General features: G+C 38.7%; 1 protein-coding gene across 2 annotated transcripts; it reads left to right on the top strand.

Annotated features, from left to right (window-relative positions):
- The first annotated feature begins 26,215 nt into the window (after positions 1-26,215).
- LOC123520762 lies at positions 26,216-105,322 on the top strand. 2 transcript variants are annotated; one of them, XM_045283325.1, is made up of 6 exons: positions 26,217-26,582; positions 44,820-44,925; positions 45,410-45,519; positions 92,762-93,717; positions 93,877-94,087; positions 104,760-105,321. In XM_045283325.1, the coding sequence occupies exons 1-6, from the start codon at positions 26,483-26,485 to the stop codon at positions 104,885-104,887; spliced, it is 1,611 nt and encodes a 536-aa protein (XP_045139260.1). In that variant the 5' UTR covers positions 26,217-26,482; the 3' UTR covers positions 104,888-105,321. The 2 variants fall into 2 exon arrangements, with proteins under 2 accessions (XP_045139261.1, XP_045139260.1); XM_045283326.1 differs by lacking the exon at positions 44,820-44,925 and having other exon boundaries at positions 26,216-26,582; positions 104,760-105,322.
- The last annotated feature ends 2,215 nt before the right edge of the window (positions 105,323-107,537 follow it).

The raw sequence follows: 107,537 nt of genomic DNA, 5'->3' as shown, positions 1-107,537 counted from the left end.
AGACGTGGTTGCCCTCTCACATCTCTCTTAGCCTCCCCGGATACACCATCATCCTTAGGGACCGCCTCAAGGACGCGTGGAGGTGTCCTTCTCGCTTTTCACAACAGCCTCATCCACACCCAGCTTACCCTTCCTCAGTGGCAGGGCAGCAGCATGGAGGTGGTTGCTGCCCAGGTCGGCCTCCACTTGGACTGGCTCACTGTGGTGGCGTGCTACAACCCTGCCGGTAATGCCACCCAACAAGAGTATGACCACTACTTTTTCACCCTTCCACAGCCAGTACTCATCATGGGGGATTTCAACGCACACCACCAACGCTGGAATCCTTCCTTACTGCCACACAACTACAACCCCACAGAAACTACTCTCTTCCAAACCCTTCTGGACTCTCCTCACCTCTCCCTCCTCAGTCCACCTGGCCTGGCTACATACCTCCACCCTCACACAGGAGCCCCTTCTGTCCTTGACCTATTCCTGGGTGACTCAACTTTCCAGTCCTCACAGTTTTCCACAAGACCCTACATGGGAAGCAACCATCTCCCGCTACTGGCCACTTTACCACACACCCGTCCCAGACCCCACCCTGACCGTCTACCTCGTTGGACTCTGACACCATCAGCCTGGCCTCGGTTCCAAAAAACCTTATCTAATCCCGATGTCACCACACTCCAACTTGACCTAGCAGTTCTAGCCCTCAGCCAGTCATTAGAAGCAGCAGGACGAGCAGCCTTTTCCCTTTCCACCAGACAGTCTCCTCGTCGTCCTGGGAAACCGTGGTGGGACGAGGCATGTGCCAAGGCTGTCCAAGACCGCCGACATGCTTGGTCTCAATGGAGGCGAACCCCAACACCACAGACAGGGAGAAAATATCGCCGCCTCGATGCCATCTGTGCCAAGACCATCCTCAAGGCCAAGAGACGTGCTTGGAGGGCACACTGCTCCTCTCTCTCCTTCTCCTCCTCCTCAAAACAAACCTGGGACTTCCTGCACATCATGGAAGGTAAACATGTTCGCCAAGCCATCCCCCTAACTGGTCACTCCCAGACACCACTGGACAATCAGCAGAAGGCTGAGCTGCTGGCATGCCATTACCACCACAAAATTGGTATTCCTCCAACTCTCCAACCTCCACAAGACTTGGATTCCGTCATCACCACAGCTGTCACCACTCCTGGCATCCCAGACCTTATCCAGCCCTTCACCACACAAGAACTGGCAGCAGCCACCTCCACTCTCAAGACTGGCAAGGCTTCAGGCCCAGACCTGCTCCCATCAGAGTTCCTCACCCACCTCACTCCTCCCTTACAAGTTAGCCTCCTTCACATCTTCAACACCAGTTGGCTGTCAGGACACTTCCCTACAAGTTGGAAGTCCTCCATTCTCATCCCTATCCCCAAACCAGGGAAGGACCCAACACGACCATCCTCCTACAGACCCATCGCCCTCCTCTCCAACATAGGCAAGCTATTGGAGCGCCTGGCAACCACCCGTCTCACCTGGTGGCTGGAGATGAAACACCTGCTGAGTGATCAGCAGTGTGGTTTCCGACCCCACAGGGGTACCCTGGACGTGCTGGGTCAGATGGAGTATCACATTTGTGACACCGCAAGCGGCAGGTCATGACATCCCTCTTCGTCGACCTCGAGGGTGCATTTGACTCAGCACCACACACGGGAATCCTCTACAAGCTGGCCAACATGGGCATTACAGGCACCACTCTTTCCTGGGTGAAGGACTTCTTTTCTGGTCGCTCTTTCCAGGTAGCAGTGGGTGCCTCCAAGTCTGCCCTGCACTCCATACAGCGAGGTGTCCCCCAGGGGTCTGTACTCAGCCCACTGCTCTTCAACATCATTCTGGCAGACTTCCACCTCCCTCCCCATACTCACCTACTTATTTATGCAGATGACATCACCATCGTCAGCAGGGCAGCAACACTAGACCAGTCCTCCACCCATCTCCAGGAAGCTGCCACATCACTGGGAAGCTGGCTGACCACATGGGGACTCACAGTCAGCGCCCAGAAGAGCACACTCATGTGCTTTACGCTCAAAAAACTCTGCACAGTCACCATCCGGGGGGAGGCTGTCCCCTACTCCACCACCCACACCTTCCTCGGGCTTCGTCTGGAGGGTCCACGTCTGTCATGGCATGCCCATGTCGGTTACCTCCGGTTTACCTGCTCCAAACGTGTAGGTGTCATGAAGAGGCTCTCTGGTATAGGCTGGGGTGCCAACAGGGACCTCCTCATCAAATACTACCTGGCTGCCATCCAATCTAAGCTGATGTATGGGTGCTGTTTTTATGGGTCAGCTGCACCATCCACCCTTGCAAAGCTTGACCCCATTCAGAATGCTGCTCTGAGGATCTCTTTGGGTGCCATGAGCTCCTCACCAACAGTTTCCATCCATGCAGAGAGTGGCATTCTCCCCCTAAGTGCCTACAGGAGACAAGCCCTTTGCCACCAATACCACCGCATCATGAGCCTACCTTCCTCACATCCTCTCATCACTCTATACACCACCTCTGGAGTGGATCAGTACTCACTTGTATGGTTTCCTGGTGCCAGGCAACCACTGCTTGTGAGAGCTCTCCTAGCTCATGCCATCCTAGACTTGCCTCCACCACCTCCACAACCCATCAGCCCACACTCACCACTACCACCCTGGCTGGACATCTCAGACAAGATCAACCTGCACCTTCCTGGCCTCCTTCCCACTCATGGTTCTGCTGGTGTCCTAGCTCCCACCCTCTTTCTACAGCTGGACAGAACCTTATACCACCACCACCTCAGAATATATACTGATGGCTCCCACTCCCTTTCACCCCCTTCCACAGTTGCAGCCATCTATTTACCTGCATCCTCTACCTGCACGACGTGGAGGCTCCCACCAGACACCGATGTCCTGACAGCGGAACTCTATGCCCTTCAGCAAGCCCTCAACCACCTCAACACACTCTCCTCTACAGGCTCAGCAGTTATTTATACTGACTCCCTCTCCTCCCTGCACCTCCTTCAATCCTGCCATCCAACCTCATCCACCTTCCTCATTCACTCCATCCAGCGGTCGCTGCTACAACTTCCCACTATGGGTTGGGGGGTAACCCTACAGTGGGTTCCATCCCACTCAGGCATCCGAGGAAACGAGGTTGCCGATGCTGCGGCGGCCAAGATGGGCTTGTCGGAGGTAAACATCACTCCGCTCCCTCTCCCTCTCTCCACCGCCAAGCGCATTATTTCCAGAAAATGTCACTCCACCTGGGACACCTCCCTCAACACTGCTCTCCTCACCACTTCTCTGGGCCAGTACAGGTGTAATTCCTCCCCCACAACCCTGGATGCGACAGCAGTCCCGTGCACTAGACGTCGCCCTCACCCGTCTCCGCCTGGGCCACACCAGACTCACTGCTCACCTGCATCGCCTGCACCTGTCCCCTGACCCATACTGCCCATGGTGCAGGACTGTACCTGAAACCATCGAACACTTCCTTCTCCACTGCCCAAGCTTTCACTCTCACCGTGTTGTGCTACGTTCCCGACTCCTTGCCCTGGACGTGGCAGCATTCGACCTGCCCACCCTGCTGGCGGCAGCAGGCATTCACCCGTCACGGCAACCCACTGTCATCCGCCTCACCTGTGCCTTCCTCAAAAAGACTGATCAGCTGTCACGCCTGTGATAACATCACGGGCCTCCTCCAGGGCTCATAGGATCCAGCGGATCTTCATGGCCCTCAACACGAAGAAGAAGAAGAAGGAAGAAGCTGTGACCGGGCCTCGCCACTCACGCACGAACAGAGAATAATGATTCTCAATCTTGTAAAAGAGAATAAAGACTTGCAAGACCACTCAACAAACCCAGCTAGCCTTCACAAGAAAAAAAATTTGCTTGGGAGGCGATCACCATGTCATTTAATGCCATTAACATTTTTTTTAATATTAAGATATTTATAGCTAAATAAAAATTCAAGATTTTAGCATCAGCTGGTGCTTAAGAAGCTGACAATGTGAAAAAGAGGCAAGCTCAGGTAGTGAGTAACAAGCCCACATGTGATCAGAGTTATTGAATATCTGTGTACTAAAGCATTCCTTATTGAAAACCTGGCTTGCCACACACTTAAATAATTTTTCTTCTTTTCAAGTTTTGTATATGTATAGCAGTTCTGAATGTATATTGTTGTTGCTCAATTTCACTATGTATTTATAACAGGTTTATTCAACAACTTTACAGACTGCAGTGTTTTCATAATTTCCAAAATTCTTAACTTTCTTTTTTTTTTCTGTATCCTTCCATTATCCCTAAAGTAGTAATTTATCATGTGTTCGGAAATCACTGTCTTACAAAATCCATATCAAGAAGCAGTGGTAGTTCACTACAAGAGTTAAGAAATTTGTATTCTTTGGGATCTGCTAGACCACAATTTGTATGCATATCATTAAAAATTCCATAGTTAACACATAAGTATAGTCAATCATGAATTACATTAATCATGGCCTGAAATGGTTTGGATACAGGACTTGAGAACTACAATACTGTCAGTATACCTATACTTAAATCCTTGCACATCACACCCAACTCAGTGAAAAGTTATCTGTTGACTTGGCTTTAACATTATTGCACTCAATGCTTATGTCAAACACTGTCTTTGTTGAGCGAGAGAGAGAGAGAGAGAGAGAGAGAGAGAGAGAGAGAGAGAGAGAGAGAGAGAGAGAGAGAGAGAGTTTGATAAGAGTCCTGGGTTAGTGTGAAGTGGGGTACTTGTGAAATACTCTGTCTACATCCCTACATACATCTTTGTGGTTTTGTTTTAAACCTGCTTATACAGGCTAGTATTTACCTTGTGAGTGGCTTTTCTTTGCATACTTTGACTGCCTTCTGTCTGTTGGCAGTTCACCTGTCACTTCCTATTCTCCATTAACCCATGCACATATTTGGTCTTTAATAGGCTTGGATGATGAGCTCACTAAAGAAAATATTTATTACCATGAAATAAACAGTGTAACTTTCCTGACAAATGATAATAAGCTTCATAAAACAGCTAGGTGGCGAGCTTTCTGGATCCATTGCGTTCTTCCACCTCGCGATTTTAAGGTGATCCTTCACTATTATAAAAAGAATAGTAACTTAAGTGGAAACATAACTATCGGTTTTCCGAGATTGAAAATATTACTTGATGTTGATTTTAGTTCATACTATTCGTTGGTCACACCAGCTTACAAAAATTATAAAATATTTCTTCGAAGGTCATGTGGAAGACACGGGAGCACCCATGCCTTCCCTTCGACCTTCTCTCTGCTCTTCGTTCCAATAATGACAGTGACTCTTGGTACCACATTACCTTCCCTTCTACCCTCGACCTTAAACCTTCGTGACTCATGGTACGGGCCTATACTTTTTAATATCTCTCAGACATCTTCTCTTTCTCAGCTTTTTACTATGCGATCTTGTGCTTCGGATGTCATATTCTTCTCTCAGGATCAGTTTCTCATTATCCACTTGGTCCATTCCGTTGATAATTTATAGACTTGTAACAGGTCTCCTCTCTCCTATTTACCTAATTGTATTTACCTAATTGTAACATACGGGAAAAGAGCTATGCTCGTGTTGTCCCGTCTCCATATCTATTAATGTCCAGCTTTTCTTAAAATCATGAATATTCCTTGCGTTGACCACTTCCACGTCTAAACTATTCCATGCTTCCACCCTTCTATGAGGAAGCTATATTTTTCACATCTCTCCTATAAGTGGCCATTTTAGTTTTTCCCATGCCCTCTCGACATTCTTCCATTCCACATACACAGATCTTCCCTATCCATTTTTCCATGCCAATCATCACTCTGTATATTGCTATCAGGTCTCCCCTTTCTCTTCTGTTTTCCAGGGTTGGAAGTTGCATTCTTTTCAGTCTGTCTTCATAAGTCAAATCTCTTAAGTCAGGCACCATTTTCGTTGCAGCCCTCTGTACTTTCTCTAGTTTCCTTATGTGTTTCTTTAAGTTCGGAGCCCACTGTATTGTTGCATATTCAAGCCTCGGTCTTATCATTGCAGTAATTATTTTCTTCATCATTTCTTCATCTAGATATCTGACGCCACTCTTATGTTCCTCAATAAGTTCAATACTTCTCCAATTATTTTGTTTATATGTCTCTCTGGCGATAGGTCATTGGTAATTGTCACCCCAAGGTCTTTTCTTCATGACTGGTTTTATGTCTTCATTTCCTATCTTGTACATACTCCTGATTCTTCTTTCACTCTTGCCAAACTCTATTTTCTTGCATTTTGTCGTGTTGAACTCCATTTGCCATGTACAGCTCCATTTCCATATTCTGTCCAAGTCTTCCTGGAGTAGTTCGCAATCTTTGTCACATCTCACTTTTCTTAACAATTTTGCATCGTCTGCAAATAGGCTCACATAACTGGACACCCCATCCACCATGTCATTTATGTAGACTGCGAACATTACTGGTGCCAACACTGATCCCTGTGGAACTCCACTCTCCACCAATCCCCATTCTGATGGTCTGTCCTTAATTATTGTTCTCATTTCTCTTCCTACCAAAAGTCTTCCATCCATTTTAGTAAACTGCCATGCACTCCTCCTACCATTTCAAGTTTCCAGATCAGTCTCTGGTGTGGTACCTTATCAAAGGCCTTTTTTAAATCCAGATATATTCCATCAGCCCAACCATCTCTTTCCTGTATTACATCTATCACCCTCGAATAGTAACATATCAGGTTTGTCGTGCATGAACGCCCTTTCCTAAAACCAAATTGACACTCACAAAGTATGTCATTTTCTCCAAGAAGTCTGTCCATCTAGTCTTCACCACCCTCTCACACATCTTAGCTACCACACTTGTAAGTGACACTGGTCTATAGTTCAATGGGTCTCTCTTGTTACCTGATTTATAGATTGGGACAATGTTAGCTCTTTTCCAGTCTTGGGGCACTACACCTTCCCTTAATGAGGCATCAATTACTTCACAAACTTTTTCTGCCAATTGCTCCCTGCATTCTCTTAAAATCCATCCTGATACCCCATCAGGTCCCACAGCTTTTCTCACTTCTAAACTCCCCATCATGTTCTTGATCTCCTCCACCGTTACTTGAAACTCCTTCATAATCCCTTTCTGTTCCATTACCAGTGGTTTGTCAAAAGCAGTCTCCTTTGTGAATACCTTCCGAAAGCATCCATTCATAGCCTCTGCCATTTCCCTGGGATCTTCACTGTATACTCCATTTACTTCTAAACTTTCAATACTTTCTCTATTTTTGATGTTGTTGTTCACATGTCTGTAAAAAAGCCTTGGTTGGTCTTTACATTTATCAATTATATCCTTTTCTTGTTTCTTTCTTTCTTCTCTTCTAATCAACACATATTCATTTCTTGCTCTTTTGTAACTTTCCCACTGCTTAATCCGTCTTTTCCTTCTCCACCTCTTCCATGCATCCTCTTTTCTTGTTCTAGCCTTTTCACATCTATCGTTAAACCAGTCCTGCTTTCCAACTTCTCTATGTTGTCTTATTGGTACAAATTTTTCTCACCTTCTTTGTATATTTTATAAATTCCTTCCACTTTTCATTTGCTCCTTAGCACTCTTGAATTTCATCCAATTTGTCTCTTGAAAGAATTTCTTTAGGTTTCCAAAATCTGTCTTGGCATAATTCCATCTTCCCACTTTATATTCTTCATTTCTTCTAGATTTCTCTTCGTCTATCACCTTGAACTCCAAAACTGCATGATCACTCTTTGCTAAAGGGCACTCCACCCTCATCTCCTCAATGACCATTGGCTCTGTACTAAAGACCAAGTCCAGTCTTGACGATGCTCCCTCTCCTCCAAACCTAGTATCTTCTTTGACCCACTGAGTTAACACATTTTCCATTGCCAGTGTCAATAGTGTATTTCCCATGTTGTCTCTGATCCTTCCATTGACCAGTCCTCCCAACACACCTCTTTACAATTAAAATCTCCCATCATTATAGTTCGTTCACAGCCACCCAACATTTCTTCCAGACATGTTCCTGTATCACTTATCATTTCTTCATATTCCTGTACTGACCATGCATTTGTCTTAGGTGGTACGTACACCACTATGTAGTGCCTCTTTTTCCTTCATTAGTTTCTGCTCTGATCTTTAGCACTTCTGCCTTTCCCATACCTTTTTCACTTGATCCACCTTTATATCTTTTTTAACCAGCAACATCACTCCTCCTCCCATCTTACCTACTCTATTTCTTTTCCAAACGTTATATTTCCCTTCTCCAACCTTCATCAGGTCTTCTCCTCTCTCAGTTTTGTTTCAGTAAGACCCACAATATCTGGGTTCTTGTCCCTCAAGTAATCGTTGAGTTCTAAAATCCCGATATCACTCCATTTATGTTGGAATACATTACATTTCGCTCATATGTAAGTTTCTTTAGTCCTTTCTTGCTGTACTTTTCTGGGTTATGAACCACTTCCTCAGTCTCATATCCAAGATTCTCCAGAAAAACTCTTTCTTCTCTTCTTCTGTCCTCTCTTCATTTTTTTCAAAGCCTCCTTTCTCAACTCATTTAACATTTCTCTTTCCTTTTCACCGAGATCTCTTCTCAACCAAATCTTCCTTGTTGTTTCCTGCTGGGCTAGCCTCCATGACTTCTCCACCAATTCATCTACATCCTTTTGTGACTTAAGTTTGATTCTTATTGGCCTCATACCTTCTCTTGTGAACTTTCCAATTCTATGGAAGTCCTCTATTTCTTGTACTAGGTCTTTTCCTCCTCTTGCACCACATTAATGATATTATTTATCACCTTTTTATGTTTTCTCTCTCTCCATTTTACTCGGTGTCTTATCCTCCTCCACACCAAATATCACCACACATCTCTTTTTGTCTACAGTTTCCCTCACCAATGTCTCATTTGACTTAATAACCTTCACCACTTTCTCAGCTATCTTCTCTTCTATGATCTGTTGATCTATAATTTCAGCAAGGCCCAAAGTTTTCTCCCCTGACTCTTTGATTTCCTTTTCCAGACTTGCAACTTTGTAATTTACCTCCTTTCTTTCCACTTCCTGACTTTTTCCATTCAGCCTGCTTCTCCATCACTTTTCCTAGAGATTCTCCACATTTTCGCAATTCACTTTAATTAGCTTAACTTCCTCTTTCAGTGCTGCATTTTCCTTCTTCATATCGGCACAGTCTCTTTTTACATTGTCATAACTCGTTTCCAGGCCCTCATACTTTTCAAACAGTTTTCAATTTTACCTTCTAACTCCAGAATTTTCTTCACATAAGTGCTCTTCTCCATTATTCCTTGAAACCCTGTGAAGTCTGATTCCTCTTTCGAGTTCACGGCCGCCATGTTGCGCAGACGTAAACAAACCAGCTGATGGCTCAAACGCAGGCTACAGTTTATATTTACCTTCACTGGACATTATTTTGCTAATCAACAGTTAACATGACTATATGGAGACGGGACAAACATTACCAGCTCCTTTCCCACCTTGGTTACTCTTAGGTAACTGTAGAATTATAGATGATTGCTCTGGAGCTCAGCGACCACCTCCGCCATCGACGATGTGTGTGTGTGTGTGTGTGTGTGTGTGTGTGTGTGTGTGTGTGTGTGTGTGTGTGTGTGTGTGTGTGTGTGTGTGTGTGTGTGTATTTACCTAATTGTAACATACGGGAAAAGAGCTATGCTCGTACTGTCCCGTCTCCATATCTACTAATGTCCAGCTTTTTCTTAAAATCATGAATATTCCTTGCGTTGACCACTTCCACGTCTAAACTATTCCATGCTTCCACCCTTCTATGAGGAAGCTATATTTTTCACATCTCTCCTATAAGTGGCCATTTTAGTTTTTCCCATGCCCTCTCGACATTCTTTCATTCCACATACACAGATCTTCCCTATCCTTTTTTTCCATGCCAATCATCACTCTGTATATTGCTATCAGGTCTCCCCTTTCTCTTCTGTTTTCCAGGGTCGGAAGTTGCATTCTTTTCAGTCTGTCTTCATAAGTCAAATCTCTTAAGTCAGGCACTTGTTTTTTGTTGCAGCCCTCTGTACTTTCTCTAGTTTCCTTATGTGTTTCTTTAAGTTCGGAGCCCACTGTATTGTTGCATATTCAAGCCTCGGTCTTATCATTGCAGTAATTATTTTCTTCATCATTTCTTCATCTAAATATTCAAGCCTGAACGCCACTCTTATGTTCCTCAATAAGTTCAATACTTCTCCAATTATTTTGTTTATATGTCTCTCTGGCGATAGGTCATTGGTAATTGTCACCCCAAGGTCTTTTTCTTCATGACTGGTTTTATGTCTTCATTTCCTATCTTGTACATACTCCTGATTCTTCTTTCACTCTTGCCAAACTCTATTTTCTTGCATTTTGTCGTGTTGAACTCCATTTGCCATGTACAGCTCCATTTCCATATTCTGTCCAAGTCTTCCTGGAGTAGTTCGCAATCTTTGTCACATCTCACTTTTCTTAACAATTTTGCATCGTCTGCAAATAGGCTCACATAACTGGACACCCCATCCACCATGTCATTTATGTAGACCGCGAACATTACTGGTGCCAACACTGATCCCTGTGGAACTCCACTCTCCACCAAGCCCCATTCTGATGGTCTGTCCTTAATTATTGTTCTCATTTCTCTTCCTACCAAAAGTCTTCCATCCATTTTAGTAAACTGCCATGCACTCCTCCTACCATTTCAAGTTTCCAGATCAGTCTCTGGTGTGGTACCTTATCAAAGGCCTTTTTTAAATCCAGATATATTCCATCAGCCCAACCATCTCTTTCCTGTATTACATCTATCACCCTCGAATAGTAACATATCAGGTTTGTCGTGCATGAACGCCCTTTTCTAAAACCAAATTGACACTCACAAAGTATGTCATTTTCTCCAAGAAGTCTGTCCATCTATTCTTCACCACCCTCTCACACATCTTAGCTACCACACTTGTAAGTGACACTGGTCTATAGTTCAATGGGTCTCTCTTGTTACCTGATTTATAGATTGGGACAATGTTAGCTCTTTTCCAGTCTTGGGGCACTACACCTTCCCTTAATGAGGCATCAATTACTTCACAAACTTTTTCTGCCAGTTGCTCCTGCATTCTCTTAAAATCCATCCTGATACCCCATCAGGTCCCACAGCTTTTCTCACTTCTAAACTCCCCATCATATTCTTGATCTCCTCCACAGTTACTTGAAACTCCTTCATAATCCCTTTCTGTTCCATTACCAGTGGTTTGTCAAAAGCAGTCTCCTTTGTGAATACCTTCCGAAAGCATCCATTCATAGCCTCTGCCATTTCCTGGGATCTTCACTGCATACTCCATTTACTTCTAAACTTTCAATACTTTCTCTATTTTTGATGTTGTTGTTCACATGTCTGTAAAAAGCCTTGGTTGGTCTTTACATTTATCAATTATATCCTTTTCTTGTTTCTTTCTTTCTTCTCTTCTAATCAACACATATTCATTTCTTGCTCTTTTGTAACTTTCCACTGCTTAATCCGTCTTTTCCTTCTCCACCTCTTCCATGCATCCTCTTTTCTTGTTCTAGCCTTTTCACATCTATCGTTAAACCAGTCCTGCTTTCCAACTTCTCTATGTTGTCTTATTGGTACAAATTTTTCTCACCTTCTTTGTATATTTTATAAATTCCTTCCACTTTTCATTTGCTCCTTAGCACTCTTGAATTTCATCCAATTTGTCTCTTGAAAGAATTTCTTTAGGTTTCCAAAATCTGTCTTGGCATAATTCCATCTTCCCACTTTATATTCTTCATTTCTTCTAGATTTCTCTTCATCTATCACCTTGAACTCCAAAACTGCATGATCACTCTTTGCTAAAGGGCACTCCACCCTCATCTCCTCAATGACCATTGGCTCTGTACTAAAGACCAAGTCCAGTCTTGACGATGCTCCCTCTCCTCCAAACCTAGTATCTTCTTTGACCCACTGAGTTAACACATTTTCCATTGCCAGTGTCAATAGTGTATTTCCCATGTTGTCTCTGATCCTTCCATTGACCAGTCCTCCCAACACACCTCTTTACAATTAAAATCTCCCATCATTATAGTTCGTTCACAGCCACCCAACATTTCTTCCAGACATGTTCCTGTATCACTTATCATTTCTTCATATTCCTGTACTGACCATGCATTTGTCTTAGGTGGTACGTACACCACTATGTAGTGCCTCTTTTTCCTTCATTAGTTTCTGCTCTGATCTTTAGCACTTCTGCCTTTCCCATACCTTCTTTCACTTGATCCACCTTTATATCTTTTTAACCAGCAACATCACTCCTCCTCCCATCTTACCTACTCTATTTCTTTTCCAAACATTATATTTCCTTCTCCAACCATCATCAGGTCTTCTCCTCTCTCAGTTTTGTTTCAGTAAGACCCACAATATCTGGGTTCTTGTCCCTCAAGTAATCGTTGAGTTCTAAAATCCCGATATCACTCCATTTATGTTGGAATACATTACATTCGCTCATCGTAAGTTTCTTTAGTCCTTTCTTGCTGTACTTTTCTGGGTTATGAACCACTTCCTCAGTCTCATATCCAAGATTCTCCAGAAAAACTCTTTCTTCTCCTCTTCTGTCCTCTCTTCATTTTTTTCAAAGCCTCCTTTCTCAACTCATTTAACATTTCTCTTTCCTTTTCACCGAGATCTCTTCTCAACCAAATCTTCCTTGTTGTTTCCTGCTGGGCTAGCCTCCATGACTTCTCCACCAATTCATCTACATCCTTTTGTGACTTAAGTTTGATTCTTATTGGCCTCATACCTTCTCCTGTGAACTTTCCAATTCTATGGAAGTCCTCTATTTCTTGTACTAGGTCTTTTCCTCCTCCTGCACCACATTAATGATATTATTTATCACCTTTTTATGTTTTCTCTCTCTCCATTTTACTCGGTGTCTTATCCTCCTCCACACCAAATATCACCACACATCTCTTTTTGTCTACAGTTTCCCTCACCAATGTCTCATTTGACTTAATAACCTTCACCACTTTCTCAGCAATCTTCTCTTCTATGATCTGTTGATCTATAATTTCAGCAAGGCCCAAAGTTTTCTCCCCAGACTCTTTGATTTCCTTTTCCAGACTTGCAACTTTGTAATTTACCTCCTTTCTTTCCACTTCCTGACTTTTTTTCCATTCAGCCTGCTTCTCCATCACTTTTCCTAAAGATTCTCCACATTTTTCGCAATTCACTTTAATTAACTTAACTTCCTCTTTCAGTATTGCATTTTCTTCTTCATATCAGCGCACTCTTTCATTACATTGTCATAACTCGTTTCCAGGCCCCATACTTTTCAAACAGTTTTCAATTTTACCTTCCAACTCCAGAATTTTCTTCACATAAACGCTCTTCTCCATTATTCCTTGAAATCCTGTGAAGTCTGATTCATCTTTCGAGTTCACGGCCGCCATGTTGCGCAGATGTAAACAAACCAGCTGATGGCTCAAACGCAGGCTACAGTTTATATTCACCTTCCTGGACATTATTTTGCTAATCAACAGTTAACATGACTATATGGAGACGGGACAAACATTACAAGCTCCTTTCCCACCTTAGTTACTCTTAGGCAATGGCAACTGTAGAATTAGAGATGATTGCTCTGGAGCTCAGCAACCACATCCGCCATCGACGGTGTCCCGTGTGTGTGTGTGTGTGTGTGTGTATTTACCTAATTGTATTTACCTAATTATAACATACGGGAAAAGAGCTATGCTCGTGTGTGTGTGTGTGTGTGTGTGTGTATATTCACCTAGTTGTAATTTTACAGGGCCTGGGTATCATACTCGTGTGGCCCCGTCTCCATATCTACATACATCCAACTTTCCTTTAAAACTATGCACACTCCTTGCTGACACCACCTCCTCACTCAAACCATTCCACACCTCCACACATCTTTGTGGGAAACTATATTTTTTCACATCCTTCAAGCATATTCCCTTGGCTATCTTTTTACTATGCGATCTTGTAGTTCTACTTAAGTTTTCCTCTCTCAACATCATTTGCTCATTATCCACTTCATCCAGTCCATTCAACAGTTTATAAACCTGTATTAAATCTCCTCTTTCTCTTCTTTGTTCCAAGGTAGGCAAATTCATTTCTTTTAATCTCTCCTCATAGGTCATTTCTGCCAATTCCGGAACCATTTTTGTTGCCATTCTCTGCAATCTCTCCAACTTCCTTATATGCTTCTTTTTATAAGGGGACCAAACCACTCCAGCATATTCCAATCTTGGTCTAATTACCATACTAATTAATTTCTTCATCATATCTTTATCCATATAATGGAAGGCTAATCCAATATTTTTATCAAATTATACGTTTCTCCAAACATCTTATCAATATGAGCCTCAAACTGCCCATGGTCTTGTATTATCACTCCCAAATCCTTTTCCTTTTCCACCTTTTTCAACACTACTTCTTCACCCATCTTATATGACCCTCTTGGCCGTCTTCCACTCTTTCCCATCTCCATCACATGACTTTTGCTCAGATTAAATTCCATTTGCCACCTCTTGCTCCACTCCCAAATCTTATCCAGGTCTGCCTGTAAAATTTCACAATCTTCTTCACTCTTCACACACCTACACAACTTCGCATCATCCGCAAACAAATTAATATAACTGTTTACTCCTCTGGCATGTCATTAATATATACCAGGAAAAGTATTGGTGCCAGCACTGAGCCTTGTGGGACTCCACTCTCCACCACCAACCAGTCCGACTTTGCATCCCTTATTACCGTTCTCATCTCCCTCCATCTCAAGTAGTTTTCCATCCACTTTAACACTTTTCCTTTCAGTCCTCCATAAATCTCTACTTTCCATAACAGTCTCTGTGAGGTACCTTGTCAAAAGCTTTCTTTAAATCCAAATATACACAGTCCATCCATCCTCTCTCTCTCTGTATTTTGTCAACCACTCTTGAATAAAAGCTCAGTAGATTTGTTACACATGACCTCCCTTTCCTGAAGCCAAATTGATGATCCGATAATAACTTATGATCCTCCAGGAACCGTATCCAATATTTCTTTATCACCCTCTCACAAATCTTACCGACCACACTTGTTAGAGACACAGGTCTATAGTTAAGAGGCTCTTCCTTACTGCCTCCCTTATAAATGGGCACCACTTCAGCTCTCTTCCACTCTACTGGTACTTCCCTGTTTCTAATGAACACCTTATAATATCATATAATGGATCAATCAATTCTTCTCTACACTCCTTCAATAATTTTCCTGAAACTTCATCTGGTCCCATCGCTTTATCATCTTTAAGTTCCTCCAACATTTTATATAACTCCTTTTAGGTATCTTAATGTCATCCATGTGCACATTTCCTTGTACATTCTGTGGCTTTACAAACATTGTTTCTTCAGTAAATACTTGCTGAAACCTATTATTTAGCAATTCCGCTATATTCTTAGGGTCATCTACTATCCCTTGCTCTCCTTTTAATCTTTCAATGGACTCTCTCTTTTAAGTTTACCATTTATGAACCTGTAAAACAATTTTGGATGTTCCTTACTCTTGTCTACAATATCTTTTCAAATTTTCTTTCTTCCTCCTCCTTACCCTCACATACTCATTTCTCGCCACTCTATAATTCTCCTTATTTAGTATATTCCTGCTCTTTTCCATCTTTTCCAAGCCACATCTCTCTTTTCCTTAGCCTTAACACAAGTTGCATTAAACCAATCCTTTCTTCCTTCCTCTCTCGGTTTATACTTTGGTACAAATTTCATAACTCCTTCTTTATAATATTTCATAAAAATCTCATATTTCTTTTGCACTTCTCTGATTTGTAACATCTCCTCCCAATCTAATTTTCTGAAATAATTTTTCAAACTTTCTGTGTCCATCTTTCTATAATTCAATCTACCACTCCTGTATGTCTCGTCCTTCCTTCGCTGTGTTGTTGCTATCTGCATTTCCATAACCACATGATCACTCTTTCCCAAAGGACACTTGTATTGTATATCTCCACATAGGTACACTTCTCTTGTTAACACCAAATCCAGTCTAGCCGGTTCATCATCTCCTCTATATCTAGTATTTTCCTTCACCCTCTGTTCCATCATATTTTCCATCATTAGATTAAGAAATCTCTCTCCCCATGCTTCCTCTCCAACACCACTTACTAGATTTTCCCAATCCACCTCCTTACAATTAAAATCTCCTACTAGTATCACCTTTCTTTTTCCAGATAATACACTTTCCAAACTCTGTAAAGTATCCTTGATCATATTGTCGTATTCCTTAATGTCCAAGAATTTGTTTTAGGAGGTACATAGGTCACCATGATTATTAATTCTTTTCCATCACTTTTTATCCTTATGCTTATCACTTCTGCGTTGTTCTTCCCATACCAAACCTTATCCACATTTATTTATTTCTTCGTCATAATCATAACTCCTCCTCCACCTTTACTCTCCCTATCCTTTCTCCATATATTATATTTATTATCCAAATTTATCTTTGTTTTTTCATGCAATTTTGTCTCAGTCAAACACACTATATCAGGCTTCTCCACTATCATATAGTCTTGCAATTCCAATCTACTTGACAGTATCCCATCTATATTAGTATACATTACGGTCCACCCACTGCTCCCTCTAGGGGTTCCTCCGTATTCCTTCTTTCCACATACCACTTTCTGACTCTCTCTCCTATAACTCTCCAAAAACTTTTCTCTTTCCTCCTCAGACCGCTCATCATTTTTCCTTCTCGCCTCTTCCACCAATTCCTTATATCTTCTCCTCTCTTCCTCATTTCTATTCTTTCTCACAAACACCTCTTTACAACCTTCTATCTCTCTTAACTTTGATGTTCTATATAGGATATCCTCCGCAGATTGTTGTGACTTCAGTACTACTTTAATCGGTCTGCTCACTCCCTCCTTATACGGACCCAGTCTATGGATCTCTTCCACTTCTTCTTGTAGGTCTTTTTTTCATCATCATTTAGATTTTTGAACAGATCTCTTACCGTTTTAATTCTTCCTTAATTCTCTTAGGCTTATATGTTATATTTTGTTCTTTCATCCCAAATATTAACACACTCTTCTTCTTTTCTGCTATTTCCCTTATCAATGTTTCCTTATTCTTCATTACATTAACCAGTTCCTTGGACCTTTCTTTTTTGTCTTCCTTCAACTGATCTTTAATTATTTCTTGTAATCCAACCATCTCTGCTTCCCTCGACTCAGTCCATTGTGTTTTCTTCAGTTCCCATTCCCTTTCAAGCCTTTCATTCTGCTCACTAATCATTTCCTTAAAGTCATCTTTCTCCTTTACTACTCTATCCATTTTCTCCTCCAACCGTCTCTTGTATTTTTCAACCTCCACTTTCAAGTGCGCATTATCATCCACCAATCGTTTTTCATTTTTCTCCAGTCCCTTAACTCTTTCTTTCAAAGCCTTGCGTGTGTGTGTGTGTGTGTGTGTGTGTGTGTGTGTGTGTGTGTATATATATATATATATATATATATATATATATATATATATATATATATATATATATATATATATATATATATATATATATATAGAGAGAGAGAGAGAGAGATTCTCACTTATTTACACACTCTTGTGTATTCACCTAGTTGTAATTTTTTACAACTAGGTGAATACACAGTGTAAATAAGGATCTCTCTCTCTGTGTGTGTGTGTGTGTGTGTGTGTGTGTGTGTGTGTGTGTGTGTGTGTGTGTGTGTGTGTGTGTGTGTGTGTGTGTGTGTGTGTGTGTGTGTGTGTGTGCCACAAGCCATATAAAAATAATCTGGAAAAAAAAAATAGATTCAATGTTAAGAAACGCATCACTGAAAACATTTCATTCAAAGGTTCAGAGAACATTAAAGTTAAGAACTGACAAAAACATCATTGAAGGTAAAGTAGACAAGAAAACAAACAAAGGATGTGTTAGTCATGACAAAAGGTCAGAAAGCACAAATGATGAGTGATAATACAGACATAACCATGCTATTGATGCCATGGTATAACATGCATATATAGCAGTGCTTATTTATGGAGTTGATACATGCTATACTTGTATTACAAATGTCATTACTTTGACAATATTTGCCCCTTTAATATATAATGAAAGAAAAGTGCATTAACCTTATGAAGCACAAGGCATATTTTGTTATGCACCGTAGATTTACATATCCAATGCAGAAAAAAAATAAAGCAATAGAAGCAGTCAAACACAAGCATGAGTTAGGTAAAGCATATACCAGTCAGTGCATCATTACTTGTCACATCAAAGAATGTTGATTGTTATTACTATTATTATCATTATTATTATTATATATCATTAAGCACAAACAATACTCTAAAGAAAATACAAGCACATGCTAAATTGTTGACACAAAATATAAGCATAACCAGCTAGCAAAACACTATAAAATGCTGTCATGTCTACCTACATGATTCAGAATACTTCCAACACCTGAGAAATTAAAGGAACTTTGTTAATACATAGTGGATAAGGTGGTGAGCGTGGGATTGGGCAGACGTCCACCCGTAGATTCGAATCCCACCACGTACAGCCTTAACACTTTGTCATTTGTCGAGTGGTTTAAAGTTACCTACATGTCACCATGATACCCAGGTTCTAGGTGGTTACACCGAAGATGAGAGCTTTGGGGGTGATATGGGCCCTAATATGGGTACCACTATAAATAAAATTGCCTGCGCCACTAATGGGCGGAAGCTGAACAGCGCTCCCCATTTACACTCTTCAAGTGTGCCTACAGGCGTTATAGGCCTGAACGTTAAAAAAAAAAAATAATAAATAAATAAATAAAAAAAAAAAAAAATATATATATATATATATATATATATATATATATATATATATATATATATATATATATATATATATATATATATATATATATATATATATATAATTACTACTTATGTTCAGTAAGTATAACCCCAGAGGAAGTATAGGCGTTTTCAGTAGCACTTTGAGGAGGGCGAACGGTCCAGAACTGTTCGCTTTTACAGGCGAACGCTGCTACTGAAAACGATAGTAACACTGCCAGACGAATCTCTCTCGTCGCTCGCCGGAAATACTATTGTATTCTTTAGTCGCAGGATCACGCCAAGCTGAGACGTACAGCCTCATTCCACCGTAATTATCCCATTATGGGAATGGGATAATTGAAGGCAAGGCTCAAATAAAACACTACACATTTAATTTCTGTACGGAATATTTTCTGACGGCCCTGGTACAGAGGCTGGATGCACTCTCCAAATGATTTTTGTAGCACAGATCTGCGTCTACCTTGTTCAAAAACATCTTGTCACAGACGTCACAGGTAAATCTGTTAAGTGTAAAAAAAAAACTGTTGGTAATTCTTTATAACAAGTCTGTCCCTCCCTTCCCCTCCATCCCCCACAAACAAGCTTGGGCTGTGGGGAATCGGGGATTTTGGTGGCGAAAATAAACGCAATATGAGCATAAAAAAAAAAAAAAAAACTTAATCTAACATAGTATAACCTAATCTAACCTATCGTAACCTATCTGGACCCTCCCTGCTAGGTCATTAACCTAACCTAATGTAACTTAGCACCCACCCTGGAGCCCTCCGCTAGGGCATTAACCTAATTTAACATAATCTAACCTAATGTAACCTAATTGTGGGGGCTGCGTCTCCCCTGGACCCCTCCCACACTAGGGCATTAACCTATCATAACCTAACCTAGTGCTAACAAGGAACCTAAACAATGATGACGTTATGCCTCTTGAGTGGCAGCGCGTGATTGGAGGGATTAGTTCTATAGATACCATGAAATCCTTATATGCCGCTACCCACAAGTCCCTGTTTATACCCGCAAATCTGTTATAAACAATTGAAAATCATTTCAGTGTTTACTCTTGACTGGTGCAGAGCTCGCTGGACTTAGAACACTTCCTACTTCCCGGAACTCTCAAGTGTTATGACGGCCGAACTAGACGCTTGCGGCTCAATTATTATTTGTTTACGGCAAGGTCACCAAGCCTTCTACATATGTGAGTTTCGTGTTTGTACGTGTAACGGACCTTTAAAAAGATTAACCAAATTCTTTTTTAATACGTGAGCGCCTATGGCGGTGTTGAGACCAAATAATAGAGGTGAATAGAGCCCTTAAGATCCCAGGTATCACTTTCCCTGTCACATTTTCCTACTTTATAAGGTATTACAGGTAATATACCAGTATTCAGGAATACACAATATGCCAGATAAGCTGTTACACCACTAGTGACTGCTTGTCATTCAGTAGTTAGTAGTTACATTGGCCGAGACATTATTGCTGTGCATTCCCTGAAATTTGCACTGTCAAAGATACCATGATGTATGTTCGTTCGCCCAGTTTTCAGCGCACCACCATTGAAAAATATACCCAAATCTTCCGCAATATTGCTATAACCTTATGTCATTATCAAGCAACAGTGCAAATATCCTATCATATTTATATTTTACAATTAATGTGCTTAGATAATGTGTAACCTACGAGATTCTCACGTAACTGAAAGTCAAAGTCGGAGTCACAAGTTTTGAAATGAGTAGCGTGAACAGGTGTAAACCGTGGTCCAGCCAGAGTGCGTAGTCCCAGATGTCTCGAGAGTGCAAGACTCTGTTTTCATTTACTTCAAACTGTAAGGAGAATTCTTATGAATTTCAATATCAGTAAACAGTTACTAAATGTATTTCCTTTACATAATAATACTTATCATATCTTCATGCTCCTCATAATAGTATTTTGTATTGATTTATAACTCACAAGTTGGTAACTCGTCTCACAGCCAATTAGCGTAAGTGTTCGCTATCACGTGACTGAGAGCTAACACAAGCGAACATATCTTAAAAAGCGTTCGCCTTTGGGGCAAACGCTTTTAGGGCCATTCGCCTTTTGCAAAGTGCTACTGAAAACGCTTTATATTACCATTTCGAGGTGCAACATTTGAAAGAAAGAGGTGATTCTGCACAGAAGAATACCCCTCCAGTGTACCTAAATGCTGTATCATTCATTATATGTACGAGTATATAGCCATTCAAATTATAGATTGAAATATGCCACAAGAATACAAACAATGTTTCATATTCCACATGTAAAGGATGAACTTTATTTAAGTTTCACATGCATACACATGAATCTGAAAAAAAAAAAAATCATAAACATAGTAATAAGAATAGGTATGCACCATCCACACCAATCATGGCTCCAAAAACCATAGCAACAATTACTGGCCTTCACTTTTAACATCACATCTAAGAAGCAAAATATCCCATGATAAAATCATTTCCCTGAACATACATGCACAGAATGTGCTCATAAACTCAGTTCACAACCACATTTCATAAACTAATTAATCAGATACCATGAAATGGCAATTTATGTAAGTCTATTTATAAGGTAGAAATTTCCTTGTGTCTGGTCCAGTCAAGGAAGGTCATGTGGTCAGCGGCAGCGGTGAGACAGAACTTTTCCGCTCCACCAACAAGAAGTTTTACATTCTTCACATGAATAATAGTTTCCCTGGCTATCCACAAGAGAGGACGTGAAGGTGTACTCCTCATGGATGGCCTCAGCACTCTTCTTCTTCGCAGGGACTTTGTCGATACAGAATGGAGTGAGGAAAATGCACACCTGCCAGCCACGGGCCGTGGATGCTAACCGTTCTGTCTACTTTACTGATATTTTTTTCTTCGCAAATAAGTACATATGGGTCAAGCAAAGCATATTTAATCATTGCCAAAAATTTCCTAATACAAGATATTAGCTATTTAAAGACTTATGTATGAAGGTTTTTATTTATATACATTGCGCCACTCGTTTCGCCTATTTTTAGTCCATGTGATGGTGACGTCCTCTTGTGTTGGACGAAATAACTACTTCAGAGTAAGCAGTTAGCCTTTTCTTCACCTAATTTTGGTGCTTTCCAGTCTTTCTTTTTTAAGCGGCCCATACACGATCAATTATATTGCGCAAGTCTGGTTGCACAATATAATTGACAATTTAAAGTTGCCCACACACAGGTCAATATAATTGACACTTTAATTGCGCAAACCAGGCTCAGTTTGGTCTTGCAATCCGCTGAGAAAGGATGGAGGATTTTGACCCAGCAATCGCCGTGGCCGTTGCTCTTGCTGTAGAAGAGGAAACCGATGTTCCAAAAAGGAAACGTGCAAAATGGTCAAAAGAATGGTTTCTGCAGCGTTCAACGTTTGGACACACCAAATTACTACGTGAACTGAGCCATAATGAGCCAAGTGATCTTAAAAACTTTCTGCGCATGGATGCTGAGTCCTATAATGAGCTATTGCAAATGGTCGAGCCCCTGATTGAAAAACAAACTACAAATATGCGTCAGCCCATCTCTCCTACGGAGCGTTTATCAATTACACTGCGTTGGTTCTATACGAATTCATCTTTTTTTTTTTTACATCTTCTCTTGTGTAGTTTGGGTACTTTTCCTGGAAATTTTCAACCAACACAGCCTAAGCTGCATCTTTCTTTTGTCTGTTGCTGTAATCATCACTTTTTACTTTCCATAGGGCTGGTAAACCTTTATAAACTTCGATGCACTCCAATTGGAATGTCCTGTCTTCTTCTTTGTCAGACATGTTGACGGTACGAAATCTGGAAGACAAATGATTTTGTTCCACAATTTAATTGACGGTCACCACAGACGGTCAATTAATTGTGCAATCAAATAGACTTGCGCAATAAAATATCAAGCACAAATTGATTCACTCAATACAATTGTGCAAGTCATCAATATCGCCCATACACGGTCAATTTAATTGTCAATTCAGAGTATTGACAATGAAATTGCGCAATATAATTGATCGTGTATGGGCCGCTTTAGGGTCTTTACCCACCATGACGAAATGGGAAAGTTCCCAAGATATCGTACCGCACGCCGGCAGAACGCACGCCGAGCCTGCAGGGAGAGGACCTCCTCATCCAGTACAATTCCAATTGGGAAAATGCTCCAACAACCTTGATTTTCCCTAAAAACTTAACATAGTTTAGTATATCATTCAGTATACCTATTTTGAGGAAGTGTACGTCTCTTGGCAGTCGAAATTTACTAAAATATATGTATGGGGAGCTCTTAGTAGTAAAAGAAATAATTTATAAAGTGGTCGCCAACCGTGACGGACGTTCATATCCCTGCTGCTCTCTACTCTGACCGCTGTGCGCGGCGAGGTGTATGACTACGGTACATTTGTTACCATTTGTCAAATAACCAGTGCTAGTGACAAACAACAGCTGGCTGCTTTTTTTTTTTTTTACTTAATCAGGAATTATAATTCGTTACATTGGTAAGAATAAAGCAGCAGCAAAACATTACACATTTATCTAGTTCTCAAGTAAATTATTTTGTTAAATGGTGTGATGATAATTATTTGAATTTAAATGTAAAAAAAAGACAAAGGAAATGTTAATTGATTTTCGTAAGAGGGAGAGGTGTACTCAAAATCTTGTAGTTAAAGAGGAACAGGTAGAAATTGTACATGATCATAAATATCTAGAGGTGCAAACCGATGATAAAATAACTGGTGATGTAAACACAAAAAAGGTGTATGGCAAATGTATGCAGAGAATTCACTTTCTGAGAATTCTAAAAGTTGAAAATACTATTCTTGCTATGTTCTATAAGTCTGTTATTGACAGGGCCGTTTCTAGCTATAGGCGGACAAGGCGATTGCCTAGGGCCCCCAAGCCACCGGGGGCCTCCCTGGGTAGCTTGGAAAATTTGAATTTCCTAAGTCACCCAGGGGCTCCGACGAAAAATTGAAATCTAGGGCCCCCCAAACATCTTCTTGCCTAGGGCCCCCACAAAGCTAGAAATGGCCCTGGTTATTGAGTTAATCCTATGTTTTGGTTTAACAACGCTGTATGGGTGCTTAACTGTAAAAAAACAAGAAACTCAAAAAGGTTGTGAGAATTGCTGATAAATTGGGTGTAAAGGTAACAATTAACATTAGATGACCTATATTCTAGAAATATATTGTGTACAACTAGGAAAATAATGAATGACAATACCCATCCTCTCAATGATAACTAGGTGTTCTTAAGATCTGGAAAAAAGATTGGGTTTGCCTTCTCAGAAAACATCTATGTAGATATAAAAATTCATTTGTACCAGTTAGCATTAAATTGAATAATTCTGTCCATGCAAAAAGGTAAAGTTATTGCTTCCATTGTGATTTCGATTCTGATGCATGGTAAATTTACAGCATGGTGTTTTTAAAATAGTGTAGTATTATAGTTTTAGTCTTGGGCCTTACTTTGTCACAGATATTTTATTGTGTGTTGTACTGTATGTGTGTTGTAACTGTAGCTTTGAATGATCTGGATCCACAATGAGTTTCAATTTGGATGTATCATTACAAATTGACTAAATAAAGTATTTATTATTATTATTATCATTATTATTATTATTATTATTATTATTATTATTATAAAGGCAACGTTAATGATGGAAATGTTATTAAGAGTTAGGTAAGTAGAACTGATATTAGCATGAATGATAATGATAAAAGGTTTAGTATTGTTGATTCTTTTAAATGTTATCATCAGTATTGGTGTTGCTATGTTCTTTATTATCTATCGTTACTACTTCTACTACTACTACTACTACTACTACAGCTATTATCATTATTATTATTATTATTATTATTATTATCATTATTGTTGTTGGTGTTGGTAATGGTGTTGGTGTTTGCGTTTTTGGTGTTGGTGTTGGGCGCAACTAAAGCGTCCACTTCCCTCCGTGGAGCGAATGATTCGTGTGTCTGGCAGGGAAAGTCTTTACTTCCCGTATCGTCACTTCTTCATGCCACAAGGGCAATGTTTTGGGTGTTTTGCGATTGTAAGCTCCGCCCACCGCCTCATAAGCTCCGCCCATTGGCTTCACTTTTTTTATAGTACAGCGGGATAGGCACGCGGCTTCACCATCAATATAACCTCCTTGGTCACGCCCGCTCGTCTCGATTCCCGGCTACCCCTTCGCAGCTCCTCTACCCAACTGATTTTAGGTCACATCATTATAAGGAGCCACACACTTTTGGTCAACGCGCGCGCGCGCGAGAGAGAGAGAGAGAGAGAGAGAGAGAGAGCGCCAAGTTGCTCTCTCTCTCTCTCTCTCTCTCTCTCTCGTTGACCAAATGCTCCATATATATGACGTCAAATCAGCTGGGTGGAGAAGCTGCGAAAGAGGAGCCGGGCATCAAGACGAACGGGAGGAATGGTTTCTTAATGAGAGTGCCCTCATTTGATCCTGACGTTCCACTTCTGCCACATCGGCGCCCACTGGCTTCACTTTGTATGGCAGGTATAGGCACTTGCTATCTCCCTGTATTCATCCTTCTTGATGCAGAGCGACAGGCCCTTTCACTCAATCTCTTTGGTGTTGCCTCAGTATCACTGAATGCCGCTATGTGGTAACGCCACAACAATCCCCTCTCGCCACCGCCTGACAGTTTCCGGTTTAAACTTTCCCGTGATAGAAGAGCTGGGTTCATTCATTGTAAACATACTAGTACCACCGCATCAGATTTTTTTCATACAAACAATCAAATAAAAATAACAGGATCAACAACATAACAGTAATTTTCAGAGAAACGTCCAAAAACAAAGGCATATTAACTATTATAATTAAAATAGTCGTGCAACAGTGTGTGTGTGTGTGTGTGTGTGTGTGTGTGTGTGTGTGTGTGTGTGTAAAGAAAGTGATATCACACACACACACACACACACACACACACACACACACACACACACACACACAATATATATATATATATATATATATATATATATATATATATATATATATATATATATATATATATATATATGTATATATATTCATAAGCAGTCAAATACGAATAACAGGATAAACAACAAAATAGTAATTTTCTCAGCAAAACATCCAAAAACAATGGTATATTACCATAATCAAAAACAGCCGTTCAACATACAGTGTGTGAGTGTGTATGTGTGTGTGTGTGTGTGTGTGTGTGTGTGTGTGTGTGTGTGTGTGTGTGTGTGTGTGTGTGTGTGTGTGTGTAAAAAGAAAGTCTCTCTCTCATCCACACACACACACACACACACATTAGGTTCATATTGTAGACGTAAAGCAGTAACAATATTGATAAGAGGAATGTTATCTAATCTATGAAGAAAGATCATGACAATGCTAACACCAAGTAAAAGTTGTAGTGAATGTATGGCTGTGACATAAAACAATGTTGTTCAGGAGAAAGGCAAGGCCGAATTAAAGTGTTGCAACAAAAGTTACTAGACCAGGAGGTTTGTAAATGGTTTGGCTTCAGTGTGCCTCGTACTTCGCTCCAACGTGGTCTTCCCTCATTATCTCACTCCATGACTATTACTTTCGCTGAAACTAATCCAAATTCCTTTTAATGATCTTGCAACTGATAGACTGAGTTCCACTATGGCAAAGAGATTGCTCCTATTATTGGTGGTGATGGCGTCAGTAACGCAGTCTCCATTCCTGATACTTGCTTCAACACTTCAAGACCCTTTGCTTTTGGGTAAGTGTGCATAGCATGGTAGTAATAAGTCTATGTCCGTGTGTGCATCTGAATGAAACAAAAAACAACAGTTCTTGGACACGAATTTTCTAATCCACAAATTAAACATGTTTGAATTTCCAACTGATCATATGTAACTTAAAAAAGATTTGTTCAATGTCACTGGAGTGCTTTTTTTTATTTTCTTTTATTCATGAGAGAAAGCCAGTCAAGGACAACACAATGTTAAAAAAAAAAGGCCCACTTGAGTGCTGGTTCTCTAAAAGACAAGAAGGGTTAGACAAAATTAGGGATCAACAATCTTGATACCTCCTTCTTAAAAGAAGTTAAGTCGTAGGAAGACGGAAATACAGAAGCAGGTAGGGAGTTCCAGAGTTTACTAGTGAAAGGTATGAATGATTCAGAGTACTGCTTAACTCTTGCATTAGAGTTGGACAGAATAGGGATGAGAGGAAGAATAAAGCCTTGCGTAGTGAAGCTGCAGAAGAGGAGGCATGCAGTTAGCAAGATCAGTAGAATAATTAGCATGAAAATAGCGATAAAAGATATAAAAAGAGATGCAACATTTCGGTGGTGAGAAACTGAAGACAGTCAGTCAGAGGAGGGGAGTTGATGGGATGAAAAGCTTTTGATTCCACCCTATCTAATAAAATTGTGTGAATGGAACCCGCCCTAAATATGCAAAGAGCACGCCATACAGGAACGGGTAAGGCCGTTGTACGAGTTTAAGCAGTTGGAGGGGTGAGAAAAATTTGGCGGAGACGCCGCAGAATGCCTAACTTCATAGTTCTTTTCGCAAGAGATGAGGTGTGAAGTTTCCAGTTAAGATTATGAGTAAAGGACATACCGAGCGTATTTAGTGTGGAAGAGGGAGACAGTTGAGTGTCATTGAAGAAAAGGGGATAGTTGTTTGGAAGGCTGTGTCAAGTTGATAGATGGAGGAATTGAATTTTAGAGATATTGAAAACTACTAGATATTCTGTGCCACAATCGGAAATCTTAGGAAGATCAGAAGTCAGGCATTCTCTGGCGTCCTTGTCTGATCTGTTGGCTTTCTGAAGAGTTGGTCATCTCTGAAACGACTTGGAAAGATGTAGGGTGGTATCATCAGTGTAAGAGTGGATAGGACAAGAAGTTTGGTTAAGATCATTAATAAACAATAGAAAGACAGTGAGGTGACAGGACAGAACCCTGAGGAACACCACTAATAATAGATTTGGGAGAAGAACAGTAGCTGTCTACCACAGCAGCATTAGAATGGAAAAAAAATGAAGATAAAGTTGCAGAGAGAAGGATAGAAACCGTAGAAGAGCAGTTTTGAAATCAAAGCTTTCTGTCAGACTCTATGAAAAGCTTTTCATATGTCCAATGCTACAGCAAAGGTTTCACTGAAATCTCTAGAAGAAGATGACCAAAACTCAGTAAGGAAAGCCAGAAGATCACCAATAGAGTGACCTTAACAGAAGCCATACTCACGATCAGATAGAAGATTGTGAAGTGAGATGTTTAAAAATCTTCCTATTCAGAATAGATTGAAAAATTTTAGACATGCAAGATGTTAAAGATGTAGGAAAGTAGTTTCAGGGATTAGAACGGTCACCTTTTTTAGGAACTGGCTGAATGTAGGCAAACTTCCAGCAAGAAGGAAAGGTAGAAGTCAACAGACAAGTTGAAAGAGTTTGGCCAGGCAAGGTGCAAGCATGGAAACACAGTTTTTGAGAACAATAGGAGGGATCCCATTGGGTCCATAAACCTCCCAAGGCCAACGAGGGCATGGAAAACATCATTACGAAGAATTTTGATTGAAGACAAGAAATAGTCAGAGGGAGGGACAAGCCCAGAATCATCCAAGGTGGAGTTGTTAGCAAAGGTTTGAGAGAAAGTTTCACCTTTAGAGACGAGATGGCAGTGGTACCATCAGAATGAAATAAAGGAGAGAAAGATGAAGAAGTGACGTTATTGGAGATGTTTTTGGCTAGATGCCATAAATCTTGAGAGGAGTTTGAGTTTAGAAAAATTTTGATATTTTCTATTTATGAAAGTGTTTGGCAAGTTGAAGAACAGACTTGGCATGATTTCTGGCAGAAATATAAATTGAGTGAGATTCAGGAAATGGAAGGCTCAAGTATCTTTTGTGGGCAACCTCTATCAAGCAGGAAGAGATAGTAGACACCTACCAAAACGATAATTTACTCCCAGCGACATTTAATAGCACTAGTTAAGGGGTTGCTGTGAAACTTCCATTAAAAGTAATTGTGATTTCGCAGAATGTTTCCATTTGTGTCTCATAACTTAAGGGGCCAGTCACAGCCTGCCCTCTAAAAACAACTTTCCCCCTTTCACATAAAACTACATGCACTTACCACACACACACACATCCTTCACTTATTATTCAAAATCCAAAATGGCGATTTCAAATCCAGCCTCAGAGTCCCGTTCTTGAGAGGGGACCAGAAATGTCCCCAGGTTGGACTGCTCTCCTAGTGGCAACACAAAATATCTCAACACCTCCCTCGACTTTTTCTTCATTAACTTTGGCAACACTCGCGGTATAAGATCTAGTCATCTATCTGTAGTACACCACCTCTCCTCTACTAAACCCCATCTTCTTTTCCTCACCAAAACACAGCTGTCTAAGGCAACTGACTGTAGCCCCTTTTCTGTTCCCTCCTACTTCCTCTATCTTCATTTCTGCTCCAAAGCTGGATGTTACGTCTATGTGTGCAACAACTTAACTTGCTCTCATGCCCGCGCTCTCGAATCTTCTGAATTTTCCACCATCTGGCTTCGACTCCATACTCACTCTCTAACTAAATTTATCTGTGCTGTCTATCTCTCCCCTTAACTCCTTTGACTATAGTAATTTTTTTTTAACTATTTAACCTCCAAAGTGGAGAACATTCTCTCCCACTAACCTTTCGTGGTGATCTCCATCTTTGGAGATTTCAATGTTTGCCACCAGACTTGGCTATCCTTTCCCTTCACTGACCATCCTGGTGAACTTGCCTTCAACTTTGCTGTCCTCCATGATACAACACCCTACTTGTATTAATGACTGTCTTGGAGATACATCCAACATTCTTGATCTTTCCTTAGCTACCTGTAATCCTTCAGCTTATGCTGTTACCATATCTTCTCCACTGGAGTCCTCCGAAAACAATTTTGTTTCTATATCTTGTCCTATCTCTCCTATTCCTCTTCAGGATCCCCCCAAAGCCGAGGTGCCTCTGGCATTTTGTCTCTGCCAATTGAGGGGACCTGACAAGGTATTATGCTGATTTTCCTTTAAATGATTACCGTTTCCATGTGTTGAATGCATAACAGAGGTGATAATGTCTGGCATGGAGGCGTACATTCCTCATTCTTTTTTTCAACCTAAACCATCTAAACCTTGGTTTAACATAGCCTGTTCTCGTGCTATACATGATAGACAGGTTGCCCACAAAAGGTAGTTGAGCCTTCCAACTCCTGAATCTCATGCATTTTATATTTCTGCCCGGAATCATGCCAAGACTGTTCTTGAATTCAACTTGCTAAACACTCTTTCATAAATAGAATATGTCAAAATCTTTCAAACTCTAACTCCCCTCATGACTATTGGCATCTCGCCAAAAACACCTCCAATAACTTTATTTCTTCATCCTTTCCTCCTTTATTTCATCCTGATGGCACCACTGCCATCTCATTTGTTTCTAAAGCTGAACTCCTCTCAAACCTTTGTTAAAAAAACTTCACCTTGGATGATTCTGGGCTTATTCCTCCCTCTGACTATTTTATGCCTGCAATTATTTTTTTTTCTTAATGTTTTCCATGCCCTTGCTGGCCTAAACCCTCGGAGGGCTTATGGACCTGATGAGGTCCCTCCTATTGTTCTCAAAAACTGTGCTTCCGTGCTTACACCTTGCCTGGCCAAACTTTTTCAACTATGTCTACCGACTTCTACCTTTCCTTTTTACTGGAAGTTTGACTACATTCAGCCTGTTCCTAAAAAGGGTGAACGTTCTAATCCCTCAAACTACCATCCTACAGCTTTAATCTCTAGCTTGTCTAAAGTCTTTTGAATCTACAGTAATCGCTCGCGTATCTGGATTATAGCAGCCAAGGCCCTGGCGGATACGCGAAATATCCGGATACGCGGATGGATGGATGGATGGATTTTATATAAGGCGACGCAACATCCGGCTATGCGGAATCTCCTCTCCCAACCCCTTATAAATTGAGAAAAAAAACATGTATATAACCCAAAAGGATAAGAAAACAATGAATGAAAGCACATTAAATGATTGTGTATACAATAATGACTTCCTGGAGAATGATAGAATGAGAACATTAGATACCTGCTTCTCTAAAAATTGTGAGGATTGAGAAGGTGCCATCAGCAGCGTCATGGCAATCTGCTGTTTCACTGCTGAACTGGACACTATCTGAGTCATTATTAGTGTGTTGAAGTGAGATAATGATAATGAAGTATTTATTGTTTGTCTGATACAGCTTTCTACCTTTGCCTCAACATAATTTTTTGTAACAGTGTTATTGTGAGAGCTATGTCATGTAAAGTTGTGATGATGAAGGCAGTAAAAAAAAAAAGTTTGAAAAGATCATAACAGTCTTATGATATAGAGATGGTGGAGAAGCCTGGCAGTGAGGCAAGGGGTGAGGCATGGTCTTGGAGAGGGAGATAACACGCATGACGGAGGGGAGAGGGGAGGCCACAATTGAAAGTCCAGCTGTCTCCCAATGTTACATTTGTTTGCTTGTTTCTAGTTATCTTCTCTTCTTGATGTTTCTCATTCTAATTCTCGTCAATTTATACCTGTCAGGCAAAATTAGAGAGCTAAATGACACATCTCCATGCTTGACTCCTGGCCAAGTACTGTGTAGGGCGTGACTCAGGCTATGTCACACAAGACATTTAAAAACAGCTTCCTGACAGAGAGGTTATCTAATTATCAAAAAATAAACTCATAAACGACAGAGCAGCTCATCTTGGCCATTTCATACTTCGAAATTATGCCTTGGAGCGTCTCACGGAGAAATGTAAACAAATAACTGAACCACTTTTCGCTGCTAGGCTGGAATATATATATATATATATATATATATATATATATATATATATATATATATATATATATATATATATATATATACACACACACACACACACACACACACACACACACAAGCCAGATGACCGGGGTTCGATTCCCCGGCCGGGTGGAGATATTTGGGTGTGTCTCCTTTCACGTGTAGCCCCTGTTCACCTAGCAGTGAGTAGGTACGGGATGTAAATCGAGGAGTTGTGACCTTGTTGTCCCGGTGTGTGGTGTGTGCCTGGTCTCAGACCTATCCCAAGATCGGAAATAATGAGCTCTGAGCTCGTTCCGTAGGGTAACGTCTGGCTGTCTCGTCAGAGACTGCAGCAGATCAAACAGTGAATTACACACACAGTTGGCCAAGGGCAACAAAATATGAAAAAAAAGGCCCACTATGTTGCCAGTTCCTCAAAAGGCAAGGGAGTTTACAAAATTCAGGGAGAAATGTCTCGATGCTTCTCTCTTAAAAGAAATCAAGTCAATAAAAGATGGAAATACAGAATGTTAAAAATATAGTTTCCCGCAAAGATGTATTGAGACATGGAACAGTTTAAATAAAGAGGTAGTGTTTGCAACGAGTGTGCATACTTTTTAAGTAAGATTGGATGGATAAGTGTAGATATGGAGACGGGGCCACACGAGCATAAAGCCCAGGCCCTGTAAAACTACAACTAGGTAAATACACACACATATTTACATCTACTTATGTGAAGATCCTATTAAGCTGAAATTATAGAATCATTCCAATTAGCAAGAAAATAAATTTTATTTTAAAAGTTTTGGTTAATAACCATAGATTTTAATTTGGCTAAAAATTAACGCTAGAGGAAAACGGTGTGTTCCGTCTGGCTCAAGACGACGGAAAGAATTGACAGAACAGTAAAAAAAACAAAAAAACAAACAACGGAAATCGTTGAAGACGACGGAAAAAGTTTTATTGTAATGCCGCCTAAGTGCTGTGCTGCCTAGCGAGATCGAGGGATCGCTCACGCGGTAGGTTAGAATATGTTGGGGGGCAGCTCCGGATAGTGGCGATCCGGATACGCGGACGATTACTGTATTCTCAATGGGAATATTCTTAAACACCTATCACTTCACAATCTTGTATCAGATCGCCAGTATGGTTTCCGTCAAGGTCGCTCTATTGGTAATCTTTTGGCATTCCTTACTGAGTATTGGTCATCCTCTTTTAGAGATTTCAGTGAAACTTTTGCTGTTGCATTAGAAATATCAAAAGCTTTGGACAGAGTTGTGTTAAATGCCTCAAAACTCAATTCCTACATCTATCAACTCAACACAACCTTCCAGACAACTATCCCTTCTTCTTCAGTGACACTAACTGTCTCTCTCTTTTACACTGAATATCCTCGGTCTGTCCTTTACTCATAAACTTAACTGGAAACTTTACATCTCATCTCTTGCTAAAACAGCTTCTATGAAGTTAGGCGTTCTGCGGCATTTCCACCAGTTTTTCTCATCCCTCCACCTGCTAACTCTGTACAAGGGCCTTATCCATCCTTGTATGGAGTACTCTTTGCATGTTTGGGGTGGTTTCACTCATACAGTTTTATTAGATAGGATGGAATCAAAAGCTTTTTGTCTCATCAACTCCCCTCCTCTGACTAACTGTCTTCAGCCTCTTTCTCACTGCCGAAATGTTGCATCTCTTTTTTTTTTTTATCTTTTATTACTATTTTCATGCTAACTGCTCTACTGATCTTGCTAATTGCATGCCTCCCCTCCTCCTGTGGCCTCACTGCACAAAGGTTTCTCCTTCCTCTCATCCCTATTCTGTCCAACTCTCTAATGCAAGAGTTAACCAGTAGTCTCAGTCATTCATACCTTTCACTGGTAAACTCAAGAACTCCCTTCCTGTTTCTGTATTTCCATCTTTCATTGACTTGATTTTTTTATGAGAAGCATTGAGACATTTCTCCCTGAATTTTGGTAAACTCCCTTGTCTTTTGGGGAACTGGCAACATAGTGGGCCTTTTTTTCATATTTTGCTGCCCTTGGCCAACTGTGTGTGTGTGTGTGTGTGTGTGTGTGTGTGTGTGTGTGTGTGTGTGTGTGTGTGTGTGTGTATTTACCTAATTGTATTTACCTAATTGTAACATACGGGAAAAGAGCTATGCTCGTGTTGTCCCGTCTCCATATCTATTAATGTCCAGCTTTTTCTTAAAATCATGAATATTCCTTGCGTTGACCACTTCCACGTCTAAATTATTCCATGCTTCCACCCTTCTATGAGGGAAGCTATATTTTTCACATCTCTCCTATAAGTGGCCATTTTAGTTTTTTCCATGCCCTCTCGACATTCTTCCATTCCACATACACAGATCTTCCCTATCCATTTTTCCATGCCAATCATCACTCTGTATATTGCTATCAGGTCTCCCTTTCTTCTGTTTTCCAGGGTTGGAAGTTGCATTCTTTTCAGTCTGTCTTCATAAGTCAAATCTCTTAAGTCAGGCACCATTTTCGTTGCAGCCCTCTGTACTTTCTCTAGTTTCCTTATGTGTTTCTTTAAGTTCGAGCCCACTGTATTGTTGCATATTCAAGCCTCGGTCTTATCATTGCAGTAATTATTTTCTTCATCATTTCTTCATCTAAATATACGAACGCCACTCTTATGTTCCTCAATAAGTTCAATACTTCTCCAATTATTTTGTTTATATGTCTCTCTGGCGATAGGTCATTGGTAATTGTCACCCCAAGGTCTTTTTCTTCATGACTGGTTTTATGTCTTCATTTCCTATCTTGTACATACTCCTGATTCTTCTTTCACTCTTGCCAAACTCTATTTTCTTGCATTTTGTCGTGTTGAACTCCATTTGCCATGTACAGCTCCATTTCCATATTCTGTCCAAGTCTTCCTGGAGTAGTTCGCAATCTTTGTCACATCTCACTTTTCTTAACAATTTTGCATCGCCTGCAAATAGGCTCACATAACTGGACACCCCATCCACCATGTCATTTATGTAGACCGCGAACATTACTGGTGCCAACACTGATCCCTGTGGAACTCCACTCTCCACCAATCCCCATTCTGATGGTCTGTCCTTAATTATTGTTCTCATTTCTCTTCCTACCAAAAAGTCTTCCATCCATTTTAGTAAACTGCCATGCACTCCTCCTACCATTTCAAGTTTCCAGATCAGTCTCCGTGTGGTACCTTATCAAAGGCCTTTTTTAAATCCAGATATATTCCATCAGCCCAACCATCTCTTTCCTGTATTACATCTATCACCCTCGAATAGTAACATATCAGGTTTGTCGTGCATGAACGCCCTTTTCTAAAACCAAATTGACACTCACAAAGTATGTCATTTTTCTCCAAGAAGTCTGTCCATCTATTCTTCACCACCCTCTCACACATCTTAGCTACCACACTTGTAAGTGACACTGGTCTATAGTTCAATGGGTCTCTCTTGTTACCTGATTTATAGATTGGGACAATGTTAGCTCTTTTCCAGTCTTGGGGCACTACACCTTCCCTTAATGAGGCATCAATTACTTCACAAACTTTTTCTGCCAATTGCTCCCTGCATTCTCTTAAAATCCATCCTGATACCCCATCAGGTCCCACAGCTTTTCTCACTTCTAAACTCCCCATCATGTTCTTGATCTCCTCCACAGTTACTTGAAACTCCTTCATAATCCCTTTCTGTTCCATTACCAGTGGTTTGTCAAAAGCAGTCTCCTTTGTGAATACCTTCCGAAAGCATCCATTCATAGCCTCTGCCATTTCCTGGGATCTTCACTGCATACTCCATTTACTTCTAAACTTTCAATACTTTCTCTATTTTTGATGTTGTTGTTCACATGTCTGTAAAAAGCCTTGGTTGGTCTTTACATTTATCAATTATATCCTTTTCTTGTTTCTTTCTTTCTTCTCTTCTAATCAACACATATTCATTTCTTGCTCTTTTGTAACTTTCCCACTGCTTAATCCGTCTTTTCCTTCTCCACCTCTTCCATGCATCCTCTTTTCTTGTTCTAGCCTTTTCACATCTATCGTTAAACCAGTCCTGCTTTCCAACTTCTCTATGTTGTCTTATTGGTACAAATTTTTCTCACCTTCTTTGTATATTTTTATAAATTCCTTCCACTTTTCATTTGCTCCTTAGCACTCTTGAATTTCATCCAATTTGTCTCTTGAAAGAATTTCTTTAGGTTTCCAAAATCTGTCTTGGCATAATTCCATCTTCCCACTTTATATTCTTCATTTCTTCTAGATTTCTCTTCGTCTATCACCTTGAACTCCAAAACTGCATGATCACTCTTTGCTAAAGGGCACTCCACCCTCATCTCCTCAATGACCATTGGCTCTGTACTAAAGACCAAGTCCAGTCTTGACGATGCTCCCTCTCCTCCAAACCTAGTATCTTCTTTGACCCACTGAGTTAACACATTTTCCATTGCCAGTGTCAATAGTGTATTTCCCCATGTTGTCTCTGATCCTTCCATTGACCAGTCCTCCCAACACACCTCTTTACAATTAAAATCTCCCATCATTATAGTTCGTTCACAGCCACCCAACATTTCTTCCAGACATGTTCCTGTATCACTTATCATTTCTTCATATTCCTGTACTGACCATGCATTTGTCTTAGGTGGTACGTACACCACTATGTAGTGCCTCTTTTTTTTTTTTTGTGTGTGTGTGTGTGTGTGTGTGTGTGTGTATACAGTAAGGTCCCGGGTTATGTCGGTCTCGAGTTACATCAAACTCGCACTAACGTCAGTCCACCATAAGGCAATTTAAGATTTAAAAAATTGAAAATTTATAAATCGTACCTTTTATTGTTATTGTTTCCACGTCACTAGTGGTTACCCACCAAACCGCCCACCTCATGCTTGAATACGTACCTCAGTTCCACCATACTGTCGTCCCTGGCAAGAGTGTTCCAACATCTGCGTTTGCTGACTACATTAGTATCTTGCTCAATGGCACCAAAAAGAAAACTCCAGAGTGATAGCAGTGATGCTAAGAAAAGGAAAACCATTACGCTACAAGAAAAAGTGGACATAATAATTATTAAAAGACATGAGAAGGGAGGCAGCAGCTGTGTGTAAGGGTGTGAAGAAGAAAATGGGAAGCCCGTTACCATGACAATGGGGAGGTTGACGACCGTCTCGCACACCCATCACAACAATAACAACTCCTTCGCCTCACACGACACTCGCAGCTCACTTGCACCATCTGCGCCTGTCTGCTGATCCCTATTGCCCTTTCCTATTGCATTTACTGCTCCGCTGCCCACGCTTCTACTCCCACCGCACTGCACTACGCTCCCAGCTGTCTGCCCTGGGCGTCGCAACATTCGACCTGCCTACCCTCCTGGCGGCCTCAGGCGTCCACCCTCTGGCAATATGCAGTCCTTCGTCATCCCTAATCAACAACAAAAACAAGCAAGCTTGTGTTTCATATTCCTACATACTTGTAAATAATATAACCTTTACTTATATAACGCTTCTACTCCTACCGCACTCCACAAAGCTCCCAGCTGTCCGCCCTTGTCACAACATTCAACCTGCCCACCCTCCTGGCTCTCAGGCCGCCCTCTCCAACCTGCAGTCCTTCACGTCATCCCTAATCAATATATTCCTACATAGTTGTAAATAATATAACAATATAACCTTTTATTTACCTGAATAACCATAAAAAATGATTGGTTGAAAACTCAATAATATGCTTTGAAAGTACATAAACTCGAGTTACATACAAAATCGACTTACGTCATGTTTCAGGAACGTAACTCTGACGTAACTCGACCTTATATATATATATATATATATATATATATATATATATATATATATATATATATATATATATATATATATATATATATATATATATATATATATATATTGTTCCAGCCTATCAGCGAAAAGTGGTTCAGTTATTTGTTTACATTTCTCCGTGAGATGCTCCAAGGCATAATTTCCAAGTATCAAATGGCCAAGATGAGCTGCTCCGTCGTTTATGAGTTTAATTTTTGATAATTAGATAATCTCTCTGTCAGGAAGCTGTTTTTAAATGTCTTGTGTGATTGTGTCATAGCCTGAGTCACGCCCTACACAGTACTTGGCCAGGAGTCAAGCATGGAGGTGTGTCATTTAGCTCTCTAATTTTTTATTGACAGGTATAAGTTGACGAGAATTAGAATGAGAAACATCAAGAAGAGAAGACAACTAGAAACAAGCAAACAAATGTAACATTGGAAGACAGCTGGACTTTCAATTGTGGCCTCCCCTCTCCCCTCCGTCATGCATGTTTCACAGCACTCACAGTCCTGGAGTAGAGGCTAGTTAATAGACCAATAACCCTTGCAGGAATCCCACGGAGATGTAGAAGATCCCAATCTTACTTTAAAAGTATGCACACTCGTTGCAGACACTACTTCTTCATTCAAACTGTTCCACGTCTCAATACATCTTTGAGGGAAACTACATTTTTTAACATCTCTCAGACATCTTCCTTTTCTCAGCTTTTTACTATGCGATCTTGTGCTTCAGATGTCATATTCTTCTCTCAGGATCAGTTTCTCATTATCCACTTGGTTCATTCCGTTGATCAATTTATAAACTTGTATCAGATCTTCTCTCTCCCTTCTTTGTTCCAGGGTTGGTAGATCCATAGCCTTTAGTCTCTCCTTATATGTCATCCCTTCAAATTCTGGAACCATTCTTGTAGCCATTTTTTGAAGTCTCTCCAACTTCCTTATGTGTTTCTTTTTATGAGGGGTCCACACTACTCCTGCATATTCCAATCTGGGTCTTATTATAGTACTTATCAATTTCTTCATCATTTCTTTGTCCATGTAGTGAAATGCTACTCCAATATTCCTTAGCAAATTATATGTTTCTCTAAAAATTCTATCAATATGGCTTACTGGTTGATTGTTTTCTTCCATCGTCACTCCTAAGTTCTTTTCCTTTTTTACTTTCTCTAGTTCTACTCCATCTCCCATCTTATAGATTCCCACGGGTCGTCTTTCACTCTTTCCCATTTCCATGATATGGCTTTTGTTCACATTGAATTCCATTTCCCACTTTTTACTCCATTCCCAGATCTTATTTAGATCTTGCAGTATTTCACAATCCTCTTTTTGCTTTATAACTCTGCACAGTTTTGTATCATCTGCAAACAGATTTATGTAGCTGTTCACACCTGGCATGTTGTTAATATACATGAGGAAAAGTATTGGTGCCAATATTGACCCCTGTGGCACTCTGCTTTCTACTGCTCTCCACTTGGACTTCATATCTTTAACTACCATCCTTATTTCTCTCCCCCTCAAATAATTTTCTATCCATCTCAATGTGCTTCCTTTTAAGCCACCCTTCTCCTCTAACTTCCATAGTAATCTTCAATGTGGCACTTTGTCAAATGCCTTTTTTTAAATCCAAATAAATACAGTCAACCCATCCCTCTCTCTCTTGTACTCTATCAACTATTCTAGAATAGAAACTCAATAAATTAGTTACACGACCGTCTTTTTCTAAAACCAAATTGCCTATCTGATATTAATTTGTTGTCTTTAAGGAACTCAATCCATTGTTTCTTTATTATTCTCTCACACATTTTGCATATTACACTAGTTAGTGATACCGGTCTGTAATTTAAAGGTTCTTCCTTCCTTCCGCTCTTATATATGGGAACCACATCAGCTCTTTTCCATTCTACCAGTACTGTTCCATTTTCTATTGAGCATTTTATGATGTATATAGGACTTGCTAGTTCTTCCCTACATTCTTTCAGTATTCTGCCTGAGACTTCATCTGGTCCCATTGCCTTCTCTTCATCCAGTTCCTTCATTAACTCTTTTATTTCAAGCTTGGTTACTTTAATCTCTTTCATATAGACTGTCTCTCTCTATTACCCTGTGGCCTTTCAAATTTGGATTCCTTAGTAAAGACCTCCTGGGAATTTATTATTTAATAGTTCTGCCATACTATTTGGGTCTTCCACCATCCTGTTCTCTCCCTTCAACCTTTCTATTGTTTCTTTTTGCCTAATTTTTCCATTTATGAATCTGTAGAACAATTTTGATTGCTCCTTACATTTTTCGACAATGTCTTTTTCAAAGTTCTTTTCCTCTTCCTTCCTCACCTTAACATATTCATTTCTCGTTGCCTTGAAGTTTTCCTTATTTGCTGGATTCCTATTTTCCTCCACCTTTTCCATGCTCCATCTCTTTTCTCCTTTGCCCTAGCACACCTTGCATTAAACCAATCTTTCTTTCCTTCTTCTTTAGGTCTATATTTCGGGACATATTCCCTGACTCCTGTTTTGTATATTTCCAAAAATAAGTTATACTTCTCTTGCATCGTCTCTGAGTTTTCCATCTCCTCCCAGTTTATGTTTTTAAAGTAGTTCTCGTGATTCTCAATATCAGCCTTTCTGTAATTTAATCGGTCTCCTTTGTATGAATCGTCTCTATCTTCCTTTCCCTCTTCTATATCCATTTCTAATATTACATGGTCACTCTTTGCCAATGGGCACTATCATCTTATATCATCATTCATTTGTATACCCCTATGTATACAATCTTGCCGGCTCGTCGTTTCCTCTGAATTTTGTGCATTCCTGTACTCTCTGGTCCATCATATTGTCTATCATTATGATAAAAAATCTTTCTCCCCAGGCTTCTTCACCCATACCACTTTCATAATTTTCCCAGTCCACTTCTTTTGAGTTGAAATCTCCTACTAATATCACTTTTTTCCTTTTTTAACGATTCTTGTTAGACTCCTTATTGTGTCATCTATCATGTCTTTATATTCTTGATTGGTCCATGAATTTGTTTTTGGTGACACATATGTTACAATGATTGTTAACTCCTTTCTATTAATAGGCATCTTAACATACAGTACTTCTGCTTTTTCTTCCCCACATTCCACTTGGTTTATCACTATCTCCTTCCTTAACATTATCATGACTCCTCCTCCTCCTTTACCCACTTTGTCTTTTCTCCATACATTATACCTTTTATCCAAGTCTATTTTGATTGCCTCATTTAGTTTTGTTTCAGCCAGGCATACAATATCTGGATTTTCTTTCTTTATGTAATCTCTTAATTATAATTAACTTGATAAAACCCTGTCTATGTTCGTATACATCATTTTTAGTCTCTTGCCTTTATCATTTTTAGTTAAACTTGTTCCACTTTTTCTCTTCCTTCTCGTTTATATACCATTTCCTTATCCTGTCTCTTAGAATTCTCCAAAAAAAATGCCTTTTTTTCCTCTTCTGACTTTTCATTAATTTTTTCCCTTACTGCTGCTGCCAGTTCATTGTATATCCTCCTTTCTTCCTCATTTCTATTTTTCTTTATATAGATATCCTTGCAGCCTTCTGTTTCTTTAAGTTTTGTTGTTCTATATAATATTTCTTCTGTTGCTGCTTGTGATTTTAATTGGTCTCGTTTTTCCTTCTTGATATGGTCCCATTCTGTTTATTTCTTCTACTTTCTCTTCCAAGTTCTGCCTATCTTCGTCCTTTAGATTCTTCAGTAGGTCCTTGACTGATTTCATTTCTTCTTTTTCTCTTCTTAGTCTACATTTTATATTTTTTTCTTTTATTCTAAATACAACTACACTCTTCTTTTTTTCTGCAGTTTCTCTAACTAGATTTTCTTTTGTCTTGGACTCCTATAATTTTGTTTGTCATATTTTCTTCTTTTTCTTTAAGTTCTTGAATCACCTCCTGAAAATCGGCCTTATCTTTCTTATCTTGGACTCTCCATGCTTGTACTTCTTTTTTAATCACGTTCTGTATTCTTTCCTCTTCCTTGTTTACTGTTTACTAGATCTTTCAACTTCTCTTTTTCTTTCTCGGCTTTACCGAGTCCATCTTCCATCTGCTTCTTGTAGTTAGCTACTTTCTTTTAATGTTCTTTGTTTTCTGCTCTTAGCCCAGCTACATTTTCTTCCACTTTTTTTATCCTTTCTCTCAGTTTTATAAACTCTTTTTCCTGTTCTTCATTCTCTTTCATTTCCATATTATCCTTTATCAATTTATCTAGTTTACATTCAATATTCAACACTCTCTTAAGAATTGAAGTATTCGCCGCATTGAAACCTTAGAATGCGCTGTCTCCCTCACCAACATAGTCATCATCAGCTTTCATTTTTTCCCTAATCTCATGTCTGCATTTGGATGGAATCTCTTCTTTACTCATGATTCCTTAAAAATTGATTTCATGAAAAAAATGAGTCTACACTACCTGCCCAGGCAACTGTAAATACTGTACAACAGGTATGTAGTGAAGATCAGCTGATTGTTGGAACAGCGTCAGTACATCCTTCCTCGACCGCGTCTGTGTGTGTGTGTGTGTGTGTGTGTGTTTCACCACAGTCGTCTGCTGGTCACCTAGCCAGTCTTTCCCCTATGGAAAGAGCTCAGAGCTCATAGTTACCGATCATCAGGTAGGACTGAGACCACACTCCATACCATGGGAAAGCGAGGCCACAACCCCTTGAGTTACATCCCATACCTATTTACTGCTAGGTGAACAGGGGCTACACATTAAGAGGCTTGCCCATTTGCCTTGCCTCTTTCCGGGACTCGAACCTGGATCCTCTCGATTGTGAGTCGAGTGTGCTAACCACTACACTATGCAGTGTGTGTGTGTGTGTGTGTATTTACCTAGTTGTAGTATTACAGGGCCTGGGCTTTATGCTCGTGTGGCCCCGTCTCCATATCTACACTTATCCAATTTTTCTTTAAAACTATGTACACTCTTTGCTAACACCACTTCCTCACTCAAACTGTTCCAAGTCACAACACATCTTTGCAGTAAACTAAATTTTTTAACATCTCTCAGACATCTTCCCTTCCTCAGTTTCTTACTATGCGATCTTGTGCTTCTAATGTCATATTCTTCTCTAAGGATTAGTTTCTCATTATCCACTTGATCCATTTCGTTAATCAATTTATAAACTTGTATCAGATCCCCTCTCTCTCTTCTCTGTTCCAGGGTTGGTAGATCCATAGCTTTTAGTCTCTCCTCATATGTCATCCCTCCAAATTCTGGAACCATTCTTGTAGCCATTTTTGTAGTCTCCAATTTTCTTATGTGTTTCTTTTATGGGGGTCCACACAACTCCTGCATATTCCAATCTAGGTCTTATTTTAGTACTTATCAATTTCTTCATCATTTCTTTGTCCATATAGTGAAATGCTAATCCAATATTCCTTAGCAAATTATACGTCTCTCTGAAAATTCTATCAATATGGCTTACCGTTGATTGTTTTCTTCCATTGTCACTCCCAAGTCCTTTTCCTTTTTTACTTTTTCTAGTTCTACTCCATCTCCCATCTTATAGATTCCCACTGGTCGTCTTTCACTTTTTCCCATTTCCATGACATGGCTTTTGTCCACATTGAATTCCATCTCCCATTTTTTACTCCATTTCCAGATCTTGTTTAAGTCTTCCTGTAGTATTTCACAATCCTCTTCTTGTTTAATGACTCTGCACAGTTTTGCATCGTCCGCAAACAGATTTATGTAGCTGTTCACTCCCTCTGGCATGTCATTTATATATACGAGAAAAGTATTGGCGCCAATACTGACCCCTGTGGCACTGCTGTCTACTGTTCTCCACTTGGACTTCATATCTTTAACTATCGTCCTTATTTCTCTCCCCCTCAAGTAATTTTTCATCCATCTCAATGTGCTTCCTTTTAAGCCACCCTTCTCCTCTAACTTCCATAGTAATCTTTCATGTGGCACTTTATCAAATGCCTTTTTTAAATCTAAATAAATACAGTCAATCCATCCCTCTCTCTTGTACTTTATCAACTATTCTAGAGTAGAAACTCAATAAATTTGTTACACATGACCAACCTTTTCTAAAACCAAATTGGCTATTTGATAATAATTTGTTGTCTTCAAGGAACTCGATCCATTGTTTCTTTATTATTCTTTCACACATCTTGCATATTACACTAGTTAGTGATACCAGTCTGTAATTTAAAGGTTCTTCCTTCCTTCCGCTCTTATATATGGGAACCACCTCAGCTCTTTTCCACTCCACTGGTACTGTTCCATTTTCTATTGAGCATTTTATGATGTTGTATATAGGACTTGCTAGTTCTTCCCTACATTCTTTCAGTATTCTACCTGAGACTTCATCTGGTCCCATTGCCTTTTCCTCATCCAGTTCTGTCATCAACTTTTTATTTCAAGCTTGGTTACTTTAATCTCTTTCATATGAACAGTCTCTCTATTACCCTGTGGTCTTTCAAATTTGGATTCCTTAGTAAAGACCTCCTGAAATTTACTATTTAACAGTTCTGCCATACTTTTTGGGTCTTCCACCATTCCGTTCTCTCCTTTTAACCTTTCTATTGTTTCTCTCTGTCTTATTTTTTCCATTTTTGAATCTAGAACAATTTTGGTTGTTCCTTACATTTTTCGACAATGTCCTTTTCATAGTTCCTTTTTTCTTCCTTTCTCACCTTAGCATATTCATTTCTTGCTGTTTTGAAGTTTTCCTTATTTTCTGGATTTCTGTTTCTTCTCCACCTTTTCCATGCTCCATCTCGTTTCTCCTTTGCCCTAGCACACCTTGCATTAAACCAATCTTTCTTTCCTTCTTCTTTAGGTCTATATTTCGGGACATTCCTTGACTCCTGTTTTGTATATTTCCAAAAATAAGTTATATTTCTCTTGAACCGTTTCTGAGTTTTCCATCTCCTCCCAGTTTACATTTTTAACATAGCTCTTGAGGTTCTCAATATCAGCCTTTCTGTAATTTAATCGGTCTCCTTTGTATGATTCATCTCTATCTTCCTTTCCTTCTTATATATCCATTTCTAATATTATATGGTCACTCTTTCCCAATGGGTACTTATATCTTATGTCATCGTTAATTTGTATATCCCTTGTAAAAACTAGGTGTGTGTTTGTGAAATTATAACAATGTATTCACATATCATATAAAAAATCTTAGTGTTGGTGCATCTCAATGTAACATGTTAAATTTTCTTTTAAATAAAAATTTGATTAAACATATAACATCTACATCTATGGATACCAATGAAGATTTATGAGACGTTATTTCTTGTAGGTTTATGAAATAACGTATGAAAAATATATATAAGAAATCTTCTACTATTCTCTAGAGCGTGAGGTAGCAGCCCATAGGTGGTCTCCCTTGATATGGTTCCATCCTTCCGAGGCCTATTTTCCAAGTTCTGTGCCCTTTTTCCTACAGCACACCACTCTGAGGTATTTAGAGGTCATCAAAATGTGTATTTTTATTCTTTGTTATATTGATGTTAATTGTGTACAGAATACATACTTTAGCCAACTCATAAACATTAGTAAAGTAAACCCTCATTATAACAGACAATATGAAGACAGGGGTCTGTCGTTATATCCGAAGATCTAATATAACCGAGGATCTGTTATATTCAATGGAAATACTGGATAGATCCATTATATCCCAAAGTTTGTCTGGTATTTATACCTGCTGCTGCCCTGCTCCTGCAGCATGCCACGTGGAGTTTCTGTGACATGTTATGGGACCAAGCCCTCGCTATAATGGATGAAAATTTGTTATAGCAAGGATTTGTCCAGTCAGATTTTTTATGTTATATCCAATATCCGGTATATCAAGATCCGTTATATCGAGGGTTTACTGTATCTAGTTATGTGAAAATGTCATATTTATGTTCATATCTGTTTACACATTATTTCCTTTTCATTCTAGCATGGGGAAAGGACATGCTGAGGTACAACAGGGCTCAAGAGCACAAGGACTGAACTTGCCCTCAGGAAGACCAAGCCAGGATTTTTATCTTCTTGCATCTCATAACTTTGGTATGGCATGTCACAGTTATAAAAAAAAATACAATAATTGCTATACAAGAATGTTGTGATTACAATATAGTTATCTAATTTGTATTCATCTTATATGAATGAGTGGCTTGTCACCGATTCCATACAGGGAGGCAGCTGTGGTACATTGGAACCACACGCACTATCCAAGCGCACGGGTTTCCTAACCACGGTCCGAATGTAGGTAGGGCTTCCTTACTCGGGGAACGGCTTCCTAATGGGTGGGCTTTCAGATAGGATGTCTCCTTTAGTCCATAAATTCCCATGAAAAGCCTATATGGTATTAGAGAGAGAGAGAGAGAGAGAGAGAGAGAGAGAGAGAGAGAGAGAGAGAGAGAGAGAGAGAGAGAGAGAGAGAGAGAGAGAGAGAGAGAGAGAGAGAGAGAGAGAGAGAGAGAGAGAGAGAGAGAGAGAGAGAGAGAGAGACTTAACAAAATAACATGACTACTTTATACATCAAAATTTTTGTGCAAAAACATCACTTGACAGATTACATCACAAATGATAAATTATACCACTAACTGACTTCCAAATTTATACAAAGGTTTCTGATTCAAATAATCAATTTTTCTGATGAATCAAAGATGAGCATAACAATAGTAAAACTAAATTGTACTGACCCGTAAGGCATGGTGGATAATCCGTGCGACACACCCATATCTCTCATTACTTCAAGGAAAACGGAATATCTGTTCTTTATTCAACTTATGCATGACTTTGCTAAAAAAAAAAAAAAAAAAAAAAAAAAGTGGGCTGGGGGACAAGATATAAAGATGCCATAGGTAAATTAAAAACAGTATAGGTGCTGGTTATAAAAGTGAAAATGAGGCTGATAATTTACCTAATATTTACTATTATGTCCTCTCGAGATACCCAGTGTAATATAATGAATCGGGAATAGAAACGCTGATAAGGTTGTGGCGCTGTTGTGTATATCTTTTTGTTTGCACTGGGGCAAATCCTCTTCACCGTGGCTTTAGATATAGCAGCTGCATCTGCTGTCCTCTTCCTCACTTGATTTGTGGGTAAAAGTGGTCCTTGCAAGCTTTTTCTTTTAAGAAGTATCTATTAATTCTGTAGATAAACTCCTTGGTTTGGCTGTACAACACACAGTAAGATGGGGAAGCATCAGTATGTCCTTCCATCGTGGTAACCATATGAGAAGCGAGTCGATTTGCATCTGCGTGGTGACCTGACTCCCCTCTTCCCCCAGGGGAAAATCCCACCTTGGGTCAAGTGGCAACGCCGCCCGTTCTGACATGCTACATCGTCATATATGTCCATCAAATACCTTCACTTGATTTGGTATATAACACTTATTTGTATCACCTGATAATTAATGAAATAGTCAGAATATTCTTAGAATGCCATTTCTTGATAATACTAAGATTAAAGAACAATGAGTAGTATAAGCCGAATGCTTTGATTGGAAATCTGACACAATGGCAAACAACATCCTAAAAATCAGTACAATTTAGTTTTACTATAATATATAACACAAGCCCTTCTCTCAGCAGTATGACTGGATGATATATGTCAGTTTACCCTTGTGTCACTGTGTCTTTATGTGGTTTCCAGTGTGCCCATGTCAGGCTTAAAGCTCACAGCTTTGAGTTTGTCCATCTATCATGCTGTATGCACACAGCTTCCAGTTTGTCCATTGTCAGGCTATGTGCATGCAACTTCCAGTTTCCTCGTCTGTCTAGCTGTGTGCACGCAACTTCCACTTCTTGTGCACTGAGTTTCAGTAACTTGTGTTCCTATGTATATTGCACATATCTTTTCCTGAAAGTTAGTGATGCAGTGTTGTAATATAGAACATGTTCTAGACTTGATGATGTCACAAACACCCACGCTGCTTCTGGGGAAATCGCACTGAGACAATGGCCAGATTCTTAACCTCTTCATTCTGGGCAACAGAAAACAGCTCCTAGCACCACATCCAGGCTGAGTGGGGGGCTGAGGAAATGACTGACTCAGAGGCAGCTCTCGCTCTCTCTCTCTCTCTCTCTCTCTCTCTCTCTCTCTCTCTCTCTCTCTCTCCACCCACTATGTAAATAATAATATGGTACCATATTTTACGGCTTGCAAGATGCTGCATCTTGGAAGACGCACCCTAATATTTGACGGAAATTTCTAAGAAAAAAAGTCATTCTCATACAAGAACACATTGACCATATACCCGACCACTGAACACAAAAACATAAAAAGCAAGGAGTCTGCAAGACAGTATTGTTTCAGCACTCATTACAAATTTGCTGAATCACTCACCACAAATTTAAAACTATGTAAACAAAAACACCATAGGTAAATGCGTACACACAGTGAAGCAGTCCATCTCTTTTTGTTTTAGTGGCTGGCGACGGCACATATTGGACGTATTGTTTACATTACGTGAACACTTGTCCTCAATTTCAGAGGTTTGTCATTCAGAAATTCCAAAGTTTCAGAAATTTGGGAGGTTGAATAACTTAGGTTATTAATATAGCTAAATCTGCCAATCGCCAAAACCAAACGCGTGAGTGCTGCAGTTCATATTTTTTTTATTTTGCAATCGTGCTTCACAGGCTTTATCAATGTGAATATAATTCACAAGTGGAATTTTAACTCTTGTTAATAAAGGTATAAAGGCACCTGGCATGTGTGTACGTTCGTGTGTATGTATGTGTGTGTTGCTATGAGACGAGGGAGCGGCCCGTTTTCTCCACACACCAAGTAGGCTCCAGGAAGGATTATGGTATTGGAAATATTTGTAACAGCTAAGTACTGAGTTTACATCAAATACAAGGCTGAATTAAATAGTACTTAAGCTAAGATCATAATGTAATGACTCAACATACAAATCCAGGTCACTATCGGTGTCCAAGCTCACTTGAGGCTGGGTGTTGCCTTACAATACAACATTCGTCTTAGAAGACGCACTAGTATTTTTCACGGTATTTTTTAGGGAAAAAAGTGTGTCTTGTAAGCTGTAAAATACGGTAAGTGATTTTTCATTTTTTTTTTTTTTTTTTTACATAGGGAAGAGGGCCAGCCAAGGGCAAAAAAAAGAAAGTTAGAAAAAAGCCCACTTGTGTGCTGGCTCTCCAAAGAATACAAAAAGTGCCAAAACCGTCAGCCAGAATTAGGGGAGCAAATGCCTCGATACCTCCCTCTTAAAAGAAGACAAGTTGTAGGAATTCGGAAATACAGATGCAGGGAGGGAGTTCCAGAGTTTACCAGTGAAAGGGATTAATGATTGAGCATACTGGTTAACTCTTGCATTAGAGAGTTGGACAGAATAGGGATGAGAGGAAGAAGAAAGCCTTGTGCAGCATGGCCGCAGAAGGAGGGGAGGCATGCAGTTAGCAAGATCAGTAGAACAGTTACTATGAAAATAGCGATAAAATATAGAAAGGGATGCAACATTTCGGCGGTGAGGAAGAGACTGAAAACAGTTAGTCAGAGGAGGGGAGTTGATAAGACAAAGAGCTTTCGATTCCACCCTATCAAGCAAAGCTGTGTGACTGGAACCCCCCCCCAACATGCGAAGAGTACTCCATACAGGGACGGATAAGGCCCTTATACAGAGTAAGCAGTTGGAGGGGCGAGAAAAAGTGGCGGAGATGCCTCAGAACACCTAATTTCATAGAAGCTGTTTTAGCAAGAGATGAGATGTGAAGTTTCCAGTTAAGATTATGAGCAAAGGACAGACCGAGGATATTCATTGTGGAAGAGGGAGACAGTTGAGTGTCATTGAAGAAGAGGGGATAGTTGTCTGGAAGGTTGTGTCGAGTTGATAGATGGAGGAATTGAGTTTTTGAAGCATTGAAAACTACTAGATTTTCTCTGCCCCAATCGGAAATTTTAGAAAGATCGGAAGTCAGGCATTCCGTGGCGTCCCCACGTGATCTGTTAATTTCCTGAAGGGTTGGAAGTCTCTGAAAGGACGTGGAAAGATGTAGGATGGTATCATCAGCATATGAGTGGATAGGGCGAGAAGTTTGGTTAAGAAGGTCATTAATGAATAATAGAAAGAGAGTGGGTGACAGGACAGAACCCTGAAGAACACCACTATTAATAGGTTTAGGAGAAGAACAGTAGCTGTCTACCACAGCAGCAATAGAGAGGTCGGAAAGGAAACATGAGATAAAGTTGCAGAGAGAAGGATAGAAGCCGTAAGACGGCAGTTTTGAAATCAAAGCTTTATGCCAGACTCTATCAAAAGCTTTTGATATGTCTAACGCAACAGCAAGTTTCACTGAAATCTCTAAAAGAGGATGACCAAGACTCAGTAAGGAAAGCCAGAAGATCACCAGTAGAGCGACCTTGATGGAAGCCATACTGGCGATCAGACAGAAGATTGTGAAGTGACAGATGTTTGAGAATCTTCCTATTCAGGATAGATTCAAAAACTTTAGACAAGCAAGAGATTAAAGCTATAGGATGGTAGTTTGAGGGGTTAGAACGGTCACCCTTTTTAGGAACAGGCTGAATGTAGGCGAACTTCCAGCAGGAAGGAAAGGTAGAAGTCGATAGACAAAGTTGGAAGAGTTTGGCCAGGCAAGGTGCAAGCACAGAAGCACAGTTTTTGAGAACAATAGGAGGGACCCCATCAGGTCCATAAGCCTTCCGAGGGTTTAGGCCAGCAAGGGCATGGAAAACATCATTACGAAGAATTTTGATTGTAGACATGAAATAGTCAGAGGGAGGAGGAGAGGAGGACAAGCCCAGAATCGTCCAAGGTGGAGTTGTGAGCAAAGGTTTGAGAAAAGAGTTCAGCTTTAGAGACAGAAGAGATGGCAGTGGTGCCATCAGGATGAAATAAAGGAGGAAAGATGAAGAAGTGAAGTTATTTGAGATGTTTTGGCTAGATGCCAGAAGTCACGAGGAGAGTTTGAGTTTGAAAGATTTTGACATTTCCTATTTATGAAAGAGTGTTTGGCAAGTTGAAGAACAGACTTGGCATGATTCCGGCAGAGATATAAAGTGCATGAGATTCAGGAGATGGAAGGCTCAAGTACCTTTTGTGGGCAACCTCTATCATGTATAGCACGAGAACAGGCTGAGTTAAACCAAGGTTTAGAAGGTTTAGGTTGAGAAAAGAATGAGGAATGTACGCCTCCATGCCAGATACTAACACCTCTGTTATGCGTTCAGCACAAAGAGATGGGTCTCTGACACGGAAGCAATAATCATTCCAGGAAAATCAGCATAATACCTCCTCAGGTCCCCCAACTGGCAGAGGCAAACGCCAGAGGCACCTTCGCTTTGGGGATCCTGCAGAGGATTGGAAAATAGGACAAGATACAGAAATGAGGTTGTGATCGGAGGAGCCCAACGGAGATGAAAGGGTGACAGCATAAGCAGAAGGGTTAGAGGTGAGGAAGAGATCAAGAATGTTGGGCGTGTCTCCAAGACGGTCAGGAATACGAGTAGGGTGTTGCACCAGTTGCTCTAGGTCATGGAGGATAGCAAAGTTGAAGGCTAGTTCACCAGGGTGGTCAGTGAAGGGAGAGGAAAGCCAAAGTTGGTGGTGAACATTGAAATCTCCAAGAATGGAAATCTCAGCGAAAGGGTAGAGGGACAGAATGTGCTCCACTTTAGAAGTTAAGTAGTCAAAGAAATTACTATAGTCAGAAGAGTTAGGGAGAGATAAACAGCACAGATGAATTTAGTTTGAGAGTGAATGTTAAGTCGTAGCCAGATGGTGGAAAATTACTCAAGAGCGTGGGCACGAGAGCAAGTTAAGTCGTTGCGTAAATAGACGCACGCAACATCCAGCTTTGGAATGAAAATGAGAATAGAGAAAGTAGGAGGGAACAGAGAAGGGGCTACTGTCAGTTGCCTCAGATAGCTGTGTTTCGGTGAGGAAAAGAAGATGAGGTTTAGTAGAGGAGAGGTGTTCCACAGAATGAAAATTAGACCTAAGACCGCAAATGTTGCAGAAGTTAATGTAGGAAAAGTTGAGGGAGGTGTCAAGGCATATGTGGTCTTCAACAGGAGAGGTGTCCGACCTGGGGACATTTTTGCTCCCCTCCCCAGAGGGGGACTCCGAGGTGTTGTTTATTTTGGGTCCCATTTTTCTTTCAAATTTTGATTTGGAGTGAAGGGTGTATGTGTGGTAAGTGCATGTAGTTTTGTGTGAAGAAGGAGAGCTGTCTTTAGAGGGTAGGCTGTGACTACCCCCTTGAGTTGTGAGACACAAAGGGAAACGTTCAACAAGATCACAACTAGCTTTAATGGAAGGTTCACAGCACCTCCTGAACTAGTGCTATTAGATCTTACTGGGAGTAAGTTATTGTTTCGGTAGGTGTCTACTACCTCCTCCTCCAATAAGAAATAAACCCACACAAATTTTAGTGAAAAAAAAATTAGTTTGCTTCTCAAAGCCATTTTCTGAAGATGATAAATGCGAGAAAACAATTTTTTTATTGGTACCATATGAAATAAAAAATTTAATAAAATGAGTTGTGAGACACAAAGGGAAACATTCAACGAGATCACAACTAGCTTTAATGGAAGGTTCACAGCACCTCCTGAACTAGTGCTATTAGATCTTACTGGGAGTAAGTTATTGTTTCGGTAGGTGTCTACTACCTCCTCCTCCAATAAGAAATAAACCCACACAAGTTTTAGTGAAAAAAAAATTAGTTTGCTTCTCAAAGCCATTTTCTGAAGATGATAAATGCGAGAAAACAATTTTTTTATTGGTACCATATGAAATAAAAAATTTAATAAAATGAGTTGTGAGACACAAAGGGAAACATTCAACGAGATCACAACTAGCTTTAATGGAAGGTTCACAGCACCTCCTGAACTAGTGCTATTAGATCTTACTGGGAGTAAGTTATTGTTTCGGTAGGTGTCTACTACCTCCTCCTCCAATAAGAAATAAACCCACACAAATTCTAGTGAAAAAAAAATTAGTTTGCTTCTCAAAGCCATTTTCTGAAGATGATAAATGCGAGAAAACAATTTTTTTATTGGTACCATATGAAATAAAAAATTTAATAAAATGATTATCTCCAGCATGGTACATCAGTACTTATCCTGATATATGAGTCCTACACCTTTGTAAGAAAGATGAAAGTCAAGTATTTCATTGTATCATATACAACCTACATTCTAAGAGATCACATACACTATTTGTGAAAGAAAATACGTCTTGGCAGAAAGCAGCCATGACGCAATATGTGCATCACTGAATATGTCATGAGCATCCTGATAGCACAAATAAGTGTCATCGTGTTCAAGGGTTTAAAGAAAAATGGTCAGAATATCTAGATGGAAATTAAATAATTAATAACTCCCAATTTGGTTTCAGAAAAGGAAGATCATGCATAACAAATTTACAAAGCCTTTATACTAGAGTATTAGATGAAGTACAAGAGAGAGATGGATGGGTTGACACAGTGTATATAGATATTAGGAAGGCTTTCGTGAAAGTACCACATACGAGAAGACACGTACGGAAAATAGAGCACATGGGAGGAATAAAGAAATATACCTTAAATTGGGATGACAGACTACTTAACAGATTGAGAAATGAGGACAATGATAAGAGATACCCCATCAAGCTGGAGCACAGTTAGCAATGGCACAGGGTTCAGTCTTGGCACCAATTATGTTCCATGTATATTTCAACAATATACAAGAAAGTTTGGGTAGCTACATCAATTTGTTTACAGATGATGTAAAGCTTTTGGAAGTAATAAGGAACATTGGTGATTGTATGGAAATGAAGCCAAAGGTGGAGATTAAAACGTAATACCAAGATATACCACGTAATGGAAATAGGTAGAAGTAATACAAAATGGGAGAAAGATGAAAAGGAGTGAAGAGAAAGACCTCAGAGTGATTACAGAAGACACCCTGACTCCAGAAAGACGCATATATGAGACCTGCCTCTGAGTCAGTCATCTCCTCAGCCTCCCACCCGGTCCAGATGTGGTGCCAGGAGCTGTTTTCTGTTGCCCGGAATGAAGAGGTTAAGAATCCAGCCATTGTCTCAGTGCGATTTCCCCAGAAGCAGCATGACTGTTTGTGACATACTTACAAAGCACATAGGATGGCATTCAATTACATGCATTAGAGAAATTAAAAAGATCATAACCACTGTGATAAGACCTCAAATAGAATAGGCAGCAATGGTATGGTCACCATAGAGACAAAAAGACATCATGAAACTAGAAAGAATCCACAGGACTGCTACAAAGATATTCCCAGAAATAAAGGATCTTCCCTATGAAGAAAGACTGAAGAAGATGAAACTACCAACTTTGAAGGATAGATGGGGAAAGAGATCTAATAACATTGTATAAGTTAGTAAATCGCATGGAAAAGATAGATAGACACGACCTAGTAACACTGATGAAGGATGGCGATACATGAAGAGGACATTCCAAGATTATGAAAATTAAGTGTCTGAGGAACTTTAAGAAGTTCAGTTTCCCACATAGAACAGTGTATACCTGGAATGGATTAAGTGAAGAAATTGTAACAGTAGAAAGTGAGAACAAACCTAAGAAGTTGGATAAATGTAGATACATGGGATCCTCGTGATTTGACCGTTTGCAGTTTGAATTATCGCCAGTCATCAAGGTTCGACAGACTGACTCACCAATTCGACTCGTATTTCGCGCACCACCCACCTGGTCAAATCTGCCACCACCCCAAATTCGCTGCCAGCTTGCCAGGCGGAAGTGTAAACCGAAGCTACCCTGTGCATCGGCATCACATTAGCAATTTTGTCAACTTTTTCTGTCAACGTTCTTTAAGACTGTCAACTTTTGTCGACGCTGGTCGTCACACACAAGCTCGCTTCTGCCTTTGTCGTGTTTGTCAACTGTAACCAAACATGGCAGCCCCTTCACCCCAGCAAGCCGTTGCTATTTTTTCGTTGCAATTTTTGGCCTTTAATGCTCCTTATGAGAACCTCTTCAGACAGCTTTGTCCACTCATAAACAACAGAGCTGCTCATCTTGGCCAGTTGTTCCTTGGAACTTCTGCCTTGGAACATGGCAGTCCCAGACAAATGTAAACAAACAACTGAACCACTTTCACTGTTAGGCTAGAGCAAAAAATACATATATACAAATATATTTACATCTACTTATCAACATTCTATTGATTTGAGATTATAGCATCATTCAATTAACAAGAAAATTAATTTTATTATAAAAGTGTTAATCAGAAACCATAGATCTTAATTTCACTAAAAATTGACGCTAGAGGAAAACGGTGCGTTTCGTCTGACTCAAGATGATGGAAAGCCTCCAGCCCCAGCCCTAAACTGCACAATTTCCTGCCTTTCAGTGATAAGCTTGAGCTTATAAGAAAGTGTGAGGCAGGTATAGCTCACAGTGTCGTTGCAGCACAAATGGGTGTCTCTAGATCAACAGTATCAACAATTTGGAAGAACAGGGACAAGTACCACAAGACCACTGCAAGTGATTTTATTTCCAAAAATGTACTGTACAGCACCCAAATGTGTTTAATAAAAAAAAGTCAGATAGATATAAATGAAGCCTTTAATAGTACTGATTTACTCAAAGTTAGTGTTTTTTAGATGTTATAATGATGTTTTTGGGGGTCTAGGCTGGAGGATGGTCCCTATCCCCTCTAATTCTTAAGTATCTTATGGGAAAAATTGCTTCACAATTCGAATAAATGCTGATTCGACTGATGAAAAACCACCCTAACCGCATCAAACTGCAAGGATCTCCTGTACAGAGAAAGATCATTATGAGCCCTGCTTGAACTCTGTTACATACAACTAGGTAAATACACACACACACACACACACACACACATAACCCAGAAAAGTACAGTAAGAAAGGACTAAAGAAACTTACGTATGAGCGGAATGTAATGTATTCCAACATAAATGGAGTGATATCGGGGATTTTAGAACTCAACGATTACTTGAGGGACAAGAACCCAGATATTGTGGGTCTTACTGAAACAAAACTGAGAGAGGGAGAAGACCTGATGATGGTTGGAGAAGGGAAATATAATGTTTGGAAAAGAAATAGAGTAGGTAAGATGGGAGGAGGAGTGATGTTGCTGGTTAAAAAAGATATAAAGGTGGATCAAGTGAAAGAAGGTATGGGAAAGGCAGAAGTGCTAAAGATCAGAGCAGAAACTAATGAAGGAAAAAGAGGCACTACATAGTGGTGTACGTACCACCTAAGACAAATGCATGGTCAGTACAGGAATATGAAGAAATGATAAGTGATACAGGAACATGTCTGGAAGAAATGTTGGGTGGCTGTGAACGAACTATAATGATGGGAGATTTTAATTGTAAAGAGGTGTGTTGGGAGGACTGGTCAATGGAAGGATCAGAGACAACATGGGAAATACACTATTGACACTGGCAATGGAAAATGTGTTAACTCAGTGGGTCAAAGAAGATACTAGGTTTGGAGGAGAGGGAGCATCGTCAAGACTGGACTTGGTCTTTAGTACAGAGCCAATGGTCATTGAGGAGATGAGGGTGGAGTGCCCTTTAGCAAAGAGTGATCATGCAGTTTTGGAGTTCAAGGTGATAGATGAAGAGAAATCTAGAAGAAATGAAGAATATAAAGTGGGAAGATGGAATTATGCCAAGACAGATTTTGGAAACCTAAAGAAATTCTTTCAAGAGACAAATTGGATGAAATTCAAGAGTGCTAAGGAGCAAATGAAAAGTGGAAGGAATTTATAAAAATATACAAAGAAGGTGAGAAAAATTTGTACCAATAAGACAACATAGAGAAGTTGGAAAGCAGGACTGGTTTAACGATAGATGTGAAAAGGCTAGAACAAGAAAAGAGGATGCATGGAAGAGGTGGAGAAGGAAAAGACGGATTAAGCAGTGGGAAAGTTACAAAAGAGCAAGAAATGAATATGTGTTGATTAGAAGAGAAGAAAGAAAGAAACAAGAAAAGGATATAATTGATAAATGTAAAGACCAACCAAGGCTTTTTTACAGACATGTGAACAACATCAAAAATAGAGAAAGTATTGAAAGTTTAGAAGTAAATGGAGTATGCAGTGAAGATCCCAGGAAATGGCAGAGGCTATGAATGGATGCTTTCGGAAGGTATTCACAAAGGAGACTGCTTTTGACAAACCACTGGTAATGGAACAGAAAGGGATTATGAAGGAGTTTCAAGTAACTGTGGAGGAGATCAAGAATATGATGGGGAGTTTAGAAGTGAGAAAAGCTGTGGGACCTGATGGGGTATCAGGATGGATTTTAAGAGAATGCAGGGAGCAACTGGCAGAAAAAGTTTGTGAAGTAATTGATGCCTCATTAAGGGAAGGTGTAGTGCCCCAAGACTGGAAAAGAGCTAACATTGTCCCAATCTATAAATCAGGTAACAAGAGAGACCCATTGAACTATAGACCAGTGTCACTTACAAGTGTGGTAGCTAAGATGTGTGAGAGGGTGGTGAAGAATAGATGGACAGACTTCTTGGAGAAAAATGACATACTTTGTGAGTGTCAATTTGGTTTTAGAAAAGGGCGTTCATGCACGACAAACCTGATATGTTACTATTCGAGGGTGATAGATGTAATACAGGAAAGAGATGGTTGGGCTGATGGAATATATCTGGATTTAAAAAAGGCCTTTGATAAGGTACCACACCGGAGACTGATCTGGAAACTTGAAATGGTAGGAGGAGTGCATGGCAGTTTACTAAAATGGATGGAAGACTTTTGGTAGGAAGAGAAATGAGAACAATAATTAAGGACAGACCATCAGAATGGGGCTTGGTGGAGAGTGGAGTTCCACAGGGATCAGTGTTGGCACCAGTAATGTTCGCGGTCTACATAAATGACATGGTGGATGGGGTGTCCAGTTATGTGAGCCTATTTGCAGACGATGCAAAATTGTTAAGAAAAGTGAGATGTGACAAAGATTGCGAACTACTCCAGGAAGACTTGGACAGAATATGGAAATGGAGCTGTACATGGCAAATGGAGTTCAACACGACAAAATGCAAGAAAATAGAGTTTGGCAAGAGTGAAAGAAGAATCAGGAGTATGTACAAGATAGGAAATGAAGACATAAAACCAGTCATGAAGAAAAAGACCTTGGGGTGACAATTACCAATGACCTATCGCCAGAGAGACATATAAACAAAATAATTGGAGAAGTATTGAACTTATTGAGGAACATAAGAGTGGCGTTCGTATATTTAGATGAAGAAATGATGAAGAAAATAATTACTGCAATGATAAGACCGAGGCTTGAATATGCAACAATACAGTGGGCTCCGAACTTAAAGAAACACATAAGGAAACTAGAGAAAGTACAGAGGGCTGCAACAAAATGGTGCCTGACTTAAGAGATTTGACTTATGAAGACAGACTGAAAAGAATGCAACTTCCGACCCTGGAAAACAGAAGAGAAAGGGAGACCTGATAGCAATATACAGAGTGATGATTGGCATGGAAAAATGGATAGGGAAGATCTGTGTATGTGGAATGAAAGAATGTCGAGAGGGCATGGGAAAAACTAAAATGGCCACTTATAGGAGAGATGTGAAAAAATATAGCTTCCCTCATAGAAGGGTGGAAGCATGGAATAGTTTAGACGTGGAAGTGGTCAACGCAAGGAATATTCATGATTTTAAGAAAAAGCTGGACATTAATAGATATGGAGACGGGACAACACGAGCATAGCTCTTTTCCCGTATGTTACAATTAGGTAAATACAATTAGGTAAATACACACACACAGAAGACTACTAGATACTTTGGATGTCAGAAAAGCAATGGGACCGGATGGTGTATCAGGCTGGGCACTAAAGGAATGTAAAGATCAGTTGTTAGATTCAATTTGGGAAATGGTTAAAAGTTCATTAAAGGAAGGGAGAGTATCACAGGAATGGAAGAGAACTAACATAATCCCAATATTTCAAAGGAGAAAAAGTCAACTGAGCCATTAAATTACAGACCAGACCAGTCACTTACAAATGTTGTGGGGAAGATATGTGAAATTGTTATCAAGGAAAGATGAATTAAATATCCGGAAGAACAAATTATATCAAACATACAACTTAGGTTCAGAACAGGCAGGTCATGTGTGTTGACTTTATTAAGTTTCTACTCAAGAGTAATGGAAGGACTGGAGAGCAGAGATGGATGGGTGGACACGGTGCACCTACACATAAAAAAGGCTTTTTGATAGTCCTTCATGGAAGACTACTTTGGGAGTTAGAGAACATAAGGAGAGGAAATTTGCTAGATTGGATAAGGGACTACAAGGACAGAGAGATGAGAACTGTGATCAGAAATACATACTCATCCTGGAGTAAAATAACAAGTGGAGTGCCACAAGGGTTGGTGTTAGCCCCCTGTTATGTTCCAGGTACAGGCAACCCCCGTTTAACGAAGGTTCACACAAAGAAATTTCGCTACAATGAAGGTTTAATTTTACTACCATCTGCTTGTTTAATGAACCCCAAACTCGCTCTAACAAAGTTTTATCCTGGTAATTTTTTCCAAGTTTGAAAGACCTAGATCAGAAGACAGGCTTTGAATACACCAGGAGTTGGATATTAAGGCCTGCCTCAGGAGAAATGGGACACCTGTAGAATCAAGATCAAGATCAAGCCTGTAGACAACACACACCACTCATCCCCTGTTCAAAACATAACAGCGTGTCTTCCTTTCAACTTACCACCAAAAGCCTTGCAATGTGGCCTAGCGTTCCTAAGAAGACCACGAAGTCTCTTACTCTCGAAGTGGAGCTGGATATTATTCACAGACACGAGAGAGGCGAGAAAACTATAGCATTGCTCGCCACCATCTTGACTCCATCTACTGTCTCTACTATTTTCAAGTCAGAAGACTCTATTAAGAAGGCTGGTGAGATTGTATCTTCCTTGTAAGCTAAAAGAACCACCTGAACTTATGACACTGCAATTGATAAAATGGAAAGCCTTGTGGAAATGTGGTACATAAGTTTTGTATGCGGTACCATGATGTGCCCTTTGTTTACATTCCACAGGTTGGCGGTTAGTGTCTTTTCCGTTTCACTCTCCCTCCCTTCATAAATTTAAGATCATCAACATTATAAAGTTACGTACATACATACATTAGTGTACATTATAATGACTTAAATTAAACTGCCTAATTGTTTAACTTCATAATTTTTACTTTCATTAAACCTTTCACTGTACTATGATGCACTCTCGCTTTGCTTACTCTCAATGGAAGTTCCAGTCAGAGGTTAAACTTGTTATAATCGGTTCCCTTAACGAAGTTTCGCTTAACAAAGTGTTTTTTAGGAACATAACCCCTTCATTAAGCAGGGGTTGCCTGTACATGTAAATGACATACAGAATAGGGTAACCAGTTTCATTAATTTGTTTGTTGATGATGCAAAATTGCTAAGAGTAATCAAGACCTGAGAGAAATGTTTGCTGCTGCAGGAAGATATAAACAAAATTTATGATTGGAATAAGAAGTGGAAGTTAGAATTCATAACCAAGAAATATCACGTTATGGAATTAGAAAAGAGTAAGAAAAGAACAGTATAAACTATCTGATGGGAGAGGACCAAATAATGAAAACTAAAGAGGAACAAGATCTGGGAGTTGTTATACAAGAAAATCTGAGCCCCAAAAAGCACATAAGTAAGATATTTGGATCAGCATATAAAATGTTAACTAATATTAGAGTGCCATTTCAGTATTTGGACAAAGATATGATGAAAAAATTATTATGAGCATGATACTTCCAAAGTTGGAATATGCAGCAGTGATATCGTCACTAAACTTGAAAAAGGATATAAGAAGATTAGAACAGATCCAGAAGATAGCTACAGAGATGGTGCCAGAACTAAAAGACCTAACATATGAAGAAAGGCTGAATGACATAGGACAGTCAACCTTACAAGGTAGAGCAGAACAAGGAGACCTAATAAATATGTAAAAAATAGTAAATGGCATTGAGAAGAAGACCTGGAGCTGGTGACAGAAGCTGGAAGAAAAAGACATGTAAATAAGATTGGGATGTGAAAGATATTGCAAAATACAGTTTTCCACATACAACAGCAGAAAAGTGGAATGCATTGAGTGATGAAGTTCTTACTGCACATAATGTGCATAGCTCTTAAAAAAAAATTGGATAAATGGAGATAGGGAGACAGGACACTATGAATCCCACTCTAACCATGTAAAATACAACACACACACACACACACACACACACACACACACACACACACACACACACACACACACACACACACACACACTAGATAAACTGATAAAGGAGAAGATGGAAATGAAAGAGAATAAAGAACAGGAAATGGAGTTTATAAGAATGAGAGAAAGGAAAAGAAAAGTGGAAGAAAATGAAGCTAGGCTAAGAGCGGAAAACGAAGAACTAAAAAAGGAAGTAGCTAACTACAAGAAGCAGATGGAAGAAGGACTCGGTAAAGCCGAGAAAGAAAAGGAGAAGCTGAAAGATCTAGTAAACAAGGAAGAGAAAAGAGTACAGAACGTGATAAAAAAAGAAGTACAAGCATAGAGAGTCCAAGATAAGAAAGATAAGGCTGATTTTCAGGAGGTGATTCAAGAACAACTTAAAGAAAAAGAAGAAAATATGACAAACAAAATGATAGGAGTCCTCAAGACAAAAGAAAATCTAGTTAGAGAAATTGCAGAAAAAAAGAAGAGTGTATTCGTATTTGGAATAAAAGAAAAAAATATAAAATATAGACCAAAAGAGAAAAGAAGAAATGAAATCAGTCAAAGACCTACTGAAGAATCTTAATGACGAAGATAGGCAGAACTTGGAAGAGGAAGTAGAAGAAATAAACAGAATGGGACCATATCAAGAAGGAAAACGAGACCAATTAAAATATTACTAAAATCACAAGCAGCAACAGAAGAAATATTATATAGAACAACAAAACTTAGAGAAACAGAAGGATGCAAGGATATCTATATAAAGAAAAATAGAAATGAGGAAGAAAGGAAGAGATACAATGAACTGGCAGCAGCAGTAAGGGAAAAGAATAATAAAAGGTCAGAAGAGGAGAAGAAGGCATTTTTTTGGAGAATTCTAGGAGACAGGATAAAGAAATGGTATATAAACGAGAAGGAAGAGAAAAAAGTGGAACAAGTTTAACTAAAAATGATAAAGGCAAAAGACTAAAAATGATGTATACGAACATAGCCGGGGTTTTATCAAGTAAATTAGAATTAAGAGATTACATAAGAAAAGAAAATCCAGATATTGTATGCCTGGCTGAAACAAAACTAAATGAGGAAATCAAAATAGTCTTGGATAATAGGTATAATGTATGGAGAAGAGACAGAGTGGGTAAAGGAGGAGGAGGAGTCATGATAATGATAAGGAAGGAGATAGTGATCAATCAAGTGGAATGTGGGGAAGGAAAAGCAGAAGTATTGTATATTAAGATGCATATTAATAAAAAAGAGATAACAATCATTGTAACATATGTGCCACCAAAAACAAATTCATGGACCAATCAAGAATATAAAGACATGATAGATGACACACAATAAGGAGTCTAACGAGAATCGTTAAAGAAAGGAGAAAAGTGATATTAGCAGGAGATTTCAACTGTAAAGAAGTGGACTGGGAAAATTATGAAAGTGGTATGGGGGAAGAAGAATGGGGAGAAAGATTCTTAAACCTAATGATAGACAATATGATGGACCAGAGAGTAAAGGAATGCACAAGATTCAGAGAAAACGACGAGCGGCGAGATTGGACCTAGTTTTACAAGGGGTATACAAATGAATGATGATATAAGATGTAAGTGCCCATTGGGAAAGAGTGACCATGTAATATTAGAAATAGATATAGAAGAAGGAAAGGAAGATAGAGACGATTCATACAAAGGAGACCGATTAAATTACAGAAAGGCTGATATTGAGAATCTCAAGAACTATTTTAAAAACATAGACTGGGAGGAGATGGAAAACTCAAGAGACAATGCAAGACAAATATAACTTATTTTTGGAAATATACAAAACAGGAGTCAGGGAATATGTCCCAAAATATAGACCAAAAGAAGAAGGAAAGAAAGATTGGTTTAATGCAATTTGTGCTAGGGCAAAGGAGAAAAGAGATGGAGCATGGAAAAAGGTGGAGGAGAAATAGGGAATCCAACAAACAAGGAAAACTTCAAGGCAGCGAGAAATGAATATGTTAAGGTGAGGAAGGAAGAGGAAAAGAATTTCGAAAAAGATATTGTCGAAAAATGTAAGGAGCAACCAAAATTGTTCTATAGATTCATAAATGGAAAAATTATGCAAAAAGAAACAATAGAAAGGTTAAAAGGAGAGAACGGGATGGTGGAATACCCAAAAAGTATGGCAGAACTATTAAATAAAAAATTCCAGGAGGTCTTTACTAAAGAATCCAAATTTGAAAGGCCACAGGGTAATAGAGAGACAATCTATATGAAAGAGATTAAAGTAACCAAGCTTGAAATAAAAGAGTTAATGAAGGAACTGGATGAAGAGATGGCAATGGGACCGGATGAAGTCTCAGGCAGAATACTGAAAGAATGTAGGGAAGAACTAGCAAGTCCTATATACAACATCATAAAATGCTCAATAGAAAATGGAACAGTGCCAGTAGAATGGAAAAGAGCTGAGGTGGTTCCCATATATAAGAGTGGAAGGAAAGAAGAACCTTTAAATTACAGACCGGTATCACTAACTAGTGTAATATGCAAGATGTGTGAAAGAATAATAAAGAAACAATGGATCGAGTTCCTTGAAGACAACAAATTAATATCAAATAGCCAATTTGGTTTTAGAAAAGGACGGTCTTGTGTAACTAATTTATTGAGTTTCTATTCTAGAATAGTTGACAGAGTCCAAGAGAGAGAGGGATGGGTTGACTGCATCTACTTGGATTTAAAAAAGGCGTTTGACAAAGTGCCACACGCAAGATTACTGTGGAAGTTAGAGGAGAAGGGTGGCATAAACGAAAGCACATTGAAATGGATAGAAAATTATTTGAGAGGGAGAGAAATAAGGACAGTAGTTAAAGATATGAAGTCCAAGTGGAGAGCAGTAGAAAGCGGAGTGCCACAGGGGTCAGTATTGGCACCAATACTTTTCCTCATTTATATTAACGACATGCCAGAAGGAGTGAACAGCTACATAAATTTGTTTGCGGATGATACGAAACTGTGCAGAGTTATAAAGCAAAAGGAGGATTGTGAAATACTGCAAGAAGACCTAAATAAGATCTGGGAATGGAGTAAGAAGTGGGAAATGGAATTCAATGTGAACAAAAGCCATGTCATGGAAATGGGAAAGAGTGAAAGACGACCTGTGGGAATCTATAAGATGGGAGATGGAGTAGAACTGGAGAAAGTCAAAAGGAAAAGGACTTAGGAGTGACGATGGAAGAAAACAATCAACCAGTAAGCCATATTGATAGAATTTTAGAGAAACATATAATTTGCTGAGGAATATTGGAGTAGCATTTCACTACATGGACAAAGAAATGATGAAGAAATTGATAAATAGTATAATAAGACCTAGATTGGAATATGCAGGAGTAGTGTGGACCCCTCATAAAAAGAAACACATAAGAAAATTGGAGAGGCTACAAAAAATGGCTACAAGAATGGTCCCAGAACTTGATGGGATGACATATGAGGAGAGACTAAAGGCTATGGCTCTACCAACCTTGGAACAAAGAAGGGAGAGAGGAGACCTGATACAAGTCTATAAATTGATCAACGGAATGGACCAAGTGGATAATGAGAAACTGATCTTGAGAGAAGAATATGACATCCGAAGCACAAGATCACATAGTAAAAAGCTGAGAAAGGGAAGATGTCTGAGAGATATTAAAAAATATATTTTCCCGCAGAGATGTATTGAGACTTGGAACAGTTTAGATGAAGAAGTAGTGTCTGCAACGAGTGTGCACACTTTTAAAGTAAGATTGGATAAGTGTAGATATGGAGACGGGGCCACACGAGCATAAAGCCCAGGCCCTGTAAAACTACAACTAGGTAAATACAACTAGGTAAATACACACACACACACACACATCTCAAGAACTATTTTAAAAACGTAAACTGGGAGGAGATGGAAAACTCATTAACGGTTCAAGAGAAATATAACTTATTTTTGGAAATATACAAAACTGGGGTCAGGGAATATGTCCCGAAATATAGACCTAAAGAAGAAGGAAAGAAAGATTGGTTTAATGCAAGACGTGCTAGGGCAAAGGAGAAACGAGATGGAGCATGGAAAAGGTGGAGAAGAAACAGAAATCCAGAAAATAAGGAAAACTTCAAAACAGCAAGAAATGAATATGCTAAGGTGAGAATGGAAGAAGAAAGGAACTATGAAAAGGACATTGTTGAAAAATGTAAGGAACAACAAAAATTGTTCTACAGATTCATAAATGGAAAAATAAGACAAAAAGAAACAATAGAAAGGTTAAAAGGAGAAAACGGAATGGTGGAAGACCCAAAAAGCGTGGCAGAACTGTTAAATAAAGAGATTAAAGAGATTAAAGTAACCAAGCTTGAAATAAAAAAGTTGATGACGGAACTAGATGAGGAAAAGGCAATGGGACCGGAAGAAGTCTCAGGCAGAATACTGAAAGAATGTAGGGAAGAACTAGCAAGTTCAATATACAACATCATAAAATGCTCAATTCAAAATGGAAAAGTGCCAGTGGAGTAGAAAAGAGCTGAGGTGGTTCCCATATATAAGAGCGGAAGGAAGGAAGAACCTTTAAATTACAGACCGGTATCACTAACTAGTGTAATATGCAAGATGTGTGAAAAAGTAATACAGAAGCAATGGATTGAGTTTCTTGAAGACAACAAAATATTATCAAATAGCCAATTTGGTTTTAGAAAAGGTCGGTCATGTGTAACAAATTTATTGAGTTTCTACTCTAGAATAGTTGATAAACTACAAGAGAGAGAGGGACGGGTTGACTGTATTTATTTAGATCTAAAAAAGGAGTTTGATAAAGTGCCACATGAAAAATTACTATGGAAGTTAGAGGAGAAGGGTGGCTTAAAAGGAAGCACATTGAGATGGATGAAGAATTATTTAAGGGGAAGAGAAATAAGGACGATAGTTAAAGATATGAAGTCCAAGTGGAGAACAGTAGACAGCGGAGTGCCACAGGGGTCAGTATTGGCACCAATACTTTTTCTCGATATATAAATGACATGCCAGAGGGAGTGAACAGCTACATAAATCTGTTTGCGGACGATGCGAAACTGTGCAGAGTCATTAAACAAAAAGAGGATTGTGAAATACTACAGGAAGACTTAAACAAGATCTGGAAATGGAGCAAAAGATGGGAGATGGAATTCAACGTGGACAAAAGCTTTGTTATGGAAATGGGAAAAAGTGAAAGACGACCAGTGGGAATCTATAAGATGGGAGATGGAGTAGAACTGTAAAAAGTAAAAAAGGAAAAGGACTTGGGAGTGACAATGGAAAAAAATAATCAACCGGTAAGTCATATTGATAGAATTTTCAGAGAGACGTATAATTTGCTAAGGAATATTGGAGTATCATTTCACTATATGGACAAGGAAATGATGAAGAAATTGATAAGTACTAAAATAAGACCTAGATTGGAATATGCAGGAGTTGTGTGGACTCCCATAAAAAGAAACACATAAGAAAATTAGAGAGACTACAAAAAATGGCTACAAGAATGGTTCCAGAATTTATAGGGATGACATATGGAGACTAAAGGCTATGGATCTACCAACCTTGAAGCAGAGAAGAGAGAGAGGGGATCTGATACAAGTTTATAAATTGATTAATGGAATGGATGAAGTGGATAATGAGAAACTGATCCTGAGAGAAGAATATGACTTTAGAAGCACAAGATCGCATAGTAAGAAACTAAGAAAGGGACGATGTCTGAGAGATGTTAAAAAATTTAGTTTCCCGCAAAGATGTGTTGAGACTTGGAACAGTTTGAGTGAGGAAGTGGTGTCAGCAAAGAGTGTACATAGTTTTAAAGAAAAATTGGATAAGTGTAGATATGGAGACGGGACCACACGAGCATAAAGCCCAGGCCCTGTAAAACTATAACTAGGTAAATACAACTAGGTAAATACACACAAGACAAGGATAACCTTCAGGTAATCCAGGAACAACTAAAAGAAAGAGATGAGAATAGGGCAAACAAAATGATAGGAGTCCTTAAGGAAAAGGAAAACCTAGTAAGGGAAATTGCAGAAAAGAAAAAGAGTATAATCATATTTGGACTGCAAGAAAAAAATGTAAAATATAGACCAAGAAGGGAAAAAGAGGAAATGAAATCAGTCAAAGACCTACTAAAAAATCTAAATGATGAAGATAGGCATAACCTAGAGGAGGAAGTAGAGGAAATACACAGAGTGGGACTTTATCAAGATGGAAAAACGAGGCCTATTAAGATACTACTAAAATCACAAGCAGGAACAGAAGAGATATTATATAGAACAACAAAACTCAGAGAAACAGAAGGCTGCAGGGATATATATATATATATATATATATATATATATATATATATATATATATATATATATATATATATATATATATATAAGGAAAAATAGAAATGAGGAAGAAAGGAAGAGATACGTACAACGAACTGGCTGCAGCATTAAGGGAAAAAAATAATTAAAGGTCGGAGGAGGAGAAAAAGGCATTTTTTTTGGAGAATTCTAGTAGACAGTATAAGGAAATGGTATATAAAAGAGAAGGAGGAAACAGTTGAGCAAGTTTAACTAAAAGTGACAAGGGCAAGAAACTAAAAATGATATGTACGAACATAGAAAAGGTTCTATCAAGAAAATTAGAATTAAAAGATTACATAAAGAAAGACAAACCGGATATTGTACGCCTGGTTGAAATAAAACTAAATGAGGCAATCAAAATAGACATAAATAATAGATACAATATATGGAGGCAAGACAGAGGGGGGGTAAAGGAGGAGGAATCATGATAATGTTAAGGAAAGAGATGGTGGTAAACCAAGTGGAATATGGGGAAGGAAAAGCAGAAGTACTGTATATTAAGATGCATATTAATAAAAAAAGAGTTAACAATCATTGGAGCATATGTGCCACCAAAAACAAATTAATGGACCAATCAAGAATATAAAGACATGATAGATGACACAATAAGGAGTCTAACGAGAATCATTAAGAAAGGGGAAAAGTGATATTAGTAGGAGACTTCAACTGTAAAGAAGTGGACAGGGAAAATTATGAAAGTGGTATGGGGGAAGAAGAATGGGGAGAAAGATTCCTGAACCTAATGATAGATAATATGATGGACCAAAGAGTAAGGGAAAACGAGCTGGCGAGATTGGACCTGGTTTTTACAAGGAGTATAGAAATTAACAATGATATAAAGTATAAGTGCCCATTGGGAAAGAGTGACCATGTAATATTAGAAACGGATATAGAAGAGGGAAAAGATGATAGAGACGATTCATACAAAGGAGACAGATTAAATTACAGAAAGGCTGATATTGAGAATCTCAAGAACTATTTCAAATATGTTAGTGGGATGAGATGGAAAACTCAGAGGCGGTGCCAGAGAATTATAACTTATTTTTGGAAATATACAAAACAGGAGTCAGGGAATATGTCCCGAAATATAGACCCAAAGAAGTAGGAAAGAAAGATTGGTTTAATGCAAGGTGTGCTAGGGAAAAGGAGAAAAGAGATGGAGCATGGAAAAGATAGAGGAGAAATAGAAATCCAGTAAATAAGGAAAACTTCAAGACAGCGAGGAATGAATATGTTAAAGTGAGGAAGGAAGAGGAGAGGAACTATGCAAAAAGACATTGTCGAAAAATTTAAGGCGCAACCGAAATTGTTCTACTAATTCATCAATGGGAAAATAAGGCAAAAAAAAAAAAAAAAAAAAAAAAATAGAATGGTTAAAAGGAGAGAATGGGATGGTGGAAGATCCAAAAAGTATGGCAGATCTGTTAAATAGTAAATTTCAGGAGGTCTTTACTAAGAAATCCAAGCTTGAGATAAAAGAGTTAATGAAGAAATTGGATGAAGAGAAGGCAATGGGACCGGATGAAATCTCGGGCAGAATACTGAAAGAATGTAGTGAAGAACTAGCAAGTCCTATATACAAATTCATAAAATGCTCAATAGAAAATGGAACAGTACCAGTAGAATGGAAAAGAGCAAAGGTGGTTCCCATATATAAGAGTGGAAGGAAGGAAGAACCTTTAAATTACAGACCGGTATCACTAACTAGTGTAATATGTAAGATGTGTGAAAGAGTAATAAAGAAACAATGGATCAAGTTCCTTGAAGACAATAAATTATTATCAAATAGCCAATTTGGTTTTAGAAAAGGTCGGTCGTGTGTAACAAATTTACCGAGTTCCTACTCTAGAATAGTTCATAGAGTACAAGAGAGAAAGGGATGGGTCGATTGTATTTATTTGGATTTAAAAAAGGCATTTGATAAAGTGCCTCATGCAAGGTTACTGTGGAAGTTAGAGGAGAAGGGTGGCTTAAAAAGGAAGCACATTGAGATGAGTGGAAAATCATTTGAGGGGGAGAGAAATAAGGAGGGTAGTTAAAGATATGAAGTTCAAGTGGATAGCATGGAGAGCAGTAGAAAGCAGAGTACCACAGGGGTCAGTATTCACGCCAATACTTTTTCTCATATATATAAACGATATGCCAGAAAGAGTGAACAGCTACATAAATCTGTTTGTGGACGATGCGAAGCTGTGCAGAGTTATAAAGCAAAAAGAGGATTGTGAAATACTGCAGGAAGACCTAAATAAGATCTGGGAATGGAGCAAAAAATGGGAGATGGTATTTAATGTGGACAAAAGCCATGTCATGGAAATAAGAAAGAGTGAAAGACGACCAGTAGGAATCTATAAGATGGAAGATGGAGTAGAACTGGAGAAAGTAAGAAAGGAAAAGGATTTGGGAGTGACGATGGAAGAAAATAATCAACCAGTAAGCCATATTGATAAAATTTTCAGAGAGACATATAATTTGCTAAGGAATATTGAAATAGCATTTCACTAATTGGACAAAGAAATGATGAAGAAATTGATAAGTACTATAATAAGACCCAGATTGGAATATGCAGGAGTAGTGTGGATCCCCCATAAAAAGAAACACATAAGGAAGCTGGAGAGACTATAAAAAATGGCTACAAGAATAGTTCCAGAATTTGAAAGAATGACATATAAGGAAAGACTAAAGGCTATGGATCTACCAACCCTGGAACAGAGAAGGGAGAGAGGAGATCTGATACAAGTTTATAAATTGATTAACAGAATGGATCAAGTGGATAATGAGAAACTGATCATGAGAGAAGAATATGACATTTGAAGCACGAGATCGCATGGTAAAAAGCTGAGCAAGGGAAGATATCAGAGAGATGTTAAAAAATATAGTTTCCTGCAAAGATGTGTTGAGACGTGGAACAGTTTGAGTGAAGAAGTAGTGTCAGCAACAAGTGTGCATAGTTTTATAGGAAAACTGGATAAGTGTAGATATGGAGACGGGGTCACATGAGCGTAAAGCCAAGGCCCTGTAAAACTAGAACTAGGTACAACTAGACACACAATTGCAAGACACCAAGCCGTCAAAACTTCTCTGAGCAGTTTGCAGGGAAAAGCTAAGAGAGGAGTTAAAGCCTGACATACACATATGTACAGGGGCAGAGGGGGCCATAAGTTCTCCTGTCTCCATAATAAATAAGTTTTGGATCTTATAGACAGAGAGAGATGGAGCAGAGTAGTACTGCCAAACATATGACGGAATCATAACATACACCATCATGTGATAACCAACAATATATTGAAACTCCTGTTAGACTAAGGAAACTGACTGAGGATATTACAGACGAGGATTTTTCTGGATTCAGGGACAAAAGAGGTAGTATGAGGAGGCTGATCAAAATAGAAAGGGAGCTAAGGTACATGAAGGAAGTGGTGACAAGTTTAATGGAAAAGCAGGACAGACTGACAACAGAAAACACAGAGCTGAAATTCAGATTAGTAGAATGTGAGGTCAGTGCAATCAAGCAAGGATTAAAGGGGAGATACAAGAAATAAAGAAGCAAAATGATGTTCTAAAAAGCCTCATGCCAAGATTACAAAATCTTCTTAAGGAGATTACAGGTTAAAGTGTAGGATGGGATTGTGGACAGGGTAGAAGGTGGATTGTGTGAAAACAAGCTGAAGGAACTATGAAATGCATGGAAGCAGGAACAGGAAGAGGAAAAAGTTACATTTTCGGAGGTTGTAAAGAGACAAATTCAGGAAAAACACAAGTTCCTGTAATACAAGTAATTAAAGAGAAAGAAGATCTAGTGCGAGATACAGTAGATAAAAGGAAAAGCTTCGTGATATTTGGGATAAAGGAAAAGAAAAATCCAAATAAATTCACGAGAGAACATGAAGAGAAAGAATTGGCGAAAATTATTATCAAACAAGTTCAAGAGGGGACGCAAGATCTGGACCAGGAGGTGGAGGAAGTGATCAGGCTAAGAAGATACAGTGAATGGGGTAGGAGACCAATGAAAGTGAGAATGTGATCCCAAGTGGCAGTATAGGAAATTATGGCTAGGAAAGGGAAGCTGGCTGATGATACTGAACACAAGGATATGAATAGAGATATGAACATAAAGGAGAGGGAAAAGGAGAAAGTGCTAAGAAATGAAGCTAAGGTAAAAACTAGAAAAGGACAGGAATCGAGAAAAAGAATTTTTACTGGAAGGTTCTGGATATGAGACTAAAGAAGCGGTACCTACAGAAGAAAGAGGAGGGCATGGAGAAGGCAAGAAATTAAGGTGGTAATTCGATGACTCGATATCAATATCGGTTTTTTGGCTCTCCCATTGCTATTTTTTCACCGAATTCAATAATATTTATACACAATGTGTACGTTTATGGTGTACGTCTTCAGTGTTAATTTGGTACACAAATGTGGCGTAGTTTTTTTGCAATAAATATTTTTTCGGCGATAAGAAAATAATTCAAAATACCATTATAAAATCAAAACTAATAACAGTGTGGCAATTTCCTCTTAACCACATATAATATACATAACAACAAATAAATGTTAGCATCGGCATACACATAACCTATGTTATAACAATTTCATTACACGCCAAATTGTTACCTTTTTTTCATCAAAATTTGAGTTTATAAGCCTGTTGTAAATTTATTTGAGTGAGTTCATGCATTATCATGCTGGTATTTGTTAAGATGAGGTTGTTGATCATTTTGCTGCAAAAATTTTGAAATTGACCAATTACTGAAAAAGTTATTCAACAGTATTTGCTGAAAAACTGAAAGTCGAGAAAACGCATTTTCTGTGAACATCTTCAAAACCCCACATAACTCGCTTCCTCACTGGGCAACGGTTTCTAGCAGGTGGGCTTTAAGATAGGAGGTACCCAAAAAGTATCCTTTAGCCCATAAATTCCCGTGAAAAGCCCACATGGTATAAAAAAAAAAATAACTCACTCCAATATGTACCAAACTCAGATATGTACTTACATAATCCCTTGACAACTGCTTGGAGGCTGGTAGTGGCTGTTTAGATAGTTTCATGCCATGTTACATCATGGCCTTACACGTGGCATTGTCACAATTTGGGAACCCAACACGTGTAAAATACGATCAACAGGTAGGCTGCACGCACGCACTCCCTAAGGCTGTATCGATTGGTACTGAGGGAGTAGCGTCTTCCTCACCCTCACTGCCTGATACTAAACTATCGTACATCACGCAAAAATAAATAAAAGAGCTCAAAAAAAAAAAAAAATACAAGCAAAACAAAGACTAGAAGAAAAGGGCGATGCACGCTTGGTATTGAAAGGGCCGGCCCTTTAAACCCGCCATTACCAGGTAAGCAGAAGATGTGCCTGGCAACTGCCATGGCTTCCTCTCCAGAGACGAACCCAAGTACCAAGTTTCCAATTTTTCAATTTTTTTGACCAAATTAACGAATTTCCACCTTAAGAGTGACTTATACTAATATAGATGAGTTGTAATCCAGCATGTTGGAGGTTAGGGATTATTTGAAAGAGAAAAAGCCAGATGTAATGTGCATTGTTGAAACAAAACTAAGAGAAGAGATCCATGTTAATTTTAAAGAGGAGGGATACAATAGGTGGAGGAGAGACAGAAAAGATAAAGGGGGAGGAGGAGTGCTAATAATGGTTCATGATAATATGTGTGTGAAGGATGTGCAATATGGTGAGGAGAAAGTGGAAGTAATGGGAATAACAATCAAAACAGAAAAATTCAAGAGAAAAATTATAGTTACATATGTGCCACCTAAAACTAATACATTGGGAACTAGGAACATAAAGATATGCGAAGAGAGGTGATTACGTGATAACATGATAAGAAGAAATGGAAGAATACTTTTAGTTGGAGACTTTAACTGTAAAAAAGTAAACTGGAGAGAGATGGAAGTAATGGATAATGCTGGACAGTGAAGCAAGGAAGTGTTACAACTGACTATGGTTAATATTACGGATCAATGGGTGGAGGAGTCAACAAGATACAGGGGGTAAAAGAACCATCGTTGCTTATCTAGTATTCACAAAAAAACCAGAGCCCCCTCCAATCATACAATACCTTAATCCAATGGGAAGAAGTGATCATGTGATATTAGAGATGCAAATACAAAAAGAGGATGGGATAAGTTACAGAGATGACTACAAAGGAGAGAGATTAAATTATGCAAGAGCAGATTTTTAAAAATTAAGAATCTTTTTTGCTGATATTGAGTGAAGAAACATTATGTACAGAAAGACAATACAAGGGAAATATGAAATATTCTTACAAAAATATAATGAAGGAGTAAAAAAATTACTTTTTTTTATAGAGTTAAGAAAAAAAATACACGCTTGGTACAATGCTAGATGCATAGAAGCTAAAAAGGCAGAGAATAAAGCTTGAAAGAAACTCGTAAAACTGAGAAATGAAAAAAACAGACAGCAGCATAGGGATGCAAGAAATGAATATATTAGAGTAAGGAGAGAGGAAGAAAGAAACTTCCAGAAAGATGTGGTGAATAAAAGCAAAGATGAACCTAAATTTTTCTACAAGTTTATAAATGGCATAAAAGCAAAGATGAACCTATATTTTTCTACAAGTTTATAAATGGCAAAACGAAGAACAAGGAAACAATAGAAAAAATATCAAACAGAGATGGAAATGTGTGAACTAATGAATGAGAGCTTCAAAACGGTGTTCACTGCAGAAGATCATTTCACTGAACCTAATAGGACATTGCATTGCCAAGGATTACAGGAAATTGCAGTGCACAAGAAGGATATTGGAAGATTATTATATAAGTTGGATGTCAGAAATGCGATGAGGCCAGATGGTGTATCAGACTGGGTGTTAAAAGAATGTAAAGAGCAATTTCTGAATCCAATTTGGGAATTAATTAAAAGTTCAAGAAATGAAGGGAAAAGTCCACTAGAATGGAAGAGAGCCAATGAAATACGATATTTAAAGGAGGAAAGGCAACTGAATCACTAAACTACAGACCAGTGTCACTTACAAGTGTTTTGGGGAAGTTGTGTGAAATAATTATCAAAGAAAAATGTCTTAAATATCTAGAAGAGGAACAAATCATATCGAACAGACAATTTGGGTTCAGGACAGGGAAGTCAAGTGTATCAAACTTATTAAGGGGAGCGTCCAGTTTAGATCGGTGTTGTCATATCTGGTAAATATGCATGAAACACTCTGATTTTTATGTTATGAAGTATTGGGAACATGTACATCAATATTAGACATTCATCCCCATTCTAGTCCCCAACTCCACCATATAATCATAATTGTAACTAAAAACTTATGAATGTTATTCTGGCATTATTATTTGCCCCATAATCCTCATTTTCCTGTGCAAAAACACATTATAATACAAAACGTTTCTACGTTGTTAGATTTTTTATTTAATCTTTTGTTTTTGTTTTATGAATTTATTTCAAAATCTGTTTTTACTTTTTGTGATAAAAAATATTGATACAAAATTACAGGTCACATATATTAAAAAAATAGCAATGTGAATTGAAAGAAAAAGTATTCTTCTCCTTTTTAGTTTTTGTTTCATTAAGATCAAGCTAAAACTGGCTTCAAAATAGATTTTAAAAGGGGAATAACTTATGTTTTGAGATGCAGGCAGATAAAGTTTATCGATTGATCTCAATCCCGTTATAACACACTAGGAAGTTTATTCAGGTTTACTATATGTTCTTTACTATTATCTACAATCTCAAAATACAATTAGATGTACAGGCAATCCCTGCTTAACGAACGGGTTACATTCCTAAAAAACGTTTGTTAAGTGAATTTTCGTTAAGCGAACCAATTATAACAAGTTTGACCTCTGACTTGAACTTCCAAAGAGAGTAAACAAAGTGAGAGTGCATCATAGTACAGTAAAAGGTTTAATGTAAGTAAAAATTATGAATTTAACCATTAGGCAATTTAATTTAAAACTAAGTCATTATAATGTACACTAATGTATGTATGTAAGTTACTTTATGATGTTGATGATCTTAAATCTAAGAAGGAAGGGAGAGTGGAGCAGGAAAGACGCTAGCTGGCAACCTGTGGAATGTAAACAAAGGGTGCATCATTATACCACATACAAAACTTATGTACCACATTTCCAGAAGGCTTTCCATTTTATCCATTGCAGAGACATGAGTTCAGGTGGTTCTTTTAGCTTGCAAGAAAGATACAGTCTCACCAGCCTTCTTAACCCTTAAAGTACAGGGAGTTGATTTACTTTTCATCTGTTACAGTGGGGAAAAAATCACACCTGTCAAAAATGCTTAAAGATTTTTTTCCTTATAAAAGCATATTTCTTTGTGTTATTCTGAGTACAACAATGTAGTTTTCAACATGTTATGACCTCTGAAAGCAAAGTTATTGCATATCAAAAAATTCTCCTCAAATCTGTTGCAGAATCCGCTAAGAAATACCCCCAAGCTCTGATAACATAGCACAAGTGCTCTCTCTCTCTCTCTCTCTCTCTCTCTCTCTCTCTCTCTCTCTCTCTCTCTCTCTCTCTCTCTCCTTTCTGGCATTTGAATTTCATGTAAAAGTAGGCACTTTTGCACTTTCATATCATGAAAATGCGAGCTCAGATATGTGAAATGTGCAAAACAGAAATAGAAAAAGAAACTACATCTTACAAGTATTGTGGATTTCTATAATAATTGGAATCTGGCAAGTCTTATTAGCAATGGGATTCACATGACTTGGCCAACAAGCACAGTCCTGTAGAGGCATGGTTGACAAACACCAGTACATTGTTCGAGGGAGTACGTGAGAAGGTTTATGAATGTCGCTGTGAGGGTTGGTCTGTCTCCCAGATCACTATCAGAATCATAACTGTAGTCTTCACTTTCTTCTGTCTCAATAAAAAAAAATCACAGTATTCATTTTCATCACTGTCCTCAATGTCACTACAGAGTAACACTGACATAACAAGAGCAAGAAAAGATGCCAGATACCTCCACTTGCCCCAGGACCACTAGTGAAGGGGAGAGATTCAAACGTTTAGCGCGGAAAAAAACATGATTCCCGGAACGATTCCCACTTCTCCGCACGCGACGCTACAATTGTCCCGAAACAATCACCATACGTTAAGGGTTAATAGACTTTGCTGATTTGAAAATAGTAGAGACAGTAGATGGAGTCAAGATGGTGGCGAGCAATGCTATTAGTTTTATCGCCTCTCTCATGTCTGTGAATAATATCCAGCTTCACTTTGAGAGTTAGAGACTTCCTGGTCTTTTTAGCAATACTAGGCGACATTGCAGGGCTGGTTGCAGGGCATTTTGGTGGCATTTTGAGCGTGAGATGACAAGCTGCTGCTGGACCCTGTTTTTGTTTTGAACTAAGAGCGGGGAAGGGTAGGGGAGTGAGTGGTGTGTGCTTTGTCCACAAGAGGCGCTGGTGTATTCAAAAGCATGTCGGCTTGCGTGATACGGGGGGGGCTTTCAAACTTGGAAAAAATTATCTGGATAAAATTTTGTTAAAGCAAGTTTGGTATTCCTTATACAAGCAGATGGTAGTAAAAGGAAACGTTTGTTGTAGCAAAATTTCATTGTGTGAACATTCGTTAAGCGGGGGTTGCCTGTATTTCTAAGCAAATCAGGCTCCTAGTCAATGATATGTTGGTCCTGAAGAGGCTTTTCTTCTGACGTCCAGCTACTGTGTCTTGCTGGAGGCCTTGGTTGACGCCACCCATACACACACACTTACTTTCAGTGTTGCCGTATCATGTCCACCAAAAAATAAGTTAAGATTTTTGCCTTTTTTTTTTTCATACTTTTGAGTTAAAAAAAAACTGATTCTGCTGATGTAAACAAATACACGTGGTTGAGTACGGAACCTTTCAATGGCATTTAAATGGAAACCAGTGTGCATTTCACCATAAAACTTCATTAAATAATAGCTAACATGTATACCTATCACATATCTTTTTTCCACAAACAACATTATTTTTCATATTTCTTGGTCTACAAACCAGACGCTCTCTTTAAGCTTTTACTCAAGAGTTATTGCAGGACTGGAAAACAGAGATGGATGGGTGGACACAGTATACCTGGATATAAAAAAGGCTTTTGATAAAGTCCCTCATGGAAGACTACTTTGGATATTACAGAACATAGGAGGACTGCAAGGAACTTTGCTGGAATGGACAAGATATTATTTAAAGGATAGGGAGATGACAACTATGATCATAGATACATACTCACCTTGGGTTAAAGTAACAAGCAGAGTGCCACAAGGGTCAGTGTTAGCCCCCATTATGTTTCAGAGTTATGTATTCAAACGCTACAGTGGCGGCTGCAAGAAAGGAGATGACAGAGCTTTGTAAACAACCAAATGTGCAACTGTTTGATTACCAGATACAGTGGAGACTAAATACTCGAACTTAATTCATTCCAAATGGCTGTTCAAGTATTAAAAAGTTTGACTATTAATACCTGTAAATCAGGTAATTCGTTCCACCCACTGCCAAACCCAAGTTTAGAAAATATTAGTGGGTAAATTTTGCAGTCGCCACTATCATTGGGCCACAAAAGCAGGGTTAGTCTGTCTGTCATGGGCTTGTGTCCTGACAAACAAACCACCCCTTAATTGCTTTTAAATCATCACTGGAGTCAGATGTAGTATCAGAAATAAGATCACAATGCAGCAGCCTAGCCTTCGCACAAATTATGCTGTCTGACAAAGAATCACCAGCCATCTGCCTTTGGTTTATCCAGTCAACAATTTTTCCATTTCTTTTACTGCCGCAAGTCGCTTAAATTGCCTTTTCACACCAATAGCCACATCAGCTCTTTTAATGAGCTTTTTCTTCTTCAATATTGTGGCTGCTGTAGATTTAGCCATACAGTACTCAGCTGCAAGATTGGTTCTTCTTCCTTTCTCGCATTTATCAATAATCTTTTTTCCTTTCGATGGTTGTCATTACATTCTTTTTTGTAGGCTTATTCTCACCGCTAACAAGTCTCTTCAGTGCCACTGTAAGCTTCTAACTGAAAAAAAAAAAAAAAAAAAAAAAAAGAAAACTCTGAAGAGAAAGCACAGGACAATATTATGTGTACGACAGCGATGGATCAACTGGCTGCGGTGGTCCGGTGGGGCATGTGCGGCGGCGAGAAAGGGAGAGACCCTTTCTTTACAGCCACGTGGATGGACGTTCGACTATTAAAAAGTTCAACTATTTAGAAGTTTGAGTATTGAGTCTCCACTGTACAGTAATCGCCCACGTATCCGGATTGTCACTATCCAGAATTCGCTACTATCCAGAGCAGCCCCCAAGCATATTCAAACCTAACGCACAAGTGATCCCTCGATCCTGCTAGGCGGTAGCACTTAAGGTGGCGTCACACTATAGCAATTTTTCTATCGTCTTAACGATTTCCGTTGGTTTTTTACTGTTCCATCAATTCTTTCCGTCGTCTTGAGCCAGGCAGAACAAACCGTTTTCTTCTAGAGTCAATTTTTTAGTCAAATTAAGATTTATGGTTTCTAACCAAAACTTTTATAATAAAATTTATTTTCTTGCTAATTGGAATGATGCTATAATCTCAACTTAATATCATCTTCATAAGTAGATGTAAATGTATTTGTGTATATATATATATATATATATATATATATATATATATATATATATATATATATATATATATATATATATATATATATATATATATATATATATATATATATATATATATATATATATATACAGTAAAGTCCCAGGTTACGTCGGTCTCAAGTTACGTCAAACTCGTAGTTACGTCAGTCCACTATAAGGCAATTTAAGATTAAAAAAAATTGAAAATTTATAAATCGTAAAGTGCGGGATTTATTGTTATTGTTGGTGGTTGCCCGCCACACCGCCCGCCTCACGCTTGAATACAATAACACCCTGCCTCACTTCCACCACACCGTCGCCCCTGGCAAGAGTGTTATCCTACTTCTGCTTTTACTGACTGAAGTTCTTAGTATCTTGCTCAATGGCACCAAAGAGAAAACTTCTTAGTGACAGCAGTGATGCTAAGAAAAGGAAAACCATTACGCTACAAGAAAAAAGAGGACATAATTAAAAGACATGAGAAGGGAGGCAGCAGCTGTGTGTGAGGGAGGGAAGAAGAAAATGGGAAGCCCGTTACCATGACAACGGGGAGGTTGACGACCTTGAGGGCTCGCACACCCATCACAACAATAACAACTCTGGAGCCTTCGCCTGGGCCACACGACACTCGCAGCTGACTTGCACCGTCTGCGCCTGTCTGCTGATCCCTATTGCCCTTTCCTATTGCATTTTCTGCCCCGCTGCCCATGCTTCTACTCCCACCGCACTGCACTATGCTCCCAGCAGTCCACCCTGGGCGTCACAACATTCGACCTGCCCACCCTTCTGGCGGCCTCAGGCGTCCACCCCTCTCTGCAACCTGCAGTCCTTCGCGTTCGTGGCCCTAATCAAAAACAAAAACAAGCTTGCGTTTCATATTCCTACATACTTGTAAATAATATAACAATATAACCTTTAACTTACCTGAATGACCATAAACAATGATTGGTTGAAAACTCCATAATATATGCTTTGAAATGTACGGAAACTCGAGTTACGTACAAAATCGACTTACGTCATGTTTCAGGAAGGTAACTCTGACGTAAACCGAGACCTTACTGTATGTATATATATATATATATATATATATATATATATATATATATATATATATATATATATATATATATATATATATATATCCCTAACGCGGGTTTCCCTAACGCGGGTTTCCCTAACGCGGGTTTCCCTAAAGCGGGTTTCCCTAACGCGGCATAATATAAAAAAAGCCATTTTACCCCTTAACGCATTTCTGCTTCCCTAATGCGCAGCATTGATGTGCATGCCACACCCACGCACACTCCCACCACCAACCGCATTCGTTATTCCTCACCTTGCCCTCGCTGCGTTGAGTTCTTCCCTTGCTTCAGAGAAGATAATATGCCGTACTCCAAGTTTTCTGTGAACGACCCTCGTCGCAAGAGGGTGGCCATGACCTTACAAGAGAAGGAGAAAGTGCTGGACTTACTAGCACAAGGCAAGAAGATCGTTGAGGTCGTAAGGCAATTCAAGGTCAACAAGTCAACGATCAAGACCATTCGCCTTAATCAGCCTTAATAAACCTTACTTTACAGTAGTATCATGTTGGTATAAATCCTTAACTAGTAGTATGTCTAGCTATTCTCTCTGAGTACCACAAGGTAAGTTTTTTGGTGGAGGAACTTCAAATATTGGAGGCTGCGGTACCAGTTGGAATTTTCTCCATAGGAAACCATTATTATTTGATGCTTCCCTAACGCGATTTTCCCTAACGCTGCACGTCTACGGTACATATTACCCACACTAGGGAAATCAGTTGTATATATATATATATATATATATATATATATATATATATATATATATATATATATATATATATATATATATATATATATATATATATATATATATATATATATATATATATATATATATATATATATATATATATATATATATATATATATATATATATATACAGCAATACTCCACTTAACAAACAGGATAGGGAATGTCAAAGCTGTTTGTAGAGCGAAAATTTGTTAAGCGGACGTGATTTTACCATAGGAAATAATGGAAATAGGGGGGATATGTTCTGGGCTGGTCTCAAACATATGACATGAGTTAAAAAAAATATATATATATTTCTATTAGCATTTTACAAACCTTGCCCCTAAGAAAGGATTGTTTTGTAATGCATAAAGTGAAATCTTACATGGAAAACCAAAAAATAAAGTAGAGATGAGATGAGATCAGCCACGGACCAGGCGGAGACTCACGGCGACTCAGCCACTTCTTCTTCTTGTGACCCTTTTAGCTTGCGTGTTTTCTTTCACCACGATATCAAATTTATGTTTCCACTCCTCTATTGCCTGCTATAATGGATATCATATCTTAGTATTCATATACGCTCATGCCATGAGGATAACCTCAACTCTGTGGCACTGATTGATAGTGAATTACTAATGAAATACCACATCATTAGTAATTCAATATCACTCAGTACCATGGACTCCAGGTTATCCTCATGGCATGAGCGTATATGAATACTAAGATATGATATCCATTATAGCAGGCAATAGAGGAGTGGAAACAAATTTAATACTGTGGTGAAAGACAACACACCAGCTAAAGGGGTCACAAGAAGAAGAAGAAGCAGCTGAGTCCCCATGAGTCTCCGCCTCGTCTGTGGCCGATCTCATCTCTGCATTATTTTTTGGTATTCCATGTAAGATTTCATTTTATGCATTACAAAACAATCCTTTCATGGTGACAAGGTTTGTAAAAAGCTAATAGAAGTGTTGTTTTGTGAACATAAATGCATATATAAGACAGCAACACCACCTCCAGAGGTGGTGTTCCCAGCAACCTCAGAGCAACCAGATAGCAACCTTGTCACCGTCCCTCCAAGCATTCATGGATGCCATTTCGCAGCAGGAGGTTGCTCTGACGTTGTTAAAGAATCTTGGATCCAGCTCCAGGAGCACTAGAGTTAGAGGTGGGGAGCCAGCCAATCACAGTGAAGCTGGTCCCTCACCCAGCAAATTCAAACCCAGAAAATTTGCTAAAATGGATGTGGTTGTACGTTATGCAGACTTTTTGGTCTAACTCTATATAGTACGTTAAACTGGAAATTCGTTAGACGAACCTTCGTTAAGCGGAGTATTACTGTATATATACAGTCAACCCTCGGCTATTGCGACTTCAGCTATCGCGTTTTATTACTATCACACACCAATGAAAAGCTGCTAAAATTTCATTATCACGACCTCAGATGCCTGCTATCGTGCGCCTACACAGTCTCTGAGTGCGCATCCTCCCCACTAGACAGTGATAGCCAGATTCTACCATTTTTTGTGCTCACAATGGCCACCAACCCTCCACGCCATCCTCCTACTATCACCGAATGTAAACCAATGAGAAAAGACAGAACCCTAGCTGTGAAATGTTGTTTTATGAATGTGCCCAGCCATTTTGGTCATGACGTCATGGGATATCTGAGTGCTAACTGGCCAAAACCGCCTTCCCGCCAAGATGAAACACAGTCTCTGAGTACGTGTTCCCCCCACTAGACAGTGATAACCAGATTCTACCATTTTTTGTGCTCACAATGGCCACCAACCCTCCACGTCGTCCTTCTACCATCGCCGAACGTAAGGCAGTGTCTCCTGGCAGGGAAATAAAGAAAAGAAAGAACTTAACTTACGTGCAGAAACTTGAAATAGTGAAGTGCATAGACAGTGGTGAGACAAAGAGAAGTGTTGGGAAAAAGTTTGGGGTAAATGAATCGACTGTATGAGAAATTTACCAAAAACATGAACATATTAGAAATCACATGAGACTTGCACCATCTGTGGCTGCTTCCCAAGCCTTACACAGCTGAAATCAGTTACTCCTGAAGACGGAACATCTGATGGGACAATACCCGGACAGACAGGCTTGGAAAAATATACCTGTTGAGATACGTGATGTGATGGAGATGGCCAAGGAAATTTATTATGGTCTAGCAACCAAGATGGGAGTTGAAGAGCCGCCAGTGTTCGTAGCTTCAAAAGGGTGGCTTGACAAATTTGTATCGCGCCATAAAGTCAAGAGTATGATGGTGTCTGGTGAGACTGCTAGTGCTGACATGACTACTGCTACTGAGTACCCTGAGATGCTGAAAAACCTCATTGAGGAGGGCCAATAAACAGCGGATCAAATTTTCAACATGGATGAAACGAACTTCTGGAAAACCATGCCACCCCATACATTTATAACTGCTAACTCTGCAAAAGTACGAGGAAGGCCATCAAAGAGAAATTTACCCTTCTCTTTGCAACGAATGCTTCTGGGACTTGCATCGTGCATCGTGCGAAACAACCACGGGCTTATAAAGGGCAAGACATGAACAACCTGAATGTACACTGGATGACCTCCAAGAAAGGCTACATGTCAGCCAAACTATCAGAGGACTGGTTGAAGGATGCATTTATCCCACAGGTAGAGCGATATTGAAAGGAAAATAAAAAATAGGTTTAATATTCTGTTGCTGCTGGACAATGCCTCTGGACATTTGCCACTTCTTAGGACTGCACACCCTAATGTTAATGTGGAATTCCTGCCACCCAACACGACTTCATTGATCCAGCCGCTTGATCAAGAGGTAATATCAGTCGTTAAGGCTGCATACTCTAGGCAACAGTTTAGGGTAATGAGGGAAGCTATGAAGGATGCCAGTCTCATCCAGCATTTGATTGAAAGTGATTATGATAGTGATAATGAAGAAAGTGTACAAGTACAAGGTGATAGTGAACATGAAAACAAATTGCTTTTTTATTGGAAAAATTACAATACTAAAAAGGCAATAAACTTACTGGTGGACTGTTGGAACGACATTACCCAAAAGACAATTCATCATGGTTGGCGTAAGATTCTGGCAGGCTTACCCAAGGAGAGATGTGGGGCTGTGTTACCTGGTGAGCCCCAGTCACTCCAAGCCGAGGTTCAGGCAGCAGCGGAAGAGGCACGACAAGTCCCTGGTAGTGGTTTTGCCAATACAACTGATGAAGACATATTAGACATGATTCGGCCAGCCCCTGTTACAGCTGCTGAAATTATTGAAAAAGATAATGCAGCAGAAGAGGACAGCGGCGCCGAAGGAGAGGAGGGTGATGATGTGAGACGGAAGGGAATCACCATGACAACCAACAAGGAAATAAATGGCTTGGGTGTGAGGCTGCACCACCTCCTAGAGCAAGATCCTAACATAAACAGTGAGGCAAACTGTTCCTGGATTATGAAAGCATTGGAAGGCTACGAGGATCAGTATCACACCCACATCAACTCCTTACGTCAACACCGGATCACCGACTTCCTACGGAAACGCAACGAGGCTCAGCCAGACCCTCAACCAGGACCATCAAATGTGCCTTCGGGGGATGATTTTGAGGGTTTCGAGGGTCCCTTTCAGACTCCTGCTGAGGCTGATGAATTCCTTGATGAGATACAACGTCGAGTGGGTGGACAGTAAGACTCCACCCCAGCCTCGGAACCCATATCACCCACTTAAGCATCTCATCGAATACAAAAAGGAACAGTAAATACAATGAGCTGATGTAATTTTTTTTTATGTTATAACCTTGACATGTTTTAATTGGTACCAATGGATTATACGCACAGTAATTTAAAAAAAAGTAAAAATGAGTGATATTAGGAGTAAAATTGGACAATTTAGTTTCACTCAACCAACGATTTTCTGATGTGGCTTATGTGTTTCTGGTGAGATATGCAGTGAATTAATTGATGTTCTACATCACTTCCGTCGCAAATGCGTTAGGTTAGGTTAGGTTAGGTTTGCAACGGAAGTGATGTAGAACATCAATCAATTCACTACATATCTCACCAGAAACACAAAAGCCACATCAGAAAATCGTTGGTTGGGTGAAACTGTAAATTTACCATAAAATTTGTGGTTGCAGCACCAATAACAATTTTCACCATTAGTTATTCAATTCGGCTATCACGTTTTCGGCTATGGCACAGCTATTTCGGCCCCAATTGGGCACGATAGCCGAGGGTTAAGTGTGTGTGTGTGTGTATATATATATATATATATATATATATATATATATATATATATATATATATATATATATATATATATATATATATATATACATATATATATACACAGGCAACCCCCGCTTAACGTAGGGGTTATGTTCCTAAAAAACCCTTTGTTAAGTGAAACTTCATTAAGCGAACCCATTATAAAAAGTTTAACCCCTGACTTGAAATTCCATTGAGAGTAAACAAAGCAAGAGTGCATCATAGTACAGTGAAAGATTTAGTGAAAGTAAAAATTATGAAGTTAAACATTTAGGCAGTTTAATTTAAGTCATTATAATGTACACTAATGTATGAATGTACGTAACTTTATAATGTTGATCTAAAATTTATGAAGGGAGGGAGAGTGAAACGGGAAAGACTCTAACCGGCAACCAATGGAATATAAACAAAGGGCACATCATTGTATCACATACAAAACTTATGTACCACATTTCCACGAGGTTTTCCACTTTATCCATTGTAGTCACGAGTTCAGGTGGTTCTTTTAGCTTGAAAGAAAGATACGGTCTCACCAGCCTTCTTATTAGAGTCTGCTGACTTGAAAATAGTAGAGACAGTAGATGGAGTCAAGATGGTGGCGAGCAATGCTATTAGTATCTTACACGAGTCTGCTGACTTGAAAATAGTAGAGACAGTAGATAGAGTCAAGATGATGGCAAGCAATGCTATTAGTTTTCTCGCCTCTCTCGTGTCTGTGAATAATATCCAGCTTCACTTCTTAGCAATGCTAGACAACATTACAGGGCGTTTTGGTGGTAAATTGAGCAAGGGAAGACGAGCTGGAGCTGACACTATTATTGTTTTGAACATGGGCAATGAGTAGTGCGCGTGTTGTCCACGAGAGGTGCTGGTGTATACAAAAGCCTGTCGGCTTGCGTGATACGGCGGGCCTTTCAAACTTGGAAAAAATTATCTGGATAAAACTTCATTAAAGCGAGTTTGGTGTTTGTTAAGGGGACCGTCCGGTGAGGTTTTTAAAAAATAAAAAATAAAGAGGTAGGTAGGTAATTTTTTTTTTTTTTTGCTGATAGATGGCTATTACACGATGTAAGTTTAGTAGTTACAAGCGAATCAACCCATAAATAACTGCAAGAAAACTAAAAAATCAATTGTTTAAAAAAAAAATTTCCTATAAACTGTGTCACCAGAGGACAGATTTCAATTTTGCCGGTACGGATATGAAGTATGTCGTATAACAAAACTTTCCCTGTGATAGAATTTTGATTTTTTTTTTATTTTGGTGGCCATTATGAATTTTTAAATTTTTAAAATTTTTTTTATATAAAATTACATTGCAGCACTTAGAAAAAAAATTCCAAATTCTAAGAGACAGAAATGTAGCAGCTTCATTGAGCTTCAAAATGATACCTCAAAACTAAAAATCCGTTGAGAAATGTGGAAGAAGATATGATTTGAATGATAAAAAAGTGGAAACAGAAAAAGGCAAAAAACCCCAGAGATGTCATTTTCGTCCTCTATGACCCTGTACATTTATTTGGATATTTTGTGCTCATACACCACCATGTGCATCATATATGCTTTTTAGGCATGTTTAGAATATTCTGTAAGACTTGTATGGCACCTGGCTGCCCCTACAATAATTGTAGTTATTAGTCGCTCAAAGGCTGTCCACGGTCTGAGTGTAGGTTGGGCTTCCTCACTCTGGGCAACGGTTTCCTAGCGGGTGGGCTTTAAGATAGGAGATACCCTAAAAAGTATCCCCTTTAGCCCATAAATTCCCGTGAAAAGCCCACATGGTATAAAAAAAAAAAAAAAAAAAAAGCGAGGCTGTCTCTCATCCATGCATGGTCGGTACAACTTGTAATTTCCACTTGCACCGTTTGTTTAGACATTGTAAGGCAAAAAGGTAGGTAAAATAGGCTGGATTGTGGCTTGCAAGGTGTGAAATAACGGAGGAGATACTCAATAGATCCTCCTTCCATCGCAGTCACATGGACACTGAAATGGAAATATATATATATATATATATATATATATATATATATATATATATATATATATATATATATATATATATATATATATAATATACATATATCTACATTTTTATTGTTCCAGCCTAGTAGCAAAAAAGTGGTTCAATTGTTTGTTTACATTTCTTTGTAAGACGCTTCAAGGCAGAACTTCCAAGTGGCAAATGGCCAAGATGAGCTGCTCTGTCTTTTATGAGTGGACAAAGTTGTCTGAAGTTTCTCATAAAGAGCATTAAAGGCCAAAAATAGCAGCAGCTGGCTGGGGGGTGAAGGGGCAGCCATGTTTGTTTACAGTTGAAAACACGACAAAGAAAGTTGACGGAAAAATACTAGTGTGACGCCGCCTTTAATGTTGGGTGTACATCCCACCACCCCTTATACTGCTTATGTACCATATTTTGTTCCAGATTATTCATTTAATGTGCTTTCATTAATTTTTTTCTTACCCATTTGAGTTAGGCAGATGTTTTTTTCTTAATTTATAAGGGGTTGGGAGAGGAAATTCCGTGTATCTGGGTATTTTGTGTATCCGCCAGGGCCTTGGCTGCTATAATACAGATACACGGGTGATTACTGTATATATATATATATATATATATATATATATATATATATATATATATATATATATATATATATATATCTGACTTATACGAATTCTCCACACCCCAAAAAAAAATAAACTGAGACTTTAGAGAGATGCAGGATTTATTTATTTAATTTTGTGGGATTTAAGATTTTGGGATTACTATTGTATCTCCAAAATTTTCAGACCCTAAATTACCAGATGGTATAGTTTATTTTTGATAATTAAATACCCTTCCCATCAGGAAACCATTTTTAAATGTCTTGTGTGACTGTGCCATAGCCTGACTCACGGCCCTACACAGTACGTGGCCAGGAGTCAAGTAGGGAGGTGTGTCATTTAGCTCTCTAATTTTTGCCTGACAGGTATAAGTTGACGAGAATTAGAATGAGAAACATAAAGAAGAGAAGACAACTAGAAACAAACAAACAAATGTATCTTTGAGAGACAGCTGGACCTTCAATTTTGGCCTTCTCTTTCCCCTCCATCATGCGTGTTATCTCCCCTTCCAAGACTCTGCCTCACCCCATGCCTCATTGCCAGGCTTCTCACCATCTCTCTATATCATAAGACACTTATGATCTTTTCAAACACTTTTTTTTCTTACTGCCTTCATCATCACAACTTTACATGACAGCTCTCACAATCACACTGTTACAAAAAATTAGGTTGAGACAAAGGTAAAAAGTTGTACAACAGACAAACAATAAATACTTCACTATCATTATCTCACTTCAACACACTAATAATGACTCAGGTCGTGTCTAGTTCAGCAGTGAAACAGCAGATTGCCATGACGCTGCTGATGGCACCTTCTCAACTCTCACATTTTCTAGAGAAGCAGGTATCTAATAATATGTTATTCTATCATTCTCCAGGAAGTCATTATTGTATACACAATCATTTAATGTGCTTTCATTCATTGTTTTCTTACTTATTTGGGTTATGTAAATGTTTTTTCTCAATTTATAAGGGGTTGGGAGAGGAAATTCCGCATATCCGGATATTTTGTGTATCCGCCAGGGCCTTGGCTGCTATAATCCGGATACGCAGGCAATTACTGTATTTTCACCACTAGTAAGCCTTTGGTGTTAATGTAAGTTTATAAATGAAAGACTATAGATAGAATGCAGGAGAATGTTATTATTATGACCGTGGCAGCAAAAGTCACAACTAGTGAAGGGGGAAAGGGATGCCAGTGTGTGGACATTCAACTATCAGATATTTTTTTTTAGTATTAAATTAAACTTTTGCGTTCGAGTATTGAAAAGTCTGAGTATTTAGATGTTTGAGTATTGAATCTCCACTGTATATATATATATATATATATATATATATATATATATATATATATATATATATATATATATATATATATATATATATATATATATATATATATATATATATATATATATATATATATATATATATATATATATATATATATATATATATATATATAGTAATACTCCGCTTAACAAACGTTTGTTTAATGAATTTCCGGTTTAACGTACTATATAAAGTTAGACCAAAAAGTCTGCATAACGTACAACCACAACCGTTTTAGCGAATTTTCTGGGTTTGAATTTGTCGGGTGAGGGACCGAACGCGGTAGTTTCGCTGTGATTGTCTGGCTCCCCGCCTCTGTCTCTAGTGCTCCTGGAGCTGGATCCAAGATTCTTTAACAACGTCAGAGCAACCTCTTGCAGCAAAATGGCATCCATGAATGCTTGGAGGGACGGTGACAAGGTTGCTATCAGGTTGCTCTGAGGTTGCTGGGAACACCACCTCTGGAGGTGGTGTTACTGTCTTATTTATGCATTTATGTTTACAAAACAACATTTCTATAAGCTTTTTACAAACCTTGCCCCCAAGGAAGGATTGTTTTGTAATGCATAAAGTGAAAATCTTACATGGAATACCAAAAAATAAAGCAGAGATGAGATCACCCACAGATGAAGCGGGAGACACGCGGCCACTCGGCCGCTTCTTCTTCTTGTGACCCTTTTGCTTGCCTGTTACTTTCATCACGATGTTTATGTTTTCACTCCTCTATTGCCTGCTATAATGGATATCATATCTTAGTATTCATACACGCTCATGCCACGAGGATAACCTCGACTCCGTGGCATTGAATGATAGTGAATTTTAAAAAAATACCGCGGTATTTCATTAATAATTCACTATCACTCAGTGCCATGGAGTCGAGGTTATCCTCATGGCATGATATGAATACTAAGATATGATATCCATTATAGCAGGCAATATAGGATTGGAAACAAATATGGGGAAAGACAACACGCAGGCTGAAAGGGTCACAAAAAGATGAAGAAGCGGCCGAGTAGACGCGAGTCTCCCGCTTTGTCTGTGGCTCATCTCATCTCTGCTTTATTTTTTGGTATTCCATGTAAGATTTCACTTTATGCATTACAAAACAATGCTTTCTTGGGGGCAAGGTTTGGAAAAATATAATAGAAATGTTGTTTTGTGAACATAAATGCGAGAATGTGAGAGAATTTGTACGTAGCTCCTCTAACTTCCAATAACTCATATGACATCATAAAAGTAGTGGTACACCGGTGGCCCAATATGCTGCCAAATATATATATATATATATATATATATATATATATATATATATATATATATATATATATATATATATATATATATATATATATATATATATATATATATATATATATATATATATATATATATATATATATATATATATATTATATTTATTTATTTTTTTTTTTTTTTTAACCCATGTGGTATGTTGGGGACCAGCCCAGAACGCATCTAATTATTTCCTATGGGTAAATTACGTCCGTTTAACGAATTTTCGTTCTACGAACAGCTTTGACACCCCTATCCTATTCCTTAAGTGGAGTATTACTGTATATATATATATATATATATATATATATATATATATATATATATATATATATATACATATATATATACAGTAACGTCTCGGTTTACGTTAGAGTTACGTTCCTGAAACATGACGTAAGTAATATATATATACATACATATATATATATATATATATATATATATATATATATATATATATATATATACATTAAGGTCTCGGTTTACGTCAGGGTTACGTTCCTGAAACATGACGTAAGTCGATTTTGTACGTAACTCGAGTTTCTGTACATTTCAAAGCATATTATCGAGTTTTCAACCAATCATTGTTTATGGTCATTCAGGTAAGTTAAAGGTTATATTGTTATATTATTTACAACTATATAGGAATATGAAACACAAGTTTGTTTTTGTTGTTGATTAGGGCCACGAACGCGAAGAACTGCAGGTTGCCGAGAGGGGTGGCCCTGAGGCCGCCAGGAAGGTGGGCAGGTCGAATGTTGTGACGCCCAGGGCAGACAGCTGGGAGCGTAGTGCAGTGCGGTGGGAGTAGAAGCGTGGGCAGCGGGACAGGAAATGCAATAGGAAAGGGCAATAGGGATCAGCAGACAGGCACAGACGGTGCAAGTGAGCTGCGAATGTCATGTGGCCCAGGCGAAGGCTCCGGAGTTGTTATTGTTGTGATGGATGCGCGAACCCTCAAGGTCGTCAACCTCCCCGTTGTCATGGTAATGGGCTTCCCATTTTCTTCTTCACTCCCTCACACACAGCTGCTGCCTCCCTTCTCATGTCTTTAATTACGTCCTCTTTTTCTTGTAACATAATGGTTTTCCTTTTCTTAGCATCACTGCTGTCACTAAGGAGTTTTCTCTTTGGTGCCATTGAGCAAGATACTAAGAACTTGAGTCAGTAAATGCAGAAGTAGGATAACACACTTGCCAGGGGCGACGGTGTGGTAAAACTGAGGCAGGGTGTTATTGTATTCAAGCGTGAGGCGGGCAGTGTGACGGGTAACCACCAACAATAACAATAAATCCTGCGCTTTACGATTTATAAATTTTCAATTTTTTTAATCTTAAATTGCCTTATGGTGGACTGACGTAACTATGAGTTTGACGTAACTTGAGACCGACGTAACCAGGGACTTTACTGTATACATATATATATATATATATATATATATATATATATATATATATATATATATATATATATATATATATATATATATATATTAGTTTAAGCTTGGTAGTGTAATGAAGTTGTACTAATGTTTAGTTTAGCTGGTAGATTGCTGCTGTGGTGAAGAGAGTTGATGATGGTTGTTGTGGTGGGGAGGAGGATATTTTGGTAAACCACTAAGCACAGTACATTACTAAACAAAAGATTTACTTATAATTCAGAACGTTGTTTTAATGTGTAATTATATTTGTATCTGTTTACTGAATTTTGGGTCTGAGAACCCCATTTAAGGTGGGTTTTTCAAAATTATCAATTGATTGCTTTATTTTACCAATATCCTAGGTCTTGAAATGCAGAAAAGTTTTGTAGTACACAGTCAATCTCATGTTTAAGGTTGTTTAAGGTTTAAGTGATGAATTGTGGCTGTGACAGTATGACAGTCAACTAGTGAGTAACGTAGATAATAGCAGTGACAATGTTTCCCCCTTATTTCTCTCTCTCTCTCTCTCTCTCTCTCTCTCTCTCTCTCTCTCTCTTAGTTCAGTACATTGAGCTGCATAGCTATTTCTTTATCTTTATTCACCTCATCAATCATCATTGAGTATCTGTACTAATAACATTTCTAATTAATAAAAATAGCCATTTTAATGGTAGTAGCAATATAATGTGGATTAAAGCACTTCATCAATGCTTTTAGAATATAATCCAGTGTAAAACTAGGGATTCACTGGAGAGAGGTATCTGTTTGGATGAATGATGCACAGTTGACTACCGTTTGAGAGTTGAATTATGGCAGTGACAGCCAGGAACTAACATTGAAAATGCCCAGCAACTATCTCTCTGTCTCTCTCTAATGTGGATTATAGCACTTCTTGTGTTTATCTTATTTATGTAACATTTGTTTTATTACTTAAAGCAATAACTGCATTTACATATATTTCATGATTTTATGGCTTTTAGGGAGCATTTGTATAAAGGTTTTGGAATGCATCATTATTTCTTGTATCAATCCTCAAATCTGTGACATGATTGATTACTTTCCGATTGGATTTTCAAGAACCAATGAATCAGAGAATACCTGTAAAATAATAACAATAATATTCATAATAATAATAATAATAATAATAATAAAAAGAAGAATAAGAAGAAAAAGAATTTTAACAATAATAATATGAATAAGAAAAAGAAAAGAAAATGAACTCAACATATATACAAATGAATGCTGCTATACCATTTTGGTTGTTAGTTGAGTATGCTAGTCACCCCTTGTATACCATCACAAACTAAGCAACATAGAAATATTCAAAATAAAATTTTCCACTTTCAGAATGTCTGGACTGTACACTGCCTGGATTTCTTCATGGTCAAAAGCCAAAGAAGAACTATTCACCTCCAGTATATGTCACAATACACACATGCCCTTCAGTCCTCTCATCACGAGCTGTTAGAAATACTGAGATCTCTCTTAGTGATGATGAGTTCATCAGCCTCAAGACCTACAATGATGCTCTAGAAAATATTACAACAGAGTCCATTTCTCACACTGACCATAGACCTACATTTTCTGCCATTGATGCTACTATGGAACAAAATACATCTTCTCTTTATACAAATTTTACATATTTATTGCCAAATATTTCTTCCCAAGACAATCAAGCTCAAGGAAGAAAAATTCATTCCTCTGTTTCTACTCTTGAAACAGGAAACCCACAATATGAAGAAAACACTACAAGCTTTTCAATCTGTATCAATAATGGCACTTCATGCCAAAAAAGCATTATTGAAGAGAAAACTCATATAAACATGACAAAAGTTCAAATTCCTGATTATTCAAACAATTTAGACACCAGAAACATAAGAGTCATTGATAATATTCCACTGAGGACTACTGTAACTCCATATACAAATGAATCACAGATCACAAAAATATATTTTACTGAATTTCTAAATTCATCATTATCACAACAAAATGATACTCAAGTGAATAATACAAATGATTTAATAAACAAAACCAAATCAACTTCAATAAGACTGTATTATAATAATGAAAAGCAACATGGAAGAGCACCCACTAACAAAGACCAATTCCTTCCATCTGAACAACAATATACTATAACCTACTGGATGTTTTATCCCTACAACAGAGGCAAAAATGTATGCACTATTAATCTTGGATTCTTTGGAAAAATGTTCAAGATAAAAATAAATGGTGTGTGCTATGGTGAGGAAATTACTTTGGGAAACCATGTTGGAGACTGGGAGCATGTATCCATTAAATTTAAAGTAAGCAATAATGAGAGCAGCTGTATTAAAACTAAAAGATATTTTGAATATTTGAACATATATTATCTATTATAGAATGAATAAACATTGAAATGTTTAAAAACAAAACATTCTCATACAACAATAAAAGGTTGATTTAATTTTTATTCAAAATTGCAGGGTAGTGAGCCGACTCATATGTACGTGTCAGCCCATACTTTTGGGGCTTACTACACTTATGATGCCAAAAACCATAGGTTTATCTATGAAGATGAAGACACAAGAGAGGGCATTTCCATGTCACCAGTTTATCCCAAAATTATTCACTTTGCAGGATCTCATCCTATTCTTTATTCAGCAAAAGGATCTCATGGTTTATGGGGAGCTGAAGGTAAGTGTATTGCTTTCCATATTCATGATTTATTATCATTGTAAAATCAATTATATTTTCTATAATAAAAATAATAATATTACTATTACTGTTTTTATTATTATTATTATTATTATTAATTATCATTATCAGTGTTGAGTTGCTGCTGTGAAGGTTTGGGTGCACTACTTGCCCATGTAAAAAATCTATTCATATTATAGATTGAATTAAAGCAATGGCAGAAAATTATTATACAGGCAACCCCGCTTAACGAAGGGGTTACATTCCTAAAAAACCCTTTGTTAAGCGAAACTTCATTAAGCAAACCGATTATAACAAGTTTAACCCCTGACTTAAACTTCCATTGAGAGTAAACAAAGCAAGAGTGCATCATAGTACAGTGAAAGGTTTAATGAAAGTAAAAATTATAAAGTTAAACATTTAGGCAGTTTAATTTGTGAAAGGTTTAATGAAAGTAAAAACTATGAAGTTAAACATTTAGGCAGTTTAATTTAAGTCATTATAATGTACACTAATGTATGTATGTATGGACATAACTTTATAATGTTAATGATCTTAAATTTATGAAGGGAGGGAGAGTGAAATGGGAAAGACACTAACCAGCAACCTGTTGAATGTAAACAAAGGGTGCATCATTGTATCACATACAAAACTTATGTACCACATTTCCACAAGGCTTTCCATTTTATCCATTGTATAGTCATGAGTTCAGGTGGTTCTTTTAGCTTGCAAGGAAGATACAGTCTCACCAGCCTTCTTAATAGAGTCTGCTGACTTGAAAATAGTAGAGACAGTAGATGGAGTCAAGATGGTGGTGAGCAATGCTATTAGTTTTCTCACCTCTCTTGTGTCTGTGAATAATATCCAGCTTCACTTCGAGAGTAAGAGACTTCCTGGTCTTCTTAGCAATGCTAAACGACATTACAGGGCATTTTGGTGGTAAATTGAGTGAGGGAAAACGAGCTGCTGCTGACGCTGTTATTGTTTTGAACAGGGAGAGTGAGTGGTGCATGTGTTGTCCACGAGAGGCGCTGGTGTATTCCAAAGCCTGTCGGCTTGCGTGATACGGCGGTGCTTTCAAACTTAGAAAAAATTACTTAAATAAAACTTCGTTAAAGCAAGTTTGGTGTTCGTTAAATGAACAGATGGTAGTAAAATGAAACCTTCATTGTAGTGAAATTTCGTTGTGTGAACCTTCGTTAAGCAGGGGTTGCCTATATTTCTAAATCTGCTTGAGACAGGTCACTCAAAAATCTGAATAAAATATTTCCAGACTATATATGATATTTATTTATTTATCTTTTAATGTGTGTAGCTGAGGGTAATAAATACATGGATGTTCATCAATACAATGAATGCATAATGAATCAATGCTCAATGTTGATATTGTGGATAGAAGTACCTACAGTCTGCCTTTCTCCTTATTGAACATACATGTGTATAGTGGTGGTGAATTTGGTGGCAACAGCAGCAGCATGCCCTTCTCATAAAATTCATATCTCGGTGTATAGTGGCGCTGCTGATGATGATACCAGCAGCAGTAGCCACAGTCCACCTTTTCTCATTAAATTTGCATAACTGTGTATTGGTATAGGCAGCAACAGCAATCTGGCTTTCTCATTAAACTTGTTTCAGTATGTATAGTAGCAATGGCTGCAGGAGCAACAGGAACCACCCTCTTCTCACTAAAGTTGCATCACTGCATATGGCAGTGGTGGCAGCTGCAGCCTACCGTTTTCTTGAATTGAACTCACATTACTATGTACAGTAGCAGCAACAGCTACAACCCACCCTCACCCTTCTTCTCACCTAACTCTCATTACTGTGTATAGTAGCATAGCAGCAGCTACAGCTTGCTGCTTTCTTCACTAAACTCTCATTAATGTGTAAGGCAACACTGGCAGCGGTAGCAGTAGCCCTGCTTCTCTTCACAAAATTAGTATAGGTTGGACCTCCCAAATCCAGAATTCCATAATCCAGCAAATTCTACAATCAGCATAATTTTAATTTATGGGAATAATGTAAGTTTGCCAAAAGCACACTATGACGCAGCAGTGCATATCTTTTCTGTATCTCCTTCAGCATGAATATTTACTTCTACAGCTAACATTCTTGATCTTTTCCTTACCTCTAATCCTTCAGCTTATGCTGTTACCCTATCTTCTCCATTGGGCTCCTCCGATCACAATCTCATTCTGTATCTTTTCCTATTTCTCCAATCCCTCCCCAGAATCCCCCTAAGCGGAGGTGCCTATGGCGTTTTGCCTCTGCCAGTTGAGGTGACCTGAGGAGATATTACGCAGATTTTCCCTGAAATGATTACTTTTTCCATTTCAGAGACCCATCTCTTTGTAATGAATGCATAACAGAGGTGATAGTGTCTGTCATGGAGGAATACATTCCTCATTCTTTTCTCAATCTAAACCTTTTAAACCTTGGTTCAACACAGCCTGTTCTTGTACTATACATGACAGAGACGTTGCCCACAAAAGGTACTTAAGTCTTCCATCTCCTGAATCTAATGCACTTTATATTTCTGCCTGGAATCATGCCAAGTCTGTTCTTCAACTTGCCAAACACTCCTTCATAAATAGAATATGTCAAAATCTTTCAAACTCTAATTCCCCTCATGACTTCCGGTATCTGGCAAAAAACATTCCAATAACTTTAGTTCTTCATTCTTCTCTCCTTTATTTCATCCTGATGGCACCACTGCCATCTTATCTGTCTCTTAACCCCTTCAATACGGTGACGCCTACGTGGGCGTCATGAAGCCCCAGTAGCAAATACGGTGGCGCCCTCGTGAGCGTCATATTTCTTTTCTGAGCTTTCTTCAGTTCAGTTGTCCCGTATAGTGTGTTGGATATCAACTACACACGCCGTTTGCTGTCCTTGAAATCCTAGTGCTCCTCCCACCATCCTTGTCTCCACCAGTCACTAAAGATAAGCTACATGCGTCCCACCTTGTGTCTAAAATTACCCAATGGCATAGACTGTTCCCATCTCTCTCTCTCTCTCTCTCTCTCTCTCTCTCTCTCTCTCTCTCTCTCTCTCTCTCTCTCTCTCTCTCCATTCCCTCCTCCCCATCTCCCTTTCCTCCCTCCCCATCTCCCTTCCCTTCCTCCCTCTCGAAAGATAAGTTACATGCCTTGTAACATTCGTGAAAACACACACACACACACACACACACACACACACACACACACACACATAATGAGCAAATGATGTTGAGAGGGGAAAACTTAAGTAGAACTACAAGATCGCATAGTAAAAAGATAGCCAAGGGAATATGCTTGAAGGATGTGAAAAAATATAGTTTCCCACAAAGATGTGTGGAGGTGTGGAATGGTTTGAGTGAGGAGGTGGTGTCAGCGAGGAGTGTGCACAGTTTTAAAGGAAAGTTGGATGTGTGTAGATATGGAGATGGGGCCACACGAGTATGATACCCAGGCCCTGTAAAATTACAACTAGGTGAATACAACTAGGTGAATACACACACACACACAAATACAAAAACAACAAATTTTCTAATCTCTCTCTCTCTCTCTCTCTCTCTCTCTCTCTCTCTCTCTCTCTCTCTCTCTCTCTCTCTCTCCTCCCTTCGTTTCCCTCTCCCTTCCCTCCCTCCCCCTCTTCCTCTCAAAAGATAAGCTACATGTGTCCCGCTTGTCTAAAATATTAGCAAATATCACACTCTCTCTCTCTCTCTTTTTCTCCGGAGAGAAGCGTCCACTTTCCTCTTCGAAGGCGATATAGTGACTAAAAAATAGCAGCATAATACACAAAAACGACAAGTATGACAAGCTTGCACGAGTTTCCAGCGGCTTGGGCACTACTACCGTATATCATACAAGCGGGCTTTTTTAACATCCGGCGCGAAGGGGTTAAGCTGAACTCTTCTCTCAAACCTTTGCTAAAAAATCCATCTTGGATGATTCTGGGCTTGTCCCTCCCTCTCCTCCTCCATCTAACTATTTCATGTCAAAATTTTTCGTAATGATGTTTTCCATGCACTCACTGGCCTAAACCCTTGGAAAGTTTATGGACTTGATGGGTCCCTCTTACTGTGCTCAAAAACTGTGTTTGCACCATACCTGGCCAAACTCTTTCAACTATGCCTTTCCTTCTTGCTGGAAGTTTGCCTAAATTCAGCTCGTTCCTTAAAAGGGTGACCATTCTAATCCCTCTAACTACCGTCCTATAGCCTTAATCTCTTGCGTGTCTAAAGTTTATGAATCTATCCTCAATTCTTAAACATCTGTCACTTCACAATCTTCTATCTGATCGCCAGTATGGCTTCCGTCAAAGCTGCTCTAATGGTGATCTTCTGGCATTCCTTACTGAGTCTTTTAGAGATTTCGGTGAAACTTTTGCTGTAGCGTTAGACATATCAAAAGCTTTTGATAGTCTGGCACAAAGCTTTGATTTCAAAACTGCCCTCATATGGTTTCTATCCTTCTCTTTAACACTTTATCTCCTCTCTGACACTTTATTTCAAGTTTCCTTTCCGACCATTCTATTGCAGCCGTTGTAGATGGCTACTGTTCTTCTCCTAAATTTATTAACAGTTGTTCCTCAGGGTTCTGTTCTATCACCTAGTCTCTTTCTATTATTTATTAATGACATTCTTAACCAAACTTCTTGCCCTATCCCCTCCTATGCTGATGATACCACCCTACATCTTTCCATGTCCTTTCAGAGATGTCCAACCCTTCAGGAAGTCAACAGATCATGCAAAGACGCCAAAGAATGCCTGACTTCTGAACTTTCTAAGATTTCTGACTAAGGCAGAGAAAACTTAGTAGTTTTCAATGCCTCAAAAACTCAATTCCTCCATCTATCAACTTGACACAACCTTCCAGACAACTATCCCCTCTTCTTCAATGACACTCAATTGTCTTCCTCTTTAACACTAAATATTTTTGGTCTGTCCTTTACTCATAATTTTAACTGGATATTTCACATCTCATCTCTTGCTAAAACAGCTTCTATGAAGTTAGGCATTCTGCAGCGTCTCCGCCAATTTTTCTCGCCCATCCAACTGCTAACTCTATAAAAGGGACTTATATTATTAGATAGGGTGGAATCAAAAGCTTTTCATTTCATGAACTCCCCTCCTCTGACTGACTGTCTTTAGCTTCTTCCTCACTGCCGAAATGTTGCATCCCTTTCTATCTTTTATTGTTATTTTCATGCTAAATACTCTATTGATCTTGCTAACTACATGCCTCCCCTCCTCCACAAGACCTCCTTCTTCCTCTCATCCCTATTCTGTCCAACCCTCTAATACAAGAGTTAACCAGTATTCTGAATCATTCATACCTTTCACTGGTAAACTCTGGAATTCCCTGCCTGTCTCTGTATTTCCATCTTCTTACAACTTAACTACCATTAAGAGAGAGGTGTCAAGACATTTGTGCCTGAATTTTGACTAATTCTTTTGATTCTTTCATGGAGACTACAATTCAAGTGGGCCTTTTTTTTTTTCTAATAAAGTAATACCTCAAGATACGAACGCCCCAACATAGGATTTTTTTTATATACGACGAAAAATTTCATGTAATTTACGCCTCGAAATACGAAGATATTTTTAAGATACGAACAGCCTTCAGTAGGTGGCACAGCGATCGCTCTGCTACCCACATCCACCCGAACATTCAGCCTGGGTTATGTATCATTATTCATCCCTTGTTTATGTATGAGTCTGTGCTCCTTGGCAGTGTGTATTTTTTCTTAAGTTTTGTGAGCTCAAGACCCTGTGATCATGGGTCCCATAAGTAAAAGTTTGGCGAGAAACACACAAAATAGCCTGTATTCACATACAGTTTAAACTTGGAAATTCAATAAACGAGTGAGTACAAATGGTGTTCTGCCCACAAGCAACTCTTCCTCTTTGCAATGCAAAAATGCAGAAATCTCTAGATGTTATGATTACCAAAACATCACAGGTTGAAAGAGGTAGTATCATTGGTGTACGTGGCCTTGCGTCCGATCGGGTTCAGTGGCCTTGGCTAGAACGATAGAAAACGGGCCCCTTGTATCCTCTCTCTCTCTCTCTCTCTCTCTCTCTCTCTCTCTCTCTCCTGTCGCCTGTTCTGATACCACTTTCATTCAAAACATGGCAAGAGACCCAACGTATAGAAGTAAGGCGCGCGGGAGGCAAATAAAGAATAAAAATCATATATCACTAAGCATTATTAACTTACTAGAAACAAAACTATAAGTTCAAAAGCAATAATACATTTAGTCACCTGGCTAAATTGAAACAAAGTATTCAAATATAAAAAAAGAGATTATAATTATACATCTAATGAATTATCTATTTGCTAAAGCCAGTATGATACCATAGTAGTTGTTACAGTCCTGAAAGGAGACTGTCAGGATTGCAACAACTACTGCAGTATAACACTACTCAGCGTACCAGGCTAGGTACTTGCCCATTTGTTCTTGATGTGTATCTGCAGTCACCTGCTGAAACACTAGAGACCTGAACAGTCTGGGTTCACACACTTGAAGTCAACAACTGACCGGATCCTAGCACTTCGCATACTGGTGGAGCGCCAACGTGAGTTTTGACAAGGGATGATTGCGGCCTAGGTTGGTCTCAAGAAGGCGTTTGATTCAATGCATCGAGACACTGGAATATTTTACATCTCCGTGGGATTACTGCAAGGATTATTGGTCTATTAACTGGCCTCTACTCTTGGACTATGAGTGCTGTGAAATGTGGAGGGGGAGTGTCCAGCTTCTTCTCCGTGAATAAGGGAGTGAGGCAGGGATGCATGCTTGCTCCGTCACTTTTCAACATTTGTATGGACTGGGTACTTGGCAGAGTTGTAGACCAAAGTCATAGTGAAGCATCTGCCGGCAATACTGAGATTACAGATATTGTTTTTGTGATGATGCAGTAATCTTTGCTGAGTCACTGGAGGTTCTGGTAATGGTTCTAGAGGCACTGCAACAGGATGCCCCTGAGACTTCAGTACAGTCTGTCCATGTGTATGGCGAGGACATTGAGATCTTGGATGATTTCACATACCTTGAGAGTGTACTGCGTAACGACAGTGGGTCGAGCCAGGAAGTTGTATGCAGATTGGCCTGGCCCATGACATTATGGACTTTTTTTTTTTTTTTTTCTTTTTTTTTTTTTTTTTTTTTTTTCTTTTTTTTTACGGTAAGGCCTATAGCGCCTGTAGGCACACTTGAAGAGTGTATGGGAAGTGCAGTTCAGCTTCCGCCCATTAGTGGCGCAGGCAATTTTATTTATAGTGGTACCCAAATTAGGGCCCATATCACCACCCAAGCTCATCATGAGTGTAACCACCTAGAACCTGGGTATCATGGTGATATGTAGGTAACTTTAAACCACTTGACAAATGGCAAAGTGTTTTAAGGCTGTACGTGGTGGGATTCGAACCTACGTGTGGACGTCTGCCCGATCCCACGCTCACCACCTTACCCACTATGCCACCGTCACTTGCTTCGGTGTTGTCGTTACTTGTGTAGACGGATGAAGATTTGGATCTTAAAGTCGCTGGTGATCCCTGTCTTACTCTACAGTTGTAAGACATGGTCATTGAACACCGATCTGAAAAGGCAAATTTATGTCTTTGGTACTAAATGCCTTCGCAGGATTATGTGGTACAGCTGGTATGGCTTTGTGTCAAATCAGCAATTGCTTCCTGAGACTATTTCGAGACTGATTACCAGCATAGACTGTCAATGCCAACAGCGACTATATGGGCATGTGGCACACTACCTGGAAGCCGATCCTGCATATGAGGTTGTCTCCAAAAGGGATAACCCAGCATGGAGGAGGCTAAGGAGACGTCCACAAAACTCATGGCTGCGGCAAGTCGAGCTGTGGCAAGTTGATGCCTCTTGCTGGGAGTTACTTGGCATGAGAAGAGAGCCTGCATGGAGACTCGCGAGATGTGACCGCCTGGAGTGGCGTCATAGGATAGGCAAAGCGACGTGCCCCCTGGCGTATGCCCGGCCCCCATGACTGATTGATTGATAAAGCCATGAATATCACAGCTGAATATCAGTATATTAAGCAGTAGTTTGGCAACTTTGACTGGTACAGCATACCAACTATGATCAAAATAAGTCACAGACACCTACAGACACATTGCCTGGGCACACAACCTGCTTATATGTGGATGGTTAGAAACATAATGAACAAAATGGCTAAAAATAATAATAATGAAGTTGATGCAAATAAGGAAGAAATTACCAACACAAATAATTACCAACCCTATTCTCTTTTTCTCCCTCTCTCCATATTTATACTCTTGTTTAGTATTCAGAGATCCAATTCCCCTTCATTCATACATTCATTATTAATATATTTAATGAAATAAACAATGAGTATAGTTTCATGGTGGTTGGTAGCAGTGTTTGTTTACCTTCAACTCAGCTGATTGAGCCACTCAGTTTAAACCATACTGCCTCTTGGTTCCATCACAGGCAACATGGAAAATTCTATGAAGAGAACAAGCCCTATTACTGCTGCAGAGTGTGATTTATTAAAAATATTATGAAGAGAACCAGCCCTATTACTGCTGCAGAGCATTATTTATTAATGGACTTGGTGAGCCAGGAAAAAGTGCTTCTAAATAAAAGTATAGATGGTAGTTTTGTCTGCCCTTGACACATGAGTGAATTGCTACCTCCTACAACTGTACAGGCTATGGGAAGAGAACAGTCCCCAAGCTATCTATATAAATGGGTACTTATCAAGCAATAAAGATCATAAGCTAAGTACAATTCTGATAGAAAACCTGGGAGATGGAGATGCGGTGATTGAATTGGGTGGTAGCGATGTTGTTGTTCTTGTTGTTGTTGTTGTTCCTACTTCCAGGGTATGCTTCCCATCACAATTTTTGTAAAGTAGGCTATTTGAGCAATAACCTATATACTTTTGTTTCTAAAATCTATTGGTTCATAAAAAAAGAAAATAATAACATATTTAGAAAAAATTTATACAAAGGTAATGATGAAGACATGGGTCCTGGTTTACCTTCGTGGCGAAGGTAAATCCTGCCTGATCGTTGCCTTCCAAACTGCGCTCTTAAGAATACAGATTTCTCTCAGATGGTATCCTTCAACTGATGAAGGTGAAAGGTAATGTTTAAGAACCCAGTTGAAAGCTACTCAGTGTGGTTCACACCAGAAGCAGCATGGGCACGTATGACATCATCGAGTCGAGTTGACCTGCGTCAAATTGAGTAAATTGCATTATCTAATCATATCTCCTTAAATATCAAGTTGCGTTAAATCAAAATCACGTTATTCAAACTCATGTTAATCAAGATTTGATTGTATCTCCATTTCTGCACTAAAGCTAAGGACTTGGGTGTAATGAACATATATTATGTACAAGCTTGGAGAGCCACAGTACATATCACAAGATTAGAGGCTATTCATTGACAGCAGTAAACATTTGTTGAAAATATAAAATGGTGAAGTAAATGTTGGAGAATATTTGTGATAATCAGTATGAGTGGCTTATTTTTCTTGATACGAAAATGGTGAATTTTTTTGTTTGTATATCAGTTTGGATTAACCAAACTCCTATATTTTCTATGCATGTGAGATAGTAGGAACACTACTCAGTATTATGGGAAGAAGGACTGGCCTGTATAGGAAGAATTGGTACCTTGCATATCAAGAAATGTCATTAGCAACCCTCTGGTGGACAGATAGGATACTCTTCCCACCACTGCATCAAGCTCAGCAGTTCACAAAAGCTTTTGACATGGATGGAGGCTGCATCACTTACTTGTCCCAGGCTTTTCTTAGATTGATCATAGAGAAGTTGAGAGCTGGCATCATTGATGATCCCCCAAGTCTGTCAGTTCACCAGATATCCAGAATAGGAAAACTCATGAACAAAGAGTAACTGGAAGCCTAAAAGACTTTGGCTTTGGTCATGAAGAACATTCTTGGAAACAGTAAGGACAGAAACTATGCAGAATTTGTCACCAATATGCTGACTACTTTGAGAAACCTTGGATACAAGATGAGCACCAAAATATTTGTATTACTTGTTCTCAAATATGGATCAGTTTCATGAGAATTTGGGATCCTTGAGGGACAAATCCTGGTTCCATCAGGAAATGAAAGAGATGGAGACCAGGTATCAGGGGCACTGGAATGCAGTCATGATGGCTGTTTACTGTTGGACTATGAAGAGATACATCCTTGATGCTGAGCATTCTAATATTTGAATAAATGAAAGTTCAAGCTCTGAATTTTCAACAAAGATGACGTAACATGCAATTTACATACACTTACCTTTATAAATCTCTACTGTTCAATTTACAGTAATCAAAGTTTGCAACATTTGATTAATAAGTTGTCCTAAAAAGCTATTTTTCTCTTATAAACCCACTTCATATGAAAATATAACAAGGATAAACTATTAATGTAATAAATGGAATGGGTTTAGTCGAAAGATTACAGGAAAAGAACAACAGTGCAAAAAATCTGATTTGATCAAGAAAATATACCATTTTGGGATTCAGCAATGCAAAACTGTACAAATCAGCAGAAAAATATAGACAAATTACAAAGAATGTAGTTTTGTAAGCCAGTGTTCTTTGTCCTTGGCAAATGTGAAGTACATACATAATGAAATGTGAGATCAGTAACCATTATTCTCCTTCAGGTACCAATCAGTACAACTCACTACCACTGCTGCAAGATGAAACGGGTAAAGGTACACCATGGAAAATATGGAAAAATCTAAAAATCATAGATGTGCAAGATCCACTATCAGTGCAACAACATGGGTAAATTAATATGATATTTCTTATACATAGATTAAATAAATTTTAGATTAAATGGACAAAATATTAGTTTTCAGACTTAACAGACATTGCACTAAAAAATACAATATATTTATTAATTTGCATACTATTAACATTCCATGCCTATTGAGTAATGAAATATCCAACAGTTAATAACACTTGTTGATATAGATGGTAGTGTACACCTGACCACCAATTGTGGGTGGAAGATACATGTTCAAATGTTTATGACCTCAATTTATATGTTTGTTCCTGACTTCTATTTCATGCTGGCAATTTTATTGAATTATATATGAAAATTCTTGATGCCAACACCAAGATCAACATTGTAATAAATCACAACTAATGATGTCTTCCTTTACCTATTAATGTGCTGAATCCAAATCAACTACATAACAATATTCCAAATGAAAATTATGACACATCAAATGGTGTTTCAGTATACAACAGTGAATTTAAATGAACATGAGTTATCTATATCTATCTATCTATCTATCTATCTATATATATATATATATATATATATATATATATATATATATATATATATATATATATATATATATATATATATATATATATATATATATATATATATATATATATATATATATATATATATATATATATATATATACAGTGGCCCCTCTACATATGAGATTAATTCATTTCTGGATTGAGCTCGTATCTAGAATTTCTTGTATCTCGAACAAATTTACCCCATAAGAAATAACTGAAAACCAATTAATCCGTTCCCGGCCTCCCAAAATCATCCAAGTTAACCCTAAATAACTATAAAACACATCTTCCGATTACTAAAAACACATTCAAATAGTAATTGAACATAAAAAAATACAATAATAAGATACACAAGATGATATTAACGAAATAAAATGCGAGTTTATTATGAGCACTTATCATGAAGGAAGTCAGCGGCGTTTAACGGAGGTGTATGCTTGGTGGTGGAGGAGTGAGGAAGGAGTGAGGGAACGAGAAGGAAGAGAAAAAAGTGGAACAAGTTTACCTAAAAATGATAAAGGCAAAAGACTAAAAATGATGTATACGAACATAGATGGGGTTTTATCAAGTAAATTAGAATTAAGAGATTACATAAGGAAAGAAAATCCAGATATTGTATGCCTGGCTGAAACAAAACTAAATAAGGCAATCAAAATAGACTTGGACAATAGGTGTAATGTATGGAGAAGAGACAGAGTGGGTAAAGGAGGAGGAGGAGTCATGATTATGTTTAGGAAAGAGATAGTGATAAATGAAATGGAATGTGGGGAAGGAAAAGAAGAAGTATTGTATATTAAGATGCATATTAATAAAAAAGAGATAACAATCATTGTAACCTATGTGCCACCAAAATCAAATTCATGGACCAATCAGGAATATAAAGACATGATAGAAAACACAATAAGGAGTCTAATGAGAAAAGAAAAAAGAAAAGTGATATTAGTAGGAGTTTTCAACTGTAAAGAAGTGGACTGGGAAAATTATGAAAGTGGTATGGGGGAAGAAGCCTGGGGAGAAAGATTCTTGAACCTAATGATAGACAATATGATGGACCAGAAAGTAAAGGAATACACAAAATTCAGAGGAAACGACGAGCCGGTGAGATTGGACCTAGTTTTTACAAGGGTATACAAATGAATGATGATATAAGATATAAGTGCCCATTGGGAAAGAGTGACCATGCAATATTAGAAATAGATATAGAAGAGGAAAGGAAGATAGAGACGATTCATACAAAGGAGACCGATTAAATTACAGAAAGGCTGATATTGAGAATCTCAAGAACTATTTTAAAACGTAGACTGGGAGGAGATGGAAAACTCAGAGACAATGCAAGACAAATATAACTTATTTTTGGAAATATACAAAACAGGAGTCAGGAATATGTCCCAAAATATAGACCTAAAGAAGAAGGAAAGAAAGATTGGTTTAATGCAAGGTGTGCTAGGGCAAAGGAGAAAAGAGATGGAGCATGGAAAAGGTGGAGGAGAAATAGAAATCCAGCAAATAAGGAAAACTTCAAAGCAGCAAGAAATGAATATGTTAAGGTGAGGAAGGAAGAGGAAAAGAACTTGAAAAGACATTGTCGAAAAATGTAAGGAGCAACCAAAATTGTTCTATAGATTCATAAATGGAAAAATTAGGCAAAAAGAAACAATAGAAAGGTTAAAAGGAGAGAACGGATGGTGGAAGACCCAAAAGTATGGCAGAACTATTAAATAAAAATTCCAGGAGGTCTTTACTAAGGAATCCAAATTTGAGAGGCCACAGGGTAATAGAGAGACAATCTATATGAAAGAGATTAAAGTAACCAAGCTTGAAATAAAAGAGTTAATGAAGGAACTGGATGAAGAGAAGGCAATGGGACCGGATGAAGTCTCAGGCAGAATACTGAAAGAATGTAGGAAGAACTAGCAAGTCCTATATACAACATCATAAAATGCTCAATAGAAAATGGAACAGTGCCAGTAGAATGGAAAAGAGCTGAGGTGGTTCCCATATATAAGAGCGGAAGGAAGGAAGAACCTTTAAATTACAGACCGGTATCACTAACTAGTGTAATATGCAAGATGTGTGAAAGAATAATAAAGAAACAATGGATCGAGTTCCTTGAAGAC

Source organism: Portunus trituberculatus, chromosome 47, assembly GCF_017591435.1.
Source record: "Portunus trituberculatus isolate SZX2019 chromosome 47, ASM1759143v1, whole genome shotgun sequence".
NCBI classification, from domain to species: domain Eukaryota; kingdom Metazoa; phylum Arthropoda; class Malacostraca; order Decapoda; family Portunidae; genus Portunus; species Portunus trituberculatus.
Note: the sequence above shows the minus strand (reverse complement) of the source record. Positions and strands in the feature narration are given on the sequence as shown.

Excerpts from the sequence above, each read along its gene's own strand:
- LOC123520762 (XM_045283325.1), top strand. The coding sequence starts at position 26,483 with ATGGCAAAGAGATTGCTCCTATTATTGGTGGTGATGGCGTCAGTAACG. Across the intron at positions 44,926-45,409 it reads CTACAGCACACCACTCTGAG|CATGGGGAAAGGACATGCTG; the intron begins GTATTTAGAGGT and ends TTTTCATTCTAG. Across the intron at positions 45,520-92,761 it reads TCTTGCATCTCATAACTTTG|AATGTCTGGACTGTACACTG; the intron begins GTATGGCATGTC and ends TTCCACTTTCAG.